Below are 123,350 nucleotides of genomic sequence, written 5' to 3'. Positions count from 1 at the left end.
GTGTAGAAACTGATGCAAGGCGTCATGTGACAGTATTCCAGAATCCTCCGTGCATATTGTGTGTGCTAATAAGCTCCCAGTGCCCTTCCAGTATGACAGACATGTTATCTCACTGGAGAGGACAGATGGTTGGTGCCCCTTCTCTCTCTCTCTCTCTCTCTCTCTCTCTCACACACTCTCTCTCTCTCTCTCTCTCTCTCTCTCTCTCTCTCTCTCTCTCTCTCTCTCTCTCTCTCTCTTCCTCTTTTCAAAAGGGGCATTAGTGACATGGAAAAGAGGGGAAAAGGCAGATGCCTTCTACTTTGTAGTGCTTCCATGTCAGTGGAGTAATTATGGATGCACAGACCTCCGCTATGTGAAATTGTGTGTGTTTGTGTATGTGTGTTATGTTTCCGCAAGTGTACTTTATTTCTGTGTGTGTGTGTGTGTGTGTGTGTGTGTGTGTGTGTGTGTGTGTTTGTGTGCCACGTGGACTCACAGCTGCGGCACTGTGCAGTTGGTGTGCCAGCCATGCCGAGCCCAGCCGGAGCTGACTGGGACATTGAGAGGGTGAGTCTGGCACACAAACACACACACACACACACACAAACGTCACGCTGTACCCCTGTACGTGATGGAAACACGCACTGTGCTGCCCAGGAGAGATGAATACGTCTCTGTCAGCTGCTACCAAGGACAAAATTAGAAATCAATTACCTCTGGAGTGAAAATAAATCACTTGAAAGGTTGAGAATGGCATTCTTTAAAGCCTGGTGTGTGGATTTGACACCTGGCACCCATAAATAACTTTATCTGTAAAATATGGCGGCATTTCTTTCCCACTACAACATTTTTGCTGTCATGTAGTTTTTTCTGAGACTCTACGAAAATAAATACCTGTTAGATGAACCTGTTAACTCCCCTTAAATGAAGATGAGGACTGAAATAGTTTGTATTCTTAAAATAAGGTGTTATGATGTCATAATGTCCATCCAGCTCCACAGAAAAACTCGTCGGCCCTGCGGTATAAGTATAATCATATATCAAGTATAAAATCAAAGCAGAATAATGAGCTGTAAATCATTCTGCTCTGCTCTAACAGGTTCAGCCTTTCTGGAAAGACGACATATCTCAACATGAGGAAGTGGCAGGCTTCCTACATGCCAGCCATCTGTGTGTGAAGCTGTCCTGCGTGAATCACAAGTGTGTCATACATGCGCACACCCCCAAAGTACATTCACGTACCCCCATCCTGTATCGTTTATATGGTATAAACACTCTCAGGCCTCTCTGACCCCGTGACCTCCAGGTGGAGGAATGTGGCATCAGTGAAGTTTCATTGTTTTGTTTTGAGGAGCGTTAGGACAATGTTCTGTCTGTCAGCACTCATTTTCTGCTTCCAAATGCAGGATTGTCACCTCGTTTGCCTTTTTTTTAGTTGTCTTTCATTTTCAAGCGACAATCAAGTATGTTTCAAGTCAATAGGAGCAAAACACACACACATACACGCACACACGGCTATATTGTGACTCATGATTCTGCAGTTTGAAGTACTTCCGACTTCAGAGGCGGCAACATGGAAACAGAATAGCTGCAGCCTCATTAATTCTGTTAAACATGCCGCCAGATGATTCCAGCTGGTTATTGGCCGTCATATCAGAATCACAGACAGAAGCTTTGTGTCGCCTCTGAGACACTTCAATGGCTTCCTCAGAAGGAATGCAAAGTGCTCTGGATAACACACCTAGCCAAGCAAGGGGCGGACTTACTTAAGCCGGTGTACTTTAACCTGGCATCAAGCCTCACACACACACACACACACACACACACAAACTTAGAGAGTTGCTTACGGGAAGAATGGGTTTCAGGACAGCTTCTTTACTTGCAGTCAGATGATAGGAGTGTCAACGTAAAAATGGGACAGAGACGGAGGTGAGAAGAGGACAGTGAAGCAGGAGAGCAGCCATGCCGTGGAGAAGCCCTCTAGCTCTGATCAGAGACGCTCTGAGAGGTCAGAGGGCGAGGGACAATGACACCCGCAACGTGGTGTCCAACCTGCCCTACGAAGGCCTGGACAAGTGCAAACAACCCAACCGCTACTTCCCCGGCAACGCCATCAAGACCACCAAGTACACCCTGCTCACCTTCCTCCCCCAGAACCTCTATGAGCAGCTGCATCGCTGGGCCAATTTCTACTTTGTGTTTTTGGTTATGCTGAACTTTGTTCCTGAGGTCAACGCCTTTGAGCCCACGGTGGCTCTGATCCCCATCTGTGTCATCATGTCTCTGACCGCTTTGAAGGACGCCTGGGAGGACATCAGGAGGTACAACTCAGACAGGAAGCTCAACAACACGCCGTGCTTCATCTACCAAAGGTAACTGACTGAGCAGGGATCCACAGACCTGCACCGGAAAAACCCACATTCTACATTACATGCACCTGTGTGTGTCTGTGTGAACGTGATACAAATCTAGTGTAGATGTGTGTGTGTGTGTGTGTGTGTGTGTGTGTGTGAACGTGTATGTTTTGCGCAATGATGTGGGAATGTGTTTGTGTGTGTGTGTGTGTGTGTGTGTGTGTGCGTGTGCATGTGTGTGTGTGCGTGTGCGTGTGTGTGTATATTTTACTTCCTCTGCGGTTCAGCTCCCCACGGGAATTTTTGACCTAGAAATAGAAGATGTGTGGGAGATTATGCTTCTTCTGAAGAGCCTCACAACAATATCATCCATCCATCGCACCGCACACACGTGATCAAATCCTCTCCTCGGTGTTGCGTCAGCGTAGACAGTAAGGTTGGCACTTTTCTTACGATTGAATTCCTCATGAAAATTGTAGATCGTATCCACTCGTTCAACGCTGGGATTTATTGGAATAAAGAGGGAATGTAGATCTCCTCTGAATGCGGTGTGATTTTGTATGAGGAGATTCCCCCCTGTGGTGAATCCTCCAACATCTCTGAGGGGTTTCATCATTCTACCAGCAGCTGCTCGCTTTCAAACATCCCAGGAAGAGTCAGGAGGGATGTTGGGAATTGTGGCCTAAGCTGGGGAAAAGCCAGTATGGTGTGTGAGTGTTTGTGTGCATGTGTGTGTGTGTCTGTATGAGAGCAAGACAGAGTCAGATTGTGAGTACTAACATTTCGGTTAGAATCAGGGATTGTTTTCATTTGGGGTGTGTGTTTGTGCGTGTGTGTGTCAAAACTATTTTGAGAATGAAGTTGAGATATATCGAGGAAAAATGTTACAAGAATAAAGTTGTAAATAATAAAAACACAACAGTAATACAATAATACTACAGTATGAGTTTTGTTATAGTTGTTTGAAATTGACAACACAGCAATACTGGTGCAAAAACAGCTTTAAGATACTTAATCTACTACTGTGTGTGTGTGTGTGTGTGTGTGTGTGTGTGTGTGTGTGTGTGTGTGTGTGTGTGTGTGTGTGTATATAGATAAGAAGACCTCTGATCCTCGGCTTCTTCCCAAGTGTACAGATGTTTCTCGATGAGGATCCGGAAGAGATTTATTTTTTTAGACTTCACACCCTCTGGCACATTTAGACAGACTCACACATGGAAATAGAGTGTTTGCGGTGAATCCTCTAGTTACTTATTTGACGTAGGTGGAGAAAGAACGCCGACGTGTCATAGCAGTTCTTTAGGAGATCGATAGAGTTCATTCATCACGTCAACGTCACCTCTCACCTGTTTGTCAATGCAACTGTGGTACGAAGTTTAATGTCACAGAAGCCTCTTATCACCGTTACTGAACTCTTATCAATCTGCCTATAATCTAATTTATCTAAGAAAACATAACAGACTTTTTTCTTCAATAAGCTTCTGATGGTGAACTCTGATATTTTTATGTTCAATGTGGCGAGTTTAGTTTGAATGTTTTGTATCACTGGATCTCTCACGTGCCTCATAGTTACTTGATTCAATGTCAGCAATCAGAGATAAAGGCTTTATCACTGGAAAATTCATCATTGCCACTAAGCCATAAATAATAGGTGATATAATGTTTTGACACACTTCTGAGAAACGGCCCCACCTTCTCAGGACTTTCTTCCTCCTGCCTTTTGGTTGTGTGGAAAAGGCAAAATGGAGAGAAAGGTGGGGGCTTCCTGGGGGGCAACAGATTGGACAACACAGGATATATTAAGTGTGTGTGTGCTTGGGTGGTTTGAGGGTGTAGAGATGTGTAGTGGGACACCAGGGTGGACCTTAAGATGAATTTTGAGGGGAAATCTATGTTTTTGTAGATGTGCAGGTGTGTGTAAGCATCGTCAGTGTTATCTGCATGTATGGGTCCTTCTATGAGGAAACACAGACAGATGAAGAATGGCAAACGGCATCAGTCTGACTTTCATCCTGAGCATTTGTCTTTTGTCTGGTTTGGTTATAGGTGTGGTATTACATTTGCTGGGTTTGAAAGCCACCCGATCAGGTCGTACATGCAGGACAGCATACCTGCAGGGCACAGTCACCAGTGGTTGAACAGCACTTGACATGCAGGTTGTGAATCCTCTGCCCTGTGAAACCCTCGGGCAGACCCGGGGATGATGCTTTTTCTCTCCTTTGAACCTTTTGGAAAACGTCCCATTCCAAAAACTCTAATGTGTGTGTGATATTTGTGATTGCAGAGAAGAGAAGCAGTATGTGGAGAGGCGCTGGAGGGACGTGCGAGTGGGAGACTTTGTGAAGGTGTTTTCCAATGAGATCGTTCCTGCAGACATGCTGCTGCTGCACACCTCGGACCTGAACGCCGTGTGTCACATAGAGACGTCCAACCTGGATGGAGAGACCAACCTGAAGCAGAGGAGGGTGGTGTCTGGCCTGTCCACCACGGTGAGAGACGGAGGAGAATGCACTGCGTCTCTCTTCACACCCATCCATCTTTCTTCTTTTGTGCCATTTAACACACAGAGCAATTGTGACGTGTTCAGGGATTACATACTGAGCAGCATGACTTAAGGGAACAACAGAGCAAATACCAGTCAATTAACACACCTTGAAAGCGTATTAATGGCTGACCTCTTTCTTGTAATAATAACCATGATGTAATTGGTAAACCTGGAAGTACAGGTTAGGCTGCATTTACAAAATTTGCACATGAGCCATAGTGACTTGATGTCTTCTTCTCTTCTTTCCTAGAATTCTGAATTTGAGCCTGAAAGCTTTGCCTGCATAGTGGTGTGTGAAAAGCCCAACAACAATCTCAATCATTTCAAGTGTTACGTGTGAGTATCAAATACAATCACATGAATTCCCCAAACAGTTCATTGAACCTTTCAGAGCAGCCGAGTAAAACTAATTCCAACCCACTCACTGCACTTTCTGATGCTACAACCGGCATTACGAGACTGTAATAGACTATAATCGATTTCCTGGGGCTCCACAGCTTTTACAGCTGGTCTCCCCATCCTGTCCAGCTATGGTCATAAAGCAGGAGAATTGCTAATAGGGTGAATAGAAACCGTAATGAATATCTGGCAGTAGAAAGGAGGTTTCTTACTTTCTCCCTCTGCAGAGAGACACCTGATAAGGCCAAGCTGGGTGCTGGACTGGAGAGTCTGCTGCTGAGAGGCTGCACAGTGAGAAACACACACTATGCTGTGGGCTTTGTGGTCTATGCAGGTAAATACTCCACTCAGTCTTAAACTGTCTCACATCTAACACACCCCGCAAAGTGTAATGAGACAATAAATAGTTAATGGATGAACTTAATGGAATGGATGAAGCAGTTTCTAATCTGTCCTTTTTTAGATCTGTCTTAAAAAGGTTTTATCAATGGATTTCTTTCTGGATCACTAATCAGGAATACATTAATAGATTTAGGTTGCAGGGTTGTGAAAAACAAAACTTTAACTGGTGTGAAAATGGGAGTTGTAGTATGTTTTATGAAATTAAAATGTATCCACGCTTATTTTTGATATTCCCCATATTTTATTTTATTTTATTTTATTTTATTTTATTTTATTTTATTTTATTTTATTTTATTTTATTTTATTTTATTTATTCATTTATTTATTTATTTATTTATTTATTTATTTATTTGTTTATTTCAGACTTGCTCAGTTCTCTCTGTTGTATTTAGACTGAATGAACTCTTTTTGATCCCACATTCCAGGCTGTGAAACCAAGTCCATGCTCAACAACAGTGGGCCGAGATACAAGCGCAGCAAACTGGAGCGCAAGCTGAACATAGACGTCCTCTTCTGCCTCACTCTCCTCTTCCTCATGTGTCTCATTGGAGCACTGGGTCAGTGATACATTACAAGTGTTACTATAAAATCACTACATTACCCACACTGACTGAGCCTCACCTTCCAGATTAATGAAATGATGCCTGCATATTTCTGAGGGGACATTTTTATTTCCAGTATCCTCAATCGGTCACTTCAATGTGTCTGGCCAAGAGCCCAAACACATGCAGGTGGAGGTGTGGGGCCAGAAATAGCTGCTTCCCTGTGTGGCACTGGATGTGATTAATCCTCCGTCCTCACACTTACAGGTCACTTCATTTGGCTGTGGGTGGTACCTGGTGAGTCCCCTTACCTGGTGCCCGACAGCCAGGGTCACCTTATCAGCCCCGCTTTGTCTGGCTTCTACATGTTCTTCACCATGATCATCCTGCTGCAGGTGGAGTGTGTGTGTGTGTGTGTGTGTGCGTGTGTGTCCTCTCATCTCCTCTCCTCTCTCGTCTACCTCCATGCTCATCTCTCTCTCTCTCTCTTCCCATCTCCTTCTCCTCTGTCATCTTGTGTCCGGTTACATCCTATATTTCATTTCTCCTTCACTCTCTTCATCTCCTCTCCTCATATTACCTCCTTTTGTCTCCTGCCTTTTCCAATCATTTCTCTCCCTGACATTTTCTTCTTCCTCCTTCTCTTTCTTCCTTCCCCTCTTGTCACCTCTGCATTTGTCCTTGTTGTGTCCTTCATTCTGTAATTTCTCTTCTCCTTCCATTTCCTCCTTTAGTGCTTTAAAATTAACCCTTCTCTTCCCTCTTGTTCTCCAGATCCTGATACCTATATCCCTCTATGTGTCCATTGAGCTGGTTAAGGTTGGCCAGATCTTCTTCATCACTAATGACATTGATCTGTACAATGAAGACTCTGACAGCCACGTGCAGTGCAAATCCCTCAACATTACAGAGGACCTGGGTCAGATTGAATACATCTTTTCTGACAAAACCGGCACCCTGACAGAGAACAAGATGGTGTTCAGCCGATGCACCATCATGGGCACCGAGTATCCGCACAACGAGAACGGTAAACTTTACGTGCAACAAACTTAAAAACACATCCACAAAATAAAATCTCAAAAAGCCTCAAAATGTGCAGTGGACAGACCATTTATTTTCAAAAGAATGTAGCTTTTCTAGCAACTTCCTTATGTTATTGTTTGGAGTCAGTTATGTTCATTGTTATACATTGAACAACACTGAACTCTTCTATGCACCACTAGAGGCCTGTCTACTCCCTTTCACATATCCCAGCATGCATCACTCTTCTTAGTCACTGAACCATGATTAGCTCGTAGCTTGAGAAGCTTCCCCAACAATGATTGCGTCCCTTGTTTCATAACGAAGCCCTTTCAATTCACAATTGTGGTCAAAATCGACACAGTAAATTCACTTAGGCCCGAGCTGACATATTGTATCTAATCTCAACCAACTTTCTTTTGGAATTTGCAGCCGTCCGTTTAACTATCCTAGAAGAGCCAAATTCAGAGGAGCGGGACATCTTCAACCGGCAGCCACAACAATCAGAGGCCGCAGAAAACCAGGACGGCCACGCTGAGGATGAGCAATTTTACTACAACAGCCGAGGCAGGAGCAAGGCAGCAGGAAATACCCAGAGTGACGCCGCCTTCAGCAGCCCAATGGTAAGAAGAAAGCTCAGTCATATATTTAATTCAGAGGTCCTGGAGCTGTGAGTCCCCTGAATTAAACATCACCCTGATATCGTTGCTATGGGGAATATGGACACCAGCTTTTCATTTCATACAGGAGGTGAATTCAGGTAGTTAAGTTTAACTTATTCTACTTGATTAACAAATGTCCTTGCAGTCACAGGGGCACAAGTCTACATCAGCATAATTAATGTACAATACGTGAAGCTCAAACATGATGAATTTATCATGAATATAGTGTGGATTGGTGTAATGCTGCACAGGCGCCTCTGAGGACTTTACAGGGTTTGCAGATGTCTTGTCTTCCCTCTGCACTGTCCAATGTGTTTCTCTCTGACGCCTCACTAATGCACCAGCAGGAAGTTGTACTCTGAGTTTCTAAGTTCAAGAATGAACTTTGTGGAACGAGTTTAGATAAGAATGTGTGCAAAGTCCATCTTCCATTGATTTTTGGCAGAGCAGCTTTAGAGCAGAGATTATTGGTTTGGTCTCTTCTTTCCAAATTACATTATGCAGGAAATGGACTTTAAGAGTTCAAATTCATACTTTTCACCTACGGCCAGCTCCACAAAAAGAACATCCTCTCTCACTCCACATCGAGGCTCAAACTGCCTTTTGTTTACCCAAATCTCACCCCTTCCAGTGTCAGGAGGCCTCATGGTCCCAGTCCCTGCTGCAGATGGCCAAGCTGCTAGGTGTCAGTGATGAGCACATCCATTTTGGCTCAAAACTGGCCTCTTGTCTGTGACGGGACATATGGTCACGCTGGGCACCATTTGGCATAGGCTACCAATGTCACATAAACTGTAAACGTGCACTATACATTACTCATCCTTGTCCTGGTATACAGTATAGTACAGTATCTGTGTGTGTCTATTTTTGACCACGGGGTGAAAAGGACGGGCCACTTACTGTCGAGAAACAAGCTGAGACAGTAAAAGTCATGGGTTTATTCCAGCACAGATTATTTTTCCATATGTTGTGCCTGTTGTGCAGTGCCTCCTTCCTTCCTTCTTTTCTCCCTTCCATCCTTTCTTTGTACTTCCATTCCTCTCAAAAGCTTGACACCCTGCAAAGCTGCTGCAATGGTTAAATACTGATACATATTTGTGCAATCAGATCACGTCTGATCAGAGAAATTAGTGCATGTAAGGACGGAAGGATGCATTTCCACAGTTTGTCAACAGCAGCTTTTAATTAACAAACTAATGAACCTCACTTTAACAGGAAACTGATGTGGTTCCAGACAGGAAGCTGCTTCAGCAGATCAGCAGGGCAGAGAGCAGAAGCAGCAGCAGCCGGAAGACAGATCCCTACCTGGACTTTTTTCTGGCTCTCGCCATTTGCAACACGGTGGTGGTTTCCATGGCAACAGCACAGAGACAGAGGGTGAGTGTTGTGTTTACTGTGACTGTGGATTGGAAGCAGAGATGGAGGACAGAGTCAGAGTGAGAATTTGTCCTCTTCAAATTCCAAATATGAAAATGTTATTTGTTTTAGGATTTCTAGCCTAAGAAAACCACTGTTCAGCATTCTGACTGTAATGTAGTGGCAGCAATAACATAAAACATGATATTGTCTTATCATTAGCTCAGATTTTGTTGAATTTTTAATTGTGAGCCTTAAGTTTCCTCTTTCAGTCATAATTTGCTCTGTTACTCTGTAAGGCCTGATGAAATAGGTCTGCCTCTGCTCTAAATTGGCCTCCGAGGGGAGATTTGCAGGGGCAGTCGGGGCCGCCCTTATTAATTTGATTACTCGTTGTCTTGACTGTGCTGCTCTAAGGTCTAATGGGAGAAACTGATGTTTCTTTCTTGAGTTTGTAGCTGAAAGTTAAAGTTGTTATATTAAGCAGAGTGGAGACGGTCTACCAGGCTCTCATGAACTGAATGTTTCAGTGTAAGAAGATAAGTAAAATATATCTTTATAGAATGTTTGGTTCTAATGACAAAATGAAGGCATCTTTACGTGATGTATGAAATAGAAATTTTCTTTGTTTCCTTATTTTAAGGCGAGTGGATACACACGCTCCCATGAGTCAAGAAATCCGTTTGATACTTTATCCAGCCTAGTGAGAAAAGTTCCCTCCCCACGCCAGATTCTAACCTCCTTGAAGCACAAATCCAAGAGGAACCGGGCTTTCTCGGTGAATTCAGCTATAGAGGACGACAATATCTACACCTCTGAAAAAATAGAGGAATTTGGTGACTCCAGTGCCCCAGCAGCTTCACTCCATACTGAGCCCCAGAGCGGCTGGCCCGCTGTGACTGAAGATAAGCTGTGCTATGAGGCAGAGAGTCCAGACGAGGCGGCCTTGGTGTATGCAGCCAAGGCATATGGCTTCACTCTGCTGGCCCGCACCCCTGACAGTGTGACTGTGAGGCTCCCGAGTGGTAACCAACTGGTATTTGAGGTGCTGGACACCTTGACCTTTGACTCCGACAGGAAGAGAATGTCTGTTCTGGTGCGACACCCAGTTACCAAAGAGTATGTGCTGTACACTAAAGGTGCAGACTATGCCATCATGGAGCTGCTTGGTACACCCTATGCAGGTATAACAATCATCAGTCATCATCATCATCATCACCATCACCATCACCATCATCATCAAATTCTAGAAATATAACTGTGGTAATATTAAATGCAGAACATCTCAGTGGGAATCAGAAAGAAATTGCAGCAGATACCCAGAAACATCTTGACTGCTACGCTCAGAATGGACTGCGGACACTTTGCTTTGCAAAAAAGGTAAAAATTAGTCCGGTATATTGATATTGACAGCATTGGTGTCCTTTAAGAGCCAACAGTTCCTTTTCTTCTCCTTGCTGTGTGTGTATGTTGTAGGTGCTGAATGACAGTTCATATGAAAAGTGGTCAATGAAGAGACAGAGAGCTCAGGCTGCCATGGACAACAGAGAGATGCTCCTCAGGGACACTGCTGCACAGCTGGAGACAGACCTCACTCTGCTTGGTAACAACGCGTCGGCCATCGCCACGCTCAGCCATAACTTCAGAAACATAAAATATGTCCTATGGACCTACGGCGTATTTAAATCCAGCCCATCTTATGCCTGTGATTGTCCTGCAGGTGCTACAGGCATTGAGGACCGTCTGCAGGAGAGCATCCCTGACACCATTGTGGCTCTGCGGGAGGCAGGGATCCAGGTGTGGGTGCTGACTGGTGACAAGAGGGAGACAGCTGTCAACATTGGCTATGCCTGCAGGCTGCTGGAAGATGGAGACCTGCTGATTAACATGAGCTGCAGCAGTAAGGTGAGGAGCACGCCTGACTCACTTAAGGTGCACAATAAAAATGGCTCTGCATCTTTAACACGTAAACAATTCTAATTTGGGTTTGCAAATGATGGATGAGATAACTGTGTGGATTATTTGGTCTATTTCTCAGCTTTACACCAACTACTTAAAGTGTCGGTCACATTCTCTGTCAATTAGAGCCTTTGCTGCTGTCTCACATAGCTTAGCTTCTTTGTATTAGTTGCCAGCTTTCCTAGCTAGCCGCAAACTAGCCTAGCCTCTAAAACTGGCATGACCTTCTTGTTGTTGCCTGACAAATGTGTCAAAGTGACATGAAAAGGAATAACAAGAAATCCCTCACATTTTGCAATAAATGAAATATAAATGTAATTTCAACTTTAATTTCTAACTTTTAATGACTGCTTGTAGCTAGCTGGTAGCGATGCAGTTGCTAAGCTAAACTATTTTTCTCATTGGAAACGTGTAAGTATGTAAGGGATTAAAGTAAGTGACCATGTAATGAGTAGGATAATATAATATTGCCAACCATTGTGATTAATATACTGTACATATAATTTCCAAACTTAAGAACAATAGAACATCGTTTTTGGCCCTCCTCCTCCAGGTGTTTCCACTTAATCTGTCTGATTAGGCCTTGTTTCTTTGTGAGGGCTGGAAGTGTGTGTATTTTCCATACAGGAGAGTCAGGGAGCTGTCAAACAAACACAGCCTTTACACACCCACACAGGCCAGGGAGGAGAGAAGCACAAATAAGTGAAAACATCTGTGTGGGTGTTTCTTTGTTGCATGGACTTCCCTGGGTGTATTAACCTTTCACCACACCTGAGCTGGATGCTGCATTGGGATCAGATCTCAGCAGACACGTTGTTACACTATGAAAGCGTGTGTTTGCTTCACGCTGCGTCGACACGTTCACCCACGCGTTTAGAATTTGTCATAATCCAAACACAGCGCAACATCTGTATGCATGTGTGTATCTATCTGGCAGGACAATAGCTCGTTTCAGGTGACAGCATTGAGTTGTTTTGGTGTTCACGCACTTCATTTATGTCTTTTGCACGTTCCAAAGTTCAGGAGATATTTAAGTGTGAAACTGTCTCCCTCCCGTTTAAATAGCGACCACTTTTACTTCTTAACTAAAGGTCAATTCCTCACATTTCCATTTAAGAGAGATAAGATGTCAGGTTCTCTGTGGTCATTAAAGATCTGGTAGCACAGGAAGGAGCCCTTCATAACAGCCTGGCCATGTCTAATCGTCCCTGGCCTCAAATAGAGTGAAATTACCTCTCGGTTTTTTTACCTCTCTAACGGATGCACGGGGAGCTTTCTAGAACGCACATGAGACCGAGACACTGGTGATGAATGGAGCGAGTTACCCCCAAAACAATAACTAATACTTTCATATCTAATTAATGCTCCAATATTCAACCCTCGGAGGAAATAGCCCCTCTATTATGATCCAGAGTGGAGGGGTGTTGTTAATGAACAATGTGTACCACTCTAACACAATTGACCATCAAAATCCTAAGGGATGAATTCCTGAACCACCCCACCACACCTAATGAAATTCAGCCGGCAAGACAGATGAAATAAACACAGGATGTGACCCAGTTTGTATCAGCACATCAGCTTTCCCTTTAGAGTAAGAGACTGGAGATATTTACAGGCGGCGCTGATGAATCAGGTGGCCGAGCCGAGCTTTGTAATTGCTCTCAGGCAGATATCATGAACATGACTCAATAACGGAGTGGAGCTGTGGCTAAGAGATCCTTTTACCGGCACTTAAATCTTAATTTAATCTTTAGTCCATCTTCACACTGAGATGGTTTTGTCTTCAATACCTTTCTTATTTTATTGCTGATTATGTGAGACATCCTGTCTAGGTCACATCCCTCACATCGCCTCTTCACCTGTCAAGAGGTTCACGCCTGGATTTGATACTATAGTTGGTTGGTTGGTTGGTTGGTTGGTTGGTTGGTCAGTGTCTGTGTCGGTTAGTTTGGTTGGTTGGCATTTGGCATATTTTCCCGCTGAAACACAATCAGCAAGTGCAGTTTCAGCCAAATATGGATACCTTTTTGAAAAATGTTCTTTCTTGTAATGAAGCAATTAAATCTTCTTATTATTATAGTCATTCTTCCCTACTTTGGGCTGGGAAAAAAAGTTCTGTCTTGTTCAACCTTGGCAAGGGAGTGAGAGGTAATGAGTCCCTTCAGATCCCACTTATTATTATCATCTCTTCACATATAAAACATAATAAATATGACGCCGACAGTGAAATAATCAGATTGTTCCTTGCAGCTGATGTGTGCATCCACCTTGGACTGCAACCTGCAGCAGGTGAGAAGCTACGAGAGCGACCTCCAGACAAGCGCTCCCATCATCTCCTTGGTGATCGATGGACCCACCCTGGCCTGGGTTCTTGAAGCCGACATGGCGGACCTGTTTGTGGAGCTGGCCAAGCGATGCCGATCTGTGATATGCTGCAGAGTCACACCGCGGCAAAAATGCGATGTGGTCAAAACCATCAGAAAGAAACTCAAGGTCATGACGCTCGCTGTTGGTAAGAAACTGATGAATATCTCTCAGGCTTTAGACTTCTATTTGTCATCTATTTATCAGGGATTTGAATTGCTTATATCCAAAGCAAAAGCAAAATTGTTGTATACATAAAGAATGAAAAGTCTACAACATCAATCTCAGAAAAGTGAGTATTTTCTCTTTATTTGTCTTTATTCTGTGCTGAATCAACACAAAAGCAGATGTTGTATTAAAACGGTACAGCGGCCCTTAAAGGCCACGTTTGTGTTCCCTTGCTTTACTTTCCTGTTTCCTCTGTGTTATGTCAGCATTTTTGTCTTAAGTCTAAAATAAAACCAAATAAGTTGATCCATTATCTTGATGTAGCGTCGGGTACTACAGGAGGATGATTCATGTGAGGGAACAAAGGCAGCATTGCGTGAGGGAAGACAATAGTAATAAGTCTGCAAGTTCTAATGTTCTACTCTTCCTTTTCCTACACTTAATCCTACACATGCTGAGACATTTTGGAAACCAGAACAAACAGCTCACACACACACACACACACACACACACACACACAGTCTCACTTACCTTGAATTGAATTCCCTCTACAGCCTTTAAGAGACTCCAATATTGGAAGTGAGAAATGTTTTCCGTACCAGTTTACACCAAATCCCTGCAGTGGGTTTATAGATGGTGATTTTAGGCTGTGAGATGTAATACTTGTATGATAAGGATGATGTCAGATGTCAATTCTTGAGGAATATATGTGTAAAAGTACAGACAAAGTATACAAATAGAGTTCTTTGGATGGTAAAATCCTCAATAAAGGTTGTTTTGGTTCTTCAGGTGATGGTGCGAATGATGTCAACATGATCCAGGCAGCTGATATCGGCATTGGGATTTCCGGTCAGGAGGGGATGCAGGTCAGAACGTCTTTACTGTCTTCTTCTTCCTTCAAAGATGTTTTTTGCTGTCTCCTTTGCTGACATGTCTCTGTCACGCCGCGCAGGCCGTCATGGCGAGTGACTTCGCCGTGCCGCGCTTCAAACACCTGAAGAAACTCCTGCTGGTTCACGGACACTGGTGCCACACTCGCCTGGCCAACATGGTCATTTACTTCTTCTATAAGAATGTGGTGAGTGTGTGTGTGTGTGTGTGTGTGTGTGCGTGTGTGTGTGTGTGTGTGTGCACCTCTGCACTACATCAACCCAACGTCTGATGTGTGTATCCTTTCTTTCCAGGCCTACGTGAATCTGCTCTTCTGGTTCCAGTTCTTCTGCGGCTTCTCTGGCACTGCCATGATTGACTACTGGCTGATGATTTTCTTTAACCTCTTCTTTACCTCCTTGCCGCCCATCATGTTTGGGATTATGGACAAAGATATTTCTGCGGAGACGCTGATGGGGCTCCCCGAACTGTACAGGACCGGACAGGGTTCAGGGGTCAGTGACACTCCTAATGGCTGCATCCTCAAATGTTGTATTTGTTTCTAATTATTATACCCATGCATGTGTGTTTTTAGGAATACACCAGGTCAGCCTTCTGGATTTCCATTGTAGATGCCTTCTACCAAAGTCTGATGTGCTTCTTTATTCCATACTTGGTAAGAGAAACTCTGATTGTTGGTTGGTTCTGTTTGTAATGTAACATCCTCAGGTTTGCTGCTTTCTGTATAAAATTTTGTGATTTTTCTTGCAGACGTACCAAAATTCAGACATCGATCTTTTTACATTTGGAACTCCTATGAACACAGCTTCCTTTTTTACCATCATGCTGCATCTGTCAATAGAGATCAAAACCTGGGTGAGTGCTTGATTGACAGACAGAGGTAGAAAACTTCTTTTTTTACCTTCTCTCTTTCATTTCGACTTTTACCGATTCATTTGCAAAAACTCTTTTATAGACTGATAAAAAAAAACAGTATTCACAGTAACATCAATCAAACAGATGCTGGTTTAAAATAATATAAAAGTACACAGAAATAACATTAAGTTTGATTGATTGGACATGAACTGTAGAATAGAAATATGGCTTTAAAAGTTTACTTTATGTGTTATGTTCACAATTTAAATCACTAAAACGAGTGTAATGGTGGACTTTGGCTCTGTTGTGTTCCTGTCTTGCAGACGGTGGTTCACTGGGTGATCATGCTGGGCAGCGTGGCTTTGTTCTTCACTGTGACTTTGGCCTATAGCGCCATCTGTGTCACCTGTAACCCTCCTTCCAACCCATACTGGATCCTGCAGAGCCAGATGGCAGACCCCATGTTCTACCTAATCTGCATCATCACTACTGTGTTAGCTCTGCTGCCCAGGTATCGTCAGTATTATTCATCCTGTGTCTGTCTCCTTGGAAACCCAAGGATGGTCACTAGAATACGCTTGTTATTGTGATGAAGTAGGTTTTTTTGATGACATTTTGGAGCATGGCTAATTACAGACATTGTTTGGTTTCTGGTGAAGTTTGCTCTTTGTCCTCCTCAGGCAAACTGTGAGAAAGCTTGTCTATTATTATTTCAATCAGTTGTTTAGTCAATGTCAAAATGTCAAAAACAGTGAGAAATCACATCCCCACAGACTAAAGCAATGTTTGAAATAGCTTCTTTTGTATGAACACATTTATTTTACGGTTACATGAACCTACAAAAACAGAAAAGAAGCTGAAACCAGTTTTACTTTACAAATGATTAAAATCATTAACCACGTAATAAAATCCATCCATCCATCCATCTATTCTTTATGAACTGTTGTTAAATAATTTTTTCCGTCCATTAAGTATTCATTCATTCATTTCAGCACTCTGTGTAGATAAGTTATTGTTAATGAGAGTAGTCACCAGAAGAATCACCTTTGCACTTTTATTTGATTGGATTGCAATCTTGGATTTGTTTGCCAAACATGTATATGAAGGAAAAGTCAGATATGCTTGAGTGCTTCACTGTGAAAACCCCGTCAACCTCACAGTCCTGCTTTATTTTGCAGTGTGGATCATGACCCACTATGAAATACAGGGGTGACAGTTGTTACGGTGTAGCCGGTGTGGCCTGATTTGTAATTACTGTTTTTAAGGCCAGGAATGACTCGCTCTGCCTCCTGGTGCTGATGCCTTTGAAAGTGCTGATATTTAGAGGGGTTGCTCTGTTTTACATCAAAGGGCTGCATATTTTTCACTGGCCTACTTTCTCATCGCCACACTCTCTCCCTCAGGTACTTGTTTCACGTGCTCAGGAACACTCTCGCCCCCTCCCCGCTCGTCCGAGCCAGGCACCTGGACCGGCTGGAGCCCTCCGTCAGGGAGGAGTGGATCAAGGAGTGGAGGAGCTTTAGGGGTGGAGGGCAGGTCAAACACTCTGAGCGGTCTGCCTCACCCTCTCCCACCCTCGGGAACTTTGAGAACATCTCTACGCCATCCATAACTCAGTCTGATCTTACCTGGGGTGAAATGACAAAGAATGCCGTCACTGCAAACGATCCCAAGCCGGTGAACCTATGACAGTCAGGGACTTGTTGGTTTCCTGCAGGCTGTATGGATAAACAGATACAGCAACACTACACTCACATGATTATTTATTTAGACACGTGTTTTAAAGGCACAACACTGTATCAGGTAATGATAAATACTGTGTTAAGTTGAAGAAGGTTCATATAAGAGCAATCGTGCAGAGAGATTCTTCCTCTCTCACTTCAAAACAAAATTAATTATGGTTTAATTTGTAATTAAAAGTCTTGACGGGAAAGTTCCTGTCTTATTGTGCTCTTAACAAGGATTCACACATTCCTGGTGTATTTGTGTAATAAGTCATTAATTAGTCGTCCCACCTGCGCCTTTAAACAATAGCACGTTATCACAAGAATGTGCTGAGTTGCTTTAAAGTCTCCCCACCCCCGTCAGACACCTGTATATAACTGACTCTATGGAAACCTCATCTGTGACTTATGTTTGCCACACACTTTGGCATTTGGCACACAGTTTTATTGTATTTTTGAATACTAGTTGCCGATTAAGAGATTTAATGTTTTTATAGGCTGGGCCTGTAAGCGGTTTTGTGACAATAACAATATTTTAAAAGGTTTGTGTGTGTGTGCTTGTTGTGCCTGTGTGTGTTTGCGGCCCCGCTTTAGATGCATTCCCATAAGGTGTGTTTTTCGTAAAGGGAATGTTAATGAGTCAAATGCATCAGTAAAAGGGCTGAGTTACCGCTGCCATACCTCATTACACTGAGGCACATTTGCTTATGTAACCTTCCACTGCCTCCAGATAGGTCATTGCTGCCCTCTAGTGGTGAAAAGAGAGAAACGCAGAAAGGTCAAAAGGGAACAAAGTGGGAAAAACATTCTTTCACAGATTTGCCAAAATCCTTAAAACCAACTCAGGCCAATGGTTCTCAAAACGTGGCCCGAATATTATTGGTGTTTTCGTTTGTGATGCTCGTAATAAACGCACAACAGCAACGAGTCAAACAACTACAAACTAAGACAATTAGCAAATAAATAAGCAAATTATCTGTTAATTAAGAATTGGATTTTGGTTGAGGAAACTTGTGTGATGTGCTGCTGTGTGTTTGTGTCAGGAACAGCTCAGGGATTTAGAGTTGGTGTCTTGTTGCTCCTTGGCTGTTTGGGTTTGCTCACAGATGGTGCTTGGTTCAAACCCACTGGCTTAGACACATGACTCTGTATTCTGAACAAAAGAGAAACCAGAGGACACAACAGTATTAAAACACAACTTTATTTCTGATAAAGAAAACAAATAGCACTTACTTTGAAGCAGACATATTCAGGGCTTTATGCTAAGCAAGCCTCTCACTGATTTACCTTAGACACAAAAACTATATAAACGTGCTAATGAAGCTGAATTAATTATGGACTAAATTAACAGACCCCATGTTCTACCTAATCTGCATCATCACTACTGTGTTGTGTTGTAGAGAGAGTTGTGTGGCTGAATCCTCCTGTTTGAAAACTTTGCTGCTTTGCCATTTCTAACCAGCCAAAGAAAATAAAACATAAATGCATAATTTGAACAGGAAAACCTCTTTAAATAATCTTTAGATACAAAAATAGGAACACACTTAAACACAGTGACATCACACACTGCAAAGCATTATATTGAAATAGTTCAGCCTCAAGCATAATGAAGTTTCATGAAGGACAAAGATTTATAGTTTCATCTCCTTAGATTTGAGGCTTTAAGACCCTTTGAGCAGCACTTGACCTATCAGAAGATGAACAGCACAAGTGGATTCATTCATTCAAGAAACAAATCTGAAGACTTGTAAAACTGAATCAAAGATGGTACAAGCCTTTATTAAAATTTTTACAAATATCAGACGGTTAAACATTTGAAAAACAAAATTAATAGAGCCTAAATAGACCAGAAGATTATAGATTGTATGTTGTGTGTGTGTGTGTTCTGTTTGTACTGCACTGTTGTTGCTTCAGACAAAGACTGAAACCATTCAGGTGTCGTCCTCCTCACACTGAATTCTGAGACATGGAAATGATCAATGTACATAGATGAGTCAGGTTGAGGCAAAAAGGTAAATAAGTCAAGGGACGCACTAAACAACACACTAAGGTGACATGTAACAGAGTTCACGCAGTGTGTAATAATTTAGGGAGTGTAAGGGGGCCATGTATTCACAAACTATGTTCCATCACATACTGAACATTCCCATTACAGTCCAAATAGGTCACACCACAATATGTATGCATAGAAAGAAAGCAGCAGGCCTGCATTAATGAAGATAAATCAACAGAACAAATTTGACCAATGTAGCTAATTAAGGGAAAACACTCACTGAACAATAATAACACCACAGCTGTGGAAATGACCTGCTTCTAATATGCCAGTCAAGAATAGGAAAGGGAAAATTTTTAATCTTCCCATCGTCTGTAGTTATTCTCCAAAAAAAGCACCTTTTATTGGCGTCTGATACAGAAACTCTACATAAGCAAACTGAAGGTGTAGAATGTGTGACTGTAGCTGATTCACACTCATAACTGTTCATAGAAACAACGCTACTCCCCCAGCGACCTTCGTCCTACCAGGTGGGCATCATATCAGGGAACCACAAGCGGCCCAGGTGCTTGGACACCTCGCTGTGGATCTGCTCCATGCTGTAGCTGCTGTCCGGGATCAACACCTCTTCCATGATTGACAGCTGAGTCAGACGATCGCCGCACATCTTCACAAACTCCACGAAGCCGCTGCACGTCACTTCACACTCGCCCAGCCCGATGGCCGTCAAGCTTTTACAGCGTTCGGCTATACGGATCAGCTCCTCGTCCAGGGGCTCCAGGCCGTTGGCGCACACCACCAGCTCCACCAGCCGGGGGCAGTACAGGCCGATGCGCCCCAGCATCTCTTTGCTGACTGACCGGCCAAAATACACGTGGGTGACGGGGGTCTCCTCGCGGAAGAAGGGCTCAAACTCCTCTTCGTAGAGGAAGAAGTACATGACGATGTTGACCTTGGGCGAGTGTTGCACCAAGGCCTCCCAGCTGCTCCTCTTGATGGTGTGAAAGTGCGTCTGGCCCGGGTTTTCACTCGCCACGTCGATGCGGAGATGCTCCAGGTGGACGTGCTTTTCAGTGGAGAGGGCCAGCAGGAGCTCGTCGCTCAGCAGGTGGTAGTTCAACGCCAGCTCCCTGAGTCCATGGCACTGGTCAGCCACGCACAGGATTCCTGAGAATAAGGAGAAGTCAGATGATCCAAATCACAGCCAACAGCTCAAATTACAAAGCAAAAGAACTGAACCAGGATTAGGATTTAAGCCCACACAGGTGTTTCCAGTTACTCTGGTTGCTGAGACTTAAAATTGAATGGATTACTTTAAAGAATAAGAATCACATTCACTCGCCTTCATTTCCAGTAAGGAAGAGAACTTCTACATTTACATCCTGACACAAATTTAACACACTTTACAGGAGTAAATCTGGTCCTGACAATTCCAGTCTGCCATTGACTTGAAGGTGGATTGTCAGGTGGAACAATGGATAGAGGGTAATTAGATAGCTGTCAATCAAACAGCCTGTACACACCCAACACTGTCACGACAAGAGGATTATCCAAACAAATAGAATAGTTCACAAACACCTGTGCGGGTTCGACAGCAGATTTGTACTTCTTGCTTGAAGAGTCCTGGACACGACCAACAGGGTTAATACCAACCACCTGTGTTAGTCCTTATTTGAGACAATAAATTGGCACAGCGATCGCTTAAAATACTGAATTGAGGCCCTTTACTTTAGTGAAATCAAAGAAGGTAAAAAGATGAAAGCAGAAAATGGAACAGCTCAACTCTGGATTCAGTTTCCTGAAACATGCAACATTACGTCATCAGTTCTAGCAACTCGTGACACTGAGTCCTGTACTTGTCTGCCTTCATCAGCCCTACTCCTCCTCCTCCTCCCTAATCTGCTACCGTAATTTAGTCCTGGAGTAACTAATTTGAGTTGTGCTTGAGGACTATTTATAGCTGTTAATGTGTTTCTCATGCGTGTGCTGAAACACAGTCACCTGCTGGAGAGACGTGAGGACAGCTGCTCATCTTCAGCAATTTCAGGGTGTCGCTGTTGTTGGCAACCAGCACCTTCAGAGACGGGTCATCCACAGGCGTGTCGTCGATCTTGATGGAGGACAGGGACTTGGAGTTGACAAACACCACTGTCAGCGCAGACACAAAGTGGTCCTGAGGACAGAGAGACAGCGAGACACCCCAGAGTTCTTATGCGTATTTATTTGCCAGATGATTAGGGTGCAAAATGTGTGTTTATGAGCCTGACACGGTGGGACAGCAAAACCTCATGAGGAGTGATAAGGATGACATTTAATTGGTATCCATACGACAGCAGTTTGGACGGGCACAGGCTGTCCTCTTACCTGAGACACATCCATGAAGCTGGGCCGCGCTGTGGAAATCAGCCCCAGGGTCTTAATGGTGCAGTTCACCAGCTGGGAGAGAATATCGCAAGCCGCCTCTGCAGATTCTGTGCAGCTATCCACCTGGCAGTGATTCACCAGTTATGTAAAGAAAAACACACACACACACACATACAAGACTGGAGGTGTTGGAATAATTGTGTAACCTTGACAATTTTAAACACACTAATGCTGATCCATGTCAGGATCCATTCTGCAGACGATGCTTTTGTGACAGATGTATTATGAAAGTTGAGGAGGAGGAGGCCAGAAGAGGAGAAGAGAAGGAAAGGGAGAGCTTTTCTTCTTCTTCTCTTACCTTGAAACTGACGTACTGCAGGTGCTGGGCGTGCTTCTTGATGATCTGCTGGATGAGGTCCGGGTGAGTGGAGCGCAGGTAGGAAGTGGCGGGCTGATTGAGCTCAAACTCAAACCTCCTCCACAGATCCGGGGTGTGAAAGACGTCGTTCCAGCGGCGGCACACAGACGAGGCCCTGGCCCGGTCCACCAAGGACAAGTGCTGGAATATCTGCAGGACCACATGTTGGGGGAGGTTCCCCCAGTCCTCCGCCCGTCTACCTGGGTGGCCTGGATTCATGGTGAAACTGGACACCCCATGTTTCTCCCTCTTCGCTCTCTCCTTAAGGTTCTGGCACTTGGACTTGATACTCGTCCCACCACGTTTCATTCTAAAGACAGATCAACACAATGTGAGGTCATGAGACTAAGAGAGCAAAACATATAACAACAATAAACCGTTACAAATACTTTGCACAGCAGTTGCATATCACACTTCTACTGGTGCACATAACATAACATATCACCTGTTGAGCCATGTGAGTGTTGCCAGTAGCGACACACACATCACTCACACACACACACTCAATGTAAACAAATATAGCTTCAAGTAAAAACACGGATTAAGGCAATAAGAGTCACTTCACTTACATGAGTGGATCAAACGTCGCATTTCCACGCGTGTGTTGCGCCCTGCCGCCGGTTCACTGGAAGCCATGGCCGCTCATAATCAGCGGGGAGACGCAGGCTGTGGCTGATTGGGGACAGCAGCTCCAGTAATAAGCTGCGCTCTCGGTTTTGGCGACAGATTGACGCACAGCGCCGAGCAGCCGGTACACGTGAGCGGAGAAAGCATGGAGCTGCAGCGTCTCCAAGCAGCAGGATGCGCGCAGCGATTAACCATGTAGAGGAGGAGGAGGGACACACACACGCACCAGCACACGCACATGCACACACATTTGAACACGTACAGAGTTTAGTTTAGCCTTGAGTTGTATTGATATGTTGCACTATGTGTCTGTGTTTGTTTGTTATTGTTGTTGTTATTGGCCTGAGAAGGGAAGGATACAACGTGCTAGTACGAAAGTAGGTCAGTGTGTCAAAGTACGATATGTGTGTGCGTGAGAGCGAGAGAGAGCGAGAGAGAGAGAGAGAGAGATCATAACATTTTATTCAGGTCTGTAGGCTGAAGGTTCTGGGAATCGATTGTCATTCATAATTCCAGTTGTCAAAATGAACTGTTGCTCCCTCAGGATGGCCACTGGCCATGGCACTGGTCAGCCACGCACAGGGGCAAATAGAGCTGGTCTCTCTCTGCCGCTGCTGCGTGGGTCACTCTGGTACGTGTGTGTGTCTCTGTGTGTTAGCTGTGTGAGAAAGGAACTGTTTGTTTATGTGATTAATGTTGATGTGGGAGATTTTGTGTTAAAAGGACATATATAGGTTGTGATAAAGAGTAGGAGACTTAGCAATAGATATAGGGAAAGATAATTTGTGTCAACTATTGATGAATTAGAAGAAATGAAGGGGACTTTTTACTTTATAGAAGAATGAGCCTCGAATAAGAGGACAGGTATTTGATTTGGTTAAATATATATGAGCCCCTATATAGGACAGTGTTCACTTGATAAAATAAATGAGCCATCTTTGGACATTTTAATGATAAAATCATGAGCTTCTCTCCATCAGAGGAGACTTTTTTTAACTTGATAAAAACAAATGAGCCTTTTTGGACGTTTTGTGTTTGAAAAGAAGTGGAGAGATAGGCACATTTGTACACATAAGCATGAATAAAGAAAAATAATTCACTAAGAAAAGAGTACAAAACAATACATGTGTGGGTGATAAATTGAGTGCTGGCTATGCTGTAGTAAAAGCACTAGGAACTGGATTTGTGGTCGAGAAGGCGGAAATAGTACCACAGCCGGCATCAGCACAGCTTGCTGAACTTGTGGGGTTAACTGAAGCGTGTTTGTTAGCAGAAGGAAAGCGAGTGACAATATACACCGACTCTGCTTATGCACATAATGTGTGTCATTTGTTTGGAGCGATGTGGAAGAACCGAGGGTTTAAGAAAACGGATGGTTCTCCAATACAGCATCATGCACAAATAATGAAGTTGTTGAATGCTATGATGAAGCCTAGAGAAATAGCAATAGCTAAATGTGCAGCACATAAAGCGGATGCGTCAAAAATCACGCAGGGGAATAAAGCAGCTGATGAAGCTGCAAAAGTAGTCACGGGTGCAGACAAATTGGGCAAAGTTTTTCTGGTTACTCATGAAGTGGATTTGGAAGACAAAATTACGGCAAGGGATGTAATTTTGATGCAGGAAGCTGCTCCTGCAATGGATAAACAGTTGTGGCAAGATCAAGGTGCCACACAACATTCTACGGGTCTTTGGAGAAATCATGAGGGGCTGATAATAGCACCTCCGGACCTGTTAGGTCTTTTGATTCAGGAAGCACATGGGTTAGCTCATGTTGCAAGGGGAGAAGTTAGAAGAAAGATCACAAAGGAATATGGATTTTGGGCACCATGTTTGCTTGAACAGATTGATTACTTTATAGGCAGATGTACTATTTGTCTGAAAAATAATGTTCTGGAGGGTGTGATGGTTCCTCCGGGGTACATTCCAACTCCGAGGGGGCCTATGCGAGAACTAGTTATAGACTTTGTCGATATGATAAAACCAGTTGAAGGAAAGAGATATATGCTAGTTGTCGTGGACAGATTTTCACGATGGCCTGAAGCCTGTCCAACTAAGCGGAAAGACGCTCAGTCAGTTGCCAAGTTCTTATGTAGAGAGGTCCTAAGCAGGTGGGGACTTCCAGATCGGATATCCTCAGACAATGGGAAGGAGTTTGTTGATAAAGCTGTAAAATTGATTTTGAAAAAGTTAGAAATTAAACAGTGTCTCAGTGCAGTTTATCATCCACAAAGCCAAGGGATGTGTGAAAGAATGAATGGAGTGCTGAAAAATCGGATTGTGAAAATTTGCCAGCACACGGGTCTTAATTGGATAGCAGCACTTCCACTGGCGTTAATGGTGTGTCGTTCAAGTGAACTGCGTGATTTACATATGATACCTCATGAGTTACTTACAGGGAGACGGATGCCAACACCTTGTTTGCGAACAAGTGGAAAGGGTCCAAGTTTGTCTGTTTTGGAAGATGAGATGCGAGCGTATGTTACATATATGGCTAATTTGCATAAAAGAATATCCACATATGTTTCAGACAGGCAAAGAAAGGAAGAACTACAGGAGAAACTCGATGAGCAAAGAAGAAACACAGTGCAAACTGGAGACAAGGTGTTCGTGAAGGTATTTAGAAGGAAGTGGTATAACGAACGCCGTGAAGGACCATTTGAAGTTGTTCGCAGTACGGGAACTGCGGTTCAGGTTAAAGGGTCTCCAACGTGGTATCATCTATCACATTGTGTTAAAGCGCCAAGAGAAGAAGCGCCACGCTCACAGAACCAAGAGGTTGAAGGCTCAAGAGAGCTGGGAGAAAATGTGGGAGAACATGCAACTGAAGAGATGCGTGAAAATCTCCAGAGTCGAAACCCGAAAGGGGAAACCATCACTGTTTTGGATAGTGTTGAGGATTCTGGGCACATTGCTTATGATGCCAGAATTGACTATGCAGTCAAAGGACAGGAAAGAAGGTTTGTTGACATCGACTGTCAACATGTCCCTGAAACATCAGAACCAGTTTCAGAGTTTCAGGTTTTTCGATCTTGCACTCCGTAAATTGCACCTGAGGTCAGCAGCCTTGGGCTTAAACTGCTCAAATATAGTTAACAGTCTAAATATATATATTCATGTTAAGAGTAAAGATAAAAGTTTACATACCAAATAAAGGCCATTACAAAATGAACTGTTACTCCCTCAGGATGGCCACGTAGTGTTTACAGTGGTCTCAGGTGTTTTGTCAATACCCACTGAACCGGTCTTTTCTTGAGTGAGAAGCAACTGTATAAATATGTCAGAAAGTCAGAGATCCAGAGGCGACTCATTCCGGCTGCAGAGTCTCTCACAAGCGTTCCATGGTGCTTGTTATGATGCTGTACTTTGTATAATAAAACCCCATTATACAAGCAAAGACAGTGTCAGCGGAGATCCTTCCTTCCTTCATCTTCACATCATCGCAACCCAAGATTACACTAAACTAGCAAACAAATCTACAGAAGTTCTCACAGAGATAGAAACACATCGTGTGAGTTTCTATTTCACACAACAGAAACACACCAAACCCAGCAAATAAAGTAGGATTCCTGTGGTCCAGTCATTTAGAAGCATCATCTAAGTGACATCAACACTGGACCAGTAGCAGTTACCACTTCGTGCTTGACATTTAATCAGAAAGAACTGACAGAATAGCTAAAACGCAAAGTCTGCACAAGAAACTAGGTGTCAAACTACCCCTAAAATTAAAAGATAACCTTCAAATACCATAAGCAAAGTGTTGTGTAGCCAATTCTTCTCTTCTTTCTATTGTCTTTTCGAGAGTCACATTTGACGGACCCATATCCTTTGTGATTCAATTTACTGTATAAACACACGCACGCGCGCGCCCGCGCGCGCACACACACACACACACACACACACACACACACACACACACACACACACACACACACACACACAGGTGTTCATGGGAAGGAGGAAGCTTAGACGTGGAGTTTTATGTCCCGTGTTTCGTCTGTCAGGTTCTTGGCTTCACTGGGTTGCAATTCTTCAAAAAACATGTTCCTAAACTAAACCTCACCCTTCCGTAGCGTGAAACTTGCTATGCCATAGCCATGAAATTGTTATATATCTTCGGTTTTGGGGCGGAACCTCTGTGTAATTAGATGATTATATCCTGTTAAACCTATCTGAGGGCACAAATGCGAGCACAGTTGCCATGGGAGCCCGTGGCGCAGCCCCGCCTCATAGTCGTGACGTCAGCCAGCAGCCCGTCAGTCACGTCTTCATGTGAAGAGGGAACAATAAAAGCCTCACAGCGCTGCTTTCTCTATAATAACCGATCAAACACACATTTCTCTTCCATGTTAACCGCTGCAGCCATGACACCAGCGCGAGCTCGTTCAACTGCTTGTAGCGACCGATAGACAACAAATGCTAGCTAGCGTGCTAGTTTAGCCAACAACCGTCTCTGTCACCGGACGTCAGCAGACTACAGCGATAAGTACGTGGTGCTAAGAAGGTGAGTGTGTTTTGTTTGATTCACGTCAGACGGGACAGTTGTTTCGGGAACTGACGGGAAAATTACGCAAATGAAATGTTTTTTATCGACCCTGCACACTGTAACGAAACTTGCGTTAGCTCCTAACTGTTACCGACAAACAGGCAGTAGCTACATTTAGCCCGAAAATAAACGTGAGTTAGGTTCGTGTTGAATAAGTCGATTAAAGATATCGTAAAGTGAGTAAAGTTATAAGAGCCGTCTTCACGCATATGAATGTGTTTACCCAATCATCTCTTATTGTTGTCGTGTCTGTCTGTGATAGTAGAAAGACTGGTATACCAGGTATACCAGGCATACTTTAGTGTTTTCACATTTGCATTACAATCACTGACAGACTTTAGGCCATGATTTGACTTCCTGCTGAGTCAGTTTGTTCCACAGGTTTCCATATTCCTCCACGTTTCTTAATTCCCAGTCCTTCTGCTGTGTTTTGTGCCCTGTCACTGGTTATGACACCCACCTGGCAAGTGCCCTGTCAAACCACAACAAACACTACAGACTGTTTGTACACTGGAATAACGTTTGTTTAATGTTGATTTGTTTGCAGAGAGAATTGGAAATGTCTGGTGTAGTCTCAACTGTTCACATTTGCTGACAGTGAGAGGTTTTGTCCTTTCTTACTTCGCATTTTAAGTATTGCAAAACATGCTGTTTTTCTATTCATAATTTTAGCACGTAAAAGTAGTAATTGGCAGTGTTGGAAGTGAATTAACGAAATGTGTTTATACTGTTTGTCCCCAAAGGAACAAAGGCCAAAGACTTAAACAATGGATTTTAATTTTCAGTAAAATGCGTCATCTCTGTTATGTGGCCGATGCTTGAACAGGATGATGATTTAAAGTCTGTTTGCTTTGTTATCTTCTCTTCCTTCTGCCCTTGCTTCCCTGTTTTTAGTGAAGTTGTATTTTTATGTGTTTATACTAAATATTTGTTCTGGTGTTTGTGTGTGTGTCTGTTCAGAGTGAGCAATCATGACACAGAAGGTCAAACTGTGTTCGGTGTCGCTTGGAGTGGAGGGAATGACTTGTGGTTCGTGCGTCCAATCTATTGAGCAGCGCATCGGATCTCTGCCTGGAGTCATCCACATAAAGGTGAATACTTAGACCACATTGTTACTTATAAAACAGTACTTTCCTCACATTTCAGACCTTTTTCTAACATTGACAATGATATCAGAGCACTTTGTAATAATAATAAGAAGACATGATTTGGCAAAAGGCTGAAACTGCTGTGTTTCTGAAAGCTCCTGGATGAATGAGACATGTTAACGTCATTACATTAAAGTAAGGTCTTACCGTAATGGAGCTGGATTTGTCCCTCAGATTTGATTTACATTAAACTCTCATCCATGTGCCAGTTGAATTGCAATAGTTGTTTGGTTTGTTGTGTGTTTATCCCTGGGGCTGAGGTTAAATGAGAAGATAACGTAATAGTGTTGTTCCAGATAGACAGCTGCCCTTTGCAGGTCTGTCCCAGCAGGTCGATACAAAGCCTGCACCCATAGGAAATGTCATTTGTGTATTTAAATGATTTAGTGTCTTATTTTCTATGTCAACCTTTCTCGACATGATCTGGGTGGAGTGGATTGATTTTTTTATGGTAGAACAGTTCAACTTAAAGCCTTCCTTCGATTTGTTATCCACAGAAGAATAAGGATAATCTCGCTCCAGTCGGCACACACACACACACACACACACACACACACACACACACACACACACACCCCCTAACTTGTGGCTCAGTCAAGTGATCCCTTCAGTGTGTCACATGTTCTAAGAGGAAGGGGAGCCACAGATCATCAAGCTATTGGAGCTTTAAGCTTACTAAGGGCTATGGACTTGTTAGTTCCGCTTTCTTTTTCAAAAGTGCCATTGTCAAGATAGGACAAAAACTCCATACAGGGCCTTTTGTTTATAAAACCATTGAAGGAGGAATGTGTTCCACTACAGCCATGTGAGAGAAAGGTTTACTGTTTTGAATGAAATCAAAACTGGTTGTTGACTCACAGGGAGTTTATCTTGGCTGCCAAAGCAAGTGTTCTATTTGTACGGATTACACCGAGTTCGATAAATATAGCTGCTGGTATCTAGAACTTCAAACAAGCCTTCATCAAACGTTCAGCACCGCTATTGGTTTGGTCTGAAGATGGCGATGTATAAAAGTAGTAGGAAGTGATCAGAATGAGCCTTGACATGTTATACTGTTATTTTACTTGATTCACTTTTATTTTGTAGGTTTCTTTAGAGATGAATACTGCAACAATCATATTTGACCACAGCTTACAGAGCTCTGAGTCTCTGCTGGAGGCAGTCGATGATATGGGCTTTGAATCCAGCCTGCCAGAGGCCAGCGCGGCCACACCGGTCTCCACCGATACCCAGCTCCTCCCCACCACGGGCCTGACGCCTGCAGTCCAACAGGAGGCTTGTTCCAGGCTATCCCAGGTCCAGGGAGTCCTGGATATCAGGGAGAGCCAGGGTCAGGCCGGTCTGTCTGTCACCTTTGTCCCGTCGTTGACGTCTACGGCGCAGCTGAGTGAGGTGGTGGCGAGCCTGGCGCCGTTGGAGATCCCCGCACCCAGCAGCCCCAATCACAAAGGACCAACTTTGGACTCGTCTAAAAGCGCCAAACAAGCACTGCTGAAGTTGAGCATTAAGGGGATGACCTGTCACTCCTGCACAACAACCATCGAAGGGAAGATTGGAAAACTGACAGGGATCGAGAAGATCAAAGGTGCTGTAATTAAGCTGTTGAACAAGCTTGTAGTTATAGATTACTTCCTGTGCTGGAAGTGATATAATAATATAAGACTTTTATTAAGTTTATAAAATCCTTTCGCTGGTGTTGCAGTCGGATTGTAACATAAATATGAACCGGCCACAAACATTTACTGAGTAGAAACGGTTTCATTTTACCTCCCTGGCTTGGATAGATTTTCAAAATGAAATTCATCAGTCAATATTTTCAGCGTGCCAAAGAAACACGATTTGAAATTTTGATTCTTTTTTTATGATTGCAACAAACTCAGGGTTGACTGAAGCTCAATCCTTCTCTGGAATATTGACTAAACCATGACCGCTCATCAGGAATTTGTTGTGTATGTGATCAACAAGTTATTGATCGGGCCTTTAACTTTGTAATGTCTTTGTTCTGTACAGTTGCTCTGGAGTCTCAGGAAGCCACCATTGTTTACCAGCCTCACCTCATCACTATCCAGCTCATCCTCGACCAGATCGGCGTCGCTGGCTTCCAGGCTGTCGTCAAGTGCAAGCCCCGCCCCCTGCAACTCCTCCCCAAAGATAGACCTCCCCAGCTGATTGATCCACAAAGGCTGGCAGTTTCCTCTCCATCAGAGGAGACGGAGATCTTCATAGACACGGCCCCTGTCACGCTCAGGGTGAAGGGCATGCACTGTCGGTCCTGTGTGGTCAATATCCAAGACAATATCTCTGTGTTGCCTGGCGTCTCGTCTGTGGTCGTCTCCCTGGAGAAGGAAAGCGCCGGCATCTGCTACGACCCCCTGAGGATCACTGTGCCTCAGCTGCAGCAGGCTATTGAGGCGCTGCCGCCAGGGAACTTTAAGACTCAAGCGTGGGACAGCTCAGACCCTCTCAACGCCGTTCCCATATTGCCCACCCCCGCCGTATCGCAACCCGCCAAAGCAACAAAGGCCCAACACTCTGCTTCCAAGCCTCATTTCAGTCAGCCGCTGTCCTCTGTAGCTCACGTTCACATCGAAGGCATGACGTGTAACTCCTGTGTGCAGTCCATCGAAGGCGTGATCTCCCAAAGGAAGGGGGTGACGTCAGCCCAGGTCTCTCTGTCTGACCACCAGGGGACCTTTGAGTACGATCCCCTCCTGACCACACCAGAGGAGCTGAGGGAGGCCATAGAGGACATGGGCTTTGATGCCTTTCTACCTGGTGAGAGGATAGATGGAGAAAGAATTTGAGTAGTGAAATTACAATTATAACTACAGCTAACTAACCATACTTTGCTTTCCACAGAGACAAACTCTTTGCTGCCTATGTCGGACCCCATTGTCACAAAGCCTCACACTCTAGCACTTTTCAAAGATAAGGAGATGGACATTGACCCACACAAAACCCAACAGGGACAAGACGGAGACCCACATTCTAAATGCTACATCCAGATTGGAGGGATGACCTGCGCCTCCTGCGTGGCAAACATCGAGCGGAACCTCAACAATGAAGCTGGTACGTCACATACATGCAGTACTTATCTATCTTTCATTGGCAGTGATCATTTGTTTCACTTGACGCCGACAAGTGAGCTAAAGTGAACGGGTGTGATGTTGTGCAGGTATCTACTCGGTTCTGGTCGCACTCATGGCCAGTAAAGCAGAAGTGCGTTTCAACCCGGATGTCGTCGATCCTGCAAAAATTGCTGAGTACGTGAGAGAGCTGGGCTTCACTTCCTCAGTCATGGAGAACTACACAGGCTCAGATGGAAACATTGAACTAGTGGTGAGTCACCTCAAGGTCGCCTTCATACGTTTGTGTTTTATTCTACACCGTGATCTAGTTCTGAAATGATCCATAAATAAAGTTCTTCCGTCACTGTCTCAGATATTTCCGTCCCTCTCTCCTACTTGACTGCTCACTCTTGACTTTCCTTCAGGTCAGGGGAATGACGTGCGCCTCTTGTGTGCACAAGATTGAATCCAGCCTCGTGAAAGTCAAGGGGGTCATATACGCCTCCGTCGCTTTGGCAACCAACAAAGCACACGTGAAGTATGACGCAGAAACAATAGGCCCTCGAGACATCATCAAACTGATTGAGGTACAACTCCTGTCTGTCTGTTTGTTTGTCTCACACCTGATCACCTGGTTACTGTCACCAACCAGGTTTTCATAACGATGCATTATAATAATCAAAAGTGTGAATGTTGTATGTAGAATCTGGGATTTGAAGCGTCTCTGGTTAAGAGGGATCGAACTGCCAGTCACCTGGACCACAGCAAAGAGATTCAACAGTAAGAAGTGTTTTATGTGTGTGTTTGTGACCCCGGCCAATCAGCATTCAGTATATCTAACACACAGCTCTGCTTCCTCTAAGGTGGAGGAGGTCTTTCCTGGTGAGCTTGTTTTTCTGTGTGCCTGTAATGGGCATGATGGTCTACATGATGATTATGGATTACCAGATGGAGAAGTCGCACAAACACAACGCCACAAACGAGGAGCGTAACCAGTTCCACACCACCATGTTCCTGGAGAGGCAGCTGCTCCCGGGCCTCTCCGTCATGAACCTCCTCTCCTTCCTCTTTTGTGTGCCTGTACAGGTAAATTAGACGGATGAAGTTATATGGCAGCATTTGTTAGCTGGGACGTTTGATTGTCGTCAGGGAAACTGAAGCCGTTTTGTTTTCTCTCGCCAGTTTATTGGAGGCCGCTACTTCTACATCCAAGCCTACAAGGCAGTCAAACATCGATCTGCCAACATGGACGTGCTCATAGTTCTGGCCACCTCCATAGCCTTCACCTATTCCCTGGTTGTCCTCATAGTGGCCATGGCGGAGAGCGCAAAGATCAACCCCATCACCTTTTTCGATACGCCACCCATGCTGTTTGTCTTCATCTCCCTTGGACGCTGGCTGGAACAGATCGCAAAGGTTTTGAGTCATTTTGACACATTTGAAGTTGCGATTGTGTTTCATCATTGTAATTCCCCCTGTGCATCCTGGTTGTAGTATTTCTTCGTCACTTGTAAATGTTCTTTCTCTCCTTCTTTCCTCCAGAGCAAGACGTCTGAGGCGCTGTCCAAGCTCATGTCTCTACATGCCACCGAGGCCACCGTGGTTACACTCAGCAGTGACATGTCCATTCTCAGGTTCTCCCTTTTGTTCACAATCCTTTTTGTTTACACGAAACACTCATATCTCATGTCGGTTTGAGATTACAGCGTATTTCATTGTTTGCGGTTGATAAGTCTCTGGGAATGTCTAACGTGGCGTGAAGGAGTTTAGTAAGACGCTGCTCGGGATTTTACAGGAAACTCAACATATATCCTGTTACTTTCAATTGACAAGTATTGACGGTATGAAGCCAAAAATACACACAGTAAAATAAACACACCATCTCCTCGCCACACGTTTGCATAGCTTTGCATTGTGATTTGTTGTCGCAGACCCGTCACGGTTCTTTTGTGGACTTTGACTGTCTCACCTGCTTCCGTCTCTGCATGTCATCCCAAACTGCCTCCACCATGTCGCACATAGTGTTTAAAAACTCACACGTCAAGTAGCTGAACATTTCATTTACAACACTGGAATCAGACCGGCCCTCTTCTGTCAAAATTGAGAGTCCTGATTGACAGTGTTAAGACAATGTGTGCATCTCTTTTGTCCCTGTTTGTGATCCAGTGAGGAGCAGGTGGATGTTGAGCTGGTGCAGAGGGGGGACGTGGTGAAAGTCGTACCTGGAGGGAAGTTCCCAGTGGATGGGCGCGTCATCGAGGGACACTCCATGGCCGATGAGTCGCTCATCACAGGTCAGAGTCACAGAGAGCGTAGGATTCAGTGTTGGGGGCGTTATATTTATGCAAAGTATACCAACAGATCTGTTTTGTGACTCCAGGTGAGGCCATGCCAGTGACTAAGAAGCCCGGCAGCACTGTGATAGCCGGGTCGATCAACCAGAATGGCTCTCTGCTCATCAACGCGACCCACGTCGGCATGGATACCACCCTCTCTCAGATCGTCAAACTAGTGGAGGAGGCGCAGACGTCAAAGGTGAAGGTTCAGGAGTTTGATTATCTGCGCTGCGTCTTCCTGTTTAGACGAAGGACTAACACTGTTCTGACTCTTCTGCTTGCAGGCTCCCATCCAGCAGTACGCAGATAAGATCAGCGGCTACTTTGTGCCCTTCATCGTCGGCATATCCCTCCTCACCCTCATCGCCTGGATCTTTATTGGGTTTCTCGACTTCTCTCTTGTTGAGCTTTACTTCCCTGTGAGTTTTCTTGTCTTGTTTACCTGAATATAATCAAGATAACATCAAGGGATGACATTACTTCATCTCTGTCTACAGGGTTTCTTACCTATTTAATATCAGAACTATTACTTCCTCTGCTATTGGTTCTCTTTCAAGCTAATAGCTCCTTCCCCTCCCCTGCAGGGTTATGACAAGAGCATTTCCAGGACGGAGGCAGTGATTCGCTTTGCCTTCCAAGCCTCCATAACAGTATTATGTATCGCCTGCCCCTGCTCCCTTGGCTTGGCAACCCCGACAGCTGTCATGGTGGGCACAGGGGTGGGAGCGCAGAACGGGATCCTGATTAAAGGAGGGGAGCCGCTGGAGATGGCTCACAAGGTGCGACACTCATGACATTCTGACACCTTTTGATGTGTAAGCAGCGACTTGTGTAATTCACCATCTGTCAGGTCACGCTTTAAGGAATGTGATCTATAAAACACTGGGTTTTAAGATGTGTTTTACAGCTGCACACACACCTTCATAGTACTCTGGTTAAAGCTCCATCCAGCTGGGTTGTGTTTCCTCACGTCTCTCTTTTATATCACAGGTCCAGTCAGTGGTGTTTGATAAGACTGGGACCATAACATACGGAGCTCCAAAGGTTATACAAGTCAAGATGGTTGTGGAGGGAAACAGGATGCCTCGCTCCCGCCTGCTGGCCATCATCGGAACTGCGGAGAACAACAGCGAACATCCCCTCGGTGCAGCCATCACCAAATTCTGTAAACAGGTGTGTGTGTGTGTGTGTGTGTGTGTGTGTGTGTGTGTGTGTGTGTGTGTGTGTGTGTGTGTGTGTGTGTGTGTGTGTGTGTGTGTGTGTGTGTGTGTGTGTGTGTGTGTGTGTGTGTGTGTGTGTGTGTGTGTGTGTGTGTGTGTGTGTGTGTGTGTGTGTGTGTGTGTGTGTGTGTGTGAGGAAATATCCATCTTCATGTGTGTGTGTGTGTGTGTGTGTGTAAATATCCATCTTCATGTGTGTGTGTACAGGATCTTGGCACAGAGTCTCTGGGCACGTGCACAGACTTCCAGGCGGTGTCGGGCTGCGGTGTTCGCTGTCTGGTCAGCAACACGGAGACGCTGCTGAGGCGGGAGGACAGCGATGACAACAATCAACACAACAGCATCCTTGTCCAGATCTCCGACTCCCAAACGTCCACCGGCTCCCATCCCCTCATCATGGACCCACAGCCGCTCGGTACATTTGTGAAATGTAGTCGTGTATTCATCAGAGTGCAGAGCTTTGAATTACCTCACTGTTTAGATCAAACCTGCACTCTACAGTCTGTTGTGCTCTGTGTTTCTTTGTTATGAATCTAACCCCTGTGATCTCTTTGTGTAGCCCTTGTCCAGACGGTCACCTACACCGTTCTTATTGGAAACAGGGAGTGGATGAGGAGGAACGCGCTGCAGATCAGTTCTGATGTAGACGAGGCCATGATAGAGCACGAGCGCAGAGGACGCACCGCTGTCCTGGTCGCCGTGGACAGTGAGTGATTTCTGCTCGAGATGAACTCCAACTAACAGCTGAAACAAGAGAGAAAATACTTGAACTGTTCCTGTTTTGTTTGTGTTTGCGTGCAGATGAGCTGTGTGCGATGATAGCCATAGCAGACACGGTGAAGCCAGAGGCCGAGCTGGCGGTTCTCACTCTCACCAACATGGGCCTGGAAGTGGTGTTGATGACCGGGGACAACAGTAAGACGGCACGGGCCATCGCTGCTCAGGTACCAGGACTGTGGATATGATCACAATATGTTGACTCTACCTCCACACTAGTGAAGGTATGAGAGTGTGTGTGTGTAGTGTTTGCACAGTCGATCATGGTCTCTCTGCTCTCCTCTTCCAGGTGGGCATCAAGAAGGTGTTTGCCGAGGTGCTGCCTTCCCACAAGGTGGCCAAGGTGGAGCAGCTGCAGCTGGCAGGGAAGCGAGTGGCCATGGTGGGAGACGGCATCAACGACTCGCCCGCTCTGGCCATGGCTGACGTGGGCATCGCCATAGGAACGGGCACAGACGTGGCCATAGAGGCTGCAGACGTGGTGCTGATCAGGGTGAGAGTTTGAGCTTTGAGCTTAGGGACATTCCTAGTGTTTAGATCTGACTTCTTGGCTTTAATCCTGTAAAGACAGAGGCTGTGCATGTTTGTCCAGAGGGGATAATATTTGGAATTGGTATTACTAAACCTCTGTGATCTCATGATTGCTACCATACATATTAACCCTTGAATCTCTCCTCACTGCGTCTACAGAACGACCTGCTGGATGTGGTGGGCAGCATCGACCTCTCCAAAAAGACGGTCAAGAGAATCAGGATTAACTTTATCTTTGCACTCGTCTACAACCTGGTTGGGATTCCCATAGCTGCTGGTAGGGGAGCTGCAACATGTCACAGTCTTTACACTTCCTTTGGTGGCCACTAGGTGGAAGCTAAGCAGCTGACAGACACACAGAGTTGACACTGTATGTTGTCTCCTAATCGTGCTGTTATGGCTCTGATGTAATAAAACAGTTGGCTGCTTGACTCTCCTTCTATCTCTGCTTGGGTCAACTCAGGCTGCTTATACACACCAATAAAAGACACAATGACCTCATTCAGCTGCAGAGTTCACATTGTTCTGTCTTGTTTTCACATACATTACACTGTTCATGTTAAACTTTCCCCTGGTCTGCCCTCAGGTGTGTTCCTCCCCGTCGGCCTGGTGTTACAGCCGTGGATGGGCTCTGCTGCCATGGCGCTCTCCTCTGTCTCCGTGGTTTTGTCCTCCCTTCTACTCAAATGGTAATGAGCTGTTTGATGTTTTGTAAAGGTTCTGTTCTTATATGTGCGTTGTTTTATCTCAGTAACATTTTCCCTTTGCTTCTCTGTTTTGCTTTCCTTCCTATTTGTGTCGCCATAGTTACACTAAGCCCACTGCAGAGAAGTTGGAGTCTCAGCTTGGTAACTACAGGCGGCAGGGCAGCCTGTCAGACGTGAGCGTCCACATAGGAATGGGTGACTTACGAAGACCCTCCCCCAAACTCAGCCTGCTGGACCGCATCGTCAACTACAGCCGCGCCTCCATCAACTCCCTGCGCTCAGACAAGCTCTCCCTTAACAGCATGGCCCTGAGCGAGCCGGACAAGCACTCGCTGCTGGTGGGCGGGGCCATGTGCGAGGAGGAGTTCTGCTGAGGCGAGAGGACGGATAGCTGCGCTCAGAAACGTCTTTTGTGTGTGTGTGTGTGTGTGTGTGTGTGTGTGTGTGTGTGTGTGTGTGTGTGTGTGTGTGTGTGTGTGTGTGTGTGTGTGTGTGTGTGTGTGTGTGTGTGTGTGTGTGTGTGTGTGTGTGTGTGTGTGTGTGTGTGTGTGTGTGTGTGTGTGTGTGTGTGTGTGTGTGTGTGTGTGTGTGTGTGTGTGTGTGTGTGTGTGTGTGTGTGTGTGTGTGTGTGTGTGTGTGTGTGGGGCCAGGCTGAGATGCAAGGGTCGCCCTGGGTAACGGCTCATCCATCTGCTGTAGGAGCCTCGGGGCAGCACTTCTGCTTATGTGCCCCCTTGTTTCCCCTGAGCTCTCCGGAACACACCGAGCCCATTTCCTCTCCCTCACTAGCAGACCGTCTTTTGTCGGATTGGCTGATATCCTCTGGGCGCAGCTCTCTCACACTTTGACTCTCTGAAACTCTTTGTCCGGGCGCACAGAAGCATCTCCGTAGCCTTGAAGCAGTTGTCCACTCCCATGAAGCAGAGTGAGTCTCCTCTCTGCTGTCACACACTCGGACAATCCTTCACACCTATCCAAAGACATCTTAAAAATACTTTTTAATCACGAGTCGGCGCACACTTGAGTTCTCTTCTAGGTGAATGGAATATTGAAATGATATTGTTGTCTAATTGTGTTTCAGAGTATTTATATTACCCTTATTTATCCGTCATTATATCTAATGTGAAAATGAGTTGATTGAATGGAAAATGCCAGTTGTCAATTCTTAAGCTCTGAATAATGTAGAAGAACTCCAGGAGCCTTCTGTTCACCATGACGACGCAACTCTGGAGCTGTAAATGTCGAAGTTACCCAAGTGCCAATTTAAATAAGTCCAGCACATTCCAAAGATAGCAGTCGGCAGAGGTTACCTTGAAGTGAGTGTGTGTGTGTGTGTGTGTGAGGACAGTGAACGGCGATAACCTCAGTGATTCACAGGAGTAAAAATTGCTGTGAAGGAAGCAGACGGCAAGAAGTTTTCTTTTTTTCTCCGAGTGACTGATCAATCCTATAGCTGGATCTTTAGACGCTTAACAAGCCTGTAAATGAATGTGAAGGTGAGTCACCGTGGCTCCAACTGCAGATGTTACATGAACCTTTCTGTGTTTCCCTGACGCAGACAGATGGAAAAGAAAGTTCCTGCTCTGGTGCCGTCTGTCGCATGAAAAGGCCAAATTGTAAATGCATTCATGTCGTCTCTGGTGTCGCCGCATACAAGTAACGTTACTTTGTCTTCTATGTCTCCGTCTCTTTTTCCATGTTATTCACACTGCTGCACTTTTATTCAGGGGAGCAGCAAAAACAAGCCGGGATCAGGAGACGAAACACACAGCTGTGACCCAAACATGTTACTGAGCAGCAAACATGTTGATACACTTGATATCACATCAGTCATAACCTGAGTAAGTCAACGGTTACAAAATGATTATCCTGTAAAAATACTTAAGGATTCTATTTGCATTAGAGAGGGAAATGAAGCGATGATCACCACTTTCATGTTTGCATGTCACTGCACAGATTGAAGTGTATTCTCATCTGTTTTGTGCACAACTTTGTAATGGCACCTGTGTGTGTGTGTGGCTTTGGATCTCTGTGCAGTCAAATTCAACGTGCATCTTTCGTTGTTCCACTGAACTTCATGTGCCTTGGAATTAAACAAACGCCTTTGTAACTCCACTCTGTGTCCGCTTGAAGCCAGTAGGTGGCGCTTTGGAGTTCCTTGGGGGGGGGGGCTGTGTGAAGCACACGAAGCAGTCAGAATAACAGCTCATTGATCTAAATAGGAAGATTATAAATGATGCAGTTTGGACTCGAGTCCCTTTTTCAATGGAAATCAAATGGAAATCATCAACACATTTTAGATCTGTTTAGTAGAAGAGAATTGTGTGTGTGTGTGTGTGTGTGTGTGTGTGTGTGTGTGTGTGTGTGTGTGTGTGTGTGTGTGTGTGTGTGTGTGTGTGTGTGTGTGTGTGTGTGTGTGTGTGTGTGTGTGTGTGTGTGTGTGTGTGTGTGTGTGTGTGTGTGTGTCAAAAACAAGATACAGGATTTCATCAACTTTATTTCAACCAGTTAGTCTAAACATTACATCACCCATTGTACTGCAAACAATACCTTTTTTTTCTTCCTATTTTTAAAAATATTCATTTCAATTAACTGTAAATGACTTATTCCTCTTGAGTGTTTGTATGGCTTTGGCTAGGATAACGTTTCATCTGATTTGGTTGATTGAACGCCTGTGGCACAGGGCTTTAATTCATATTTGTGCATGTTAATTAGGAAGTCAGAGGTTAAAGGCGATCTTAATATTTATTAATTCAGTGTTAAGCTATGCCATCACCGACCAAACATAGTGAAAAGGGAACTGTTCTATAAATGTGCAGCATTAAATCTGTTCTAAGTTTGTGCTTGGTGCGAGAATAACAACTGTAGTTGAAAAGCTACATTCAGTTACCATGATAACACTATAATACAGCTCCAACTCCACATGTCTGAGAACACTGGACGATCTAAAAACAAGTTATACTGCATGTCAATATATCTACAGTACCTTCATGTTAAACACTGAACACATGACAAAACACATCATCAAGATTATCTTTAGATGCAATGGAATCAAACAAATTAATGTTCCAACATTTAATGCACAATCATTTCAAACTCAATTTTAGCACTGAACATGTCTTTGAAATTTCCAGTTTGAATGTAGCATGAATAGTCAAAGATTTGTTAAATACTGTTTGTGTGTTTGAGACTCGAACTTCATGATTTTAATACTGAGAGTGACGCATCTAGCAGCCAAGAATGTAATATGTCACAGTAAAATAGCTTCAGGTGGAACAAGATGGAAACCTTTTGGATAGAAGCTGTCTAGTAGTGCAGCACAGAATCTGCACAGTAGTAAGAAAGGAACGCCATCAGACTGCTGAGGCTCCATCGTGACGCATCTGCTTTAACAGGACACATCTCTCCCTTTCATGGTGACAAACGTGGAAACAAAGCTGCAGGCTTTGATCTGGGAGATTCCACATTCCTCTGATTCACTGGACTGAGATCAAAACCACTGTCATTCTTGCCTTGAAAACAAATTACTTTGAGGATATTCTCCCACAGGAACTAAATATAAACAGAAATGTTCAATACCACCAAGTGGAAAATCTTGGGAATCATTAAAAGTGACAAAACTGCCATTTAACCTAAAATGTGTCAGTGTGTTATAACAATGCTCTTAGATTCTGTCTATAGTTACAGAAGAACTAAAAGTCATGATTGAGTTGTTGAATGTCTGTGGGATTGATTTGGGATTAGTGAAAATCATGATCAATCACGTTTTTGTCAACAGGTTTACCAGGAATATATTCTTGTTGTGTTTAAATGTCATCTAATTAAGAAGAGAATACAACCGCATGGTCAAATCCCATGCTGCGTTTATGATCAGTGATTTGTTCATTTGTTTGGCAAGCAGAATCACAAGTAATGATAAACACTGATTATTAAGACATCAAATAGCACCGTGTTGGCCCACCAGTGGCTGTTATCATCAAAATATCACATTTCATAGGGCGGAGACCTGGAAAATAGTTTTCAGATTAATGATCAGTAGCCGAGAAAGCCTCAGTTCTGAACGTCAATACTACATTTGGCAAAATTCACTCACTGAGGTTAAGAACGCTGTGAGGAGCGGGAGGTTGAAATCGTTGGAAGTAGAGATTTGGCAAAGGCATGAACTGCTGATAATCTGATTTGCTCAGTTGTTGCGTAGATGAAGAATAAACTGCCATCAGGTGGGAGATGATGAAATGTTTTGGCACTGAAAACTTTTAAAAAATACTGCACAAAAAAATAAAATCCACTTGAACACGCCTACACAGGCCACTATAATTTTCATGACAAACATTATTTTCATCTGGCCCAGTACGATAAAATTTTCTCTATCAGTTACAATAAAATCAACAAATACATTACAAAGAGACTGAGAGAGGGATTCCTCTGATATCCATCTGAAGAGAGTGAATGAGGTGATGCAGACTTAACTTTGGCACACTGAATGAGGAGGGCCGGCACGTGGGCGAGGTGTGAGCCTGCTGCGGTGTGTGTGTGTTTGTGTGCGAGTGTGTGTGTGAGTTATGGCAGTGTTTGGGTGAGGGGGCTGCGCGCTCATAGCCCTTTGTTGAAGTAGACCCTCTCCACTCCGGGGTTGCTGGCACGGATTTTCTCCTGCAGCTCCGGTTCCAGGGAGTTTACTGACATAGAGCTGCATGGAGGGAAACGCAGGGGTGTGTGAGTCAAACATGGAGCGACTCATGCAAAGCAGCGACATTGAAGCAGGTGATATTTTCCTTTTTCTTACCTCTTCTGAGGGAACAACGCGCAGCAGATTGGGGTGGCAAACACCAGGCTGAAAAACAAGCAGAGCAGCAGGCTAATGATTTAAGAGCTTCCTCCTCTGATGTCAACAAGGCATCTCAAGCTACAAGGATCGTGTTTAACTCTCATCAACTGCCATGGGACAATACGAGCAGATAGATAGATGGATAGGAATCGATAAGTTGAGTATTGTACACAAAACCTTTGAGCCCAAACATTCCCAGGCGGTCGTCTGCTCTTCCAGCTTTGCTGCTTCTTAGTTCAATTTGCCATGAATGTATGAAAATAGGTTTACATTTTAAAAGAATAGTAAACAGTTTATCAGGTGGAGCATCTACAGTATTCTCTGCCAACTCACCAGAATCCCACCAGGGTGACTTGAATGGGAGCGCTCATCCATGGGAATCTCTGGAAAGAGCAAGCAGGGAAAAGAAAGATAAATGAGGGCCACAAGAGCAGCGACTGTGTCTTTGCGATTCATTCATCTGACACGTGAACGCCAACAGGCAGAGAGCAGGAGCGTCTATGCCCTCCCACCACTTAGTTTGAAATCAAGCACAGGACAAAGGTGACAGTGAGGAAGTTGCTGCAGTGAATGTTGCGTCACATGCTCACCTTCAGAAAAGCCTTCTTTTCCAAATGGTTCATTAAAAATGGAGGGATGGCTGAAGAGAGACAAACAATCAATATGTTTTCACCTCAAAATGATCGCTTAACAATTTAATTACAACCTCTACTAAGGCTGTTAAGGCTATTTGGCGTAGTGATTCATACCCATTCCTGGAGAGGCCATGAGGATTCTGGAGACCACGACCTGAGAGATGGCTTGCTGCGCGGCTTTTGTCGACTCTCCTAACCTGTTGTCATTCTCATCTGTTACAGGAATGCCGTGTTTAAGCTCTCTGGAAAAGAGCGAGAAAAGCACCAAAGCATGAGTGAAAGTGAAAGTAATGAGGCAAACTGAGGACTTCTTCTGTGTTCCTGAATGTGCAGGTTTACCTTTGTCTCATCAGTGGGATGTTGATGCAGTTAGCAGCAGCTACGGCGGCGAATGGGACGAACCGTCCAAACAGGGGCGAGACGTGCTGCAGGGGGGAGTGAGAGGAGTCAGAACATCACTTGTTTCTGCTCTATTCTAGCAATGGAACCTCTCTCAGTGGTTCTCAATCCTGTGCCTGGATCATCTGAACAAGGTGTGCTTATTCGCCACCTCGATCAGCTGATTTACAGTAAGTAATCAGGTGTGAGTAGAGCAGGGAGGGATGGAAAATACGCAGGATTGAGAACCACTGCATGAGGCCATTAGACCACTTGCTACATAATGTTAAGATTGTACATAGTTTACACTTTTCTTCCATTTAATTAAGATGTTTTACATAAAATTACCACGAAAGCAGGCAGGATAACATGCTGATGACATTTGATATTCACAAATCCTAACTTCAGGTCAGCACACCCATGCAGCTGGAGTCACAACATGAATGAGATGAAGAACGGGGGTTAGATGAACGGATACCTTTGTTAGTGCATTTAGTCCTAGAGCGGTAACGACCGCGCCTGTGGTCGCCGACACATAAGCTGTGCCAAGCTGACTGCAAATAGAAAAATCAACGGTCACATGGGGCTGTCCACACCGTAAAAGGGTTTATATGTGCTAATGTGACAGTGTGTCCGATTACCTGACTGTGATGGGAGCGTCGCCACTCCGGTTGGTGTAATTCACTATCGCGTTGAAAGACTGATTGATCCACTGCCAGAACAGGACTGCTGGGGTTGTCCTGCAGCGAACACAGCGGTGTGAGTCCAGTGTGGAAGCAAAGCTTTGACTCCTGCTCAACACCATGACACTTATCTGTTATCCCCGAGGTCCCTGTCTGGTCTGCAGTCTGCGTACCAGACTGCTAATCTGGACTCATTTGTGCATCGCAAATAAGTCAAACACAATTCAACGTACTCTTTATATAATTCTATTTAATGGACTGTTTCAACTCAACGGTTCTTCGTTATTTTCTGGCCTTTCTGGACTAAAATACATCCCTGTGTTCAAGAAGTTCTCCTGCTTCTCGCGGTTCAATCCGTTTTCAGATTGCAGTTTCGGTTCTTGTGTGAGAGCCAGTTGACATGTGTTTTTCAGGCATTTTTTGCCTTCAGACTGACTTAGGTGTGTTGTCTCTGCTTAATTGGCTGCACCTGTTGTTTACAAACAATCAGAGGATTTCGAACTGCTTGGAACTTCTTCATTCTTTCAGGTATAGAAACCATTTCTGTATTGATTCTTTCAGGCACCTTTAAAGTATATGGCGGGAACATTTCAGCAATTGCAGGCTTAGCACATCTACAGGAGGATTCTATTTAGTATGTTGCTGTGCATCAGTAGCAGTATGAATGTGATTTGTAGCAGTAATGTAGCTCAGACTGAGTCACAGTTTCATAACACAATACTGAAAACAGCAGCATTTACAGCCAAACACTCACTGGTAGAACGTCATCATGCATCCAGTGATGGTCATGTTCATGGGAACCTGAGCTGACATGCGGCCGATCAGGATCATCTTCTCTCCGGTGTCAGGATGGAAAGCCGAGTCAAAAATGTATTTGGCTCTCCACAGCTCATCCTCGGTCAATCCAGGGGACACAACGCCTTTTCTGGGATACAGCGACGATTTAAAGTCATTATTATGTAGCGTTTTATATATCCAGTTATTGGTGAATGTGAATGGAAGGTGTCTTACTTGTAATCTGTAATGATTCTGTGTGCATGTGTGAGTTGATCGTTGGAGAGCAGGATGTTTCTGGGGTCTGTGACAGTGAAGAAGTGTTTGGCACGGCCCATAAATGTGCTCTGGTCCCACCGAGGCTCCTTGATGTTTATGGAGGTGGATAGCTCTTCTGCCATGTTTATCTGTAACACACATATATACACAGAAAACTGTTCAAACTGAATCAAAATCTCCTCTTTAAGAAGCTGCAGACGCGAGACGAAAAAAAACAACAAAAAAACAATGCTCCTCTCTCCACTGCCATGCTGCTAATTCAGCATAATGTTGCTATGGAGATGGCTGACCTGACACAAGGGTTGTGAAGCGCTAAATTGCTAAGCCCCATTATAGGCACCAACCAACCAACCCCCCCAAACTGTGGCTGAAAGGCAGCAGAGGAGCGACAAAGCCTGCGTGCGCCTGTATGGACAAACGCTGCATTATGTGCATCAATACACTGCTCAGGGTAACATGGTGCAGGGAGCAAAGCATCATGGGTCTGCGCTGCATGACTGTGTGGATTCAAACAATCAAACCAGGATTGTGTTTCATAATATGCAACAAAATCAGAATGAGGGCACTGTCGACAGCAGCAGCAGCAGCAGGAGCGTTGTGGATGTGCATGCCAGCTCATTGTTCCCAGAGAAAAACAGCCTGGGAGCGTGATGTAACCCAGCCTGATCTGGTTTTTTAACCATTTCTGCTGCACACTCAGAGCAGATCAAGCACGGCCTCCCTCCCCCAGGGCTGTGTGCTGAGAGCAGCAGTGTTTGTCAACCTTGCACCGGCCTGCAGGATGATGAAACTCCCTCTGTAGTTGCACCAAAGATGGCTGCTGGTTTGACAGCACACAGAATGGGGGCTGATGTGGATTGCAGGAGGTGCTGTCTCTTTAAATTTAATTAAACTGCATGAGGTTCTCACGAGATAGAAACACACACCCTCACTCCTCCTCTTCCTCTTCTCCTTTCTTGGTAAGTAAATCAGTGTATTTTTAGAGTGCGGCTCCTGAATCTACTCTGGAGTTTTATTGCACTGTTCGATTTTTGATCCGAGCTGAACTTTGGACAACCAGGCCTTTGATCCCGAGCCTCCTCAAGCTGCTTCTGCCCTCCCTCTCAGCCAATCAATGCCGAGCCTGCGTGGCTACACATTAACCTGCAGATCAAAACAACTCCCCACAACCGACACCATTCATTTATATAAACTCATCTGATCAGGCAAATGCGTTTTTCCTGCGCATCCATGACACTTTTCCAGGGGAGCGCTTTGAATTGTGTGACCGTGTAGGATGCTGTCTGGATGGATACACCGTGATTGCTCAGCCCGTCATGGAGCAGACCGGTCAGATCTGGACTTTGCCATTGGTACGGAACGCGTCTCTGCGTGTTGATTGGCGCAATCCGCACTAATGATCGTCAATTTCAAACGCGCAATCAAGCAAAAACATCTGTCCAGCGCATTTACGCACCAGCTGTGCTCCAAATTCAACTAGTAGCCCGATAACGTCCTGCCACATCCACGGATCCAGCGGCCCGAACGCGCCTGAGGACACTTTACAGATGTAGGACACTAAATGATGCGCGTTTGTCTTTATGTGTCCTTTTGTGAGGACAGGGACAAATGATGTAACAAGAAGGCTACTTACTGCACTGGGAGCTCCGGCGGTCCGCAGAGGTGAATCTCCAAGCCAGCTAATTTAGCACCCAGCAGCGTCAAGTACGCTTGCATGTACACACGCATCCCCGAGGACAAGCGCTCACCAAAATAAAAGTCCTGCATTAAAAACTGCGGTGTTCGCGTTTTACTAACTCGTCAATAATGAATAGAATATGTTATGTTGGGGGTTTTCTTGGTTTACGAAAATAAACGTGAGGTAAAATCGTAACAGAGTTTGGTCTCAGTTCATACTGGCGATGGGGTGTTTTATTTTGAAAGTGAGCTGGGGGTTACATCCCCTAAAGTTTTCGTATTTCCGCTGCTTTATTAACACGCTGTAAATTATTAATAGCTGATAAAACTTTGGCGGATTATCACTTTCACATAGACAATCAACTGAGTGTCTGATTATGAATTGTACCTTCCAGAGGTGCAAAGATCGCTGGTTTATGTAAGGTATAGAATCAGTGAACAGGCCAGACTGGGCACCAGCTCAGGGTCAGAGCCTGATGCTTGATGCTGACGACTGTAATCCTGTTCCGATGGCCCAGCAGTTGAAAGGTTCGATCGTTTAGATTGGCAACCAAGCCCAGGAATGTGCTTTATGACTGCCTGGGCCATTATTTTGAAGATACATCGCATCTTTAACATTGATTAGTGTAGTGATAGGATAAAGCCCCAGCAACTCCATTTCTCCTCATGCAATGTTTCATTAATTATTTATGATCACGTTTACTTTAATTTTCACTGTAAATCCTCGGTTTAATCATTGTTCAGTTGGCTTTAAATGGGTATAGGCCAATGTGGACACTTTGGCCCACTGTCTCACAATCTGCCTATGGTTCCAAAAATATTTATTAATATTTTTAACTCGCCGGTTCTTCGTTATTTTCTGGCCTTTCTGGACCATAATTCATCCCTACATTCAGGAAGTTCTCCTGCTTCTTACGGTTCAATCCGTTTTCAGATAGCAGTTTCGGTTCTTGCATGAGAGCCAGTTGTTGCACATGTGGTGTTCAGGCATTTTTTTTTTGGCTTAATCAGGTCTGTGTCTCTGCTTAATTGGCTGTACCTGTTGTTTACAAACAATCGACAGCTTCAAAGGATTTCAAACTGCTTGTAACTTCTTCATACATTTCAGGTACAGAAACCATTTCTTCAGGCCTGCAGGCTTCATTCTTTCAGGCACTTCTTCAGTATTTGGCAAAACATTTCAGCAATTGTAATGAATGTAGTGATAGGTTCAAGCCCCAGCATCAAAGAACAGAATTAAACAAAAATTGTCCAACATCCTGCATATTCTGATTTATAAAGACAATGTCATTAGTTAGGGTTGTTTGTCTCCATCTAGTGGCGTTTGTTCAGACTTCAAGACTTGTTGGAAAAACTCAAAATACAAAAAAAAAAAAATCCGTACAAAAATAAATGACGAAGCAACTTTAATCTTTATTAATATACTGTAGCTGTGGCTGCAAAACATTGTTATTTTGACAACTCATATCATTTGTATCAGTATTGCCTCAATAAATATTACACTTATTCCCATGAGACAGCAGAGCAAAGACAGTGACTTCCACTAAAACAGAGTATAAAAAGAATGTAGTCTGTCAGTGCCGTGTGATAAAAATCAAATACAAAAGTGCAAAGAGAACAAACTCATTTCTTACGTCTAACCCTACCATGATAACGTCACAAACTAAACCGCCGCGCTTCAGTTACAAAAAGAAAAAGAGATTCACATTAGATTTACTGCAGTCTTTGATTTGAGGCCATGCCAAGTGAACAATGCAGCTAATATATTGTATATGGCAACACAGTCTGGTCATCGTTAACACCCTAACACAAAGGTTACTTACATTTAAGCATTTTTTCAGCATTAAGTCATTCGTTACTGATACTTTCCTGACAAACCAGCAGGTATTTTGACTGTATTGTTGGTAGTAGCAATCATTTTATCAATAAAAACGTCATGCAGAGAGGAAAAAGTTAAAAGGATGGTGGTGGCTGATGTGTGATAGTTTCCATTTCATAGCGGTTATGGCACACTTCTTTTTTTTTTGGTCCATGGGGTAAATGGATGCTTCTCTTGTCAAGCCTCTGCCTAGCCTGTTGCCATTCTCGCCCTTCTTCTCCCTTCTGCACGGCTTGAGTGTTGGGGATCTTTACAGGAAGTAGTCGGGCGTGCGCCGGGTCACATGGGGCTCTCCTCGGCGCGGAGCAGGGTCAAATTGTAGGCTAAAACAAAAAAAACACACACACTCCTCCTCATCAAACTGCATTTTGACTGAATGAGCAGATAGCAGAGAGATCTTAAAATATACTTACAAGGAGTATTTCAATGTGTCATCAAGCTCCATGATGGCGGCTTGGTTTCCACAACGATAACAATAATTTGGTGCACTGAAGATGGTGACTACATTACGGTCGTGGCACCAGTTGTAACCCTGAGACAACAAACTGAGTGTTAACTTCCCTGCATCAGCTGTGTGTGCGATACAGTACCTCAATGTACAACACAGTTACTGGACCATACAAGGTGAGAGAGAGAGAGAGAGAGTACCTCCATCACCAGCTGGTGCGCTCTTGAGACCAGAGTGAGGCCATTTGCATGGTTGAAGGTCTCCGAAATGTCTTGACCGAAGGTGTAGCCGGCACCACGGGGGGAGATGCCCCAGCCCCCGCGGTCATCTGGATCTGACCACAACAAGTCGCACATTGGACCCTGAAACACGGGGAGAAACAGAAATGCTGGTCTTGGAGCTAATTGTATCTACTAAATGGACAGAATATGGGCTTATGCAGTGTGTGGTTGTTCTGGAATCCTTGCCGATGTGTCAAAATCAAAGCAAGTCAGCATCCTTAAGCTATGAAAGATCAACATGGCCTGGGTCTACCTCATGAGGAACCTCCTGTAAGCGATCCAGCGCTCTGATGTGTTCCAGCGTGTCTATTGAAGGAGACAATCCTCCATGGAGGCAGAAAATCTGAAATTACAACGCACATGTAAATGAGTGTCCCCAGTGACCTCTGCACTTTGACCCCATGTACCTGGACGCAGTTATCTCACCTGGTTATCTACCAGCGCAGTGAGGGGCAGATAGTCAAACAGATCTGTGAAGTACTTCCAAACGTTTGCGTTCCCATATTTCCTCAGACACTCGTCGTAGAAGCCGTACACCTGTGTGATCTGTCTGCTCTCGTGGTTCCCTCGGAGAATTGTTATTCTCTCCCGAAACCTTACCTGAAGACAAAACAAAGAGTAAGGACAGCCATCAACACGCCCCGTCCACCTACTGCACAAACACACATTAACTTTGTACCTTCAGAGACACCAGGAGTGAGACGGTCTCCACTGAATAATAGCCCCTGTCCACGTAATCCCCCATGAAGAGGTAGTTTGTGTCTGGAGACTTCCCCCCGATCTTGAACAGCTCCATCAGGTCGTGGAACTGTCCATGGACATCTCCGCACACGGTCACGGGGCATCTCACCTCCTGTACGTTGGACTCTTTTGTCAGGATCTCCTTGGCCTTTAAACGAAGGATCAGGATGAGATTGGAGGAGACTAATAAACGGGTATCACAGAATATGAAGTAAGGAGACAGTAACACGGTGTATCTGTGTCCTACTGTGTGGACTATGGGGTGACATAACAGATGATTATGTGATGTGAGTGTGTCGGTGCTCTCCAGAAGTGAAGAGGTACCGGGGAGTGGGCGTAGCTAGTGAAAACACTCACAAGCGTCCAACCTCCATCTTCTTGGGAAGTATTTTCCTAACGGTTACATGAAACTAGCAGGGGCCACGCATGCACGTCTAAGCCCGGAGACGCAGAGGGGGACATGCGGCTTCAACAACCCGCTAGCATCACAGGCAGCTAATGACGGTGAACCGAGAGCTAGCTTAGGCTCGACTCGCTGCCTCCCTCCCCTCCCTCCCTGCGCAAACCTCACCTTCTCACACAGGCATTTCACTTGGTTCTCCGAGAGCTGCTTGCACTCGTTCAGCTGCTCTATCCAGCCGTCCAGCTCCTTGGTGAATGTCTTGTCGTCCATGCCTGCTGTGCCGTCCGCTGGCGAGCCTGGACAGCGCTTAGAAACCCCCGGGGAAGCTCTCGCTGGTTCTGGTGGTGGCCAGGATGCGGTGCGTGCGTCCTCGCGGGCTCTCGTCTGTCTCTCTGGTCATTCGCACGCAGGCAGCGCGAGTGTAAGGGGGGGTTTGCGTGAGTGCGTGCGAGAGTGCGTGTCCGCGCGCGCACGCCTCGATGTGTTGATTGTGTACGTGTGAAAATGAATGCGTCAACGTCTCGCGCGCTTCGGGGGGCTAAGGTGCTGTTCTGATATGATACAGGACATTTCGGCGGGTACATGGTGGCACCGCTGACAGAGATTAAGCCCGCTAAAAACTGTTATTCATATTTACGTCATAGCGTCTATAAGGCGGATTTTTTATTGTTTCGCTAATTTTTGCTGATTATTTCAATATTTTCCGTTTTAATATGAAGTCGAACTTTAATGCCATTGTGTAGTTAGTACCTTTCTTGTAAAGTATAAATGTCGTTAAAGGGGGATGGTCTGCCCCCTGCTGGATTAACCAGGGAATAGTCAGGAGCACATTGATTATGGCAGAAAGAAATCCCAACTTTCTTAACTCCTATCATCTATAACTGCGGCCCTAAAATAGATAATTAAACTAAAGCACGCAGATACATTTAGTATTCTGATTCAATTGGTGTCAAACGTGAACATTAACCCTCTAGAACCATATACTTCACGTCATCTTGTCTAGTAAACACATTGATTTTAGTGTCCCGAGCAGTCGCTTATAATCCCAGTTCCGATGTCAACAAATGAAAGTGAAGCCACAAAAGCAGTGCAATCTTTCGTAAACGGAAAGGGTACAAGCATTACAACAAAACAACAAAATTGTAACGGCTTGAACGTCACTAAGAACTACATTACCCACAACACCACGCTGCGGTATCAAATGCACATGCGCAGTAGTGACTTCTACTCTGGACAGCTGTAGGAGAAAATGGCAGCACACATGCTAGGACAACAGGTAAGACATTCAATGATTTTTGTTTGATTTCGTCTTCAGAAATCGTGCGCGGGTGAACATTTCATGCAGAAAATGCACTTAACGTGTAATCTACATTTTGGCGATAATGAGAGTTACGCTAAATACGCAGGAAATGCGCACGAGGCGTTGCACTTGAATGACTGCTAACGTGTTAGCTTAGCGGCTTGCCGTCGTGAACGTCATTGGCACAACGCGTTTAAACTGTCAGTCCGATGCTTTAACTTCATTCTGGATTAAATCAAACACATTTTCTCCAACAGGTCCGCCAGTTCAGCTCGTCTGTGATCAGGCCAGCATCTAAACTGATCCGAGTAAGTCATGTTTAATCACGGAACACAAAGTCCTGTGTTCGGTCTGCATCAGAATGGATCCAAATCTGTGTCTGGAGGTTGTTTGACCCTGTGTTGTTGTCTGCAGCCTCCCATCCAGGTCTATGGAGTGGAAGGCCGCTATGCCACCGCTCTGTTCTCAGCAGCCAGCAAGCAGAACAAACTGGACCAGGTTGAGCAGGAGCTGGTCAAAGTGTCTGTAAGTACAAATAGTTTGACTTACTTGTGTAGAAAGGTCAGTGTGTCATGATGAAGGTCACTGTGATTGCATAACAGTGATGCATAATGATAGTTTAAATGGGCCATGGTCAAATGTATGTAGAAATAGTTTTAATGCTGAAGCTTGTGACCTTCTACACATTTGATATATCATTTTCTGTATAAATATCATTGCAACAACCCCAATATAAGTAAATCTAAAAAAGTATATAAAGAAATGGTTTGGCGGTGAAGACCTTGAGGGGTCTGCACAGAGCCTTGACCGGAAGTCTGCCCTTGACCATATTAAAGGTGACTTATTGTCGTTATGTTCAGGTGCCATGTCATTTATAAACTTCTGGTCTTGTGTCGTCCAGACCTTTCTTGCTTTCAGGTCATAAGTTGACTTTGCCGTCTTTTCCTTCAGACAATGATCAAGGACCCAAAGATCGCCGGTGTGGTCCTGAATCCCCATGTGAAGCGCAGCATCAAACAGCAGGCCTTCACTGAAGCTCTGACCATGGCTAAAGCTTCTCCCATCACCATCAACCTCATCAGTGAGTCGTCATCCACCGATAAGGGCGATAAAGCTTCTTTCAGCCGCTTCATGCATCATTAAGTAGGCTGCATTTTTAGGGACATTTGTCTACACTAATGTAATCATCGCTGTGGTTACAGAAGGAAAGTAATGATTTAAAAATACATTTATGGTTCTGTGAGTGTGGAAAAAAAAAAAGTTTTGTGTCTGAATCAGTCGTATGAATTTTGATCTTCGATTCAGATGAAGTTTTTTATTATTTCTGCGACTATCCCAACATGCCGATTTGAGTCTTATACTGCCATTAATTTTGTCCAACTTGTCCCAAGTTCTCCTAAATGACCACAGATTGAATATCTTAGACATTCCCTTTGTAATGAAGTGGTGCTGTTTAAGGCCTATGTGACCTCATAACACGTTCAGACAGAATTCCAGCTCATTGTTATGTTCAGGACTTCTCCAGCCTTCACCCAGGGATCATCTGTGGAGTCTGAGTCTGTCTGACTTACGCCTTTTCCACTCTAACAGTTTCATTGGCCCAATATTTAATAATATTTTGCAGAATTAAGGATTGTGAAGTTGTTCATGCAAAAAAATTACTGAAGTTGACATTTGCTTTGATTTGTACATTGTTTTCTTTGCTCTGTAGGTGTTTTGTCTGACAATGGCCGTTTACCTATAACTGGTGATGTCATTACTGCGTTTGGTAAGATGATGAGTGCACACCGTGGGGAGGTCATCTGCTCCGTCACTACAGCTCAGGTACATACAGTTGGACTGACAATTGATGACCTCATATCAGCAGTGTCTTAATACACACCAGCTAATGTTGCATTGTCCTCTTCAGCCACTAGATGCAGCTAATCTGGCCGACCTGAAAGTGGCTCTGAAGGGCTTCCTGCAGAAGGGCGAGACCATCAAGCTGGAGACAAAGGTACGATCACACACACCTGCTCCCACTACGAATACAGCTGACGGCTTTTCTAATAGATTTGTTAGTAATCTGTTGTTCCACCTGTACCTCCTCCACAGTCTGACCCTGCCATCCTGGGCGGCATGATCGTCAACATCGGGGACAAATATGTGGACATGTCCACAAAGACAAAGATCCAGAAGCTGACCAAGCTCATCAGAGATAGCTAAGTCCTGTGGACTTACGAAGACCATCCGGATAAATGCTTATAAATGTACATTGCAACCTGTTCTAGCACTGCAACTGCTCCAAATCCAGTGTCTATGGTCAAGTTCATATTATGTATTAAAAATCCTGAAAATAAGCAAATGTCCTTGTGTTGTCATTGAGACCGAATGGAGGCAGAAGTGTTTTCCTGTTAAATGTAAGCAATCGTTGTTTACTCATATGAATTCATCGAGTTGGAGAGAAGAATGTTAGTTATTTAGGATGATGATTATGGAGGCCATTGCCTTTCCGTTAGGTCTGTGTTTTGTTCACAACGCTGCTGATCGGCCCAGTTTCCTTGTAGCTGTGTGTTGTGTTGTGCGCATGCGCGATCGGCGCATCCTGTTTTATTAATTTTTTTCCCCCTGACGAAAATGGCTGCCTCTCATCAAAACCTCTGCTGAACGGATTTAATAAGCAAAAGAAACCGAGAACAAAGCGGTGCACAGGGCGCTGATGGCGAGCGGGGTGTAGGCTTTGCAGCGCGTCTCAAACATGTTGAGGCTGTCATAGCACGAACATGTCTGCGGCTCCAGTTTAACCCTCACCTGCCCACGATACGCCGACAAATGAGGTACGAACTGTTCATTTACTTTGTTTAAATAATCGCGCAATTATTGTATACTAGTCATATGAATGTGGTGCATGTCGGGTTTCTTTGCCAACGACTACAACTGCCTCGGTTTACCTCGACATCTGTAATGTGTGTTACAACGCTGCAAGGCCTGTTTGTCCCACACAAAGTAAGATGGTAAAAATGCTCCATAGAGGTGTGTGTGTGTGTGTTTGTGTGTATGAGCACACGTGGTTTCGTTTCTGCTACCTAACATTTTGATTTTGCTTTTGTTTTCTTTGCACTCAGACAGAAAATGATGCATCAAGTGAGCAGCAGCAGCAGCAGCAGTGATTACTGCATAAGTGCCCTGACAGATGACTGTCACCCGGGCAGCCACTTTGACTTATGCAGCACACAATCAAGCAAGTTCTACGCCTCCCCTACAAACTCTGCTTTGCAGCTGTCCCTGGCTGGTCTGCCTCCTTTGCCACAGGGCATTCACAAATCCATGGCATGTCAAATGCAAGCGTCCCAGAACGACTTCCAACCCCAGCCGGTGAGAATCAGGGGCGGTGAGGCTCCGGGGCCCGATGGCTCCAAGAATAAAAAGGGCATGGTGAAGTCAGGTCGGCGAGGGCGGCCATCAGGGACCACAAAGTCGGCCGGTTACCGCACAAGTACTGGACGCCCACTTGGGACCACGAGAGCGGCTGGGTTCAAAACCAGCCCCGGAAGGCCCCTCGGCACCACCAAAGCAGCAGGGTACAAAGTCAGCCCCGGCAGGCCCCCCGGCAGCATTAAGAGTCTAGCTCGGCTCAAAAAGCTGGAGTTCGGTTGCGATAACACCAAGAAACTGGACTTTAGTAACTGCATCGGCTCCAAGAAACTGGACTTCTCCAGTTGTGACGTCCCACATTTTCCTTACGCCCTAATGGAGAAAAGAGACCTCTGTGAGCCCAGCGGCAAAGTGGATCCAAACGAATAATCCTCCAGCTCTGAACACATCTGCGTGCATGAAGAAGAGGATGCAGAATAAAACGTCAAAGTGCGGGATGAAAGAAAATGGCTGAATCTATTTTCATGCCACAACCTTTGACACCATCCTCATAATAAAAGGCTGATTGACTCCTACATAGAAAGTATGTTATTCCTGTCTGACAGAGGTGCATGCATAATGAATTAACCAGTAAAAATGAACTAGGTAAAGAAGTCTGTGCATCTGTGTTTGTTTCAGGACTTCTTGCTCCCTTTGTGTTTCTGTTTCCACATAACAGCGTCTCTCTCCAGGTCCTTGACACATTTTTTTTTTTTTATAATTACAACAATTCCTTTTTTCCAGAGAGAACATGTGACCTTTGTGCTTTTGTTGTTTTTTTGTATTGTCCAGTGCAATATGTGTTTCAATTTATACTATTATCCTGTTTCATACCTAGAATGAAAAAACTGCAATACATTTTGTAATCTGCTCGATCTGGGAAATACTCGATGCACATTATCATTTTGAAAACAGTATTTGTTATTTTTACACTTTGTAAATTATTTGAATATGTATTGTTATAACCTTTTTGTCCTCAAACACAAGCAAGTAAACCCACGCTGACGTTTATGTTATTATGGTGTTTATTAGGAAAAAAAATAACTTCAATTACCAGTAAAAAATAAAAAGAATCTTCGTGGATTATGTAATAAATACAAATGTGTTAATGTGGAACCAAAATAAAGAAATGGTCTTTACCAAACCATTTCCTCTCTGTCACCTTAGTGTGTAATTCCCCCTGTGGACGCTAGAGGCCGCATATCCCCAGACAATAGCAATCAACTTGTTTTAACACCTTTATTTGCAGGGCTTTAATTAAAATGATCCCTTCCACGCTTCGTGCTCCCACTTTGCCTTCGTGTCCTTACACGATGTGATGGCGGCATCGAATTAAAAAGCCCAAACAAAGCCCGTGTTGTGCTGCCATAAGCGCCAGGCAGCTGATCCAGTGTGGGGCTGTGCTCAGCAAGTACCCACTCGCGTTTATCTGGTGTTTCCACTGAGATTAGAGGAGAAATACACACATTTAGACATGTGAGGCAATATTGTCTGTAAAGAGGTAAGTTCCTCTGCTGTCAAGTCGACGTAGAAGGCTGGATGCTCTTTGTTTGATCTTTACGGACCGGCCCACTGCAGCGACTCTATTGTGCTGCCCGTGTGTGTGTATGTGTGCGTGTGTGTGTGCGCGTCAGTGGATCTATTCCGGATCCATGTTTGTGTAACCTGAAAATAAGTTGTAAAACGATCAGTGATTGTTTGATCGAGGTTAAAGCCCGGTTCATATCCTGGTTTGCCGCCTCTCTCTCTTCCCCTCTCCCTCTGTGTCTCTCTGCCTCTCTCCCCCTCTCTCTCTCTCGTAGCGGCCTGTTTCCTCACGTCAGGACTCTGGAGAGCCAACATGGCGCACGGAGCTTTGCCTTTGACCACACAGGCCCCGGGTTCCTGTTTGCACACTGCGATCGCTTTCTCTCTCTCTACGCTTCACACACACACAAGCAATCACCTCTCCGGCCTGCTCGCCTGCCACTTCGGCCGGAGTTTAAACCCAGAAACGGCGTGCAAAACGCACACACACTTCAAACCGGAACAATTCCTACAAAGCAAATTCATTCATTCGCGTGTTAATCGTGTCATATCTCTGTTATTACCCACTAATGATTGAAAGTTCACCTGGAAGCGCAGGCGCGTGTACGTGCGTGTGTGTATCTGTGTCAGTGTGTGTGTGTGTGTGTGTGTGCGTGTGCGTGTGTTAGAGGAGGGTGAGTGTCACGGCCCTCTGCAGACGGGGGGTTGGGTAGCCGTGCCGATTGGTTGCTGCTCACCAACACACTCAGTCTGGGTGCTTGTTCTAACACAACCGGGGCCACTTCGACATCCAGAGCACTTTAAAAACATCATGTAGTGAAATAAGCCGCCCCGTGGCTGTTAGGCGACCGGTTGTGGGCACGGCGATCCTCGGCGGCTGTTGTTGATAACGCGGCGTAATGGAGATCGGCGTGTTATCTGGTGTTTTGAGGTGACAGTGCTCAGAGGGCCGCCGCTGATGAGGCGATGAGGCGCAGAGAGAATGAGAGCGGTGCCTCGGCCTACTACTAGTGCTGCCGCGGTCGGGATTGTGCAGATCCGCTTCCACAAACCGAGACAAACACTCGCCCTGTGCCACATTACCAAGCAGCCGTCGTTGTTGGCTTTCTGGTTGAGCGACGTTTCAAATGGTGAGTTTTCCGTGTTTTTTTCCACGTGTTGACGGTGTTGTGAACTTGTTTCGATCAGTCTCTCTGTGTGTGTATGTGTGTGTCTTTTTTTTGTTGGCCGTGTTTTAATCGTGTGTGTCGGTGTGAGGCTGTAGCTTGTTTGTGTGATGGCACAGTGTCACCACCTCCAGTACAGCCGGAGCGACTCCTCCATTGACTGGAGCAGCCAGCGATCGCCATGACCCGCTACCGTCAGACAAAGCGAGACTATTTTCGGTTAGTTTGTGAATGGAAACGGGCTGGAAGCGGCGGCAGCAGCAGCAGCGGGGCCGGTGCTTGTGTCCTCGGTTTTGTCTTAAGTCGCTCGGCTGGCCTGTAGTATGGAGGCCATGTACCAGAGAGAGGGAGAGAGAGAGAGTGTGTGTCTCTGTGTGTGTGTGTGAGTGCATGCTCCTTTATATGCTCTTTGGCTGCACGGTTGTTCTTTTATTTCCGCGATATCTTAGCCGGGCTGTCAGCACGTTTTGTTGCATTGCAGCGATACGAACACATTTCCTCTTGGAGGGAAAGTTACACGAGACGTTTTCTTTCCTCTGACCTGCATCTTTTTTTTGTGTTGTTTTGACAGGATAGAGCCATGACAACATGAATCAGTCCTACAGACCGGCTGTTCGGGTAAGCTCGGTGTTCGGCTCAGGCCAGCCGGAGCTCAGGCCCCCCAATGGCCTCACCACCACTTCCTACGGAAACCAATGTGGCAGTGTCAAGCGTGGGTCAGAGCAGCAGTCGGCCCCCTTGCTGCCATCCTCCAGCCTCAAACAGACAGCAGTCCATGGGTACAATCAGCCAGACCGGTCCCACTGCTACAGCCCTCTGAGGAGGCTACAGGACCTGAACACTGTGGTCAGTAGGCCTGACCTGGAGGGCCATCAGAGGGACCTCCACGCCAGGAGCCGCCTGCACTGTGCGAGCCCCATAAGCGACGATGACGGGTTTGAGGCCCCGTCGGTCCAGCTGCCTCCTTCTCCGTGCAACGACGACATGGAGTCCTTCGAAGTCCTGCAGGACGTGGACAGAGACAGCCTCTCCCCCCACAGCCCCGACAGCATGGAGCACTGTTCCCCCATCCCCAACGGATACTTGCATTTTGAGTCCACGCTGTTTGACAGTGGAGACATTAAGGAGGAGGACGAGGAGGAGGATGAGGAGGAGGACGAGGACGGGGGTCATGAGGAGCTGACACCTTTTCATCACTCCCCAAAATGGACTCGGGACAGAGCTGTAGCGGAGCGTAAAAGCACCACGTGCGGCTCCAGGGTGGATAATCAGAGAAGATACAAGCCTTCTGTCTTTAACCTGATGTCCAAAACTATATCTGAACTCAACCCGACACTAAGCCCCAGCGCACTGCCTGAAATCAGTATGGGGGACGGGTGGAGCGTGGGTGAGGAATCGGACAGTGACGGGGAAGTCGCCTCACCCGACCCCGGCCTCATTTCACCAGCTGGCACAAACTCTAACGTGAGTCCTGACCGCCCCTGATACTGTGTCTCCTTGTGGAACAAAGGAGACGGGATGGTTTGTCTCGGTCTTCAGGAAAGACGACTTTGTTACGTTAAGAATTTTATTATACCCGGACATTCCCTGGTATTATCATGAGAGCAAAGCTATCATTAAGTAAATTAAAGAGAAAGACAAAACAATAAGTAGCAGATCGTAATTAGTACTGCCATATTGGGCAATCCCTATATTTTCCAAACCTAGAATGCTAAACAGATCATCCAGAGTGTATTGTTTTTATCTAAAAGGACTCTGTGATATAGCAAGAGTGAGTAATATTAACAGTTCCTTGTCCTCATCAGTCCAACAGCCCAAAGAAAAGACCTCTTCCCACAGTGAAATACCTGGAAGGGGACCTGGTGTGGGCTAAGTTCAACCGGCGGCCCTGGTGGCCCTGCCAGGTCACCAGTGACCCCCAGCAGAAGAACCACTCCAAAATGAAAGGTGAGTGAGTGATTACTGACGAGTAGAGGAGCTGAGAGGGTTTGATTTGGAATTTTACAGTCAAATTTATTTCCATGACAGGTCCTGAGCCTATCAGCAGCATTTTAAAAGAGCTTCCATTTGCTTTAGCTTTGTGAGAGCCTGCACAGGCGCAACACTTCCAAGATAACATTCAACATTCCACCCACAGCCAAACATCAGTGTTTTGCTTCTCAGTGTGCCTAGCTCATAATGTCTGCTTTATTCCCATGACTCTCCAGTGCCCAGTCCTCGTCCTTGTCGAATGTATTTTCTGGAGACAATTGGTGAGATCCTAGAACGTGCCTGGGTCCCCGGGACTGCCGTCCTTCCTTTTGAAGGAGGACATCAGTTTGGAGAGCTTCCAGTGCTCAGACGGCGAGGCAAGCAGAAGGAGAAGGACTATAAGTACACGGTAAATGAAGAAGATGTCCGTATGAACTTACGTATATATGTAGGCTCACCTGAAACATCTTGTTTGAATACTGTGCTTTGTTCTTGGCAGATCCCTAAAAGTTTGATGACGGCGTGGAAAGTCAGTGTGGCAGAAGCCGAGCGTCAACTCCCAGAGAGACGACGTGAACATGTGCTTAGTCCATCAGTCAACGGAGAGGAAAGCATTCTCAGCCCACTTCCTACTGAAAAACCACAGGAGGCCCCCAGTGTCTCTGTGGACCCCAGCAACTCTCCTTCACCCAGTACGGCTCCCAATAAAGCTGAGAACCATCTCAGCACAAAGCCGGTCGCACTTCAAACAACAAACAAAAGCAAAGCTTGTAAGAAGAAGAAGAAATGCTTATCGGACATATTTGGCCACATATTCAGCGGTTCAAAGGAGTCGTCCAACATCGCAAACGTGGTGGATCAGTTTCATACGGCAGCTCCTGCACCGAAGGAAGAACCTAACGACTCCCCTTATGCAGACCTGGATTCCGTTCCGATACTGCATCGCCCCAAACGCACTCAAATCTCCCCGTTGCGGAACTCAGGCGGAAGGTCGAGGAAAGGACCGGGCGCAGCCAAAACAAAAGCAAAGAGCTCCGCCAAGGTGGACTATTGTGCGGAGTCTTGCGATTCCTCGAGTGTTTCTACACATAAACTGATTGCTGTTGACGTAAAGTCGAAACAGGGTTCGGGCAGCTGTAATGAACAGAACAGTTCTACTGATAAGCACTCACTGGATCTTCCTGCCAGCAGTCGTCTGATCACAGGCGCCCTGAAAGCAGAAGAAGAGACGGAACTCAGAGAGGCACTGGCTTCCGGCCAAATCACAGCAGATGATGGCATTTATGTTGGTCATGATAATTCACCTTCTGTTCAGAGGAAAATAACTACATATCCTAAGCGGGAATCACCCACCAGCGTCTCTTCCTGTACCAGTAGCCGCTCTCCCAAAAGGCGCGCAAGAAAGCCCGATAAGAGGCAGATTCGTAACGGTTCGTTGATGAAGTGTCTCAACTCCGGTGCGTCTGCCGTCTCCCCTGCTAAGATCAAGACGGAGAACATGGTATCGGATATATCCTCTTCCTCGCCACCCTCGTCGCTCTCTCCAGTAGACGGGTTACAGGATGTGAAGGAGCTCACCTTTAAATCTCTGGTGAAGGACGACAGCTGCGACTCGGAGTCGAGCTTGTTTCGGCCGGATTCCAACTACAAGTTCAGTACTTTTCTGATGCTGCTAAAGGACATGCACGATACCAGAGCAAAGGAAGGTAAGCCGCTAATCCTGCCGCCCTCGCCGGTGCTGATCAAGGAGGAACCCATGGTCATCCCCACGGCTACAGGGGCCAACCTGCTGGGGGGTTCCTGCGACGGTTTGACATGGGACAGGGTGATGGGGATCAAAACGGAGAATGGTCAGGCAGGGAAACTCCCATCGTCCCAAAACACTGTGGTCAAAACCAAGAACAGGACTAAAGCCGTGATGGCAAACAATAACTACAACTGTGAAGCGATGTCCGTCGCCGCTCAGACAGGGAGCACGGACAAGCCGCGACGAAAGCAAAGACTTCCCGCCAAACTGAAAGTTCGAATACCCGGTCTGTCCTCTGATCTGGCTCAGATGGCGTACGGCAGGGAGTTTGTTACCGGCCACTCCGACTTGGCTAATAACGCGTCCCGTCTTCCCGCCAGTGCCAACGCGTGCGGCAGTTACCTCGACAGGACCTCAGAACCTGCCGTGGCTCCAAAGAAGCGCTGGCAGGCGTTCGAGGATGCTGTTGCAAACGTGGCCCAAGTGGTGGGTTTAAGCGTGGCGGCGGCAGCCGTGGCAGCGACCCCTCCTGAGGTTCTGGGCTCCTACGCTACAGCAGAATCCCCTGAGTTTGATCTCAGGCCAGGAGTTGAGATGCAAATGGACTTCCCAGATTCAAACAGCTTGACCGGTAAGATGTTTACACGCTGCAGTTTAGTTTGTTGACTGTGATGGGAAAAATGACTTTTAAGTGGTAAACAGTGTTTCTTTTGTGTTTAAACAGGACACTCGGAAAACAAAAGACTCCGCAAACCAACTAAAAGACTCCTGGAGTCCACAGAGGACTACGAACAAATATTTACTACAAAGAAGAAATCGAGGAGAAACACAACTGAACTTTCCAAATTGGTAATGACAACAACAACAACAACAACAACAACAATGCATCCATCCCTCCGTACAGATCCACGACACGACACTGCATTACTGACATTTTGACAACTACAGAGAGAGAGAGGCCGGCTGAGTGCTGCTTGATTTGCATCCAACTTTCCAAGAATCCATGATGTGTTTTTCAGCAACATGTTTGGTTTGCTGCTGCTGTTACTAGGCAGATTTCTTGCTGGCTCATTGTCAGTTTAACTTACAGGAAAAGCACAATACTAATAGTATTAATAATATGATCTTTAAGTATCTCAATAAGCCAGTGAGCGCAGGGCCCTGATGGTGGCACAGCTCATTGGAATGCAGCTGCCATTAATGTTATCAATAACAATCAATAACTTTCAAATCCCATATCATATTCACCATGTCGTCACTTTGAACCAAGCTTCTTTCAACATACTGTATGTTTTGGGTTAATACCTGGCTTCCTGTCTGTCTGTCTCTCAGTTCGCTGGTGTAAGCGGTGAAAATGTTACACAGCTGCTGTCGGGGGCGATTTCACCAGATTCCGATTTCAGCGGCACGCTCGGGACCGTTACCTCAGCCTCGGCCTCCCTGCAGCCCGCCGAGGCTCCGGCAGCACTGATGGAGCAAAGTGCGTCTCAGGATGAGCCTCCTGCTGAATCGCCGCGCTCGGTGTCGCCGGCCACAACACAACCAGCCCTCGCCGCGGAGACGGCAGAGGGAGCAGATCTACCTCCTGAATCTGGTAAGGAGCAGAAGCTGGTGGAGTCAGTAGCTTTGTAGTAAAGGCTGAAATATTTAGAAAACTGACTGTGAAATATAAATTTTGAATCGTTTTGACCACAGGCACTGAGTCTATAGTTCAAGAAAGAAAGAGGCCAAGGAAGCTGTCACACAAAGTCCTTGACTGCACCATAGAAGAAGTGGCTGCAACTCCTACAAAGAAGAAGGTGTGTTGAGACGGCTTTCTACACAGTGCAGACCGCCGCTTGGAATGCTTCTTGAAGTGTGTGTGTGTGTGTGTGAGTTCAAAACATATCTGTTTTTTCATCTAGGAGCCGAAGCGACAGAGTGGCATTACCTCAGAGGGGAAGACGTCCATCAAAGACACTCAGGTACAACAAATGACTCAAACATCCTGGTGGTTCCCTCTCGTGCCTGTAATCTGTCCTAAACGAAAGGAAACCGTGCTGTGAACAGGTTGTGAAGAAGGAGACTCCCGTACCCGGCACGTCGTCTGCCTCCGTCCCTGCCCCAGCCGGGCCATTGGAGCCCGGGGACGACCTCGGCTCCTTCACGCCAAATAGGCCGCCAAGCCCTGCAGAATCCAAAACCCCCAAGCAGGAGGCGGACACGGAAGGCTGCAGTATTGGGGAAGAACAAGACTTAACCACTGGATCGCCGACTGCCGAGCTCTCCAAGTTGGAGGTCAGTATGTCCACCAGTCCAGCGTGTGAAATCCATCACAGAAGACTAGAACCTACATCACAAACGCTCCTTCTTCTTCTTCTTCTTCCTCTCTAGGTGCAGCCCATTAGTTTGAATCACAGCCTCCCCTCTCAGTTGGATGTAAAAGGGAAAATCGGAGCTACAACCTTGAAGGAGAACGTCTGTCAGGTGAGTAAACACACACACACGCACACACACACACACGCAAGTTTTGTTCCTTTTCATCTGGATCGTTTCTCCCAGTTTGTTAAAGTGTGCGTTTGTTGGCAGGTGTGCGAGAGGACCGGCGAGCTGCTGGTGTGCGACGGTCACTGCTTTGGAGCCTTTCACCCGCAGTGTATCGGCCTGTCGGAGGCACCGAAGAGGAAGTTCTTATGCCGGGAATGCCGCACTGGTGGGTACAGAGCGCCAACGAGCGTAATTGATCCTAAAACGCGATCCTTATGGTCCGATTCTGTCTCCCTTCCGTTTCAGGTGCTCACATATGCTTCGTCTGTAAGAAGTCTGGTAATGGCGTGAAGCGATGCATGATCCCCCTGTGTGGGAAGTTCTACCACCCGGAATGCATCACGGCCTACGGCGGCACGCAGCCGCAAAACAAAGGCTTCCGCTGCTCCCTGCACGTCTGTCTGTCCTGCCACATCACCAACCCCCTCAACGTCCAAGGAGCCAAAGGTTAGAGTCCAGTTTTTACCTGCAGGGTCACCGGGATGAAAGCTTTGGTATTGACTTGACATGTTGTCGTTGAAATCCACCGACTTGTCGTGAGTTCAAGTTAACTGTCTGTCTGTCGCTCATGAGTGTATTTGACTGAGATTGCTTTGATTGCTGTTAAGGCTTAGTGGTAATGTTTGACTTATTGCTGATTGCCTCTGATTGATCTACTGTTGCCTCTCTATTGGTACAAAGCTGTTAAATCAGGCTGTTGCCACACATGATTGTGTTCTAATCCGCTCCTCTCTCTCCCGTGTTGTGCCGTAGGTCGACTGGCTCGCTGTGTGCGCTGCCCGGTGGCCTACCATGCCAATGACAACTGCATGGCAGCGGGCAGCTTGGTGCTGGCAAACAACAGCTTCCTCTGTCCAAACCACTTCACTCCACGAAAAGGCTGCAAGAACCACGAACACATCAACGTCAGCTGGTGCTTTGTCTGCTCCGAAGGTGAGGCTGATCCACTCGACGTAATTGGAGCTCATTGGAGTACGTTGCTCTTGGTGAAACTGACCCGGAGGCTTTGCGAGAACGTCCCAGAGGACCTTCAACTGGTGGAATCACCGTCACATTAAATACAGATATTTTTCATACTCCATAACAGCAACAGAGCTCTGCATGCTTAAAGGCCCAGCGAGCTGATTGTATGACATAATGCTCTTTCAAATTAGTTTGTAGTAACCACAAATGCAAAGTAGTTGATGGTGTTCTGTTGCCAGTTACTGTCAGTTTCTGTGTCTTACATTGTAAATTGTCCAAACAAGCTGTCGCTGTAGCTTTAGGGTCTTGTAGCCCAGTGATTGATTTAATCAAGCATGAAGGAATGAAGGTGATTAGGAGCAACATGAGGTAGTAGCCTTGCTGAGTGGTGTGTTGTTGTGTCCTGTAGGGGGCAGTCTCCTGTGCTGTGAAGCCTGTCCTGCTGCTTTCCACCGAGAATGTCTGAACATAGACATGCCTCAGGGAAGCTGGTTCTGCAACGACTGCAAAGCTGGGAAGAAACCTCGAATCAAAGACATCCTATGGGTCAAATGGGGGCGTTACAGGTACGAGCTCACCGTGACATCGCTTTAATGACGGTTTTTGACGACAGATGATGTAACCCATATCCCTCCTCTGATCTTATTGGTTAAGGTGGTGGCCTGCAGAGGTGTGTATGGCCAAAGATGTTCCCAATAACATCTTGAGGATGAAGCACGAGGTGGGAGAGTTCCCGGTTCAGTTCTTCGGCTCCAAAGATTTCGTGTGGACGTACCAGGCCAGAGTCTTCCCTTACATGGAGGGCGACACTCACAACATAGAGAAAATGGGCAAAGGCTGTGATGCAGTGTATAAGAAGGGTAGGTACCTAAGAACCAAATACTTTTATTCAGTGTTTCCATTTTCTGCTTCTCCTTGGACAGATTTTAGTGGAATATTGGACTTCTGTCTCGAAGATGCACAGTGGATCGTAGACATTTATTAAAATGTAGTAATATCTTTGCCTTGGCTTCGTGCTATAATGGTAATAATCTTAATATTCTTTGTCCTTGTAGCTCTGAGTGAAGCAGCAGAGAGATTCAAAGAGCTCCAAGCAGAAAAGGAGATGCGGCAGCTTCAGGAGGACAGAAAGAACGACAAGAAACCTCCTCCGTACAAACACATCAAGGTACTGTGGATCACAAAGAGTCGTCTGTGCTGCTGAGGTCACAAACGCTGCAAAATCTGACCCGTTGCCTCTGTGTTTAAGGTCAACCGGCCCATTGGGAAAGTGCAGATCATCACGGCGGACCTGTCAGAGATCCCGCGCTGTAACTGCAAGGCGTCCGACGAGAACCCGTGCGGCATCGACTCGGAGTGCATCAACCGCATGCTGTTGTACGAGTGCCACCCTCAGGTGTGTGCGGCGGGGGAGCGATGTCAGAATCAGGCCTTCACAAAGCGCCAGTACACCGTCGTGGAGATTTTCAGGACGCTGTCCCGTGGCTGGGGTCTACGGAGCGACAGCGACCTCAAGAAGGTGGGTCGAAGGAAACGTTTCCTTCAAAAAATGCACATTCCTTCCCCCTTTCCTATGTTTCCTCATCCTTTCTTCCTTCTTCTTAGGGGGCATTTGTGAGCGAATACGTGGGAGAGATGGTGGATGAAGAAGAATGTCGAGCCAGGATCAGACACGCTCAGGAACACGACATCTGTAACTTCTACATGCTTACACTGGACAAGGTGAGACGAGGGGACGTAAACACCCAACCATGATCATCCAAACACAGAGTAAGTGTTTGTTCCGTGTCCTGAAACTGTTTGTGTGTTATTCCAGGACCGGATCATCGATGCCGGGCCCAAAGGAAACCAGGCTCGCTTCATGAACCACTGCTGCCAACCCAACTGCGAGACTCAGAAGTGGACTGTGAATGGAGACACCAGGGTGGGGCTGTTTGCTCTACAAGACGTCGCAAAAGGTTTGAGGAGCACAAGCTATTCATCCCTGTTTGTTTCGTGTGGATATTGCAGATTGGGTCAATAAATGGCAAAATACAAAGCGGAATTTTGTATAGATCTAATTGTGCTTGTTCAAACAGGTGTGGAGCTCACGTTCAACTACAACCTGGAGTGTCGGGGCAATGGGAAGACTGTGTGTAAATGTGGAGCGCCAAACTGCAGCGGCTTCCTGGGTGTTCGACCAAAGGTAAAAGTTCAATCATGTTCAGTCATTCGGAAGGCCAGACGATGAGTGTATGATGTGTACGAGCAGGTTCAGCCATTCAGAAGACCAGATCATGAGTGTACGAGCAGTGTCAAGACTCCTATTGTATGACGTGTCTGTGTGCAGAACCAACCGCCAGCTGAGAAACTGAAAGAAGGAGGGAGGAGGAAGGTCACGGGGAAGAAGAAGACCAGGCAACAAGTGACCAAGGAGAGGGAGGACGAGTGCTTCAGCTGTGGAGACGGGGGACAGATAGTGTCCTGTAAGAAACCTGGTTGCCCCAAAGTCTACCATGCCGACTGTCTCAACCTGGCAAAGAGGCCTGCAGGCAAGTGGAACTAACCTACACCACATCAGGAGTCTCCTTTGAAAGCATCATTTCCTCCTGTAGTCGCCACGAGTCTCAGATTTGAGTTGTTTTGATCACTACACAAACTAAGGGGGTTCTACTGCACCCAACACATTTTAAAATTCCATTTGAGAACATTCCAAGCGACCAGGGAGCCTGACAGGGTCCAGTTATTTCACACTGAATCAGGCTTAGTATTGGGCAATGAGTCCTGCTGGGTCACTCTGGCTTTAGGTATTCAGACAGTCTTAGTCTCATACTTCATCTTACACCCTCACAAAGCCTAATTAGAGTTGAAGTTTTTTGTGTGAATAATTTCTCCTAAACAGATTCCAGTTTTGAAAATGAGAAAGGAACCAACGTTATCACATGGCTTAACCGTGACTCAGTAAAGGCATCTGCTTTGTCTAAACATCAAACAAGTGTCATCTGTCTTGAGTAATAATAGTGAACTTGTTTCCAGGGCGATGGGAGTGTCCGTGGCACCAGTGTGACATCTGTGGCAAAGAAGCAGCCTCTTTCTGTGAGATGTGCCCCAACTCCTTCTGCAAAGAGCATCGGGAAGGCATGCTCTTCATCTCCAAGCTGGACGGGAAACTGTCCTGCAGTGAACATGACCCCTGTGGTCCTGACCCGCTAGAGCCAGGGGAGATCCGCGAATACATGCCCAACATGACCTCCCTGAGGCCCGGGACCATGGCCATGGCCATGCCTGTCCTTTCCTCCCTGGTCTCCGACCCCAGAGCTCACCCTGCTGCTCCCCTCCCTCCCTCTGCTGAGCCGGCTGGAAAGGAGCCTCCACCTCCTCCTCGTCTCTACATCAACACAAAGACTGCCACCTCCAGTTTCATTCCGAGCAGTAGGTCCTACGTCCCAAACAGGACTGACGGGACGGCCTTCTCCACTCCTACCTCCCCTGAGGACAAAGGAGAGGACGGTGAGGTAGAGGATGGAGAGGTGTGTCGGTTAGAAGTTGAAGAGGAGGAGGAAGAGGAGGATGAGGAAGCGGAGGACGATGATGAGGAAGTGGAGGATGAGGAAGCTGAGGATGAGGAGGCAGAGGAGGAGGAAGCGGAGGATGAGGAAGGGGAGGATGAGGAGGCGGAGGATGAGGAGGCAGAGGATGAGGAAGCAGAGGATGAGGGCGAAATGGAGGAGATGGAGATAGTAGAAGATGAGGAGGAAGAACCTTTGGGGGAAGAGGACGAGGATGACCCTTTAGGGGAAGAGGACGAGGATGAACCTTTAGGGGACGAAGAGGAGGAAGGTGAGGAGGAAGAAGGGGATGTGTATGACACTTGGGGTGGCTACGTGGATGACGAGGACGGAGAGGTGGAGGGGGAGGACATGAACGAGTGGGGCACTGTGGAGGACGATGACAAGTGAAGGCCAAGTCACCTCCCTCCCCTCCCCCCAACTCCATCCATTCCTTCATCATAACTACTCAGCAGATGCTCTTGATAGACATTGAAGAACAAAAGTACTTGTAGAAAGACAGAGTTTGTTCTTTCCGTACCTCCTTGAATGCAGCACTGCCTTCAGTTTGGTACTGCATTGCCTTCTCATCCCTGGACAGTAGGGATGTGTACCGGTGCTAATGCTCGAGGACTGACTCACTCAGTCCCTTTATACTGTTGATATGTTCATTTGTGTCTGGTGCTGTTATCTCCTTTTGTTCTTTCTCTCGACATTGTTTACAGTTTTTGGTCTTTTTTAACGTTTGGAACATAAGAAAAAGGTGAGAAGTTTCGCCCCGTCGTTCCTGTCTTGTTGTTACCACCATCCTAGCCATGTCTTTTTTTTAAATCAAAAGAAATGTTCTCAGTCAGACACAATGATAACTGTATGGTGCTTTGGACGAATGAAAAAAAATAAACCCACTGGAGTCGGTAAGGCTGCAGATGATTCTTCTCACAGCAAACGTCGCCGTGTCATTTTGTGATTCTTCTTCGGCATGATGCAGATATCTTTGGAGAGGTTGCGGTGGGCGTGATTTCAATTTAGAGACACTATGCAACAAGTCGTGTGTGTCTCAAATGTATGTTGCATCATTCCTATATCAAGACGTGAATCATCCCATTAACAACTGTGACATCATTCATGAAGTGGTGGGGTAAATGAGCAAGGGTGCTTCCATTCATGATTTCATTGACAACTTCCATTCATGGCTCCCACTACTACTGTCATAATGGAAATACAAATAAAAAAAACCGAATTAAAATGTCAATTAAATTAAAAAACGTCCTATGTTGACGTACTTTCATACATGCAAACAAGTTCAGGCAGTGTCCACTAGATGTCGCACTCGCCAACTGGTTTCCTTAACGCGCCACATTAACAGGATGTGACGTAGGTCGAGTTGATGTAAAATGGCGACGGTGGTGGCGTTCTAAAAACACAACTGAGCTAACGAGCTAACACAGGCTCCAAGATACGGAAGAGGCCGCCTGCTCTACCAAGGAGCAAGGAACAACTGCGTTATTTTAATCTTGTCCAGGTAAGCAATTCAATGTTGTACTACTTATGAGCTATTTCCTAGTTATTCCAGTTATTAACGGCGAGTTAACATTGAGCTTAGGTTGCACAACAAACAGCCTGTTGAACGTGAACCGTAAACAATGGCTAATATTAAAAAATATATTCCTCAGATTACAGAAAGCGTTTGCTACATGTGTAATAGTTAATAGTTAAATAAAGAGGTGTGCTCTCGGGCAGGTAGCGCCATGGCGGAGCTGATTACCCCCATCCCAATCCCGGTCCCGGTCCCTGAGGGGATGGTGGGTCTGGATGAGCCCAAGAAGATGACCAGGGAGGACTGGAGGAAGAAGAAGGAGCTGGAGGAGCAGAGGAAGCTGGGAAACGCTCCAGCCGAGGTGGACGAGGAGGGGAAGTGAGTTGTGGAACCCCGAATAATAGGAGGAGAGACTCTTGTCAAAGCTGGACGGTTCTGGACCTCTGAATGTCTTGTGGTTCTGTTTCTCTTCAGGGACATCAACCCTCACATCCCGCAGTACATCTCATCAGTACCGTGGTACATCGACCCGTCTAAGAGGCCCACGCTGAAGCATCAGAGGCCGCAGGAGGAGAATGAGCCGCAGTTCTCAAACATTGCAGAGTGGTACAAGAGAGGAGTGCAAGAGGTCAGAATGAGGGCGGATTTATAACAACAAAGCTTATTAAAGTGAATATTACTCGTGGTAATATCTGAAATTGTCTCTGCAGGGCGCAGTCGTCACCAAATTCCGTAAAGGTTCTTGCGAAAACTGCGGCGCAATGACGCACAAGAAGAAAGACTGTTTAGAGGTAAAGCTGATCAAACCTTCCAAACAACCTTCCGTCTCTCAATTGCTTTAAATTTTGTTAATTATCCTTCATTATATCTGTTCACGTCTTGGCTTCGCTTTCCTCTCACCAGAGACCCAGAAAAGTGGGAGCAAAGTTCACCGGCACAAGCATCGCTCCGGATGAACACAGTCAGATCCTGCTGGATTTGGACTACGATGGCAAGCGGGATCGCTGGAACGGCTACGACCCAGAAGAACACCACCGCATCGTGGAGGAGTACGCCAAAGTAGACCTGGTAAGCAGTCCAGTGCAGGGGTTAAGCCGATCTTGGTTAAGCTTAAGATCGAGCAATTGAGAATACTAAACTGAATGACATCACTCAGTATTTACATGTTATTACACTGTTTTATCTGAGTTAACTGGATTCTATAACATGACTATCTGTTTTCTTCAGGCCAAAAGGACACTAAAGGCCCATAAGCTTCAGGATGAGTTGGCTTCAGGGAAACTGGACCAAACTGTAAGTATTCAGTCATGTCCGCATCTATTGAATGTTGTTATGAAGGGACACATGCAGGATTGTCCAAGAACTTCAGCTAAAACCACTATGACTTCAAGATTTAATACAGGGAATTGTTTTTTCTTTCTGCAGGAGCGGGAACATGGCAGCGAAGATGAAGATGAAGATAAATATGCCGATGACATCGACATGCCGGGTCAGAACTTTGACTCCAAGAGACGAATCACAGTCAGGAATCTGCGTATCAGAGAAGACACAGCTAAAGTAAGAGGCACTCACTCACTCTGTTAGGATGGAACGCTTTTACCGATTAACTAAACAAATGCAAAGGAGACATTGGGAGAGGAGTGTGGTAAACAAGACGGGAGAGTGACTGAGCTTGTGTTTTGCTTCTCGCAGTACCTAAGGAATCTGGATCCAAACTCTGCCTACTACGATCCCAAGACTCGAGCGATGAGAGAGAACCCGTACTCCAACACCGGCATGAATCCTGATGAGTAAGCTGCTGTTTATCTCTGCACTCCTCTCAGATTCTTATTGAGTTTCCCTTGAGGTAACTTTCTCCACCTGATGTGTCTGACAGAGTCGGCTATGCTGGAGACAACTTTGCACGCTACAGCGGCGACACCATCACCATGGCTCAGACACAGCGTGAGTTTACTTATTACTCTCTTACACTCAGACTATTTTTCTGTCTTTGTAGCTTTGGTTACTAGTGTCAATGTGTTGTGTGTGTGTGTGTGTGTGTTAGTGTTTGCCTGGGAGGCCTACGAGAGAGGATCAGAGGTGCATCTGCAGGCCGACCCCACCAAGCTGGAGCTGCTGCACAGCTCCTTCAAGGTCAAGAAGGAGGACTTCAAAGAAATGCAGAGGGAGAGCATCCTGGAAAGGGTATGTGGCCGACAGCGCTTGAACGTAGCAGCAGTCAAATATCTGTGTGTTCATCCTAGTAGATGGGTTTACTCTGTGTGTGTGTGTGTGTGTGTCCAACAGTATGGAGGCCAAGAGCACCTGGATGCTCCTCCACGGGAGCTGCTGTTGGCCCAGACAGAAGACTATGTGGAATATTCTCGGCACGGCGCTGTGCTGAAGGGCCTGGAGAAGGCTGTGGCCCGGTCCAAGTACGAGGAGGACGTGCTCCTCAACAACCACACTGTAAGGACGGCAGGAGAAGAACATGGAGCCCTTTGTTGCCGTGCCTATTCTGAACATGAAAGCTAATAAGGTAGTTTTGTTACAGTTGATTCATTGAGCAAACGTGTGGTGTGTGTGTGTGTGCAGTGTATCTGGGGTTCCTACTGGAAGGATGGTTGCTGGGGTTACCAGTGCTGTCATTCCATGGTCAAGCAGAGTTACTGCACAGGAGAGGCAGGAATCGCTACAGTGAGTAGACCTCCCCTCAGCGTTCACACACTGTTCAGTGCACAGACAACTAGAGCCTATAACTGACCCATGTTCTCTTTTGTCCTCAATATTATAAAGAACAATACCAGCTGTGTTCCATTTGAGGAAGGCCTGATTGAACCCGAGGAGGAGGAGGAAGAAGAAAGGCCCAAAACTCTCGTGGAGGTAAGTAAACAAGATTTGTACGTAGATGATGAAAGCAGTAGAGATTGTTTGTCCTCATCACACGTGTGGATTTTATTCTATTCTTATTTACGCTCGTGTTTCTTATAACCAGATACATAAGGAGAAGATGAAAGAGAAGAAGAAGAAAAAGAAGAGCAGGAAGAACAAGAAGCACGACACTGATAGTGAATCAGAAGATGAAGAGAAAAAGAAAGAGAAGTTAAAGAAGGTAAAGTGTGTGTGTGTGTGTTTTTTTTGTGTGTGTGTTTGTGTGTGTTTTTGTGTGGTTCTGAGTTCATATGTGTGCATGTGTGGTTTAATGTTTGTGCTGTGTGTGGGTGTGTGTTCCTTGTAGGCCCTGGAAGCAGAGGCCAAGAGGCTGAAGCAAGTGGAGTCGATGATGCAGCTGGACGAGAGGAAGAGGCCGTACAGCAGCCTGCAGGAGGTGAAGGAGCCCACAGAGGAGGAGATGGAGGCATTCCGTATGAAGCGTAGTCGCCCTGACGATCCCATGGCCTCCTTCCTGGGACAGTGATCTCCTCTTACTCTCCACCTCTCCCCCTGACAGCTCTGCCAGTCCAATAATGGCTCCAACTCTTGCATCACATAACCAGGTTGATTGGCAGCAGTGTGGAGATAAACACAACAAACAAACATGTACAGTATTTAGTGAGTTTCATTTGATACTTCTGGCACCATAGGAGGTTAAGTTGTAATGTGTACTTTTGATTGTGCTTAATGTCACTGAGAGAAAAAAATCTGATTTTTCCTAGATGTCCATTTTACTTATTGACTTAATTTCAGTCAAACACAAAGTGGAGTCACATTTGCTTCTTGTGGAATAAAACCATTTTATATGAAAGTATGTATTTGTCTATCATTTTTGGAAGGAATATATAAATCACACATAGCTTGAGTTATCCTTAATGATGAAGGTGTGTTGTACATAGTTTTCCCTGGTGTGTAACAGTCTCACCTGCTGTGACCTTTGAGGAAGAGACTCAGTGGTGTTGAATCACTGTTTACATTTCTTAGCGATGAACTTGTATGACCCAGTTACTCATTACTTTAATTCAGTTGTGTTCCTAAGCTCCACCTCACACACACTCACATGCATATATGTGTTGTACATTTGGCTTAACGTCTAAACTGGATACAAAAGATCTGTGAATACAAAGCACTGCCTCACCCAGACATTTTTAGATAGTATTGGTCAGTGATACAAACACAAACATCTGGAAGTCTTTATTTCACAGCCCACCCTCTTGGATTAATTTAGCAAAAGTTACATGAGAAACTTCTGGGGCTTGTCAGCTAAAATGCACAAACTTTACCTGAATTCCACCTAACAAACTAAGTAGATTGACATTCTCATTCTTGCCATGATTGTTACGTTAATGACTGTTTTCCACCAGCACACACAGATGCGTCACCCTGCCGGCTGTGCAATGCTGCTGTGCTGAGCTGAATCCAGTGACGTCATGGTGAAAGTATTTGTTGGCAGAGTGAACTTGCTTAAACAGGGCGGATGTTATGGAGAGCGATCCAGTGTGCTGTGTAGCGTTCTCTTTGCAATCCTCCCCAACAATGCTATCTCCTCCGATTATTAGGAATCATGCAGGAACACTCGTAGCTTCTGTAGGAAAAGGATCTGGATTGTGCTGAAGAATGCCCGTAGGTCATAGTTTCTTGGCTGGTGAGTTCTTTCTCCGTTCGTTTCTGTCCTCCCACATTCTCTTTAAGAAAGTCTGAATGTTCTGAATAATTCATGCATGAACGATGTAGCCTGTCTCTCATAATCCAAGTATTCATAGCATTAATGTGACCTCATCATTTAGGTGATAAAGGTTGCTGTACGTGTTTTCAAGCAATTTTGGATGTGCGAGAAAATGTGCATGTCTCTGTCTTTGTCTTTCAGTCAAATCTGACTTTTGTGTGTTTTGTTGAACGACATTCTCATCTTCTGATCCCGCAGTGGCCATCATGTTCCAGATATGTGTGGTGTCCTGTTTGCTGTCACTTGTCTATTCCCAGTCGCCATATTCCTCAGTCAAGAGAGGTCGCAACATCACTATCCACTCCTCCCAGCTAGTGTGTAGTCTGCCTGGTCCTGTGGGGTCAGCAGGGCACCCCGGAGCCCCAGGATCACCAGGGACCGTGGGTCCCATGGGAGCCACAGGGAAGGACGGCCCAGATGGGAAAGACGGAGAGAAGGGCGGAAAGGGCGATAGAGGTCACTATTGACTTACTTGCAATTTACTCAATTTCCATTTACAAGTTCCTCTCACAACAGAATATTTGTTGTTTTATACTAAAATGTTTTGCTATTCAGACATTTCTTTGATCTTATTTGTCAGGTGATCCAGGGAAGCCCGGGAACCCAGGAAAACCAGGTGTGAAAGGTCGTGAAGGTGTGATCGGCAAGGCTGGACCCCGTGGACTGAAGGGGTTACGTGGTCCGGCAGGGCTGTCTGGAAAGCGTGGACAAAAGGGTGATGTGGGTGACGTGGGGGAACAAGGGGCCGCAGGAGGCTGCAGCTGTGGAAAAGCAGCCCGCTCAGCCTTCTCTGTCGCTGTGACCAAGAGCTACCCTAAAGAGCGAATGCCCATCCGCTTTAACCGGATCATGCTCAATGAAGGAAACCACTACAACTCCACCAGTGGGAAATTTGTCTGTGCAATCCCTGGGGTCTATTACTTCACCTATGATATCACACTGGCTAATAAACATCTGGCCATTGGATTGGTCCACAATGGACAGTACAAGATCAAGACATTTGACGCAAACACAGGGAACAATGATGTGTCGTCTGGTTCCACCGTTCTCCAGCTGCGGGAGTCAGACCAGGTTTGGCTGCAGATCTTCTACTCGGAGCAGAATGGGCTTTTCTTTGACCCCTTCTGGACAGACAGCACCTTCACTGGTTTCCTTATTTACCCTGACCAGGACTATCTCCATGAGGCTGATCGAAAAGCAAACAGTAATGCTGAAGGTGGCAGTTAATGGACCTTGAAACTGTTTCCATCAGACATGAAGCAATTACCACAATTGTGTGTGTAAATATTGTTTATGGGTTTGCTTAACAATGGTGAGCATTAGCAGCTGGCATAGGGTTGCTATGTAACAAGTTCTGACACCAGATGGCGCACAAGGGTTGAATTCAACTTTACAAGTGGTTTAAATTAAGCTCAACAGTGGAAACTGATGTGATTTGGCTATAATTCCCATTGTGTTATAATGCCAAAATGAATCATTTTATTTAAGTTTCTAGAATTTTTCTAAGGGGTAACTGAAGTATTTTCCTCCTCCGGTTTATTAACATTTTTTCACCTGGTATGACTTTTATCCATTGTCCCCTTAGAGAAAAATCGGTTATAGACAGGCTGTGTATTTTGTTAAAGCTGCGCATGAATGTAACCCTGCGGCAGCATGTAGTGTATCAGAGCATACAGCTCATACTCATAATTAGTTTAGTCAACACTAATAGCTTATTACTTTATGCTGCTGTCACTTTTCAATAACATCACTCACAAACCCTACTATAATAAGTGTACTATAATGTAATATAATAAACAAACTGGTGGAAAAATAAATCTATTGATCCCAATAATTATAGTTTTATCAAAGCTAATTTAAAAAAAATCATTTATCTGACTGATAAAATATAAAGATATCGGTTGTGTAAAGATAAAAACATACTGAAGAGGTTTTCTTGTAATTTCATCGCGGGCTGTAATTGACTACAACTCCCAGACACCTCAGTTATTGATGTTGATATCTATCTGTCACGTGTTTGCCAGTCACGATGGCCGAGTGTGCTGTGATACATTAAATATTTGTATTTAAAGATATAAAAACGGCCGGGTCACAGTATATCCCTTTCCAATAAGCCCATAAATAAACAGAAAACAGTATGTTCTATGGTACAGGAGTAGCACGAAGAACAGCGTTATAAATGTGGGAATTAATGCCAATAGTTCGGTTGTGTTTTTGTAGTTCTAATGCGGATTTGATTGACCACAACTCCCATACTGCACCGCGCATGCAGCCTCACGTCTAGTGCACGAGCCTCACACCGCAACAGCAGCAGCTGGTGCAGCCGAGCAGGCTACTTTGTTACAGCGGAGCCACCGGAGCGAAGCGGCGGAGGAAAACGCTCGAAAAGTGCCTACGGTTCGGCGGAGACGGCAGAACCAAACGCTTCTCGCCGGGATTCGTCGGTGGCCGCTGTTTTACCAACTTGTCAAGGGATTTGAACTCTCACTTTTCGCCGAAAAAAGAGGGCAAAGGCAAAGTTGAGACGAAGAGGAGTTCTCCCATTCAGGATGTCGGACTGAGACAAAGGGGTCTGGGGGCATTTCCCGACGGAGCGGTGAGTGGCACATGGAACATCCAGCCAGATGGAAAGTTTCTCCAGTTTCTGGCCTGGACAAAGATCAGATACATCGCCGTGCTGACCGTTCTCGTTTTGTTGCCTTTGTGTTTTGTTTTGTAAATGAGGCGAATATATGTTGAGCCCCGTGGCCAGTTAACTTGTTTCGGCTCACTATTTGGTCGGTGTCTCGTGGCGAAGTACGTGTTGGAAGTGACAAGCAAAGCGTGAATTCGACAACAAATTTCCGTCGAGATACACAGAATGATTTAAAGTTACTTCGCCGTAGGTTGCTCAGATTAGTTTGACTTGTTGTACTGTCGAGAGGACATTTAACTGAGGCATTTAAATTCCCGTGCGTGGAAAATGGCCTGTAGTGGTGGAAGCCTCAAACGAATGGACAGAACATCAAAACAGACTTATTAAATCATCTCAAAGCGAAAACAAAGCCTTTACAACGTGCTGAAGAAAGCCTACAACCCATATAGAATAAATAGAGACATTTAGTTCATTCGCAGTTAATCCAATCTTACATTTTCCACAGGTAACTTACATTTCCATGGCCACTGAGCATGCGGCTTAGTGAAGTACTTTCAATTTGTTTCTGCAGGTCATACTTGAGTGTTGGAACCTCCTCTGGATGGGAAAGATGGAGAGAGAGTTGCAATGGTGGAAAGGACAGCTGGCAGCAGATATCCATCAGTCTCTCCGCATCAAGGTGAGTCTGTTTTAGAGCATTATAAGCAGAAAAAACATGTTATTTTGTTCCCAGTATGAACCAAATCTGTCTCAATTTATGGTTGAGATGACGTACAATACCATAAACAAACAATGTCCAGCTTTTCTGTGTGTTCTACTGTTTCTTACTCATATCTGACAGTTTGAATATAGGCTTGTGTGATCCCAACATAGTCTTCTTGGTACAGTTTGTTTGTAATGCACACGGCATTAAAAGCTGGGAGGAAAATCTGATTACTTTGCAGTGTTGTATATTTAAACATGATTTAAATTAAATTACATGGAGGAGTTAAGGCTCATTAATTGTGAATGTCTTAATTAACCTTGTAGGGTGATCATATTTCTTCCCATGAGTCACTTCAGTAGAGACATCTGTCACTAGCCTGGCGTCTTCAAACGGCGAAGCCTGGGCTCTGTTGCCAACTTTACACTGAGGAAATTAATACAGATTAGGTTTTAGATATGAGGGGATTGTATGTGCTGGAGAGGGGATGACTGTGTACAATTTAGATTGGAGTATATCAGCATGTGGATCAGCTGCCTGTCTCTCTCGCTGTAGTTCACTCTCATGACTCATTTACTTACACACTGTTTGATTCAGTTTACTCATGCTGGCCGCTGACTCAGAACGAGCCCCCTGTCAGTTAGCATGAGAGTCTGCGTGCAGCGCTGCCAATGAAACGACTCACTTTGATGTTGAGGCAGAGAGATGTCATATGAAATGATGTATAGTTATTTGTAATGTCAAATATTGTCTGGTGTTACAGTTTGAAGCCCTGTAATCATGTTTTGGTGAGAGCTCAGGCAACAGGCTTTACAATAGAGTCAGTGGAATAAGTCAAAGGTGGAACAATGAAACCAGTTCGTCTTGATGGAAACTGTTTTCATTGCTTTGTTGTTACGCTCTGTAGTTTTAAGTTCAGCTGCAAGACCTGTTAAAGTGTAATTCCTCCTGAAAAATAGTCACCCCACCACCAAAATGTAATACTAAGAGTTATATGCACAAAAGAATTACCAATGTTAAAACACTATTTACACACCATAATAGAGAAGATGGAGGATTACAGGATCAGTGTTATCTATCAGGATGATTATGCTTCCCTGTCCGTCATGGCTGCCCAGTGTGTCTGCGTTCATCATATTTGATTAAGGACCTATCAATTGTCAATCTCTCAGATCCCACTAGGAACCTTAAGTATTCACTTGAAGGTTAAATACAATAGTCTTGATTTACCCACCGTGCTTTAGTGTAGCATATTCAAACCCATGCGGTGACTGGACGTGTGTCATGTCAGATAAAGGAATATCATGCAGTACAGTTCAGCTGTGATGGCAGAGAATGGTGGATTTGATAACCGAGCAATGTGCAAAGCCCTCACACTGTTCAGATTTCCTCCATGGCGTCTGCTCCCCCACAGCCTCATCCAGTCTTAATGACGTTTGCTGCAGTGGTAATGCCCTGATGTGGGAGATAGCGCTGGTGTGTAGCATGTGGCAAATTATCAGACATGCAAATCAGGCAGAGGCAGCTGTGGAATCCTTAATTACGGTGCGGGTCTCCCACAAAGGCACCTCTCCGCCCCACACACCCCCCCCACCCCGACCCCTCCCAGCCCCCCTGGCTCCAGCAACCCCCCCTCCCACCCACCCCCCCCCCCCCCCCATCTCCATTCTCCTGCAGCCCTCGGACCCCCAGACAGACAGATGGACCGGAGGCTCTGGGGCTGTGGGGATGGGCTGGTATGGTTGGCCGGGGCTCAGTGGGGTGGAGTCGCTACATGTGGATTTGGGAGGAGAGTGTTACTGTTTATTTTAGGGTCAGGCCCAACAATCAGTATTGTTTAAGTTTTGCTCACAATAAATAGTTGACAGTTTGTGTAAGGCGATCCCTGTGGGTGAAGTGTGTGTGTTCTGCTGGAAGCTACTAAGCATAGGTTGTTTATCTGGGTGGCTTCTGTAGAGCTGCACTTTAAAAGTAGACTGGGACTGTGAACTGGCCTAGGGACAGGAAAGTTGCTACACAAACACAATGTCCTGACCCATTGTGGATGTTTTCTGTGTTAGGACCCTTTACTCTAATCGATTGATCCGCAATCCCTTATGAAATCCAGAGAGATTCTCTAGAAATAAATGCAGACAGTGTAACTATGCAACAAGATTTTTGTTTTCACATCGTAAAGCTGATTTTATTTCAACTAGAGAGGGTTTTCTCCCTGTTTCCTGTAGCTGACTGGTGAGACGCCCCGAGCTGATTCAAAGCTAATGCCCCGAGTGTCTCCCTCTCCACTTTGAAACACATGCAGCTAATTGAACATGAATAGGAGATGTGCTAGGGGTGAAACCTAATCCTATCTGCTCCTCATCCTCCTCCACTGAGATAACCAAGCCCCTAATCACCGATCACCATCTCTCACACACACACACACGCACACGCACACACCCTTACTACCTCAACCCCCTGCTCAGAGACCCCTGCAATGACCCAAATTAGCTCCTGTTCTCTTCGGTAATGGAGAATTAAATTGAACTGAGGCATTTCTAACGGTACATATAGTCTTGTTCATGATACGCCTGTTTTCTACCTACATCAGCCTTCCTGATACCATCTAAAGCCAGTCTGCAGGCAACATGCATGACCGACCATTATTATGTATATTTTTTTTACAACCCGGTTGTTTCTCCTCTGCTGCTATCTTCCCCGTGTGGTTTTCTGCCCCCCCTCCTCACCATTCTACCCTTCTTCCCCTGCAGGAGCTGAAGTTGCCGGTCTACCGGGCCCATTCCCCACAGATTGGCATGCGCCGGTACTTTGCAGACTTGTTGGCCATCCTGAGTAACCGCTACCAGCTATGTCCCACAGCGCGGCACTTGGCTGTCTATCTGCTCGACTTGTTCATGGACCACTACGACGTGGCTGTCAAGCAGCTTTATGTCATCGCCCTGTCCTGCCTGCTCTTAGCCAGTAAGTCCCTTTACAGCCTCTCAGCTATTTCTCCACACCCAGTCCCATTTGGCATGATTTTCACCTAGTTGGTTTGCTCAGTGTCAGATCGAATCTTCATCTCTTTCTTTGTGAGATTTAGATGTCTTTGAATTTATATTTTATCTTGGTCTTAAAGCTATTGAGGCTTTACTAAGGTTATGTTTTGTCTTTTCTCCTTGAATGTTTCATTCATTGCGACTGCTTGGATGCATTTAGGTGAAAGCTGCCAGTAAACCTGAGCTATGGCATAAATCTTCAGAGAGAACAAAGATACTCTGACTGTGGTTTATGCACAGATGGTGCAAGGTGAAACATTTCCAGTAACAAGGGCAACCTGGGTTGAGCTCAGGAAACCCTGGTGTTGTTTGTTTCAGCTCCACTTTTCTGACTGATGTGATAACCTGTAATGACAGTTTACTGTTAGCAGTGATGTTGTTTTGAAAAAACAAAACAATGTGGCCATTGTTTGAGGAGAAACCTGGTCTGTCTGTTTGTGTCTCAACATTTATATTGGAGTCTTTGATCCTGGCTGTAATAACAGGTCTGGGCCTGTTGTTGTTGTCCCGTATACTCTGAATCACTATCTCACCTCCCCAAGAAGTCAATGGATGTCATTTTCCCCCTTCTGTCACTGAGGTGCAGCTGGGTTATCTGTGAAAATTCTTGGTAACTTTGGGTTGTCATGCTAACGTCCCTGCTGTGATGAACCCAACCGCTGGCTGACTGAAGGCTCATTCACAGTGACAGCACAGGCTTTGAATTCTTGAATCTATTTGTCTAGACTGACTTGTATTTGTTATTCTTTATTTGTAGCTGCAACCATTCCTTAGATGTCTGTGTTGGAGTAGAGTAGAGGGGGTGATGGCTCGGTCTGATAACTAGTAACCATTGTGCTTCAATGCTGTTAAATATAAATTAGATTCTGCCTTTGTGTTTGTGTGTTTCATGCAAAGCATTTGTGATAATATTTCTTCCTCTGCTCATGCAGGCTGTGGCAGTGTTATTAGTGTCTCTGTGTCTGTCTGGTGATTAACAGACTGTGAGGTTTTCTGTACATTAATGCAGCCCTTGGCATCATGGGTAATTAGACTAATGATGCCGTCAAAGAGGGAGCCTGGAACCAGGCCCGCACACTTGGGAGGGTGTGTGTGTGTGTGTGTGTGTGTGTGTGTGTGTGTGTGTGTGTGTGTGTGTGTGTGTGTGTGTGTGTGTGTGTGTGTGTGTGTGTGTGTGTGTGTGTGTGTGTGTGTGTGTGTGTGTGTGTGTGTGTGTGTGTGTGTGTGTGTGTGTGTGTGTGTGTGTGTGTGTGTGTGTGTGTGTGTGTGTGTGTGTGCAAACACAGGCCATCTTTGCAATCACAGGGGTCTCAGCGGTAGGATAAATCTGAATATGAGACTTGAAAGAGGTTTTTATTTAAAAGCAATCTAAGGATCCAAGAATAGCTTAAGAGTTTAGGGAGCAATATCAACATCGCCAACCCAGGATGCTCTAATAGATTCATCACATTTTATTATTGAGAAAGGCATCTGGCATTACAATGAGTGTCCAGCTATGGGAGAATTTATTGAGCTTATTTTATACACACAGAAGAGAAGAAAACAACAAGGCACAAAAGAAATAGAAGAGAAGGAAAACGATGAAGGGAACTAAGATGTGTGACGTCCATGTGAATGAGGGCACAGCCATGTTAAAATGACACGACGATGTACAGTAACCGTGGAGACTCGAATGACAGGGTTGTTGGTATGATGATCTTATAGCTGCAGATTTTACAGGGTGACATCATTCCTCTGTACTAGCAGGGGCAAAACGCATCATAGGCTGTGGAAAGAGAGAAAGGGGGGGAGACACGGGGGGCCAAACCAAATAAAAGAGGAGAAATCCCACCCGAACCCCGACCTATTGAAGAGACACACAAATGAGAGCTCTGTTGTATCACATTTTTATTAAATCTTATGATTGTGGTTTTCATTTGTCGTTCTGAAGCCGTCTCTCATGGATCTGATCCCTCCTGGGAGTCTCTGCCGTGATTGACAGACATTGCTTTGGGTTTCCGTCTGTCCCGAGGTGCTTTGGAATCTGGCCTAGTTATTGAACGGCTGCTCCGGGTCCCCTGCCTGCTCTTTGACACACACACACACACACACACACACACACACACACACACACACACACACACACACATACATACATACATACATTGTCTTTCTTTAAACATTTCTGTCTTCTGCAGTTAGTTAATTAATCCCTCCGTCTTTTGTGTCTCTCTGCAGTCACCGCTTAATCCTGTTAGTCTATTATGTGTGTGTTTGTGTGTGAGCTAGAGTATGTATACGCAACCCCATGTGTGTTCATGGATGAACTCATTTTCAGGGTTGAGAATGTTCCGATTGTGCGAGAGCTCGTCTAATTCCCTTAACTCAGAGAAACATATCTTCTGGGGAATTGAATGTCGCTCTCCTTGCGTTTCATTCCCATACACACGGCATCTCTCCAAACTTAAAAGTTTCCATTGTTGTGCTTTTCATGTCCTGCAGTGATCACATCAGTCTTCCTGGCAGGTCCCGGTCCCTGAAGTCACATCTCTGCATACACAAGTTATTTGTTATGCTAAATCCCATCATGGCTGCTCTGCTGCCACTTCAAGAATGTTTAGCATTTTTTCATCACAGTGCCTTTTTGTTTATCAGAGCTCCTTGCTGGAACTATAACTTACTTATTGTGCCCTTGTGTGGATTTGTGTTATGTTGTTGTGAATACTGAACCTGAATCTTATGGGCTTGTGGCGTTTCTGCAGCGCGTTAATGTTTAGGCTGAATCATGTATTTTTTGACGGGTGAACCTGATTGATTGAAGGGTTTCAGATTTAAAAAGCACCCAGAAGCACACCCACACACACATTAACTACACTGTGTACTTACACAGGCCTTAGAGCCCGGGGGTGGGGAGGCACTGTGTGCTGAGGGGCACCTGCCATATGCTCGTCGAGTCAGGCCTCAAACAAAAGCCCATCAATGCAAGCAGGACAGCCAGAGAGCCGGCAGCCAGCAGCCCCTTCCCAGAGAGGGGGAGGGGAGCAGAGTCCAGGGGGTGGAGGTGGCTGTGTGTGCTAGCGTGCTTTCCTTTGGCTATGGGAGGTCGCCATAAGCTAAGAGGGCTACATGATGATATGGTTGCTCTAGCAACCTTGTGATAAACATGGATTTGGTCCTGATTAGCTTAAGGGATTGAACACTATTTTAGATCTGTTAAGAGAGTGCTTGGTTAATTTAGAATAAAATAACATCTGTGAATATCCAATGAAAGTCTAGTTCTTCACAAGACATGAGCGTTTTATGGGCCGTAAGCGTGTGATTGGTTGTGGTGGCGTCCCGTCTGTGTCACTGCTCCCGCTTCGTCATCTCACCTTGTGGGGACGAGCAGGGGGAGCCGTCCTGGGACAGGGCAGCCAGTAAAAACACTCCCACATCCTTGGGGGGTTGGGAAACGAGCAGAGCAATACTTCAAAGGCAGGTTGGCTGCTGATGTTAAACAGGGTAGAAGGGGAGGGAGAGGTGGCGGCCTGCAAAATGGGGCATGTTAGAACCGAACCAGGGCTCCCAGAAATGTAGATGATCAGGAACCCACTTCTCCCATCGCCCCCCCTCCCCCGTCAGAGGTTTGACAATAATTGTAATGGAATTGTCATATGGGGCTCTCTTAATTAATGAAATTATGTTGGGGTGTGTAGACGTGTAGCCCCACATATCCTTTGTTTATTTTAGAGCTCTGGTTTAACTACAGTCCACACACTGCAGTATAAATAACACAATCAGTCATTCAATATTCTATAGTTTAAAGTCTTCAGCTGTTTGTTCCACCTCCATCCTTTGTCTCAGCTATCATCCATAATGCAACGCATGTCTTCAGTCAGGCACAGCCCCCCCCCCCCCACCACACACACACTCTTAAGATTCTCCCTGGTCACCCAGGCGTTAGCATCAAAGGTCAAGGGTCGGCCCAGGCCTACATTGTGAGAGCTGCCGGGTCAGGGGTGGCAACACAGAGGTTCTGTGATCGAGCTGTGACCAATTTCACACCCCCAGTGAAAGATGATGCCGCAAATTAAAAGCATTTAAAGAGCAGAGGAATTTCCTGCACGGCTGTCAAGTCGGAGAGGAAGAGGAAGAGAATGATGAAGGAAAGGAGAAAGGAAGAGAGCTTTGGTTGTTTAGGTCAGACTTCATTTTTCATTGGACTATGAAAGCACAGGAGGATGCACACATATTTGATGCCCTGGTTCTTTAGGAGAGACGTTGTGTTTTGGTAACGAAAATTCCCTGACGCCAGCGAAAGTGGAGACCAGCAGAAACGGGACATTCTATGCATGAGAGTGCAGCTCTCAGGTTTCCTAAAAGCCCCGTATCTGCCCAGCGCCCATCCCCCATCCCCTCCTCAAACAACACACCTGGGAGGAGGCCCTGCATCCAGCCCTTACCTCTGCCTAACCCGTGTCCTCTCACCCCTCACCTGTTGATCCCACCTTTCTCATCCTCTCCAAATGACGTCCACTCACACACTGCCGTACCTCACCTGTGAGGGAAGACGGGAGCTCTGCCCTTCTTATGCATGGAGTTGCTGTTTTCCATCACAGTATCTCTTCTCCGCTCACTGACTTCAGATAGGATCGCTTGGCCACCTGCATTCCAGGTAGACTGAACTCAGAGGAGAGGAATGCACAGTGAAACATAACAGCCACACACACACGCACACGCACACACACACACACACACAGGCTGTAATATACGCTCCACTCTTTTGTTAAGTCAAACCAGCTTGTTGCTCTAAAAATCATTCAGCTGCAGGTTCCTCTGTAGCCGGTTTGTTGATTTTGTTTTGAAAGCAGATCTTTAATCTATGTCATGTTTCTCCTGTTCCTATTCTCCCCACAGTAGAAACCCAGCAGAGTGATCACAGAGCACAATAAGGAGATTGACTCGCACTGCGTCGGCCTTTAGATCAAAGTCTTTGGTGTTGTGTGGTGATTGGGGGCGTTGATGGCCTTCTTTTATTATGGCGGCGTCTGTGTGGACACAGCAGTCCAGCCGCAGACGGATCACTGGATCCAGAGGATGTGAGGGTGAGAGAAAGGGGCGAGTGAGGACTGGGCCCTGGAACTCTCCCCGGTGGGTGTAAACGGCCCCGTTTCACTGCGCTTCCTGTTCTGCAGGGGAGATGCCATTACTGCCTGTGTGCTAATTATCCCTCTGGCCTGTTGGGCTGCAGACCCCCCCTCCCTCCCTCCCTCCCCCCCCCCCCCCCCCAGCCGTCCCCTCTCTCTTCTCTGCTTAATGGTAGGTCGCAACACGAGTGGTAAAACTCACACTCGGTAAGAAGACTCCCCTGCTGCCCCAGACGTGGGCATAAAGAGGTTCATTAAGTCCATCAAAGACGCCCGCAGTACTGACACACTACGGCACACACAGCTCAGAAGACCCACTTTACTATCTACTTCAACAAAGCTCCCATTCTGTTGGTTTGAAACTATTTCAGAGTAAAAGAAGCCCAATCTAAACCCAGCTGAAGGTTATTAGAAATCCAAAGTGGATTTGTGTTATGATGAATCGAACTCATTAACTATATAAAATGGATGTAACGTCATGAATCGCTCCTACAGTCGCCATTCAATTCAAGACCGGCTGTAAATTGATTCTGTTTTGTAGAGGTTATCCATGGATTTCTTACCCGGCTGTGTGTCGGGGAAAGGCTGTGTGTAGTTAAGGTTGCAGGCTCCAGAGTAACCTGACACCTCCTCATCCTCGTTCTAAAAGTTTGAGCAGAAGAGGCCTGCAGGACCGGAGGATTAAAGGCAGTATCGCCCCTCTTCATTGGTCATATAGTCCCATGAGGCCTCAGGCTGTTGCTATGGAAAGGAGGATGTGTTGGGGGTGGGTGGGGGTTCGCCTGAATGAAAGAGAGAAGGAGAGAGAGAGAGAGAGAGAAAGAGAGAGAGATGTTGATCAGGTTGGCTGGCTTTCTCTCAGAAGGTACTTACATATTTCACATAAAGAGCTCCACACACTCCAGTCTAAAGTGACGCATTCTGGGCTTGTTAGGCTAATAGCTTAGCTTCATGGCCAGATGTTGAATAGTAGTGTGCTTAATTACTAATGCTTAGGAAGCCAGCCCACATTCTCAATGGAGCCACTGGTGCCTGGTAACAACGTGTCAACCAGCTGCACGTTGCTGAGCCTCCACTCCCATCTCACTAAGCTCTATTTTTAGATGCAAATGTATTGCTTTTGAATGGAAATCCACCGTCTTGGCATTATGACACACGTTCTTACCTTCAGCAGTGTTCAGAATGATCTGTTCGACGTCTCCTATCGTGTTTTTAATCATCTGAATTCCTTAGTTTGACACGGTGCTGTGTGTCAAATCCTTAAAGCTCGACTCGCTCCCTAATCTGCTCAAACATTTCCAAGCGCAGACAGGTTTTGATAATTAAACATTGTGTCTGTTGAAAGGATACCCAGAGAGAGTCTTGGATGTAATATTGCTTTAATCTTGTGATAAATCTTCCCGTGTCATCGGGCCTGAGAGGAAGCCTGTTTCCATTAGCACAGCACTTTGTAAAGACTCTCAGCATAAGGGGAGGATTGGCAGCCTGCAGCACCACCTGTTCACATCAGACTTTACTCTTTACGCTCAGCACAAAGGCTACAGATTAGAATATTCCTACAATAATAGCAAATAAGAAACACGAGCATGCATTGTTCCATTTCAATACATTCTTAAAGATGTATTGAATACAGAATGAGGCTTGAGATGAGGCTAAATCTTCTGCTGTGACGTTTTGGTTGATTTGTGATGAGTTGAGTTATGTAAGCGTTTGCACATCCTACTATCCTAGCCAGGTGTAAATGCAGTCTGCACACAGGAGACACACACACACACACACACACGCACAAGATAGAATCCGCCTACGAGTCAGAGACGTTGCTCTGTCTTATCTCGCTGCCTGCACCTGGAACACAAACGGTGATCAAAGCACAGGCAGCTGAAGATGAAGAGATCTGATGGACTGACCTCATTAGGTGTCAGATATTGAGATGGTAACCAGACCATAATAGTTAATAATCATGATCACCACTTTGCTAACCTCCCTGTATCTGCTCGTTTTGTTTCTCCAGGTAAATTTGAAGAGAAGGAGGACCGGGTGCCCAAACTGGAGCAGCTGAACTCCCTGGGCTTCATGTGCAGCCTGAACCTGGTGCTCAACAAGAAGGACCTGATCAAGATGGAGCTGCTGCTGCTGGAGACGTTCGGCTGGAATCTCTGCATGCCCACACCCGCTCACTTTATTGACTACTACCTCCATGCCTCTGTGCAGGAGGGGGACCTGTACAACGGCTGGCCCCTCTCCTCCCTCTCCAAGACCAAGGCCTTCATGGACAAGTACACACACTACTTCCTAGAGGTGTCGCTGCAAGGTGAGCGATGGAGGAGCGGCTGCTTTACACGCGCAACTTGACAGTAAAGTGGACAGGGTTGGTCATTGTGTTGTCTCTGTGTTTGTGTGTGTGCGTCTCATAGATCACGCCTTCTTGAGTTTCCGGCCGTCCCAGGTTGCGGCCGCGTGCGTGGCAGCGTCTCGCATTTGCCTCCAGATTTCCCCGAGCTGGACGACGGCGCTGCATCTGCTAACAGGCTACACCTGGGACCACCTCACCCAGTGCATTGAACTCATGCTGCTGTAAGGAGGACACACACACTCGGCTCCCCCCACACTGCCATCAACACACACACACACACACACACACACACAGAGCAGAGGGTTCATGGTTTTAGATAAGAGGCCCGCTGCTTTAATCAACACAGGTTGATTTTGATGAGTTTATCAGACGGGCTATTATCTGATTCTCTAAGCTGAGAGAGATGGATGCTGGGTAATTGTAAATGAGTGCCTCATGGTTTGGTCAGCACACAATGCGTGTGTTTATTCGTCTGTGATTATTTGCACATGTTGATACTGGTTGTGGGCGTTGGAGAGGTTTAGTGCAGGTCAATCTGTGCTCCTCTTCATGTGTTCCACCATGTGTCGTTCCCTTCCATGGTGTTTTCCTCTACATTCAGTGTTTCACTTCTAATTGGCCACTAAATTGTCTCCATATTGATTTTCTTTCCCATGTTGTTGCGATAGTCAGTGAAACGTTTCTGCCTCTCCTTTGCAGCGCTCATGACAACGATGTAAAGGAGGCCAACAAAACCAAATCCACTCCTCCTCACAGGCCGTCCTCTCTGCAGTCACAGCCCCAGACGTCTCACCTCTCCCCGTCGTCGGCAATCCAGAGACCGGCCTCCTCCTCCTCCTCCACCTCCTCCACCTCCACCCCCCAGCAGCTGCTGTTTCAGCCGGACGCATTCCCTCACCTGGCCCAGCATTCGCCATCTCTGTCCCAGCTGCAGGCCTTAGCTGAGTCCCAGGCTCTGGGGCCGATGGTGAACATGTCTCAGGACTTCCTCCAGAGCCACAGAATGGGTTTGCTTACTGGGGCCCCTTCCATTACTCCTGTGGGGGGCTTCCCCTCCTACCCATCCATGACTGCCGGTCTCCAGCCGGGGCCTCGCGCTCTCCCGCTCCAAGGCCCCATCTCCATGCAGATGGCCCTGGCCGGAGAGCCCCGCCACTGCCTGAGCATGGCCTACAGCGGCGGCTACCTGGGGGCCCATCACGCCTTCACAGCCGGCTGCTTCGACAGGTGACGCCAGGAGACGGAGAGAGAACACAAACCCCCCAGGGATTGCACCGCTGTGCATCCGTCCCACCTTCCTCCCCCCAAACATCCATTCACAGACCTCCTCTCTCTCTCCGTCAGCACCGTGGCGCCCTCAGCTCGCCCAGCGCCCTCCTCCCTATCACAGAGACGCCTCAAGCGTAAACAGAGGTCCAAAGGCAACAAAGACCCAGTAGAAGTGATCACACTGACGTAACAGAGACTCAAGTCACACTCAGACGTCAGGACATTTGTTATTGCCATATTTTTGGACCGGTTTCTAACTTTGTTTTCTAACTGTCATCACTGTGAATGAGATGAAAGCAGCAGCAGCAGTCTGATCTGAACAGCGACCTCGTGCAGTGCCTCCTCTCAGCTGTGTGAGAGCTGAGTTCATCATCAGAACACACACACACAGAACATTACGGCTCTCCCATAAGAGCATTTAGCTGCTTCTTTATTTGAATCCAAAAATATGAACACATTTAGAGACATATTAAAAAAAGAGAATTGACTGACCATGTGGGAGGTGGAAGCACACACACACAGACACAGGCTGGGTGACTTGACAGGGAAGCTTGTGTGTCTGTCACTTAAGTATTGGCAAAACTGAAGTATTTCCACTTTCCACAATCTAATGCTGGGAGTCGAGTAGAGCTGCAGGGTCCTACTGTGGATTCCTTCATCACATGAAGCCGAAGAGGAGGTGAGGAATTCATTGTTGTGAGCACAGCAGGTGAGCTCTGCAGCGCTACCGTGCCTGCAGTCTGTCGGGGTTTCTCTCCTCATCTCTCATGTATCCACTTTTCATCTCCAAAGTGCAGCCCTGTGGCAGAGCCCTCTCTCACACACACACAGACACACACACTGGATCCACTCCTCAGGTGAGTGTGGGGCTCTGCAGCCACAGGCCTCCTCCTCCTCCTCCTCTTCTTCCTCGCCCTTTACGTTTGAGCATCTCCGACGCCACTCAAAGAATTGAACAGGACCTGACTGTGACTCTGTTGTTACTGGACCAGCGTGGTGAAGGAGACTCGGGTGTGGGTTGTGCGTTGTGCGTTGTGTATATATGAATTGCTGCTGCCTTTATGAACTGTTGGTTCTACGTCTGTGTTAAAGGACTCCAATGTTTACACGAACCACTGATTATCAGGGACTTGAACAAGATTACTTGAATATGATGCCATTGAAACATGCCATAGCTTTTATTTATGATGCTTTCCTTCTTCTTCTCTTTATTTCTTACTCCTTTTATTTGATGTAGTCTAGCGTTTTATACCAATGTAGAAACCCACACCATTGAATAAGATATTTTAGTTTGTGTTTGTACTCCATTCAAAGAAACTGTGTATCCAGGCTCAGGTTAGTAAGGCGGACACTTCCCTGCCTTGCCGTTATTCTGTGCTCATTGTTGCTTTAAAGTGGAGTTGCTCATGCAGCATCCACACGTTCTGGAATGTTCCCCCTCCTCATCACCGGACCACGGTCTGCTTGGAAATCAGTAACCGACTGCTGAGTTAGCCCGTAGGTTTAAAAAAGTGAACAAGTCTATTTGTATCCCGGTGGAAGAACCCTCGTGGTTACTGGCTACACACACACACACACACACACACACGCGCTCACGCTCACACACATCTGTAGCCAGTCTTCAGTAATTGCTTCCCAAATGTCTGAAGCTGCAGTTCCCAATCGTCCACTTCCTGTGAAAGTGTAAACACATCCAGATTCCCAGTGCCGGTCGCGAGGTTTGACCACTTGTTACCATGGCGACGCCGAAAAAACGACTGCGGACCCCCCAGCGGCGAGGTTGTCTGCTATTTTGCGACTGAATTGAAACCAATGGCTGCTCGGCGTTGTAAGAGAAGCGTGCGTGCGTGCGTGTGTGTGTGTGTGTGTGTTGTTCTTCAGATTAATTTAACCGCGGATGAACGACTTCATACGTCAGAACTGTTGAATCTGCGACGGACACTGGACATCCTGCCGCGTTATAGTGCCTTGTCCTCAGCACCCGTGAATCATTCATTCATCCGTCATCGTGCGTTTCCTCCTCAGATAACACTGAATCTCTCCGTCAGCTTTAGTACGACACGACAACACTAACACAATCACCAAATCTATTCCAGCAAGGCACTGTATGTTCTCCTCCCGCTGAAAACTTGCTTTTTTTTTTATTATACGTACTAAGATACTATGCCTTTACTTTGTCTGTACAGCTTTGTTGTCATTTTTCCCACATTCCCTTTTGTTTTTCGGAGCGTTTCTAGTTGAAGCTTTTGTCTTTTCGATTTCTTTGTGTAGATTTCTCTTTTTCTTTGTAAACTTCAACTTGCTCGCTCCTCATTACTCATGAGCAAACTCTCAGAGGTGCAATACGTTTTCTGTTTTGAAAAAAAATGTCCACAGCCATCACTGTCTGGTGTTCACCACTGGTTCATCCTTTGTTTTTGTAACTTATTGTTTGGATAATTGTGTGATTTGCTGTAGCTTGGTTTTCCTCTAGAGGGCAGTTGGGCTCTGAACACAATGTTGATGTTGCATATTGCAGCCACTTCAAGATTTGATAGATGTCCCGGATACATTTTGTCTTTAGTTTAGAGTTTTGCTGTGCATTTTCCCTCCCACGGTCAAGGTGCAGACGTCACTAGCACCAAACTACAACCTGTCAGATACGAGATCAACAGAATTACTCCACAAACGCCCCGATTTATATTTTTATATCCTGTAGGCTCTGTTTTATGTCACACTGTAAGATAAAAGGATCTCTTATCGAATGTGCCATTGAAAAAATAAACACATGTGAACAGAGTGTTTGGGGTGTGTTCATGTGCGGACGCATGGGTGAAGTGCCTGCAGCTCTTTTGGGAAATGATGGGTTCCACTACATTGCTCATTTGTTCAGGGGGGGAAGTTGATGTAAAAGCTCCCAAAGATAAGCCCAGAAGGGTTTCCACACACTCCTTCAACCGTGACTGCATGCTGTCAGCACAAAGGCCCCCCGTCACAGCATTCATTAAAACAGTGTAATTCTAAACCAAACTGAAGTGTACATTGTTTTTGAGCTGATATGGAAAACAAAGCGTCGCATCTCCCCTTCCCACTCTTACATCATAGGGTGGAATAGCAAACGCACAAGCAAACGCACAAGCAGCAGCACTCAGACCCGCACACAAAGTTACTATTCTCCTCTGCTACACTCCGCCTCCATAACATACGCTCAACTTTCTTCTATGACATTCTGATGTATAGCAATCCATTCAGTGAGTCAATGACGAGGCTCTCTCTCTGTCACACACACCACACACACACATTTACACTTTTACAAAATCCACAATTGTTGACCACCCGCCTTATGTAAAACAGCGCAGTAGATTCTCTGAAATCCTCTAGCCTTGGCTTTGTTCAGCCAGAGAGATAAGAATCCCAAATAATTGCAAATAACGATTAATAGCATCACTTAGACACTAAATAGAGCATTCATTTATGTGTTTCTTCTTCTTTCTCCCCATTTTGTTTACATTTAGTTTCCCCCTTTTCCCTCTCACCACAGCCTATGATGCGTTTAGCAAACTGCTGATAACGGTGGAATGATGTCATGGTGTAACACTGCACCTATGAGATTATCACACTACCAACACTGATGTCATTTGAGTTTCCACGGTTACATTGTGTCGCATTTCACCATATCTCTGCTGGCTGTGGTTGGTTGTTGCCGCTGCTGCTGTTGTTTGTTCCTTCGCCTTCCTTCACACGTACGTCACACATCTTTGCTCTCTCCATTGTTTTCATTCTCATCTTTATCTTTTGTGTCTTGTCTTTGTGAAGCCAGTTGCTTTTTTTTCAATAAAAATATTCAGCAAAACATCTCATTTCATAGAACATATCAAATAGTCTACACTTGCTGTGTGAGTGTAATCACAATTGACCAAGACAGGCTAATGTAGTCGCTGTGTGTTGATGCTGATATCGTGTTAAGACAAAGCTGAATGTGAGCAGCAGCACTAATGTAATGTTGCCCATCTGTAGGGGTGGTATAGAGGGAGGGGGGGGGGGGCAGTGTGGTGCTCAGGGCCGTCAGCCTGATAATGGATCATCGTCACGGTGTCCCAGCCACTTTTGTTTGTGGAGCTCAGAAAAGCTGTGTGCTCGCTTCCTTTAATTTGTCTTCAAGGACGAAATGGAAGCGGGGTTGGGTCACAGTGGGTGGGGGTGTGGGGTGCGGGGGGGGGCTCATTGTCTTATCTTTAGCTGTGCCTCCTGTACATATGGTGTTAAGGGGGGCCAACATTAATAGAATCATTCATCAAGCGCCCGTAGCATAAATCAACACCTGGATCATTTCCTATCATTATACGTTTCTATGTGGTTTCAAAGCCGTACGACATGAAGGCTCCACACCTGGGCTAAAGCTGAGGAAGGAACTCAGAGACGCTGCTATCTTGTGCCAAACGCTTAAAGTTGCACACCGAAGCAATCTTACTGATATAGTTAACCCCTTTAAATCAAACTGTGGCAGTTGACGGTTGAAGGTGAACAGAATTTACACAACTTTGTAATTATATTAAGATGTTTCTGGTCTCTTTGGGTCAATCCAGAAACAGCCTTTTAGTGTCAGTGTGTGTCCTTCAGCATCTGGCCCTCCTACAGCGTTGAGCATGTGGAAGAAGTCAAACACTGCCTGTTTGTGGTGAAATGGAACCATTGTATCTGTTGTCGGGAGGCTGCTATTATTATGGAAATGCAATGGCATCCAATGAATATCAATAATGTAAACTAATTTCCCCCCCTAATGTCGCCTGGAGCCAGAACTAAAGAATTGTGTGTAATTCTAGCACACAAGAAAACAGAACACAACAGATTCATCTAAGAGTGTCCAGTTTGTTGATTCTTCTTCTCAATTCTTGTTTAAATATATCAGAAGGTTTTTCTAATCATTTCATTATTCAGAACAAGCACTGGATGTTCAATTTCAACTTTTAGATAACTCCTACAGTTACTGTTTGTCTTATAAACTACATTATAATTTCTAATTTGTGTCGTTTTGCTTTGTTTGTCAGCAGCAGAGAGTGAGTGTGAGTTTTACCAGGATAGATAGAACATTTAACTGATACACTTTGGGGGCTAAAAGCATTTTTCTGACCAAAATGTTGTTCGTTTACTCAGAACATTTTCTCTGATTCTTATTTTTAAAACGATCCTCTAACATATTTACTTTATTAAATGTTGATTTTTATTTTAGATTGACATTCAAATAAAATGCAAAATACATCTTTGAAGTCAGAATAAGCAAAGTACATGAAGAAACGTATCAAGCATACAAACCTCCATCCTTGTTAAATACACCTGAATGTTGTTGCAGCTTTACATTTTCCATTCTTCCTCTCCACACCTCATGTATGTTTGTCTGAGTGGTGAGCGCCCTCTGCTGTTTCACTGAGGAACGAGCGCGCCCCTTAGCGGTGACAGTGGGAAAAGATCTTTCCTTTCTTTCTCATGGCTGATCCAGTATTTTGGCACAGATAGTAGTTCAGATTATAATGAAGAGAGAGAGAGAGTAACTTTCTTTTTCTCAACATCAGCTCACTGTTTGCTTATTTTGTGTCCTCTCTTCTGGTACATGTGTGTGTTTGTAGCTGAGGGTTGTTTGATCAGGTGGAGTTTAGTAGTTGGTGCAGGTGAAACTCAATGCTCATGCAGCTAATGCAGATAAAGGTGTTTTATCTGTAAAAGAGTCAAGATAACATCTGGATTTACCGACCTTATGTTGCTCTGTGCAGGTCTGAACCAAAGCTGCAACCATACAGGAAGATATCAAATCAGATTAACAACATTTGCTTATTTAGTTAGTAGGATTCATTCTATCTTGTCTCTCTGCAGCATCGCTCATACTGATATAATAAACAGCAAACACCTGTTGCAGCAGCGTCTCAGCGTTTATCATCCCGTGGCTTTGGCCTGCGGCGCTGTTGGCTCAGGTTGTGTGAGTTTGCTCAGGTGTTCAGGATGTCACGTTCGCCCCTCGCAGCTATGGCGGCTCAAACACTCCCCAACACCCGGCCACGGCCCATTAATCAAATATGCATTAAACTATATTCCACCAGGATGTGATACAGAAACCAGCCGGCTCGGTTTGTGTGCCAGCTGAGGTTAACGTGATTAGAAAGCGTTGACAGGGAGCAAAGGTTTCACTTTAACTGCAGTCGACATTTAGTTAATATTACTGCAACAATTAAAGTTAAAAATAAATAAATAACATAGTAAGTTTAATTAAACTGTTGATTTAATGTTATTGATCAAAAATCGGACGTTTTCCAAGCTGCAGTGTCACTTCCTCTGACCCCTGACCTCTGACCTCTTGACTTGTAACAGACAGGCTTCCTCTCCGGCAGGCGCAGGTGTAGCCCCGCCCCTCCAGTTTGATTGAAAGATCGATGACGTCACAGCGAAAAGTTTGATTGAAAAGTATGAAAGTGAGGAAAAACAACTTCCGGTTAAGCATGAGACGCATTTTTGCCCCAATGTGTTTGATTTAGTTTATAAAGTCACATTTGTCTTGGATTGCAAAATGGATTACAAAGTGGGATTCAAACCGAGCAGATGACTACGGATCGGTTCTAAACATCAGGAGTTGAAGACGCTTTGCTCCGGTAAGGTCATTAAAGTCTTTTAACGTGCTGGGGTTAAAGTGCAATCTGCTTTTTGCAAACTGCAGGGGTTTTAATTCACACCTGCTAATGTTCCAGGTCATTTGTTCGATGCTCATGTTCACTGTCGCGTTGAAATGAGCTCATTATACGCTGCTATGCGAGGTTTAACGCCATTCTGCTGCTTGTTATTGTCTCTTTACTCGCCTGATGTTGATCACACGGTCAGATTGTTATCAGATGTTTGTAGATTAAGATCAGGTGTGTGCATGTGTTTGCTTCAGATATCACATGATTCAGCCTAAATACACGGTTAAACATGTGACTTTAGACATTCACCTTTAAATAAGAAGCATTTGTCCCCATTTTATTCCCCTTTTATCATTAAAGCAGTGAGGCAGTAAAGCAGAGACTATTTAAGCATTTAATTTAGATTTAATGATTACATTTACTACATCATCTATTCCATTCTTGATGTATCAGTTTTGAGTTTAAGATTGTATATTATAGAATTTAGAGTGAACATTCTGTCTATTTATAACTCTTAGTTCGAATGTGGTGCTTATTTCCTTAGATACAAAACCCCGAGCCAGCAGTGTTTCCATTTCCTGTTTCTAAGTTGAGCGGCTGTATTTATCACAGTTTTACATCGGAAATTATATAAACACAATATACATCTCAAACTCATTCCTATTCAGTTCAGCTGCCAAGTGAGTCATCTTAGTAATTGAGCCAAACTGGCTGCTGAGCTTCTGCTTTGGCGTGTTTGGAGCCACAGGTCAGTGAACCAATAAGAGAGCAGTAGCATCAGACTCTCCCCTTATCTGTTAACATCTCCTCTCTTTCCGGAGTCTGCATGTTTGACACCCAAACTGTGTGTCGGTTGAGTGAACTCAGTCCGCCGCGTGTAATGGCAGCCGAGCACAGCAGCGCGTGTGTGTGTGTGTGTGTGTGTGTGTGTGTGTGTGTGTGTGTGTGTGTGTGTGTGTGTGTGTGTGGGTGTGGGTGTGGGGGTGGGTGTGTGTGTGTGTGTGTGTGTGTGTGTTGGCTCAACTGTGTGTCCTGTGACCGTCTGTCAGGCCTGTGATGCAGCTGAGAGCCTCTGCCTTCACACCCTGTTCATTTGTTAATCAAACACGGCCTGTTCCAATGTAACTGGCCCACAGGCATGGAAACCATCATAGAAGTAAAGAACATTTAACCCTCTACAGCCAAACTAGCTCCCCGCAGTTTCTTGTGTTCTCTCACTGTAATCATCCATAGAAAGTGCTGCTCTGGATCTAAACTGACTCCACATGAAGTATTTTAAGTTGAATTAAATACAAATCCATCCACAGTTGCCTCTGGAAGTGTTTTCCTGTGACATACAACAAAACATCTGTATTTCTTTAATAGACTGGCTTCTTGCGCAATGTTGCCCCATGACAGGAAGTGACTGAGAAGATGTTGTGTAGATGTACATGCTGTTAAAAGGAGAAACAGATTGTTCGCATGAAAAGTTTCGCTTCCGTCTTTGTGCTTTTTAAAGAAATAACGCCAAAGGTTCTATTTTACACACAAGGGACCTCGTGAGTGAATGTTTGCTTTAAGTCTGTTGTGGTTGAGTTAAGAGTGATGTGTAGTTCAAAATGAGGCTCAAACCCAAAGGTGGTACATTGGCCGTCATCATAGCTCAGTGCTGCATTTTTATTCAAGCAAGATGGAAACTTGTTACAGGGAAGTTGAAAGTACAGCAGACATGTTCCTGCTTTAGGTTACTTCACTTCTTCTGCATTCCCACAGGTATCGTCCCCCCCCTCCCCCCCCCCCCCCTGTACCCCTCACAGCCTCCCCTCCTCTCCAACATGTTGAGTCCTGCAAAATCAGATCCTCTTGCTTATGCGTTTGAAAGTCACGCCCTGCTCTCCTGGGATTGTGCAACTCTAGAGGTCAGGGTAAAGAAGAGATGAGAAGAAAATACATAATGAAGTCTCTTTTCTGCACTTCTTTACTGTGTGAGGACCTTCTTCTTCTTCTCTTACCATGACTAGTTTGTCTTCTACTATTTCTGCTGTGAAGAGGTACTTAGGGAACTGCACAGAGATGGTTCCCCCCTCCAGGGTGACGGGCGCCTGAGGTCACACGGGGAGAAGGGTTACAAAGCCAAACGGACTCGGTTTCATGTTCATTTATATCTGCATCTCTGACCTGCGTCCAAAATCTCTGCCCTGTCACGAACCCACCTTGAATTTGCTATCCGTCATAGTTGTCAGCTCGCATTCCTGGCCGGCGCTGAAGTTATTGGACCAGGTCCAGCCGGGGACGGACTGGGTCCAGGTGAAGTTGTCCCCATCCTGAACCACCTCCGTCTCCACTTTGTAGTCGGTCTTGGCATTGAGGAGCCCTGTGACACAGCAAGCCCAAGAGCCACAAGGTTCATGTCAGTGTCGACTCCAGCGTATCTATTCTGTCATATAAGATGACTTGCATATCAAAAGCAAAGAATGGATCCCAGTCAGTACCTATGGCCTCCAGAAACGTCTCGTAGTTCTCTTGGCTCTCCAGCTGGTATTTCCCTGTGAAAGCCATGATGGTGAAAGAAGAGAAGGGAAGGGAAGGAAAGAGTAGAGGGAAGGAAGTGTGTGTGAGGCAGATGACGAGAGAGGAGTGGCCTGCTGCAGATCCTCCGTCTTCATACTCTCCCCCGAATCACTCACACAGGCTGAAGTGTGTTTGACAGGAGAGGAAAAGACAGGTTTGACAGTCCCACTGAATGAAAACTGTCAGTTGTTTCTCTACACTTTGTCATGGCAAATATGATGTAATCTAGTAACCATCTGAGGTATTTCCTTCCACGAGCCGGTGCAGCCGGGGTTCATCAAGAGCTTTGGGTTTGTTTTGCAAGCTGGTGCAGGTTGAGCTGCTCACAGATCAAACCTGCACAGGGGCGTGTTATGACAGCGTCTGTAGCATCAAGATGAATGAGATGATTTATTTATTTGTCCTGAACACACACTGTTGTTGTACTCTATATGTGGGCCTGACACTTTGTTATTCTGAGGCCTTTATCTAGCTCGTGATAAGGAGGCAGTAAACTAAGCTCGGATCGAAAGATAAATACCTTTTTTCTTTCCTTTTCCTTCAAATTTGACTTAGTGGAATGTTTTTAGGAGTGAGTGATCGGCTGGCACTCTTCCTCTTTAAATGCCATCATTCATTGGGAGCCGGATGGAGCTCGCTGACATCCACGCTACATCTTGTAATTTGATGTGAAATGAAGTGTGTGTGCTGTAAGTGAAGGGTTATTTAGAGGAGAGGCGTTCGTCTGGAGAGAGGCTGATGAGACAAACGGCTCCTAAGTGAATTAGCAGATGATGAAGAGTCTCCTCTTTTTTTAAAAAATGTGTGTTTCTTCAGTCTGCATCTCAGCTGTTCCCCAGATGAGCCTTTATTAACCCCTTCAGTCATTTCCTCCGCGCTTTTATTTACGCAAAATAACAGTCGGCCCATGTGTGTGTGTGTGTATGTGCAGCAACAGTTTCCATGACGACAAAATGTGCATTCTTTTGACTCGTCACACTCGACACGGCAGGCGGGCGTCTCCTTTGATGACATCGCCTTTGTGGGGTTGAATTATGAGCGATGGCGGTGAAGCCTTTCATCCGGTTTCAAGCATTTGTGGCTGCAGAGGAAGAAGAAGAAGACGAAGACGAAGTGTCGTTCTTCAATGTTACAATGTTACAGAGGGTAACACTGTATTCTTATTGTTTCTCCTCTGTGCTGGTTGTGCAGACGTGTGCCTCAGGTGCTCTGGCGGCTGATCCGTCATTAAGAGTGCAACCAGTCAGCTCTTTTATTTATCCCTGCTGGGTGTAAATCTCCTCCTCTAAGTGACGACCTAATGCCCGCCCTTCACCTCAGACTCATAGCTCAGAGTGAGCAAGCAGATTTATGTCTTCATCAAGCACGTATACCTCATGCGCAACTGGCCTCGCTTCCTTTCAGACGTCGACATACACAGTGACGAGGCGACTTGTCCGTTAATTGATGTATCGACCTCTGACCTTTCCCCAGCAACACAGACGATGACTGCAGCTTACTGTGCGCACACCGGATAAATTAGGTTATAGTTTATTTCCACAACATATCATGAAGATATCAAGTGACTGCCACAGAAAAGTGAGAATTTTTTCTTAGCACACATTTTATACATAAATCGGTCACATTCAGTGTTTTTACAGGGGTCAAAGGGCAAACTGACGTGGGTGAAGGAGAAGCTGGGATGGCTTCAGGTTCTCTGAATGTCTCGTTCATCCCCCCCCCCCCCTCAAAAATCTTATTTTCCTAACTCAAAAAGCATGCATTGGTTTCCTTCTGATCAACCAGAGGGGTGGGGGAACAGTCACTTTAGCGTCAAGTGTCTTTAAAGTCTTTGATTTGTCCGTCTGTTGAAGCAAACATTGGCTCTTTTTTGTTCACAGAAACAGTAACATAGGACACACACACCTCTGATACAGCAGCACAGGCGCTCACATGGACCACTAACAGCAAGAACCACCCACTGACTCACTGACTGACTGACGCAGGATCATGTGACACGTGTACAGATCTGGTACAGACGCCACTTTTGTTGTTGTTGTTGGTTATAAATCTACATATGGACTGAATCAGGAGGTCCAGGCTCAGTAAGACTCAGTCGCAGTCACACCTTGTCGTCGGGGGTGATGTTGCCTTTGTTGACGCCTCCCCTGTCTCTATTCTTCATAAAGGAGAAGGGGAAAAACCCTGCGGCGGTTTCCTCTAAATGCGTGGCCTCGCCTCTCCTGCCCCCCAGGTGGGGCTGGTAGTCCGTGGGGCTGCCGGGCAGGAGGGTGGGCGTGGGCGGGGTGGGGGTGGCGGCCCCCCAGATGTAGACCGTCTCCCCCTCGGGGCAGGTGGGGAGACCCTTGCACAGGTAGCTGGGGCTGGGGCTGGCCGAGGACGGCAGAGTGCGCTGGCTGCCGTTCAGGAAGCTGGAGTTGTGCTCGGCGGAGCCTTTACGCGAGTTTCCAGTGGAGCTGATGTTGGAGGAGCGGTAGTTGTAAGACTTCCACCTGGGTTGTTTCCGCTGGTGGCACTGGCAGCGGAGGATGCGGATGAAGGCCATCTTGAACTCGCGGTTGTAGCAAGGGTAGATGATGGGGTTCAGGCAGCTGTTAAAGTAGCCCAGCCAGAAGATGACTTTGAAGAGCACGTCAGGCGGCCGCAGGTCCGCATTAAAAGAGCCTGGAGACAAACGGAGAGGGAGAGAGGAAGAGGAAACATTTGTAGCAGGGATGGAACTGAACACACACACACGCACACACACACACATGCATACAATTACAGTCGTTCTAACAAAACTGGATGACTTCAACTACTTCTGTTTTTTTGTGCACGCACGCACGCACGCACGCACGCACGCACACACACACACACACACACACACACACACACACACACACACACACACACACACACACACAGAGTTAGCTTCCCCTTAAAGCCATACTTTTATACCGATTCCTTTTTCGCCTCCGGCTGTTCGCCAGGTTACATTTTGGCCAGCAGGTGGCAGCATTGAACAGGATTATCGTGTCTGCGTGCAGCCTGAACACTAAGCACCGGAGTAAAAGATGGACGAGGCAAAGACGCCGTTTTACATGAGACTTATTGACTTCTGAGCGAGAGAGAGAGAAAGGCTGTAACAAGCAATTAGCAGATAAAGTGTTTCCTTTTCACAGCCAGTGTGTGAGTGTATCACAGCGCCTCCATTTGGAACACGCTCACTGCAGCACTGAGGGAGTGTGACGGGCCCACATTCCTCGCTGGATAAATACTTTTAAGGGCAGACGAGACGTTTAAGTGCAAATGAAACGGCGGCCTGCAGTTTGTAACCCACTTACAATATGGGTTACAAATTGCGTGTGCGTGTGCGTGTGCGTGTGCGTGTGCGTGTGCGTGTGATATCTCTTTCTGCACTGTGTTGGATTTGGCACGTCGCGGGAATATTTTACAATCGCAGAAATTCTTTGTGACTGAAACGGTCTCACAGCAGATTACAGGCTCTGTTTCTGGCCCGGTGTCAGTCTTCCCTCGGCCTTCTCTCCTCCTGCTGCCGAGGTTTGGACGGAGGAATGATAACAGCTAATGAGGTGAGAGGGAAGAGAGGCGGGGGGCTTCCGGAATGAACTCGGGGAAACTATTGAGCACAGCGAGTGTGTGAATGACCTGATGAGATTGGGTGTGAAAGCAAGGCTGTGTTTGTGTGTGGGCAGATGTGAGTGTGAGACTGTTTCTGTCCACCAACACACACGCCTGGCAGAGGGAGGGACGTCCTTAAATTAATATCACATTCCTGGTGAGGACGACGAGGATGCGGCATAATCTGGAGCTTTGGAGTGTGAAATTACCTCCGGCAAGATCTTCCAGGCAGATGGACGACGCAGCTTGGTGTCTTATCAGATCGTCAGCTTTTACAACCATTACATGTAATGAGCCTTTCTACATGATGAGTCATTATGTGGTACAAAAGAGAGAGAGAGAAAGGGCGAGGTTGATTCCTGTCATACATGCATGTCGCCCTGTGAGTCTCAATCAATCTGTGTTCCCTTCATTCTGATCCTCACCCAAGTCGTAACAACAATAATTTAATGTCATTAATGTCTTTGCTGGACCTATTATTTAATCAATCATCCTCCCGCCTGTCAGCTTTGCGTGTCATAACGCAACCTCCACCTAACGTTTACCTTCGCCGTGCACAAACTCTTCCTCCCTACGAAACGGCTGCAGCTGATTTGTGGAGTTTCTAACCTGAGCCACGGCGTTTCTATTAGATTGGTTTGGACTTATTCCCATATTTTGAAGCCATTTTGCGGTTAATTTAAGTGTTTTTTAGGGCGTTATTTTAGTCTTGCATCATCCAAACCTTTGTGAAGTGTTCCCTGATATTTCTTTGTACAGTTTTCTATTTATTGCTCTAACATTGATTGCAAGCAGCCTCAGACCATGATGCCCACCTCCACCAGGCTTCATAGGTGGAGTAAAGTGTTCATGTTAGAGCCCCGTCATGTCCCTTTGTCTGTCCCTAGACCGTTGTCCCTAGAGACGGACCACTGCAGGATACCCACTCCAAGGCAGAGCGGCAACTCCACGTTCACTCAACATTCCTCCCTTTTGTAATGCAATTCTCACTGGGGCTTTAGAAGCTTTAGAGCCAGATGCATCTCTTAAGTTCTCCTAAATTCCTCTGAAATTTGTTTTGACTGAGTCTCGGTCCAAAGGCACAGAGCCGCAGCAGAGTGTCGGTGTTCCCTTTTAGAGAGCAGGGCAGCTCTAAACCCACACAAATCTTATCTGTATCCAAATAGCTTTTAAGAGAAGTCATTAAACCGCAGGCTCACTAAGGCAGACGTGGATGTTTAAATGCGTGTCATTAGTTTAGGCAGGCTGTTTATTAGCCTGATGTAGGCGGACATCAGAACCACACGGGACGCGGCGATGAATGCAGAACTCCCATCACGTCCGTCTCGCCACCCTACGTGATTACGCAACAGAGCGAGGACTGGACTCGGAGGGGAGAATGATCGATTTCACTCCCGCCCCCCCATTCTCTTTATCCCCTCACTGGCATCACTCACACGGTTACGTAATCTTATTTAAGTGGCTGTCCACTGGTGAAAATAGCATGAGAACATACCAGCCAGCAGGAAGAGACACATTCATCCACAGGACAGAAGGCCGAGGGCATTCAGGCTGCATTTTCCGGAACTCATCTCAGAGTCTGGCAACCACCGCTCTCTCTCGCTCTCTCTGTCTTTGTCTCTCTCTCTCTCTCTCTCTGTCTCTCTCTTTGCGTAATCGGTGGCTGAAAAACCAACTCCTAATGAAGCATATTACTCAATTGTTGTGGGATTAAAGTAATACTTACTTCCTTGTATATTTATTAATGCAATATAAATTGGTATTAATCCATTTGTAACACTTTAAACTTGCACACTTATTGGCGTTATATTAATAACAGATCATATTGTGACGTTTCTGAATGGGTTTATCTAATATGTAGATAAAAGAACTTGCTCATAATTACTAAAACATTACTAAATACAAAAGCAAGCTGATCTTTGATATTGATTATTAATATACTAATCATCAACACTAGATAATATTGATTAAAACAACGACAATAGTTTGTGACTGTTAATAGATATCTTTGTTCTATAGGCATGAGTTTAGATCCGTCGCTAAGATAGTAATGAGGCTCTATCTTGGGTGTAAGTGTGTACAGTGGATGTTGTGGATGTTGTGCGCTGCGTTCACTCTCTCACACTGAAGTTTCTGGGCTTGGGCCAGCAGCTGGAAAACACGAGTGCGCTGTGAAGCTGCACTGAGGTCACCCGGGTCTCAGATGGGCCGTAACTTTGGTATCTGCCCGGACAAACACAGCTGTGTGACTCAGCCTGAGACCCCTGCTGAGACCCAAACATGGGTCAGTGCCAGCCGGCCTCACCGCCACCTCCTCACACCAGCGCAGGATGAGGAAGAGTGGCAGAAACGCACAAAGGAACCTCGCTGACAGCACAGCTTCCTGCGCTCGGAGATGTTTACTTCTGCCGCCTTTACTTCCACATAAACATCGGCCTGTCATCAGCCATTGAAGCGTGTTTATGTTGACAGGCTTTAGTATAGACCAAGGAGCATCCTGGGATACAGGACAATGGTATAGAGCGGACCGTGGCTGTGTTTTGGTTGTCGGTCTAACCTTGTGTGTGTGTGTGTGTGTGTGTGTGTGTGTGTGTGTGTGTGTGTGTGTGTGTGTGTGTGTGTGTGTGTGTGTGTGTGTGTGTGTGTGTGTGTGTGTGTGTGTGTGTGTGTGTGTGTGTGTGTGTGTGTGTGTGTGTGTGTGCGCGCGCCTCCTTCCTGAGACACACGGCTCGCTGTGAAACACAGGAACATCTTAACAAAACACGACATCCTGTTATTCTCGGTATTTGGAAGAGGTGATGTGCCATGTAGATACACACACACATGAACACACACACGTACAATCCGCTCCCCTGCAACGCTCACATCCTGTTACATAACCTATCCATAAGTATGATTAATGCTTCTTGATCTAAAGGGACAGAGATGTTATTGCCCTCTCAGATTGCTTTTCGATGAGGCCGTGCCATGAGGCTATTTTTGGAAAATTGGGCCGACGTCCCAGAGGGGCGCCCTGTGCCCTGTGGCCTCTTCAGCGCCGCTCCGTCACCTCCCCTCTTCTTCTTCCTCATGGCTTTGACACTCTGCATTCTCATTACTCTTTCCCCAATCGTAAAACATTTCAATTACCCCCCCGAGGCGCAGTGGGCCCAGCAGCACAACACGGGAAGACAATACACTCACAGACACACAGACACACACACGGACACAGCCTCGCCAGAACAGAAACACTTGGTTAACACGTGAAAGTGTTGGTTTGTCGCACCACTTGCTGAATGGGACATTAAAGCCTGTGCTGGGTGTTAAAGAGCCCGGGGGAAGGAGATGCAGTGACATAACACATGAGGAATCCTGATTTCTCTTCCGTGCTTGAGTTTGGAGATGGGAGAAGAAAAAGAGCTCTGCAACAAACACACACTATGTTCTCCACGTGCAAATCTGCCCCCCTGCACCTGTGGGTGATTGAGCTGTCGGATATCTCATTTATAAAGTAGTATTCAAACTCAAAATGCTTTCTTTAACCTCTCCAAATGAGATCAAATGAAAAGTTCTCAATCTCTCTCTTGTCATTTTAATGTGTTCATTCATCGTGTTTTAACTTCACAGTCTTGACTGGACTGAAAAATGAAGTTCTCTTGGTCCAAACACACTTCTATCTGGAGAGTTTGAGCCCCGGTGTGGACGGATTCTTGTGTCAGAGATAAGAATTATGTCGTATTATGTTTTTTAACCAAAACGTCCGGAAGTATTCCTGTGAAGGATCCGTTGGCCTGCTCTCACTCGTGTGTCATTTCTTACACACGGAGGCTGAAATGTGTCAAGTTACTGCATATAGACTGTGTGTAGACTGTGTGTGTGTGTGAAACGTTGGATCTTTGCCAGACGAACTGAAACTTTATCTTTGTGTATCTTTGCGGTAATATTTCTAACAGTGAAGTGTGTGTACCTTGGTTTGCTCTGAGCATCGGGCTTAAAAGGAAACAATAACTCAAAATCTGAGGAGGGAACGACTCCGACTTTGGTGCTTGTAGCTGTGCTCGGGCCATTTATGTACAAAAACAAAAACACGGGATTATCCCAGGCTGTGATCCGTCAGAAACGTCACTTTAGGGTAGAAATGTGCAGCGTCTGGACTCTGTCTCTCTCTCTCCATCTTTGTGCAGTTCTGATTCTTTTACAAATCACCGTTGACGGAGGAGAGAAGCAAACAAAGACACAGCAGTTAACGCACACACACACACACACACACACACACACACACACACACACACACACACACACACACACACACACACACACACACACACACACACACACACACACACACACACACACACACTCAGAGATCACTACGTGCTGTGCGTTATGTCTACATACCAGTGATGCGTGTGTGTGAGAGGAAGGAGCCGGGTAATGGAGTGTGAGACAGGAAATCCCTCAGTGGGTGGAGACTAATGAAGACTTGAGGAGTGAAAGGAGGAAGAGTGCCACTGTCCAATCAGACGAGCTGTAGTTCACGGTAGACGGGCGACTTATCAGATACACAAAGTCAGAATTGATAATCTGAGAGGAAGAGGAGGCAGAGTTACGCTTTGATAATCTGGATATTAATTGTATTCTTAAAGCTGTAGCCTGCCAGAGCTTTTCTGTATACGGTTCTTCATCATAGAAGAGTCCTCTCTCCATCCGGCAGTGAAGAATGGGCGTGAAATGAGGCTTTCTGGTGCTTTGTCACAGGCGATCAGTATGCCACAGCACATCTGAACACAGACCTGCACCCTGGGGGATTCTTGGCAGTTGGTTGATTAGAGTTGCGTAAACAGGCCCCCCTCCCCCCTGAACCCCGAACCCCCTAGACTCTGCAGTTTTGGAGCCGTTTGGATCCGCACCTTTTTTTGAAAACAGCAAGATATATGTGTGTGTGTGTGTGTTTGGTGTCTACCTGCAAAATGCCTCCAGGCAAAAGAATCCCTGCTATGTGACATAGCATTGTGTGTGTGTGTGTGTGTGTGTGTGTGTGTGTGTGTGTGTGTGTGTGTGTGTGTGTGTGTGTGTGTGTGTGTGTGTGTGTGTGTGGGCGCATAAACACTCTCCCCATGTGACAAAAGTAATGATATACACAAACCGCCTCATATTAACACAAACTGCCTCTGTCACACACACAGTTGTGCACAAACACTACTCAACCATAACCCACAATGGATCACAGATCATCTCCAGTCAACCACTTGCTCGCTGCTCCACACACACACACACACTCTCGCTTCCCAAACTACATCAGCACATAAGTGCATAATTTATATCTTAAGCTTCTCAATACAACACGGCCCCCTGGCTCACACCGCAAAATATATAGTGTAATATCCTCTGCACTGAGCCGTGACACTGAGGTCTTGATCACTTGCCAGTCTCTGTTGCATCAGGGGGGCATCAGGGGGGCATCAGGGGGGCCCCGGCCCCCGCAGGCCTGTGGATGGAGCGCTGGGTGCAGTGGGAGGCGGTGCTTCACTTCACCCCAGAAAATCAGGGAGTTGAGCAAAACCAACACGGCTCATGTTTAGATTAGCTTATGAAAAATTCCATCTAAGACGCTCTTACTTATTTGTGGTTACAGTTGATTTTTTTTTTGTTATTTGGAAAGGAAATAGTTTATAAGTGGAAAATGTTCCATTGGGTCAAAAATGTAAATTGCTCCTGAGCCGGCTGTCAGCTGATGTGATCACTTTAACAGATGCTCCTCTGCTGCGGTGCCACATTCTGAGCTTATAATGATCTAATATATGGGTCATGTTGTTTTCACTCACATGAATCTAAAGTGACCACCAGCATCTATCAAAGCCCACTCAGGTTTGGTGACTGTTCACGGCAGCAAATGGGACCCGAGAGGTTTTTCACTACCAGCTATACATCAGATTTAGTGAGCGGCTCCACTTGCTCTCCCTGCTTTGCTTCAGCAGAGTTCACTAACCGACTTTATCCTGGGCTGGGAAGACTCCAGATAAAGTCATGTTCACTTTGAGACGGGGTTCATGCTGTTAGGAAACTCCTGAAGAAGTTGTGAAGTTCAGAAATCGTGTTTTGGAAAAGTCATGGAGAGACGAACGGAGCAAAAGTTTTGGAAAAGTCATTGACGTTTGAAAGAGATTTGTTTTCATTGTTCTTATTTAGATGACAGAAAGTGCTCACTGTTTATAATTCCATAAGTCCCATCTCTGGGGTCCATGCCCATGTGTCACCATAGCAACCTAGTCTAGGGAAGGCCACACAGACTTGAATGTCATTTAAGTATGAAGATGCTGCTGTCTGTCTCCATTAGAGTCCAGATGAAGCAGGAAAGGCAACTGCGTACTTAGATGTCACAGTATTCAAATTCATTTCTGTTTATATAACTTTTATGTTTTATCTGCATTATCCCAAATCTCAATACAAGGTTTCATTTTTCAACAGATAGAAACATAAAAACACACAATAGCAAGTTAAGATGTGGAAGTTTAGTCTGAAGTTGTGTAAACTCTTTGGTCTAAGTGTGAGAGCGTCTGAGGAAGACTTACCTATGGGCAAGGCGAGGAAGAAGGGCAGCCAACAAAGCGTAAACATGCCGACCACTACTCCCAAAGTTTTAGCCGCCTTCTTCTCCCGAGAGAACTTGAGCAGCTTGACGGTGAGTGAGCTCCGGGTCTGCGTCGCTCGGCCCTTCCCGGAGCTGCCGGGCTCCTCCTGCACCTGTGTGCCCTTGTGGATCCGGAGGGTGAGCTCGCCCGAGTTCATCCTCTCCCGCAACACACCAGCCTCCAGGTTCTTAGTGGTCCGTTTGGCGACGATGTACACTTGGAAGTACATCGCCAGAATAACGATCAGCGGGATGTAGAAGGAGCCGAGGGAGGAGAAGAGCGCGTAAAAGGGCTCCTCGGTGATGGGACACACCGTGTCGTCCTGCGACGGCGCCTGCTTCCAGCCGAACAGCGGCCCGATGGAGATGACCACCGACAGCACCCACACGCCGACCATGGCCATCAGAGCCCGCTTCTCCGTCACGATGCCCGGGTACTGCAGCGGGTGGCTCACTCCGATGTAGCGGTCGATGGAGATGGCGCACAGGCTCATGATGGACGCGGTGCAGCACAGCACGTCCACCGCCGCCCAGATGTCACAGAAGATCCGGCCGAACACCCAGTAGTCCAAGATCTCTAGAGTGGCGGACACCGGCAGCACCGTGGTGCTCAGCAGCAGGTCGGCGATGGCCAGGTTGATGATGAAGTAGTTGGTCGCCGTCCGCAGGTGCCTGTTGCACACGACGGAGAGGATGACGAGGATGTTGCCGGCGATGGCGAAGACGATGAAAGCCCCCAGCACCATGGCGAGCGGGACGGCCCGCCTGAGGTCCACTTCGCTGTGCTGTGTGGCGTTGGTGAAGTTGCCCCGGGGTGACGCGTCCGGCGCCGAGGAACCGTTCTCCCACAAGTTCGTGACATAGTCAGTGCTCAGATTCATGTTGAGTCAAACGGTCCTCCATAGCAGGATCACTTTAACTGCGACTCGCGAAAGAGCTTTGGCGCAAAACAAGAAGAAATAAACAATCAAACCCCGGGTTAAGTGAGTTGAGTACGCATGTTTTTACCCACAAAAAAAATAGTGTGCGTATGACTTGAAATCGGCGCTTGGATGTTTGAGTAGATGAGCCGAAAGAAGCGCCAGGAGACGAATTCACAGTGCAGCTCCGCTCCGTCCAGTCCCCATGCTGCTGCTGCTCTCCTGAGGGCTGCGAGGAGCAGTGAGGGGGCAGCAATCAACTCCTGCCTCCCCTGCAACACACACACACACTCACACACCCACGCGCACACACGCACACACACAGAGGGAAAGGGAGATACCAAGTTTGAACAGGAGCCCTATTGCGCAAGATTCCCAAGATGCCAAATTCTCATGAACATTTTGCCAACACCTTCCTCCGAGTTTTCCACAAACATCACATTTCTTGTTGTGTCACTTTTGCGAGGGATCCATTTTCCCTTTCTGAGGGGACACATTGAGCTGAAACTATCCTGACATTCTTGCCTTTGCTCTTTATAAAACACACACAGCTAGATTAGTCTGCAGACAGAGGCTGCATTGTGCCGCCGGTGCATCCCTGAGAATGAAGATGATGATCACACGGGCGGTTAAGCAGATTAATACCTTGCAGGGTCAAAGTCATGAAGTTCACGAGCAGATCCCAGAGTTCTCCACAGAGTTCTCCCCAGCTGCAGGTATTTCTCCTTGGAATTTCTATGTTTGGTCAAACGTTGGACCTGACTGATGACTTAATTAACCGGCTGAGTGAAGCTTCAAGTTCACATTCCTGACATGACTCTTCCTCCTGCTTTTGAACCCGTGTTTTTTCTCTTCAAGTGGAGCACAAATCAAAACCTTCTCAGCAAAGCCTTATGATTTTAGGACACAATGTGAACAAACGGAAATAATGATCTCTCTCTCTTAACAAGCTGCCTGGCTCAGCTGTGACGCCTGTATTGAATATGTCTCTCCCAGATCTCTCACACGTTCACACCCACTCCGTGTTGTTCATAACGTCTCTGGAGGTTTTCTCATCATATTGTCCTGCAGCTCAGGCTGTTCAATCTCATCTCCTCTTCTCCTTTTTGTAAGCAAATTTGCAACTACTGTACAACATTTCCACATAAAGCTACATTGACAGTTTTATGGCTGTTCTACAGATTCTCACTAATGTTTCCCAGTATAAATTGCCATATTATTATATATATATAGAAGCCATCTGAATATACTGTGTTTAAATCGGTATCATATGTAATTACTCATTATTTATGGACTTCTCCAATATTCCATCTTTATGCGGCGAACATAAACTTCCCTGTGTGTTTACTGAGAGGAGATTTGTGTGTTTTCTTCCTCTCATTATGAAATTTTAATGTTAACTGGAACATTTTGCTCTCTCCCTCTCCCCCTCTCCATTCTCTCTATTTTTTCTCTCTTTCTCTCCCCTCTCCATTCTCTCTCTCTCTCTCTCTCTCTCTCTCTCCTCGTCATGTAGCGATGACTTAACAGCATCTCCTCATAGAAGCACCAGGAGCTTCAGACCACAAGCATGGGGAGAGATAAATGGCAGTTGTTGGGTTTGGGTTGAGGATTACACAGCACAAATACACAACCCAGGATAGTAGACATAAGTTGTCGGTGTTCAGGAATGTTCTGAGCGTTTGTGCCTGAGCTTTCCACCGCAGCATCTGCTGGTTTTCCATGAGGCAATGCAGAAACTTTATTTATTTACAATTTACAACCTGTTCTTGTCTCGAGGCCCCATGGAGAGCACGCTGGCAACAATCCTGATGACTTGTACGCTCAGGAATCATTCAAAGCGTTGCCAGTAAATTTACGCTTGTAATCATGCTGACTTTCTAATGAGTTTATATAGATTTGATTAAGCCCAGTGGAGTAAATTAGCATCTTAACAGGCACAGAACAGAATCACTGCTCCGTTCCCTGAGAGGGAGAAGACTTTGCACATTTTGTTTAGTGAACTTAATTGATCGATGCAGGGAAATTTATCTCTCTAGGAACAGGGGGCGCGCACACACACACACACACACACACACACACACACACACACGCTCACACTCAGATCTATGGCCTAGTACCTTGCTCGAGGGCAGTGGCAGGAACGTCTACTTTATCCATTATTTTGATGCGTAGTTGGAGAGAAACCTGTGCAAAAGAGGACAACGATGCAAAGTTCAACTCAGAATATAAAAGTGTATCTAAAGAACCTCCACCAACCAACATGAAGGAGCTCTAAAGCACCAAGAGTGGATCCAAGAGTCAAAGTTTCCATCAGACAAAGTAGAAAAGAGCTCTGGGTGTTTACGGTGCGAGGCAGCATTCAGAGAGAAGCTGGCTTCAGGACGCCTACACACACACACACACACACACACATACACCAGGGTGCTCGGCTATATGAAACATCCTGGCATAGAGGAGGAAGAAGATCAGTCTGCTGGTGTTGTATCAATGAATTCATATCTAAGAATTGATTTGAGTGTTTGGATGAAGTGCATCACTCTGCCCATCCCACAAGATCGAACACGCCGAGCTTTGAAACAACGTAGACGCTTTGCCGACTGTGCGGAGAGAGAGAGAGAGAGAGAAGGAGAGAAGATGGGAAAGAGAGATAGGGAGGGGGAGAGAGAGGCTGCCAGAGTGCTTCAGGTGAAACAACAACACAACATCTTCATAACTTTTAAGGGGGAATTCAGCCTCAGCTTCAGCTTCAGCCATGATGTCTCTGACCGTCTGTCTGTCTCTCTGTCTGTCTGTCTTTGGGCTTTAGTGGTGAGGATTTGCCTCCAGCACAAGAAGCTCAACTTGTCGTTCTTGTACTTGCATAAGCTATGGAAGCAGTTTGGCGGCTTGTTAAAGGCTCACCTGGCACTCAGGCACCTTACTGTAGTATGTTGTTATTATGTAGTGCTTTGAGTGTTAATCAAACAGAAATTAAGTCGTTGTGTAGACAGAGGATAAATCCAGGAATTTATTGCCTAGTTTTTCTTTTTCCCCCTCCGAGTTCAAGTTTGTTTGAATAGCACAATAGCACATGCACAGTGCTTCAAAGGGCTTTACAGGCTCACGCAACCTTGGGGGAGGCGATTTAAAGAGATTCCATCTCTTTGAACGGCCACGTCTGCAATATTGGAGCTGTAGGTGTGGAAAAGCAACAAACTGGAGACGGAGGAGATGTGAAAATAGAATAAATCAAACGCGAGTCCTGATGCATTACTAAGACTGCGAGTCCTCAGAGTTGTAGTCAACATTAAAGACTGTAGCCTGGAGTCTTCTTGACCCTTCACCCCTGCTTCTGCATCGTTGTTTGTCATTGAATCCTTTCTGAGGTCTGCTGATTGCTATAGTGTGCCTACTAACGCAACATGTTGGGCGTTATCCGGTCCAACCCGGACAAGCAGGCCGTCCTCGTAACAGTCAATATTAACATAGATGAGCTTTATAGCCGTGTGTATGACAGGTGCGCTGCCAGGCAGGTGACCACAAACGCACCACAGGAACTCTAAAACTTAATTAGCCAGGCCAAACCCTAAACGCCTTTGCTTGGCTTCTCCTAACATTCCGTGACCTCAGACACGACTGTGGAAATATGATTCTGAAAAGCAAATTTGGCCCCCGGGATGCAAATGAGCCCGAAAGCAATTAACTACTTTCTAGCACATAAAGCATTCTCATTTTATGAAATGGCTGCTGTAATAGTTGTGTTGATGTTTTTGTAACCACAGCAGGCAGATGCCAGCTGGTAGTGAAGCCCACACACAGCTAATCTGCAGCGGCCCACCTGGATGAGTGGGATCCCGCTGCTTGCTCCCGTTGAGTCCCTGCCGCGCCATATATGGATGATGTTGTGTAATGTGCTTGGAGCCAGAGAATAGTTTTTTTTGTTGTGTAACGGCTTTTTGGGTTTTTGAAGCAATCCTGAATAGACCGGAGAGATGCACCGGTTCTGATTGTCTCACTCCTCTCAGATTCCTTAAAGGCTTTCCTGTGCAATAATAGGATAAAATACAAGGAATAACAAGATGAAGGGCGGTGAAATACCAGAACACATTGCTTAGCTTCATGCGGTGATGTGAAATTCTCTGGATTTGTCGTGTTGATTGCTAATCATTCCCTGGATATGTAGAATCATTTCTCTAAATAGAACCGCAGTGCCTGAAGAGAAGCTCCTAATGGCTCAGAATGCCTTTGTCACGACTAAATAACATTCCTGAAAACATTAATAAGGCCGCGAGCTCCAAGTGATCCATGTTGGTGTTTTTCCTTAATTAACAAAAGAATCATAATGCAGATGTAGTTTGAATGTGCTTTGTTACTGCAGATGTGTGGTGGATTTGTTTTTCGGTCGCTCTGGATTCTCATTTTCAGCTCTTTTGACAGTAGCTTTTGACGGATGATCGCGGTAATAAAAACCAGATGGTGTTCAATACCTAACGCAGAGACGCAAAGAAAAAAAAAAAAACGAAAAATCGGAAAGAAAAACAGACAAGAGACTGGAGCGCTCTCACCCTGAGCTGATCAGTCAAAGTCAACCGATAAACCACCGCCACTCTGCTCTCCCAGCCAACAGACCCTAAACCGACCTCAGGCAACGTTGCGTCTTGATAAGAATGGAAACAAAACTGGGAAAGAAACGTTCTAATGTTAATATGACAAAGTTGCATAAGCGTTGTGCTCAACTGGATATGGAAACTCGGCTTCTAGGACGACAGGAAGTGCAGGCGCAGCATATGGCGGGTTAATTTCAGCAGGCCAGTCCAGTGGCAGTCTCTCACCCATGCTCAAGGGTGCTGTGGCAGGGCTGAGGGTCTGTGGGTGGTCTCTATCTCGCTTTCTCTCTATCGCTCTCTCCCCCATGAGAAGTTTATTCATAGATGTCGTTTATGTGGAATTGCTGTATACGAAGGCCAGGCCACAGGAATTCACGCGGTGCAGCGATCAGAAGAAACTTTAGAAGCGTGAAACAGGAGTAACGTATAGACTTTCCTGTTCCTACTGACACCAACAAATGACTATACGACCACAAGAAGAACCCAACACATCGTTCCACTTCAGCAGGTTGAGTCAAAGCTGTTTTTGGCATATTGAGGACATCTCAAACTTTCTCATTTTCACACTTTGTTCGTAATCTGATACACACTGGTATGAATGTGCGCGGCTGGAATACACCGAGGCGTCCTCTGAGTTTTCCATAAAAATAATGCGTTGACAGTAATATTCCATTTTTGTCTTTCAACACCTTGCTGGCCCTTGGACGAATCGAGAGAGTGACGGCATCTGGCTTCTTTCAAAGGACCTGAAACACTTTGAATCGTCTGGGCAGATGTGCCAGATGTCGCGCATTTCTCCGCAACCACAATGCAGAAAGCAGACACGGAAGACGCTCGTCTGCAGGAGATGAGTTCATAATTTTTTTTCCAACAAAAGTCTGGGTTACTGCTGAATGATTCTGCTTCTGGATTATTTTGAGATATGGTTGAATTTTTTGGACCGGATTGTCATTTGAAACAGGAAACCTTTATAAGTGGTCATTTTCAACAAATCGTCTACTTTTTTCTTGCCTCTCCAAACTATGGACCTGTGTGTCTTCAAAGTGCGGCCTCAAAATGTCTCCCACAGTTTAACATTCAAGCGAAAAAGATGAAAGCAGAGATATTTTGCTCGGTATTAGCGAGCTAGTATGTAAGTTTGTTGACAATAAATTCCACCCAAACGCAGCTTCCCAGCCCCTCAGCCTGTCGGGTTCACAAGAAGGAGCTGTTTTGTTTGGGCGTTGACCATTCCGAATTAGCCACGGCTTTGATCGGTTGTCTCTAAATCACAGCTTTCCGCAGGGGAGCGTCTGAAAGTTACTCTCACAGTAATGTGGTGTTCAAGCACCCATTTGGAGTGTAAGGTTGTACTGGCAAGCGTTCCCCTCACGACTGGTTGGATGGTTGTAGGTTTGTTATTTAATGGGTGCTTCGACACAACGGTGCCATAATTTCCAGAAGGTTTTAATGAATTAGACCACATTTTTCACACTCACACCTAATGCAAGAATAAGGAACACCAGTCGACCTGATGGTGGCGCTATAACAACAACGACAACAGTGGGAACTTCCAATCCGTTCCTATAATATCGTCACACTTACTTGGATCAGCAGCAGCAGCAGGACAATTTAAGGCCGACAACAAGGTTTTTGTGTTTGCATCACAGTTTTGGAGCGACTCAGCAGGCATCGGCCAGCGAAGAGTAATGAAAAGACAAGAAAATGGGCTTCATCGATAAAGCTCAGCTGCCAGGGCGCCGGGGGAGATTGAGCGGTTTTGGCCTCACGCTGCAGCTGATAAATCTTCTATGTCTGACTTGTATGGAGCCCTGGGCACCGCTGAGCTTATCTGCTGCGGGGATTCTTTCTGACTCTCCCTTATTGCTCAGCGCTCTCCGGCTCTAGTTTGTTTACCTCCTCGCTGTTCATCTTTGCCATCACAGCTGCCCTCGGTGACAATGGCGGCCCACATGGGCGTACACACATCATTCTGGGGGGGTGGCATTTAGTGCGGCACATCAATATGGTTCCTGCCGTTCTGGAAATGAACAGCTGGCAAGGAGCGCCATTTCCACCCTCCCCGTGGGAAAAAGTGCAAGTCCAGCACTTTCTAAATCACTTGGCTATTTATATTAGAGTTGGAAGCGGCGAAGGTTGGGAGCACCACTTAATTTTGATAAAGGTCCACCGTGGTACCTGGCTGACCCCCATCCAAAGTGCTCGCAGCGGCATAATCAATGTGTAGGAGCACAATGTTTGACAAAGACAAAGGCAGAGGGTGTAGGAGTGTGTGTGTGTGTGGGGGTGTGTGAGGCTGTTGTCTGGTCGTCGGTGGGTCCGTCCATCAGCGGGAATTCTTGGCCGATGATGCAGCGTTTGAGGCTGGAAATGGCCTGGCATGGCTCCATCCTCTGTGCACGCAGAGTGCTGCTGAGTGGACGCTTTAGCCGCGTGGCGCAGGCCGACCATTAGATGATTGCCTCTGAGGTTTTGTGAAGGGAGTGGGACTTGTTATGTCAGCGAGGCAGACTTTGATCCCTTGCAAACCAATGTAACATCACTGGAGCTTCAGAAAAAGCTTCCTGTGTTGTTTTCTGACACATTTGGCCCCCCGAGTCCTGCCGGCTTTGAAATCACTACAGGAAATGACGCTGTGACGTCTGCTGACGACTCTGAAAGGCGTCTCAAGGTTTAAGATTGATGGTATTGCTGCATCGATTTCCCTTTTAAATCCCCGTACCAGATGAAATCAGGGACTTAATCCAAGTAATCCACGTCAAATGACAGGTTGTTGGTTCTGCAAAGTGCAGCGTCGCAAACGCACTGTCGCACAAAACAAAGAGAAGCCTGAGCTATTCCCCCCTGCAATCAAACCTGTCTGCACATCTCCATTCAAATTGAATGCTGCCTTATTCCACCTGGGAGAAACTAGCAGTGTGTGTGTATATGTGTGTGTGTGTGTGTGTGTGTGGGAAGAAATATGCTGCTCATAATCAAAACAATAGAATAGAGCATTGACTTGTGTGTGTGTGTGTACTTTCCTCTTTGTGTATTTAGAGTGTAAGATTGATTGACACTTTTGGCACAGATTGTGATTGAAGATGTGTGTGTGAGGCCATTGTGGTTATTTTGCAGAACAAATAGGGCTGACAATTTGCTATCGACATGTGAATAACAACAGTTCAGATAAATGATAGCGTTTCAGCCGCCTTTGTTCCTTTCCCTTTGACACCAAACCGTTAGCTGATGGGATTCAGCAGAAGCGTTTCCTCGAAAAAAAACTCGGATCTCTAAAACAGCGAGCGCCACCATTATCCCTCCATCTCCGTCCTCTATCTGTCCGTCAAAGGCACACCTGTGTTTTTCCTGTGCTGAGCTCATATCTGTGTGTTTTTATCAGTGTTTCGCTTCAAACTGAACCCGGCTGCTCCGGCTGTCACACTTTAACACATTACAACCTGTAAAAGCCTCATTAAAATTCTGCAGTTACGATATATGAAGGACGTGTTTACATTGTTTTCCTTCGCATTCGTGTGAGATAAACTTTTCAAATTAAGCTGAGGAAGTAGGACGTAAAGCTGTCTCTGTAAGTTATTATTATGGATTATTTGAGATATAAAGGTCTGGGTGCGCTTGTGTGTAGATTTTTTTCTTCCTGCCGTACCCCCGGAGCGTTTATTGAAGCCTCGCAAAGTTTCATAACGGAGGCATAAATCAATACGCGTGGATTCAAAATGGTCGTTTATATAATGGTGTGTTTAGGCGTGATTATTTTGTTGACTGGAGTCTTTTTCTTTCGACACTTCTGCTCTGATTGAGTCACGGCGATATGTAAAGACGTTTGGCTTGTGCGACTTCTTCCCTCGCCAGACTGGTTCAAGGTGAAGTCGGAGCTTTAGACTTTATCTCTTCCTCCGAGCAATCTATTCCTTATATGCAGACTAATATAAAATATGCTTCCGTCAGTGTGTATTGGAAAATGTAGCTGTAGACGTGAAGGCATTCGGGCCGCATGTTGGGCCGCCTGCCAGAAACAGCAACAAGGTCATGAATCGGGCGCCCGCCGCCTCTCATGTGAGCGTCATGCGTGTTCTCCCTTTCCACCGGTGTGAGTCGGATTCTCTAGATTCAATGAAGCTGTGAATGTGTGAGTGTGTGTGACAGGCCGAGGTGTTCCGTGTCTCTCACCCAGTTGATGCTGGGAAAAGCTCCAGCTCCCGTTACTGCACAGGATTAAGCCCTGTAGGGAATGTGTGTATGGCTGATGGTGCGTTTGATGTCGGTCTCATATCGCGCTCACCAAAGATGGCTTCTATTCTACTGTGCTGTATTTTTATCACTGGATTGATTAATGTTTTGAAAGGCGTTAAATTAAAACCGCGTAATTACATAATGTGAATCGCTGTGAAGCTGTAATTGAATTCTATGTAAACCACTGAGGCTGGATGCACACACAGACACACACACACACACACAGACACACACACACACACACACACACACACGCAGGAACCTTCTAGATCATCAGATGTCGATGGAACATATGAGACACGCCGACGCCTTTAGGGCCGGATTTACTAAGCATGATGCAAAGGATCATCCAGCAGCATCGCACGATTTAAATTTAGCGGCATTGTTAAGATTTTAAGATGTTAAGAATGATGATGTAACTGAGCTGAATGCATTGATGCTATTTTGGAGGCTTCTTGCTTCATTTTCATCAGAATCTCTCTCTCTCTGTCTCTTTCTCTCTCTCTCTCTCTTTCTCTCTCCCTCTCCCCCTCTCCATTCTCTCTATTTTTTTTCTCTCTTTCTCTCCTCTCTCTCTCTCTCTCTCTCTCTCTCTCTCTCTCTCTCTCTCTCTCTCTCTCTCTCTCTCTCTCTCTCTCTCTCTCTCTCTCTCTGGTTTAAAGATACATCATTCAGTAAGTTAAGTACATTTTTTCAAGTTTACTTCTTTATTTAAGTTTGATTCCACAGATGTTGACTGAAAGAAACTTGGGGTTGCTTGACAGGCAGAAGATTACAAATAAGAAGCAGCTGCAGATGGATCGACATTGTTTTCAGAACCTCTCTCCTCAGAATGACAGCAGCTGATATGCAATCTAGGGCAGCAAAGCAGTTAACACCTGTGTTTCAAAGACGGTAAATCATAGACGCAAATATCTTTGCAACAACGGCGGGCAACCGTGATAAATCGGCCATTAGGAGCCGTATGCATACATTTCCATTTGTTTACCTCAGAACTATACCATGCCCTTTCAGACTGGATCGTAAATATTGACGCCGACAGGATTCAGAGCAGATCAGAGGAGATGATGTAAGCTGTTTACAAAGGTCACACTACAGAATGTGGCAAAGAATCTTGACTTTTCTCCTCATCGCTGGAATTAGAGACACATAATCTGAACCTAAACTATGTAGAAACGTGTGTATAGACACAGCAGTGACTGGGAAATGCTTGATTTTGGATCCATAAAAGAAATGTGAGAGATATTACAGTATGAAATATCACATAAGAGGATTTGTATGCGGGCATATTGGGTCATTGTGACATGTTGCTTGGTTGTTTTTATTTCGCCGGATAAAAGAACACAGCTGCCAGTGGGTGTCGGTGGCTCGCAGCTTCTCTGAAAATCTGGAGGAAACGAGTAAATCCATCTCTTCCCAGGGTGTTACAGGTACCAAAACAAACAGCTCAGAGAGGAAATAGCTCAAAGAAAAAAAGTGGCTCAGCCAGATAAACAAAAGTGCAGGGACATAGTGAGAAAATAGGAAATTGCCACACTGTTGATGCATCTAATTTCCTCTGTGTGAGGTAAAGAATCGGTGCATCTATTTGAAGAGTCCGCCTGTTGTTGTTAAGTTGAGGTGCTCATCCCACACTCATCTTTCATTTCTCACGTGATTCAGTTTATTTTGAGCCGCTAAAGCCCATCAAAGCCCATCTGGTCCTTGGAAAATATCTCATGCATTCAGAAGGAATGCACACTGTGACACTGTGTAATAAAGAGCAACAAACTGAGACTCTGGGTCGCAGTTTGAATCTACAGGAAGCCTTTCTCCACCATACACAACATATATTTATAGAAAATAACAAGTCAGTTTGCCGATGGAACGAGACCCCTTTTCTCATAGTGTAGTCCTGTTTCGTCAGCGAAGACATCTGACATTAAACGAGGTCTTTGAAAGCAGCAAGTGGTTTCTGATAATACGACCACAGACTCGGACTGCTTTACCGCAGAGTCCAGGTCAGGGCAGCCCCCCTGTAGAGAAAGAAAAGCTGCAAGTACATCAAATGGCCTTCTCTCCAGGAAAACATCTTTCCGAGGACCCCGCTGCCTTCTATACATCAATAAAAACATGGACAGGACGGCTGTGGTGGAGCTGGTATGTGCTGTTGAAGGTCATTGGTCCTGCGGCAGTTTTCCATCACATCTACTAAAAGCAAAAACACGCCACTAAAGAGCAGGAGAAGCAATCAGGACTTGGCTCCATCCAAATCATCAACCCTCTAATAATGATGACTCCCAGTGGAAATACTGATGTTATTACTCCACTACAGAAATGTGACACATGTACTTCAACAATTGTACTTTACAGACGTGTATTTGATCAGTCAAAATATCATCATTTGACTTCATGAACATTTGTTCTCCTCAAAACTGTGACAACTGAGTACAAAATTGTAGGATTTGATACAAAAACTGTTTTGGAAAACCCGGGTAATACATTTTTTTCTTTTATGGGGACGTTCAGTTCAAAGGTTCTTTAAAGGCCACAGTGTAAAAAGGTCTCTTACAGCGCCACCATGAGGCCGACTGATACCATAATTAAACAGGTTCTTCCCTGGATCATGTCCGACCTGCCTATCAAGTTTTAATGAAACCTGTCAATCACTTTCTGACATGTCCTGCTCACAGACAGACAGACGAACAACATAACCTCTTTGGTTGCCATTTATGACTGGAACACAAATTAGTTTACAGGTATGCATGCAGGTTGTTTATATCTTCAATTATTTCCAGTTTTAAAGACACAAGCCGCCCTGACATAAACGATCCGAGCGCTTCTTGTGCTTCAGATTGTACCTTGGTTCACCTTTTGGACGGGCTCCATGTGACTGGGAGAGGCTGCTGTGTGCGGTTGGTATTTTCCTTGAACCACCCTACAGCTGGGAGGCTTTATTAGATCCAGTATGGGAAGAGAGATGCTTTCCTGGCAGGACAGACACATCAGTCCCAAAGGTAGATGTTGTATTTATAGGCTGGTATGTTTTTATGCCATCATAAATTTGAGCTACTGAGAAATGTCACAGTGTGCGGACATGAAGTGAATCCTCAAAATTGAAGTCGATACTGCTAACAGATTGTATGGATTTGCTGAGGGTGCTGACAGTAATCATGGAGCTGTTTGATATGCGAGTGATTTGTGGCTGCACCACAAACTGGAAAAGGTCACTCATACTGCAGACAAACAGGAAATAACAAAAAAGCATGCGGACGCTCAACATGAACACACACACACACACACAGCCAACAACACTCTGTATAGGAACTTTGATTTCACTCCAACTTCCACACCTTTAGTATCCAATCTCCATATCTGGATACTTGCATCTGATGTGATGGCATTAAAAGCTCTGTTATTCTGTCTCAGCTGTCATCAGATCTCAGCATGTGTGTGCAGTGGGCTGTGGTTATACACACTCCAGGTACAGGTCTCGTTTTGAAATATCATTATTAATGAGAGTAAGAAGAGCCATGAAGATGTGGTGGGATTTTTTTTCCAACCCACTTCCGACTGTCATATTTCTCCCCCTCTTGGCATTAGAATTTCTCCCTCGCTGCTTAGCAAAGCGGGGGTGTAGACAGCCACATGCTATCTCCACATGACACAGGATGTCACCGCTCACCTCTCTATACCTGTCAGACTTCCCTGGTGAGTTTAGCACCAACTGTGTCCTTAGGAAATCAAGGCCATACCACCACCAAGGTCTCTCACGTGGTGGGGAACCCCGGCGGAGAACAAGTCCTCATCACTTTTTAATACAGGATGTAAATGGGGTCTAATGTTATGGTTTGTCATTCCGTGCGAGGAAAACAACTTAATCTAAATAATCTGTGTTTTGCAGCTCTTTAAAATGTCTGTTTATATTAGTAGAGAATAGTTTGAGTACAGTTTAATGGGACACACCTGCTACTAAAGCGGCCAGACTTAGAAATCCTCCGGTCTGTTGGCATTGATCATCTGAGAGTCTTTTGGGAAGACTTGCCAGAAGTGATGCAATAATGCAGGGAAAAGAGTACATGAGTCCAAACAAACTTTATAAATAAGTCCCCCCAAAAAAGTCTTAACAGATAGCTCTCTTGACATTGCCCATAGCCAAGCCTGTGTGATGAGGGAGATATTTCCATCCTGAGAATTGTGGTGGACCATGAGATCCTTGAGCAGTGAGGAGGAGCAGGGAGTATTTGTGTATATAATCGAAAAATAGGATGTAGGCTGGATGTAGTGTGTAGTGGCCACGGTGTGAAGTGCAGCTGTGGATGAAATACATGGAAAGAAAACAAAGGCTTGTACAGACGCACATTCAGTCACAAAGATACATCATGTATAATATAGAATTGAAGAAATATTCTATTAACCCTTTCAGTGACATAATTTAATCTGGTAAATTATGGATTAATACATGCTAGTTGGTGTTGCAAAGGCATTGATGCCAAAAGTTGGTGGAGCAGAATTCTATGTAGCTACTGGATGATTTGTCAGTGTGTCATGTGTTTAGATGATATCTGCATAGCTCTGAACATTTGGACAGATGTTTGGTAAATTATTAATGCAATTACTGAACAACACAGGGCCCAACACGGAGCCTTGCGGGACCATTTATGGTGCATTCTTGGAAATTTCTGGTCCAGTAGAGAAATGATAAAAACATAATGTGATAATTTCAGATGCATAATGAGTGACATAAAAGGGCTTAATTGTATGCACATGTGTGTAGTATCCATTCATATATGACCTACATTGTACTCTTGTGCTACCTCCTCTCAGGCGTTGGTTGCTTAGAT

The 123,350-nt window shown here is 45.7% G+C and overlaps 13 protein-coding genes and 1 long non-coding RNA gene across 16 annotated transcripts; 8 read left to right on the top strand and 6 right to left on the bottom strand.

Annotated features, from left to right (window-relative positions):
- The first annotated feature begins 1,699 nt into the window (after positions 1–1,699).
- On the top strand, positions 1,700–18,592 carry atp10b (ATPase phospholipid transporting 10B). Its single transcript, XM_076164987.1, has 21 exons — positions 1,700–2,354; positions 4,621–4,825; positions 5,132–5,217; positions 5,508–5,614; positions 6,108–6,239; positions 6,492–6,619; positions 6,999–7,251; positions 7,677–7,867; positions 9,122–9,283; positions 9,906–10,446; positions 10,542–10,642; positions 10,739–10,865; positions 10,983–11,167; positions 13,472–13,733; positions 14,543–14,619; positions 14,706–14,831; positions 14,938–15,138; positions 15,219–15,299; positions 15,395–15,499; positions 15,823–16,010; positions 16,903–18,592. Exons 1-21 carry the CDS (start codon positions 1,945–1,947, stop codon positions 17,186–17,188), a joined length of 3,954 nt encoding a protein of 1,317 aa, XP_076021102.1. The 5' UTR covers positions 1,700–1,944; the 3' UTR covers positions 17,189–18,592.
- Positions 18,593–19,517: 925 nt separating this feature from the next.
- fbxl3l (F-box and leucine-rich repeat protein 3, like) lies at positions 19,518–23,455 on the bottom strand. Its single transcript, XM_076164962.1, has 5 exons — positions 22,568–23,455; positions 21,939–22,308; positions 21,581–21,703; positions 21,218–21,389; positions 19,518–20,383 (listed from the first exon to the last, which is right to left on the bottom strand). Exons 2-5 carry the CDS (start codon positions 22,305–22,307, stop codon positions 19,740–19,742), a joined length of 1,308 nt encoding a protein of 435 aa, XP_076021077.1. The 5' UTR covers position 22,308; positions 22,568–23,455; the 3' UTR covers positions 19,518–19,739.
- Positions 23,456–26,869: 3,414 nt separating this feature from the next.
- On the top strand, positions 26,870–39,073 carry atp7a (ATPase copper transporting alpha). Of its 3 annotated transcripts, none has more exons than XM_076164894.1 (23): positions 26,870–27,111; positions 28,132–28,262; positions 29,406–29,904; positions 30,330–31,094; positions 31,179–31,388; positions 31,495–31,658; positions 31,813–31,974; positions 32,091–32,167; positions 32,251–32,473; positions 32,570–32,803; positions 32,930–33,021; positions 33,554–33,681; positions 33,768–33,922; positions 34,008–34,142; positions 34,308–34,502; positions 34,714–34,896; positions 35,151–35,358; positions 35,503–35,649; positions 35,745–35,887; positions 36,010–36,213; positions 36,411–36,528; positions 36,838–36,940; positions 37,059–39,073. In XM_076164894.1, exons 2-23 carry the CDS (start codon positions 28,143–28,145, stop codon positions 37,330–37,332), a joined length of 4,539 nt encoding a protein of 1,512 aa, XP_076021009.1. In that variant the 5' UTR covers positions 26,870–27,111; positions 28,132–28,142; the 3' UTR covers positions 37,333–39,073. The 3 variants fall into 3 exon arrangements, with proteins under 3 accessions (XP_076021009.1, XP_076021008.1, XP_076021010.1); XM_076164893.1 differs by having other exon boundaries at positions 26,870–27,129; XM_076164895.1 differs by lacking the exon at positions 26,870–27,111 and adding an exon at positions 27,144–27,775.
- Positions 39,074–41,423: 2,350 nt separating this feature from the next.
- sfxn1 (sideroflexin 1) lies at positions 41,424–46,393 on the bottom strand. The gene is made up of 11 exons (XM_076164973.1): positions 46,169–46,393; positions 44,494–44,663; positions 44,237–44,407; positions 43,441–43,539; positions 43,278–43,353; positions 42,761–42,846; positions 42,536–42,663; positions 42,377–42,426; positions 42,120–42,169; positions 41,745–41,792; positions 41,424–41,648 (listed from the first exon to the last, which is right to left on the bottom strand). Exons 2-11 carry the CDS (start codon positions 44,655–44,657, stop codon positions 41,552–41,554), a joined length of 969 nt encoding a protein of 322 aa, XP_076021088.1. The 5' UTR covers positions 44,658–44,663; positions 46,169–46,393; the 3' UTR covers positions 41,424–41,551.
- A 1,224-nt stretch (positions 46,394–47,617) lies between these two features.
- LOC143011923 (serine/threonine-protein phosphatase 2A catalytic subunit alpha isoform-like) lies at positions 47,618–50,470 on the bottom strand. Its single transcript, XM_076164946.1, has 7 exons — positions 50,133–50,470; positions 49,500–49,709; positions 49,247–49,420; positions 49,074–49,163; positions 48,740–48,901; positions 48,505–48,623; positions 47,618–48,414 (listed from the first exon to the last, which is right to left on the bottom strand). The coding sequence occupies exons 1-7, from the start codon at positions 50,232–50,234 to the stop codon at positions 48,342–48,344; spliced, it is 930 nt and encodes a 309-aa protein (XP_076021061.1). The 5' UTR covers positions 50,235–50,470; the 3' UTR covers positions 47,618–48,341.
- Positions 50,471–51,156: 686 nt separating this feature from the next.
- Positions 51,157–53,608, top strand: atp5po (ATP synthase peripheral stalk subunit OSCP). The gene is made up of 7 exons (XM_076164948.1): positions 51,157–51,240; positions 51,522–51,572; positions 51,679–51,789; positions 52,216–52,345; positions 52,976–53,088; positions 53,174–53,260; positions 53,359–53,608. Exons 1-7 carry the CDS (start codon positions 51,214–51,216, stop codon positions 53,467–53,469), a joined length of 630 nt encoding a protein of 209 aa, XP_076021063.1. The 5' UTR covers positions 51,157–51,213; the 3' UTR covers positions 53,470–53,608.
- A 256-nt stretch (positions 53,609–53,864) lies between these two features.
- LOC143011924 (UPF0461 protein C5orf24 homolog) lies at positions 53,865–55,786 on the top strand. Its single transcript, XM_076164947.1, has 2 exons — positions 53,865–54,080; positions 54,369–55,786. The coding sequence occupies exons 1-2, from the start codon at positions 54,076–54,078 to the stop codon at positions 55,045–55,047; spliced, it is 684 nt and encodes a 227-aa protein (XP_076021062.1). The 5' UTR covers positions 53,865–54,075; the 3' UTR covers positions 55,048–55,786.
- A 1,075-nt stretch (positions 55,787–56,861) lies between these two features.
- nsd1a (nuclear receptor binding SET domain protein 1a) lies at positions 56,862–69,016 on the top strand. Its single transcript, XM_076164932.1, has 23 exons — positions 56,862–57,314; positions 57,922–58,814; positions 59,156–59,297; positions 59,558–59,730; positions 59,821–61,699; positions 61,793–61,917; positions 62,401–62,662; positions 62,764–62,867; positions 62,973–63,032; positions 63,118–63,345; positions 63,442–63,534; positions 63,637–63,760; positions 63,841–64,041; positions 64,348–64,527; positions 64,967–65,123; positions 65,212–65,417; positions 65,613–65,725; positions 65,807–66,076; positions 66,163–66,279; positions 66,374–66,515; positions 66,636–66,742; positions 66,887–67,088; positions 67,573–69,016. The coding sequence occupies exons 2-23, from the start codon at positions 57,939–57,941 to the stop codon at positions 68,493–68,495; spliced, it is 6,684 nt and encodes a 2,227-aa protein (XP_076021047.1). The 5' UTR covers positions 56,862–57,314; positions 57,922–57,938; the 3' UTR covers positions 68,496–69,016.
- A 445-nt stretch (positions 69,017–69,461) lies between these two features.
- On the top strand, positions 69,462–73,348 carry slu7 (SLU7 homolog, splicing factor). The gene is made up of 15 exons (XM_076164974.1): positions 69,462–69,606; positions 69,825–69,999; positions 70,096–70,249; positions 70,332–70,412; positions 70,525–70,689; positions 70,849–70,914; positions 71,047–71,178; positions 71,314–71,411; positions 71,498–71,565; positions 71,666–71,805; positions 71,908–72,069; positions 72,196–72,297; positions 72,397–72,483; positions 72,596–72,712; positions 72,839–73,348. Exons 2-15 carry the CDS (start codon positions 69,833–69,835, stop codon positions 73,016–73,018), a joined length of 1,719 nt encoding a protein of 572 aa, XP_076021089.1. The 5' UTR covers positions 69,462–69,606; positions 69,825–69,832; the 3' UTR covers positions 73,019–73,348.
- A 608-nt stretch (positions 73,349–73,956) lies between these two features.
- On the top strand, positions 73,957–76,018 carry c1qtnf2 (C1q and TNF related 2). The gene is made up of 3 exons (XM_076164975.1): positions 73,957–74,179; positions 74,459–74,716; positions 74,841–76,018. The coding sequence occupies exons 1-3, from the start codon at positions 74,152–74,154 to the stop codon at positions 75,485–75,487; spliced, it is 933 nt and encodes a 310-aa protein (XP_076021090.1). The 5' UTR covers positions 73,957–74,151; the 3' UTR covers positions 75,488–76,018.
- Positions 76,019–76,541: 523 nt separating this feature from the next.
- ccnjl (cyclin J-like) lies at positions 76,542–91,709 on the top strand. Its single transcript, XM_076164930.1, has 6 exons — positions 76,542–76,856; positions 77,467–77,574; positions 80,346–80,556; positions 87,750–88,049; positions 88,153–88,312; positions 88,791–91,709. The coding sequence occupies exons 2-6, from the start codon at positions 77,497–77,499 to the stop codon at positions 89,320–89,322; spliced, it is 1,281 nt and encodes a 426-aa protein (XP_076021045.1). The 5' UTR covers positions 76,542–76,856; positions 77,467–77,496; the 3' UTR covers positions 89,323–91,709.
- On the bottom strand, positions 82,434–86,785 carry LOC143011912 (uncharacterized). The gene is made up of 3 exons (XR_012964952.1): positions 86,302–86,785; positions 85,150–85,271; positions 82,434–82,697 (listed from the first exon to the last, which is right to left on the bottom strand). It is a non-coding gene; the product is annotated as an uncharacterized LOC143011912 (long non-coding RNA).
- A 5,916-nt stretch (positions 91,710–97,625) lies between the features above and the next one.
- On the bottom strand, positions 97,626–98,666 carry LOC143011911 (gastrotropin-like). The gene is made up of 4 exons (XM_076164931.1): positions 98,476–98,666; positions 98,197–98,357; positions 97,996–98,085; positions 97,626–97,896 (listed from the first exon to the last, which is right to left on the bottom strand). The coding sequence occupies exons 1-4, from the start codon at positions 98,540–98,542 to the stop codon at positions 97,837–97,839; spliced, it is 378 nt and encodes a 125-aa protein (XP_076021046.1). The 5' UTR covers positions 98,543–98,666; the 3' UTR covers positions 97,626–97,836.
- A 1,405-nt stretch (positions 98,667–100,071) lies between these two features.
- Positions 100,072–109,961, bottom strand: LOC143011909 (alpha-1A adrenergic receptor-like). The gene is made up of 2 exons (XM_076164928.1): positions 108,727–109,961; positions 100,072–101,218 (listed from the first exon to the last, which is right to left on the bottom strand). The coding sequence occupies exons 1-2, from the start codon at positions 109,664–109,666 to the stop codon at positions 100,656–100,658; spliced, it is 1,503 nt and encodes a 500-aa protein (XP_076021043.1). The 5' UTR covers positions 109,667–109,961; the 3' UTR covers positions 100,072–100,655.
- Between the last annotated feature and the right edge of the window lie 13,389 nt (positions 109,962–123,350).

This window comes from Genypterus blacodes, unplaced genomic scaffold (assembly GCF_046128005.1).
Source record: "Genypterus blacodes isolate CSIRO-AG114 ecotype Tasmania unplaced genomic scaffold, CSIRO-AGI_Gbla_v1 ptg000139l_1, whole genome shotgun sequence".
NCBI lineage: Eukaryota > Metazoa > Chordata > Actinopteri > Ophidiiformes > Ophidiidae > Genypterus > Genypterus blacodes.
This window is presented reverse-complemented; position numbering and strand designations above follow the sequence as displayed.

What these genes read in the sequence shown, in the direction of transcription:
- atp10b (XM_076164987.1), top strand. Translation starts at nt 1,945, where the DNA reads ATGCCGTGGAGAAGCCCTCTAGCTCTGATCAGAGACGCTCTGAGAGGT. An exon ending in CCATGATCATCCTGCTGCAG is followed by an intron (nt 6,620 to 6,998) that starts GTGGAGTGTGTG and finishes CTTGTTCTCCAG; the next exon opens with ATCCTGATACCTATATCCCT. An exon ending in CACTTTGCTTTGCAAAAAAG is followed by an intron (nt 10,643 to 10,738) that starts GTAAAAATTAGT and finishes TGTATGTTGTAG; the next exon opens with GTGCTGAATGACAGTTCATA.
- fbxl3l (XM_076164962.1), bottom strand. Translation starts at nt 22,307, where the DNA reads ATGAAACGTGGTGGGACGAGTATCAAGTCCAAGTGCCAGAACCTTAAG. An exon ending in TGCAGTACGTCAGTTTCAAG is followed by an intron (nt 21,704 to 21,938) that starts GTAAGAGAAGAA and finishes AATCACTGCCAG; the next exon opens with GTGGATAGCTGCACAGAATC. An exon ending in TCCTCACGTCTCTCCAGCAG is followed by an intron (nt 20,384 to 21,217) that starts GTGACTGTGTTT and finishes CCTTATTCTCAG; the next exon opens with GAATCCTGTGCGTGGCTGAC.
- atp7a (XM_076164894.1), top strand. Translation starts at nt 28,143, where the DNA reads ATGACACAGAAGGTCAAACTGTGTTCGGTGTCGCTTGGAGTGGAGGGA. An exon ending in CGCTGGAGATGGCTCACAAG is followed by an intron (nt 34,503 to 34,713) that starts GTGCGACACTCA and finishes TTTATATCACAG; the next exon opens with GTCCAGTCAGTGGTGTTTGA. An exon ending in CATGGACCCACAGCCGCTCG is followed by an intron (nt 35,359 to 35,502) that starts GTACATTTGTGA and finishes CTCTTTGTGTAG; the next exon opens with CCCTTGTCCAGACGGTCACC.
- sfxn1 (XM_076164973.1), bottom strand. Translation starts at nt 44,657, where the DNA reads ATGGCAGAAGAGCTATCCACCTCCATAAACATCAAGGAGCCTCGGTGG. An exon ending in GACTAAATGCACTAACAAAG is followed by an intron (nt 42,847 to 43,277) that starts GTATCCGTTCAT and finishes TCCCCCCTGCAG; the next exon opens with CACGTCTCGCCCCTGTTTGG. An exon ending in AAAAGAAGGCTTTTCTGAAG is followed by an intron (nt 42,170 to 42,376) that starts GTGAGCATGTGA and finishes TGCTCTTTCCAG; the next exon opens with AGATTCCCATGGATGAGCGC.
- LOC143011923 (XM_076164946.1), bottom strand. Translation starts at nt 50,234, where the DNA reads ATGGACGACAAGACATTCACCAAGGAGCTGGACGGCTGGATAGAGCAG. An exon ending in TGAAATGCCTGTGTGAGAAG is followed by an intron (nt 49,710 to 50,132) that starts GTGAGGTTTGCG and finishes CTTCGTTTAAAG; the next exon opens with GCCAAGGAGATCCTGACAAA. An exon ending in TACAGGAGGTTCCTCATGAG is followed by an intron (nt 48,902 to 49,073) that starts GTAGACCCAGGC and finishes CCCGTGTTTCAG; the next exon opens with GGTCCAATGTGCGACTTGTT.
- atp5po (XM_076164948.1), top strand. Translation starts at nt 51,214, where the DNA reads ATGGCAGCACACATGCTAGGACAACAG. An exon ending in CACACATGCTAGGACAACAG is followed by an intron (nt 51,241 to 51,521) that starts GTAAGACATTCA and finishes TTTCTCCAACAG; the next exon opens with GTCCGCCAGTTCAGCTCGTC. An exon ending in GCTCCGTCACTACAGCTCAG is followed by an intron (nt 53,089 to 53,173) that starts GTACATACAGTT and finishes TGTCCTCTTCAG; the next exon opens with CCACTAGATGCAGCTAATCT.
- nsd1a (XM_076164932.1), top strand. Translation starts at nt 57,939, where the DNA reads ATGAATCAGTCCTACAGACCGGCTGTTCGGGTAAGCTCGGTGTTCGGC. An exon ending in GTCAAATGGGGGCGTTACAG is followed by an intron (nt 65,124 to 65,211) that starts GTACGAGCTCAC and finishes TTATTGGTTAAG; the next exon opens with GTGGTGGCCTGCAGAGGTGT. An exon ending in TGATGCAGTGTATAAGAAGG is followed by an intron (nt 65,418 to 65,612) that starts GTAGGTACCTAA and finishes TTGTCCTTGTAG; the next exon opens with CTCTGAGTGAAGCAGCAGAG.
- slu7 (XM_076164974.1), top strand. Translation starts at nt 69,833, where the DNA reads ATGGCGGAGCTGATTACCCCCATCCCAATCCCGGTCCCGGTCCCTGAG. An exon ending in AGTACGCCAAAGTAGACCTG is followed by an intron (nt 70,690 to 70,848) that starts GTAAGCAGTCCA and finishes TGTTTTCTTCAG; the next exon opens with GCCAAAAGGACACTAAAGGC. An exon ending in CAGGGAAACTGGACCAAACT is followed by an intron (nt 70,915 to 71,046) that starts GTAAGTATTCAG and finishes TTCTTTCTGCAG; the next exon opens with GAGCGGGAACATGGCAGCGA.
- c1qtnf2 (XM_076164975.1), top strand. Translation starts at nt 74,152, where the DNA reads ATGCCCGTAGGTCATAGTTTCTTGGCTG. An exon ending in AGGTCATAGTTTCTTGGCTG is followed by an intron (nt 74,180 to 74,458) that starts GTGAGTTCTTTC and finishes CTGATCCCGCAG; the next exon opens with TGGCCATCATGTTCCAGATA. An exon ending in GGGCGGAAAGGGCGATAGAG is followed by an intron (nt 74,717 to 74,840) that starts GTCACTATTGAC and finishes CTTATTTGTCAG; the next exon opens with GTGATCCAGGGAAGCCCGGG.
- ccnjl (XM_076164930.1), top strand. Translation starts at nt 77,497, where the DNA reads ATGGGAAAGATGGAGAGAGAGTTGCAATGGTGGAAAGGACAGCTGGCA. An exon ending in ATCAGTCTCTCCGCATCAAG is followed by an intron (nt 77,575 to 80,345) that starts GTGAGTCTGTTT and finishes CTTCCCCTGCAG; the next exon opens with GAGCTGAAGTTGCCGGTCTA. An exon ending in CCTAGAGGTGTCGCTGCAAG is followed by an intron (nt 88,050 to 88,152) that starts GTGAGCGATGGA and finishes TGCGTCTCATAG; the next exon opens with ATCACGCCTTCTTGAGTTTC.
- LOC143011911 (XM_076164931.1), bottom strand. Translation starts at nt 98,542, where the DNA reads ATGGCTTTCACAGGGAAATACCAGCTGGAGAGCCAAGAGAACTACGAG. An exon ending in GACGTTTCTGGAGGCCATAG is followed by an intron (nt 98,358 to 98,475) that starts GTACTGACTGGG and finishes GCTGTGTCACAG; the next exon opens with GGCTCCTCAATGCCAAGACC. An exon ending in TGACGGATAGCAAATTCAAG is followed by an intron (nt 98,086 to 98,196) that starts GTGGGTTCGTGA and finishes GTGTGACCTCAG; the next exon opens with GCGCCCGTCACCCTGGAGGG.
- LOC143011909 (XM_076164928.1), bottom strand. Translation starts at nt 109,666, where the DNA reads ATGAATCTGAGCACTGACTATGTCACGAACTTGTGGGAGAACGGTTCC. An exon ending in CTTCCTCGCCTTGCCCATAG is followed by an intron (nt 101,219 to 108,726) that starts GTAAGTCTTCCT and finishes GTTTGTCTCCAG; the next exon opens with GCTCTTTTAATGCGGACCTG.